Raw genomic sequence first — 120,346 nt, forward strand, 5'->3', positions numbered from 1 at the left:
ACAGGTCTTCTAGTCCAAACCCTGCTCAAGCAAAATAATGTCTGTTGTCTTTCAATGCTGGATCCCTAAACCCACATAGGTTTTGTGTCCCCTTGCAGAATGCAAAAGTCGGAAGCCATTTGGGCTGACTTGATTTTTCAACCAACTCTCTGGTTTAATGGCCTTCCCTGCACTATTCTAGCTACAACCTCACTTTCTGTTTGAGCCTCATTGAACCCCGTAGCCTCCTCACAGTCCCCCCAAAGAGCCGTCACTCTGAGATGGGTATGACTGTGAAGGCCCCGGGGTGCTCTGGGTTTGGACGTTAGCCTTTCTGGTGCTCTCCGCCATTGCTGCACTGGCCAGGACCCTGGGCTGCATCTCCCTTCGGACTCATTGACAGCCCCTGTTTGGGAAGGGGAGGGGGCTCCAAGCACACACACTGATTAATCAGAGAAAGAGGGAAGAAGAGCTGGGAACCTGGGAACGGGCACCATCCATCCTTGTCAGGTTGAGCCTGATTGGATTTAAGATCCATTTTAAGTCACTAGAAGACCTCCGAGGCCCCTCTCAACTCTGTTATTCTGCCCCGTGGTTGCACTTCAAAAGAAACGACAGGGAAGAGAGGGCAACTGACCTCCAGCTGCAGCACTGGCTGTCCCTCCTTCCACACGCAGGAGAGATAGTGCTTCCTGTTCTGGATGCTCAACACCACAGGGACCCTTTGAGTTCCAGCCTCAATTTTTGGACGATACACAGACATTTTTAACTTCACTGAAAAATATGGGGAAATAAAATCAGTGGTGAAAATATCATTTTCTGTTTGGCTTAACACAGAGAAGATGGAACACGTAGGCTGGGTTGCCCCATAATTTGGCAAGGGAGGGGTAGCAACTGGGATTTACCTGCTTGCTCAAGGTTGGGACCCTGAAGATGCATGGCTACCAACTGTGCAGGTTCCTGGAAGACGAGGGACTTGTGGTCAGCATCTTGGATGTTGCAGACAACATTCCTCCAGAAGTGATAGATGGAATTAGAGGCTTCTGTATATCCATAGATGTCAAATGTGACAGGTTCTGAACAGAAAAAACATTCTCATTTGACTTATTCAGCCCCACTTAAGACAACTGTTGATGTTGCCACCATTGAATTACCCACAATGCATTTTGGAGATTCTGCCTCCCTCCAACAGCAGCTGAGACTTCCAGCCTAAAACTGGTAGTAGGGCAATGGAGAGGACAGTTTGGAAAAAGCTGCTAATTCGCTCTCATAAAATTATTTCTACACAAGATAGATAATTTTGTTAAGCCTCTAGAAGATTGTTAAAACAAATCCCTAAACATTTAGCTGTCAGAGACTTTTTCCTAACACTCACTTGTTTTATACTGTAAGGTGAAGCTATGTGGTCCAGGGTAACGTCCATTACATCACTGGAACAATCCTGGATAACTATCTACCAGACTGTATTTTCTATGGCTTGCTGCTCTTTGGTGTACGAGCACAGGATGAAGGCAGTGTGAGCTTCTGGGCTTCAAATTCAGTTCTCATAGTTTGTACTACTGCTTGTTTGGTCTGAGAAATAACACTCTGCTGGAAGGGATTTCTTATAGTCACAAAACATAAAGTGGGCATTTGGTGCTGCAAACTCTACCTAAGACTGTGCTTAGAATGTCCATTAGATCCTCATCGGAGAAGAGCCTGGGAGAATTCCTCATGCTCTCGGTCGCAATGACAATCAGCACAGCCTTCCTGAAGCTCTTCAAAGTCTCTTTCTTGGTCACTGCTACCTGCACATCGATCTCACTGGCTTGGAAGGCATTCTGTGGCAAAAGAGAAAAGAGGTGAAGATTTTTATAAGCGTTTGCTCCCTTAAAGGGTGCACACCATGAAGGAGCAGGAGCAAAGTTCTTTCCCACCCAAGTTCCTTCAAACCTGTATCCCGGGAAGATAAAATACAGTTATCATTTTTATAAACTTGGTGATCTATATCTTACACACACACACACACACACTTCAGAAACATTAAGGTATCTGTTCACAGACAGTAAATACGGTAGTAGATTAAAAAAAAGAAAGATCATTACTGCAAGTCCTTCAGCTGAAGCCTGGCAACCCAAATTCAGCGTGCTGCAGATTCACGCTTTCAGAGGTCCTGATTGTGATAGATCGTGGCTTTCAGCAATAAGACAGGATGGCTGAAGCGGCCACAAGAAATAGGATGCCATTAGTGGGTTCCATATTGTAGGACATAGAATCCTAGGGCTGGAAGGAATCCCAGAGATCCTCTAGTCCAGACCCCTGCAAAAGACCTTATTCCATCCCAGACAAAGGGCTGTCCAGCTTCTTCTTGAAAGCCTCCAGTGACGGAACGCCCACAACTTCTGGAAGCAAGCCGTTCTACTATTGCTCCCACTATCAGAAAATTCCTCCTTATTTCTAGATTGGATCTCTTATCACAATTTTTTGTGGCATCATGATTTCAGTGATGGGGGATTTTGATAATGTTTGGAATGTGAAAAGTAACCCATCAAGTTCCTGAGCTGCTGAGTTCAGTCCTGCCCTGGGCACTTTCCCCCATTCTTCAGGAACAGGGAGAGGCTGAAAAGGTCTGGCAGGTCCAACAGGTTAAAAAGCTTCAGTTGCGCTCCAGATACTCGCTGGCGCACCAGAGGGCTTGGAAATGCCCACGTTTGCAGTGCCAGCCAAATGCTGATGGGGGAACTGCCAAACGTCCTTGCCTGGTCAGAGGAGTCACGTTCCAGAAGAAGGTGGTTGAGCGTCTTACCTTTGTCGGGTAGGGCTGGTTCGCTGCACAGAACTGCATCCTGCTCAAACTGTAAAGCACAGGAAAGAAAAGTGAGTCAGATCTTTTTCCTTATTTGTGACAATAAACTTGTCACTATTGTTTAGAGCAGAAGGACTCCTGGACTTACACACACATTTATTAAAGTGTGTCTTTCATTTGATTTTTCGGAAAATGCCTACGAGGAGACTTTTGCTTTATGTTCTAGAGCAAACATGAAAGTGCAAACACCGAGGCAGACCATTCAGGATAAACTTTGTACCTGCACGAAAAGACGGGCAGACTCCTCCTTCCTGATCCTCCTCTCCGCTGCAGACTGGCCTCTGCTCTCCCTGGGCAGCCCTTATATACTGCAGGTTGGGGCAGCTGATGAAGCAGAAACTGCGCTCACGCCAGAACTTCCCTTTCAGCAGCTGTGGATTTCCTTCTAAGAACAGAACGGATGTGGTTGCGGATTGTGAAAATGGAGAATTCTTTAAAAACAATACGTTTGCACAAAAATTAGACATCTGGGAAATTATTGAAAGTGATGATGCGTGTCTGGACATAGGTGTGAAACTGCTCGTGAATGATGGCTTAATTGCCAGGGGAGGGACTCCTTGCCCAGGTCTGGCCAATTCAGCATGGTCAAGAGCTCAGGGCTCCCAAGATGAAAGGGACTAGTGGCTCTGGATCCACTGCTCCTCCAGGAATTTAGTTATCCCCTACAAAAACATTCAAGGTATTGGTTATCACTTTGTTTGTTTGTTTACTAAATTGACATGTCATCCATCTTCCTGTTAGGTGACTCTGGGCAGCTTACAAAGAGTAAAAAAAAAGAAATATATATATACAAAATAAATTAAAAAAAATATGTAAAAACTAGGACCAAGGATGGCATGGGGACAAAAGCATCTCACCCCGTCAAGCACCTCTAGCAGTCCGTGTCCCCTTGGAGTTCCATCTGGCCAGACCAGGCTTTGATAGCTTTCCAGAAGGCTTAGAGGGTGGGAACAGTTCTCCCCTCCGGTGGTGGAGTCTTCCACGGGTCTGGGGCCACAGTGGGAAAGGCTCTGCTCCTGGACGCTGCTGGAATGCCTTGGATGGTGGCATCCTTAGCAGGCCCCTTCTGCTGGAGTGAATGGGTGGGCTAGTCCCATTGGGGTGAGATGCCTCTTCAGATCCCCTGGACCCCTGCCACATTTTGGGATAATGGAGGCAGGATGGTCAATCTGCGGCCCTTTGACTTTCCCTCCTTTCCCTCTGGGAACCGGCATGGGGCATTTTCACAGGCGCTCCAGCCCAGCCTCTTCCCTAGGATGGCAGATATGATTCCTGGGTTAGTTAAAGACGGCATAGGCCTCATTATTGCAGCATTGTATAAATTAGCTTTCCCCCCCTAATTTTACTTATTTACTTATTAGGTTTATTTGATGCCCATCTCACTTTGATATATATTGTTTCACACAAAACTAAACTCTGTTTACTATTTCTTTACCATTCACCAGTTCCAAGCAATCTTTTCAACACTCTTCACAATCCCTTTTTTTAAAAACTATCCTAAAAAGTTTAGTATCATCCCCAAATGTAGGCAGCTTATTGCTTACCCTAAGCCAAGACCCTTCGGGAACAGCCCCCAAAGCCCCAGGCCAGGCTAAAGGCTGGAGGGAAGATTCCTCTGGCTTCTGTCCAGTGGGAAACTAATGTCTGTTCTTTACTTCCTAACTGTAGCCTGTAACCCATAAGGAGAAGCCTTATTCCTCTGTAACTGCTCAGTTCACCCATGAACCCTGGATGCCCCCATCTCTTGGGACCTGGAAGGCGCCTCCTCTGACGTGAGGCTTCCCCAGGTCAGGGCTGTTTCCCCAGCCCTCCAGCGAGGGAAGTGAAGCCCCCTTGGATTCTCTTTCATTCCAGCCTGGTTTCTGTCCTCTTATTTTTTACTCCTTATTTTTGTTTCCAACTGTATATTTTACGGTTTTTTTCCTTGTCAGCTACCAAGACTCAATGGGAGTCAGGCAGCATATAAATGTCATAATAGGTAAGTAATGAAATCATCTGAATTTGAATTCTTTTGAGTATTAACTCTGTTTACTGCGTAGTGGCTCCAGATGCCCTAACATGTTATTACACCTGCTTTAGTTGCTCTGGTTTCTTCTCTGAGAAAGCCAGTGCAGCCTCCAGGGGGCGTCCAGCAGCTTCTGCCCATGTACAGACTCAATGTGTCATTCAACAGCTGGCTGGTGCTGCAGGGTTTTCTGCTTTGACAATTTAGAAATGTTTTTATTATTTCCATTCACGTTTTTTGCCAGAAGCTCCTGATTTATTTATTTTTTATTATTTTCACCTGGCTCTTTTTTGACCAGAGTTGGCGTTCCTGTAAGGACCTGCCCCATTTAGACCTTCCAAGAAAGCTTGCATTGTTTCAACAGGAACTTTTGAACAGAGCCAATTGTTGTGAGAAAGAGCCGATAAGGCCCCACTCTCAACGCTGTCAGGTCTCTCCGCTGCAGCTTCATCCCTCTGCCCGGAGATAAGACAGATGGCCGGAGGCAGGTTCCATTCTCAGCCCAAGTAAGAGATACTTCAAAGAGGACGGAATAAAGCCAAGGAAATACCCGCAGAAGGCCCATCAGTCCCCCCCCCCATTAGAATGGCAGAACCTGAAAGGGAAGAGAATGAAGAATAGGGAAGGGAAGAAATGGGGGTTCTGACAGCTCTTTTGGCCCTCCTCTCATTTCTTTTCATCTTCATAGCATCCTGGAGTGCTTGCAGAATGAATTTCAATCTCAGTTGCCCACTGAAATTTGACAAAGCCACATCACGCCTGCAATTCAGTTTAAAATGTATGTGAAGCTGCTGGAGGAACTATGAGAAAACCCTCAGTAGATGGATGGATTGCACACTTCACACTTCTGAATCACGAGTAACGTTTTAAGTCTTAAGATAATATCTGGATTGGGAGTTGGATGGGAGTGAATCCTGGTGAAGTGGATTCCCCATTCACGGCAATTATTACTTAACCTTTATGAGTTGCACCATAAAGGACAGGTGTGTCACCTAGAGCTGTCACATGGTCCAGCAAGAAGGACCACTGCGGTTGGTCTGCTCACGGTGGCTCTTCTGAGCTGAGCTCAGGGCTCTTGGCTTTGCTGCCTTCCCTCTTCCATTGCTGGAGATGGCCTGTTGCAGGTGCTCAGTTGCAGGTCTGGAGGCTGCAGCCAGTGAACCATTCCCTGGCCCTGGGTCATGTGACATTAGCCACATCACTGCTGAAAGAACCGCTCTGACTGCTAAAGTGCTGCTGGCATCAATGAAGGCCACCGTATCATTCCATAGCACTTCACCATGTTGGGATTAAGCTGACTAAGATGGCCTTAAATCTGCTAGACTTGCAATCCTAGGCAGAGGCTGCCTTGGGTGAACCTCATACAGCAGAATTTAGCTTTGCATGAATCAGGAGGAAGTTTTTTTCTGTCCTGACCCCATTCCTGGAATTCCTCACAGGAATTGATTACAATACTCCTAGATTACTTTTCAGATAGCAGCATCCACTGTGGTGTTGAAAAAAAGTCTTCATCAGGGTCCAGTCCAAGCCGGGAATAAACAAAATGGAGACTGCTTTAGAAAGAAGGTTGTAGTTTATTGAAGAGCAGAGCCAGACAGAAATGTGGCTCTGGGAAAGCTGACCACATGTAGCTGGGAGTGGTGGGTTTTTATACCTTCTTGGACTTGTTTGGACTTGTTTCCTGTTCCTGTGGCATGAACTTTGACCTGAGCTTTTGAGCGTGTCCTTTTTTGTATTCTAATGGTGGTGGATTAATCCTATTATGTCCCAAAGTTCATGTCCTGCTTCCCTGGGGCTGTGACTGATGGCTATGATGGATGGGTGAGGGGTTGTTGGTTTTAGGGATCTTTGTCTTTCTAATCCCATCAGCTCTAAGTTTCCTGGCTCCAGTCTTTCTGAAAGGATTATCAGATCTGCATTTCTACAGACCTGGTTTCTCTGGGGCAGAGAGATTTGTTGGGGGGGTTCTGCCTAAGATTTTCTATTATTCCTTTGGGGAAATATATTCTGCTTTTTTAATATTCCCCAAAATATTTCCTTCTCTAGGTGGGTGCTGACTTCCAACAGTGGACTGCTATTAGAAATACTGGTGAGACAGTAGTTGGATTCATTGGCCAAGACAGAATGATACAACACAAAGTCAAATCATTGTTCCAGATTATAATTTTTTGCAGTTAACCCATCTATCCTATAAAAAGAGTAATTCGATTATGGTGAAATTGCACTACCAAGGCTCCGCAGACTGAGGCTTTGTCTACAAAGTAAAATTTCTGTGTGGGAGTCAACAGTAAAACATGGCCCAGAGTCCCTTTTTGAGGGAAATGGGATGTTTGGTAATGTGAAAAATAAACAAGCAAACAAACAATGAAAATATTTTTAAAGGCTAATATATGCACCATCATTCTTTTTTACTTCGTGTTTATTTTCATTTGAGAAAAAAATCTGAAATATAAATGTAAAAGTATATTTATGCAAGTAGCAAATGGAGGGGACAGCCCACGATGCCCTTTGGAGCCCCTCCTTGCTGGTGCTCCGGCCTTTCACTGCTGATTCACCAGCTGCCCTCCTGTCCTGGGATTCTCTGGGTCAAAGGTCTCAGTCTCAGGAGCTGAGCTTGGGGGCTGAAGCTGCCGCAGAGTCAACGGGTTGGCATTCGTCCTTGGGCATTCCCAGTCTGAGTCTTGTAGTGGCGTCACTCACTTGTGGTTCTCATAGGAAGAGGATCTCTGCACTGAGTCATTGTTGTTGCCAGTCACTTCCTAGACGGTTTTACTCCTAGCAGTGGCTCCGCATCATTGGCTCCAAGTCCTGTTCCACTTCTAATCCAGAAAAGGCCTCAGGTGTCAGCTCCAGCCTTTTTCAACGCTCTTCTAAGTCCACCTAGCTCGTCAGTCTAAGGGAACGACCCCTTCTCTCTCCCTCCCTCTCTCCCTCCCTCTCTCCTTCTCTCTCTCCCCCTCTTCCTTCTCGTGTGTCTACATGACGTGAGTGAAAGAGGAAGAGAAAGTGTTCATGTGAGAGAGTACACACTTTTTGCTATGAACTACTGCCCTATGAATAATAGCTATTGCCTCTTAACGTTGCCTTTCATCATTACATTTCCCAACATAATAACCAGAGTTTAGAAATGTTCTAGTAGAACGGACCAAGCATTTCATCCTCTCTCAAAACCAAGGGCAGGCAGAAAGATCAGCCAAACTTCTCTCATTCAGGCCAGAGGGCTCCTACTCTTCAGAGTCATTTGGCTTCAAAATTGACTGAAAGACTGAGATGAGGGAATAGAAGAGGAAGTCATTAAATTTGCAGATGAGACCAAACAGGCAGGAATAGCCAATACCCAGAAAATAGGCTTAAGATACAGATGGATCTCAACAGACACTGGGCCCTATCTAGCAAAATGAAACTCAAGGGAGAGAAAAGTAAGGTTTGCACCTCATGTCATAACTAATCCTTCCATTCCCTCCCCCCTATCCAGTCAGAACTGATGAAGCTTCTTGAATGAGAAGTAACATGTCTTCTTCCTCAAGGAAAAAGCATAGTCCAAACTCAAACATGCCTCTAGTATCTTTGCTCCCATTTTAGTTAGAGGCCTGGATTTCCTTCAGAGCACTCCTAGAAGAAGGGCCCTCCAATCAAGGAATGCCGCCCAGGCCTAAAGAATAGGTCCCTTCTGCACTCGCCTGGCCCCATTCAAGGAGTGAAGAGAGTAGACACTCACATCCCCAACTGAGGGGCCAGCCCACATGCCCTCTTGAAAGGCTATTGGCTGGTGGAGCTCTGTAGAGATAAGTGGTTGGACTGTGTGACAGTCTGGGAAAGTACTAGACAGGACTGAAGTCTGCTTCATCGAAGGCCGGTGGGGGCACTGACCACAAGGGAGTGGGGGCAATGCCTGAAAGGATCATTTCATTAGAAATCTGACTGGTGACATTCTAGGTCAAAGCAAAGGGAGTGAGCAAAATGTAGCCCAGGATTGGGAATGGGGGGCGGAAATGGAAGGTCAGGCCCCAGAATTGCTTTGAAGAAACTATGGACTCATTTATTCTTATGCTTAATTCCTTCATTCGGTCTCTTCACACAAAAGGGGAAAAAATAGTTCCCCCTGTAAAAGCAACATTGAGGGAGACAGAACATGAATACAGGCCAAAATAGGCAAGGAACTGGTTAGAGAACATCTCTCTCCTTTGGACAAGTTCTAATCTCTGGTATCCCCAGGGTACTCAAGAAGCTGGCAGAGATTACATGGTTCTGTAATCTCAGAACCATGGAATGAAATCTTTCAATGCTCCTGGGCGTTGGATAACTGCCAGAGGTCTGGAAAAGAATTTTGATAAACTGACTAAATTAGTGGACCAAGAAAATGCTGTGGATATAGTATGCTTCAATTTCAGTAAGGAATTTGATAGAGTAGACCACAACCTACTCTTGGGTAAGATACAACAATGAGGGATAGACTGTATGAACACCAGACAGTTGGCTGACCAACCACACTCAATGGAACTACATCTACATGGGGGGAAGCATGCAGTGGGGTACCTCAAAGTTCTGTCTTAGGCCTTTCAATATCTCTTCATCTTCATAAATGACCTAGATGAGGGGATAGAAGGAGAACTCATCAAATTTGCCAATGACACCAAACATTCAGATTCAGAAGGCTCTCAACAGACCTGATCCCTTGGCCCTATCCAACAAGTCGCAGTTCTGTGGTGAGAAAAGTAAGATCCTGCACTTAGGTAGAAAAAAAATCAGATGCACAGATGCCGGATAGGCAGTAATGCTTGTGAGAGGGATCTGGGTGTCCTGATGGGCCACTGCTTAAATATGAGCCAGCAGTGTGATGCAGCTGCCAAAAAAGCCAATGCTCTCCTAGGCTGCACCAACAGCGGGATAGCATGAAAATCACAGGAAGTTATTATACCATTCCATGCTCCATTCCATACTGATAAGGCCACATATGGAATGCAAAAAGGATACTGGGGCCCTAGAAAGATTGCAGAGAAAAGCAACAAAGATAAGGAGTCTGGAGGATAAATCCTGTGAAGAAGAACTAAGGGAGACCTGATAGCCGTCTTCCAATACTTGAAGGGCTGTTATGGGAAGAGGTTATTGATTTATTATACAAAACACCTGAGATCAGGACAAGAAGCAACGGGTGGAAGCTGTGGGTGTTCAATTGCTGGAAATTTTCAAGAAAAGATTGGACAACCGTTAGTTCAAGATGGTATGAGGACTCCATCCTTGTGCGGGGGATTGCAGTAGAAAACCTCCAAGATCCCTTCCAGCCTTAGGATTCTATGACCTCCAGGGAAGGAGAATTGATCAGCTTCACCTGAGGAAATCCGTTCTATTGGCAAATAGCCCTTACTATTGGAAATTCTTTCTAACATCCAGCCAAACGGCTTCCTTGTAATCTAAGAACATTATTTTTCCTACCCAAATGAAGAAGTTTGTGTTTGTGGCTGTTGAACAACATTTTGCTGGCCCTTAATCAGAACTGAAGGTCCTTCTGAAACTTGCCCTCAAAGGTTTTCCATCCCCAATAACTTTGTGTCATTTGCAGACTTAATTATTTGTAACTTTTCAACCAAGAAATAAGAAAAGGATACACATTTAGACCCTTGCATTTGGCAGGGAAACAAAACAATCCTTGTTTGACTTTTTTTTTAAAAAAGTAGTGCTACCCGTTGCCTCCCCACCCTACTTGCCAGAAATTACTAAGGCTATTCTTCCTAAACATGAATCTTCCTAAACAAAATCTTTCAGAGGTCCTGGAGCACAGGGGAAGTGCCAAAGGACTGGAAAAGAATTCATGTTTTCTATTTTATTTTATATTCTAGTCATTTAATGTTTGCTATTTTCCAAAGCACCAAAAGGCAAGACAAGCAACAATGGATGGAAACTAACCAAGCAGAGAAGCAACCTAGAACTAAGAAGAAATTTCATGACAGTGAAAACAAGTAATGAGTGGAACAGAAGTTGCCTCCAGAAGTTGGGAGTGCTTCATCACTAGAGGCTTTTTAAAGAAGAGACTGGACAGCCCCTTGTCTGGAATGATACTGTCAGACCTGCCCCATTCTGATCCCTTAGGAAAGAAAGACCCTCGACTCAGTTTTGTTGAAGGCACTTTATTAAATGATGCTGGAAAACTTCAGGTCCTGCCTTACTCTCCTGCTGTCATTAACTCCCCATAAAAGTTCCTTTTGAAACAATGCTGGTTTCAAGAGTTCTGCTTTCTTGGGAGGACTAATTGAGGCAAGTCCTTATACAGCCCCAGAGCTGTGAGGTTCTGAAATTGCTTGCTGCCCGCCCCCCAAGGCAGGTGCAAAAGGGCAGAGCTCGGGCCAAGGGAGGCTGGAGAGCTGTAGGCCTTCCCAGGCCTTACTGTGGCCTGGGGCTGAGAAGGATCAAGCTCAGAATGGCTTGGATTGGGTGGATACTTGCCCAACACCCCACAATTCCTGGTTCACCACAGCAACTGGGAGTGCCAGGATTGCAGTCACTAAGCAATGCAGTCACATGACCTCTTGCTTTATGACCCACATCACTTAGCAATGGAAATGCAGGGCCAATTGTTGTAAACTGAGGACTGCCCATAGCGATAACAAACATTAGAGTGATGGCCTATTGGAGGAAAGGCAGTAAAGGGGCAGAAAGGCGCCCTGCTGAGCTCTCCTTTCAGTTGTTTTCTTGCACATTGTCTCTGGGTCCCTCCTCTGCAAAGAAGTGTTGTTGCTGTGCTGAAAGAGGAAACAAGTGAGATCACCAGGGGCCCCTTGAGCACAAAAAGATTGGATGTCACCATAAGAGGAATTAATTGCTGGATAATCGCTAATGAAGCACAGCTATTTTGGGCTAAGAGTTGCATCTCCAGAGGCCGTTTGAAATTCCATCAATGAGTTTTAAGATGTTTTCAGATAAAGAGGAGAAGAAATGTTTTGAAGTCAGTTTCCTATGGAAACCAAGAGTTTGTCAAGGGTGGAAAATTATACTGTACTAAACAGAGTGCCTTGGCTGCTTTATGGCTTACACTGTTGGGTTTATGGAATCTAGTATAGTATGAAATAAAGATGATAGATAGATAGATAGATAGATAGATAGATAGATAGATAGATAGATAGATAGATAGATAGATAGATAGATGGATAACATTTGTCATTTTTTATTGTGGGCACACTGACACATATTAAAAATGAAATCCTGTTGCCTGCTCTCAAAGGTATACACAGACATCACACAAACACACGCACACTCCAATTCAGTGAATCTTCGATGTTGCTTTGTTGTCTCCTCAGGCTGCTTAACGCTAAGAACAAAGATGCAATTGCCTTCAGTCTTCCTTCCCACCAGCTTTCACCACAAATAGGCATTAACTAAGCCAATGCCTGCTATTGGTTTTCCTTCAACATGCAGCAATATGCATCTTCCCTAGTTTAGCCATGCAGGAGAGAGCTTTGGGTGGGATTTGCTTCCTGTGCCTGGACTCTTGTGCCAGTGCACTCGTCTACCAGTGCACTGGTCCTGCCAACAGAACTGGACCCTCAATTCCAGGTTCAACAAGATGGAAACAGGCTCCAGGCTAGCTTCACACTCCAATTCTGCAGGACGGGCATATTGAAGCTTCTGGCACTGAGCCAAGGATTATCAAGTCCTGGGATTTAGCTGACAGTTTTTCTGTCCTCCAAAGAGTCTCCCACCCCATTATTTTGCCGAACTGACCCAAATGCTAGTGTTTTAAAGTTTGCACTACGCGGGTAATAAACAACTCTTTTTTCTAAGGAACTGTGGAAAGGCTAAAGTTCAATCCAATTGTCCTCAAATACTAAATCACAGACTTGCCCTCTTTGAACAATGAGTCTCAGTTTGAAACAAGTCAGGGCTGATCACACAGACCTCATTTCTCCAAACTTTCAACAGCAAATGTCCTGTTGCTGAAAAATCTATGGACAGACTTTCCCAAGCAACAAAACAAAGCAAAAGATAGCAGTGATGGTTACCAACCTCCAATAGGAAATGAAAAAGAAGCAGGTGCCACAAGTTCAGAAATTCCTCGTCTGCGTTTCGGCTTGCAGATGTAGCCCCCACATTCAGGCAGCTTCCTTCCAAAGAGCCCTTTTCCAGTCCCTTTCTAAGGGACAAACCCCCCCCCCCATGGCCAAACCCTGCTCTGCTGCAATCTCACTTTCATTGACATGAAACAGGCTTCAGATATGGTCACAGGCAGAGCCTCTTCAATACTCCTTTTCATGGTTCCCCATCTGCAGTGGAGCTTTGTTGCTTTTTGCCTCCAGCCATTTCTCATCTTTCATCGGCTAGATTAAAAGTTTTACAGCCCAGCTCAGGAAATCACTTTTTTAAATTAGGTTTTTGATCAGAGGGGACCCTTCCTAAGGCTTCACAGATTTACCACTAAAAATCTTCTCTGGGTCAATAAGATAAAATTTCTCTGTCAAAATCTTTTTGGATCCTGAGCTTGTCTTCTGCAGTGTTGGCTATTCCTGCCACTTTAGTGTCATCTGAAAATTTGATGACTTTCCCTTCTATTCCCCCATCTAAGTCATTTAGGAAGATATTGAAGAGTGCTGGGCCTAAGACGGAGCCTTGTGGTACCCCACTGCTTACTTCCCTCCACCTAGATGTAGTACCATTAAAAACTACTCATTGAGTATGGTTTGTCAGCTAGTCACAAATCCATCTGATGGTGATCTGTCTATTCCACATTTTTCTAGTTTTCCAAGAAGAAGGTTGAGGTCTCCTTTGCCAAATGCCTTGCTGAAGTCTAAGTATACTGTGTCCACAGCATTTTGCTGGTCTACTAATTTAGTCTCTTTGTCAAAGAATGAAATGAGATTGGTTTGGCATGATCTGTTTTTGACAAACTCGTGCTGGCTACTAGTTATTACTTTATTTCTAGATGTTTGCAGATTTGTTTTTTGATTATCTTTTCCAGTATCTTCCCAGGTATTGATGTTAGGTTGATTGTAGTTTTCTGGGTCTTTTTTTTTCTTTTTTGAAGATGGGAACTATATCAACTCTTTTCCAATCCCTAGATACTTTCCCAGTGTTCCAGGATTTTTGAAAGATATGGTACAGTGGTTTTGAGATGACATCAGCCTGCTCCTTGAGAACTCTGGGATGTAATCCATCAAGTCCTGGTGTTTTATATTTATCAAGATCAGACAGGTGTTCTCTTGCCATTTTCTTGCTTATTTTATTTTTTATTTCTAGTCTGTCTTTTACAGTTAGGTTTTGGTAGGTTGGGCTATAGTTTGAAGACTAATGCAAAGAATGAGTTAAGCAGCTCTGCTTTCTCTCTACTTCCTTGCCATTTTTTCTCTTCAGTGTTTCCTTCACTTTTTTTGTTATTTAAATGTTGAAATAAACTATTATCTTTGACTTTTGTTGCAAGTCTTTATTCATTCTGGGCCTTTGCTTTCCTGACCATCTTTGCAGATTTGGGCTATCTGCCGCCTTAGTTATGTATCCCTGTTTCCATTTCTTGTAATTGTCCTTTTTGTCTTTCAGTTTATCAGAGAGATCTTTGCGCAGCCATGCTGGTTTCTTCTTGAATTTCTTGTTTTTCTTTTTCAATGGTATTGTGCTGGACTGGGCTTTATGATCATATTTTTCACAGTTTCCCATGCTTCGTGAGTTGTTTTCCCCTTTAGGATTTTCATCTATGAAATTTTCCTTAAGCTCTCTCTGAGTTAGTTAAAATCAGCTCTTTTAAAGTTTAAGTCACTGGTTGGATTATATTCTATTCCTTATATTTGCATTATATTGAATTCCAATCTGACTTGGTCATTCTCACCCAAAGATCTGGCAGTTTCAACTCCCTTTATCACTTCTTCTCTATTAGTAAGAATTAGGTCCAGTATAGCTTTTCCTTTAGTTCCGTCTTCTATCTTTTAGATGACAAAGTTGATAGCTAAGTTGGTTAGGAATCTGTTTGATCTCCCACTTGCTGCAGAGTTTGTCTCCCAGTTGATATCAAGATAGTTAAAGTCTCCATTAGTTCTGTGGTATGTTTCCTACATATATTTGTTACTTGATTAGCAAAGAGTTCATCTATTTCTTCTGCTTGGTTGGGTGGCCTGTAGTATATGCCTATAGCAATGTCATTCTCTTTTCCTTTTATATTGACCCACATGGATTCTAGGAGGTTTTCATCCTTGGTTTTATGCATTTCTGTAGAGATGTAGTGATCTTTTATATATAATGCAACTCTACCTCCTCTTTTGTTAGGTCTGTTTCTTTTGAATAATTTGTATCCTTCCATCAATACATTCCATTCATGAGTTTCATCCCTCCAAGTTTTAGTAATGGCAACTATATTATATCTGCCTTCATGTACTAATAAACTTTGAGCATCCATGTATAGGCACTTGAGTCCTTTATGGGTCTTGGTTATCTTATATCTCCTACTTTGTAACTGTGTTTTCCATCCTTTCCATCACTCTCTATTTCATTGTATTTTCCTTTTTTTTCTTCTTCTTCCTCTTTACTCCCTACTTCCTTATATGATTGGTTATCTACTGGTTTTTGCTTGGAGTTAGTTTCTAAAGATCTTGAAGATTGCCCCCCCCCTCCTCAATTTAGTTTAAAGCCCTTCTGATAAGATGAGCCAGTCTTTTCCCAAATATATTCTTTTTAGTTCTTATGAAGTTCACTCCATCTCTTGCCAGTAGCCCTTCATATAGGTAATGCAAACAGTGGTCTAGGAAACTGAAGTTATCTTGATGAAAGCCAGTGTTTCATTTCTAAAATCCTTTGCTCCCTCATTGGATTTTGGTCTTTTGTTGGAAGTATACCATTGTGCTCCCATTTCTTTAACTTTCTTCCCTAGCTGTTCATAATCTCTTGTTATTTTTAGATTCATTGCTGTGTCATTGGTCTGCATGTGTAGGAGAAGAAAGGGTTAAATCACCTTCAGCTTTGGCCATCAGAATCACCTTTTCTGCCATACATGCAGTTAGGTTGCCCCTCAGGAACTCTTCTTAGGAGATCAAACATAGAAAGACTCACTTCTCTAGGGGTCTTTTGCAAAAGTGGGCCTTAATATTATTAGGCTACACCAGGGGTAGGCCAAGGTTGCCTACCTCTGGGCTACGCCATCAATTCAGAAAAGGGGGAAAGCGAAGGGGAGGCCAGCACTTCCAAGGCTCTGCTTTTGGCTCATGGCTTTTTGCTGATGGCACAGCCATTGGGGATCTTGCTGGCAGCCCTGGAGAGGTTGTTAAGGTTCAGCTGGCTTTATCTCTCTTTGGGGTCTGGTTGGTTTTTCAGGGGCAAAAGAGCACAATGCAGCTCTTTGAAATGCAGAACCTGTTGCTTCTCCTCCCACCTTGGCTAAGAGTGACCCCCACACACACACCCATTATATGGCAACCCATGCCCAGGGACAGATTGCTCCAGAAAGGTGGGAGTGCACTGCAAGTGGGGGCAGGCAATTGTGTACCATTTTTGTGCTTGTCACAGTCTTACACCCGGAATTCATTTCAAGAGGAATTTTTTGCATCAAAGCTGACATTAATAACAGCTTACAGGAGAGTCTTGCTAAGGAGTGGGATGCTAATGAGTCTTTGCTGTGTTGGAAGAAGGTCGTTCTGGAATAGCATCCAACATAAATTGAAAAGAAAGCAAAAAGCAAAAAAACTCAAAGGGCAGATTCGACAGACCATTAGGTCTTTTTCTGCCATCAGTTCTCTGTTTCTACGTGTGCACCAGTTTAAATTTCCAGGATAAGATTTATCCTGGAGTTTTGAAGGGCTTTGCAGAGCCCTTTTCTCTGACCTCTCAGAAATCATGGCTGTTAGCATTAATGCCAGAGAACTGGAGAAGACAAAGAAGAAGAAGTGGAGTGGGAAAACAGAGAAGGTAATTATGAGTTGGACAGCTTCTTGTTGACTTCAGGCAACATTTTGGAACAGATTTAGGCAGGCTTTTTGCCAGCCTGTAGAAAAGAATCCTTTGCTTGGCAGGGATTGGAAGTTGGGGGGCACAGGCACTGGCGGAAGACCCCCAAGAACATGGCAAGAGAGAGAAGAGGAAACAGTCAAGGATCTAACCAAACTACACCAGCAAATATGGAGAACAACACAGAGGAGGACACAACAAAATGGATGGACTGAATTGCAATGACAATAGGTGTTCTGTTGGGAGACATGAAGGATCAGGTTGAAGACAACAAATCTATTCATATGAAGCAGACTTAATAAAAGAGACGGTGCAGTTGCAATATACGTAAGAGATAGCTACACCTCTTTAGAAATGCAAAAAAGCAATGATGAAAAACCTTCTTAAATACTTTTGGGTTAACATAAAAGGAAAAAAGAATGACATCGCCATAGGTGTATACTACAGACCATCAAACCAATCAGAGGAAACAGATGAACATTTCACTAATCAGTTAACTAAGGTGTATAGGAATCATACCGCATAGTATGGGGGACTTTAATTACAGTGCATCAACTGGGACACAAACTCTACACCTAATGGGAGATCAAACAGGTTCCTGATGAATCCAGCAGACAACTTTGTCTCCCAAAAGGTAGAGGAGGGAACTAAAGGATCAGCTACACTGGACTTAATTCTTACTACCAAAGATTAAATGATAGAGAGGGATGAAGTTACAGGAACTTAGGGGGAGAGTGACCATGTCATATTGGAATTCAATATAATGCACAAGCAATAAAAGAAAATCAAACTAGTGTCTTAGATTAAGAAAGTTGATTTCAACACACTTAAAGAGAGCTTGGAAAGGATTCCATGCATGAAAATCTTAAAGGGGAAAAAAAACTCAAGAATCTTGGGGTACTCTGAAAAATGAGATTATGAAAGTCCGGCTAGCACAATACCATTGAAAAAGAAAAATAAGAGATTCCAGAAAAAACTAACATGGTTGCATAAAGAACTCTCCTATAAACTGAAAGACAAAAAGGATAAGTACAAAAAATGGAAAGAGGGACACATAACTAAGGCAAAATACCATCATATAGCCTGAATCTGCAAAGATGAAGTTAGGAAAGCTAAAGTTCAGAATGAACTATGACTTGCAACAAATGTCAATGGCCTCTTTTCTTCTAGCCCCACATCTATCCTTTCTGTTTCAGCTAACTGATTCACAAAAGCTATGAGACTTTCCTCCCTTTACTGTTATTTGTAAGATAATTTTTAAGTAATATATAGGGGAAGGAACTACAGTATGCTACAAATTCCTTGTGTGTCCAATCACACTTGGCCAATAAAAAATGTTCTAATAAAATATGCCATGTTTAAATGAGTTATTCCATGCACTTTGCCCTTTTTTTTAACATTCTAAGCAAGAAACTTGATTTACTGAGTCTATAAAATTAGAAAGAGGCCTTTTCCCATTTATTCCAATAAACTTAATTCCCTTTGCATAAATTTGTGCAAGGAATGCAGAAGATGCTATTAGATAAGTGTTGATTTCAGCTGCTTACAACTGCCAACTGATGGGAATTTGGTCATTTTTTCAGCCCTCAGAAGATAAATGTTTTGTTTTATCTGGATCCATATTCTCACAATATTTCATCCCTTGAATCTGAAGTGGAGAGAGAATACCGAGAGACGCAAAACACAGCTACCCAAGACAGCTATACAAAGCCTTGGCCAGAGTGGCTGCCGCAAACCACAGCTCTTCCCAGCCCAGGGCTGCGGAGGAAGGCTTTGCCAAGACTTCCCAACCCAGAAGTCCTCTAGGGAAGTTGAGGCCATGAATGAATCAGCTGCAAAGCCCAAAAGTAAACAAACTGCTTTGAAAGAAAAATGGTATCCTAGCAACTGGATTTCTCATTTAATCCTTCCTTCAAGATGCAATTCCTTCAGGATCAACTGATTGTGCCTTTTCTTCTTGGAGCAAAAACTAGCCAGAAGGGCCTCTCTCTTGTTTTTTTTTTTTTTTTTTTTGCCCTCCTTTGTCCTTATTGGTAAGATTGATCCTCCTAGAGCACAGCTAGACAGCAACACGAAGTCCAGCCACCAGCCTCATTCCTTAGCCTGCTTAGAAGAAAAACTTCCTTCCTTCCTTCCTTCCTTCCTTCCTTCCTTCCTTCCTTCCTTCCTTCCTTCCTTCCTTCCTTCCTTCCTTCCTTCCCTTTTTCCTTATCCCCAAGGACAGAATGCTCAGAAATGTAGGCTTTTCCATCAGCATTCTTTGCATTTTAATTTTTTAAATAAACTTGTTCTTTGGGATCGCAGATATTTATCTCTACTCCTAATAGCTTTATTCTACCCAAGAGGTAGAATCAAGGGTGTCTTCTACTAATCCTGCATATTTTGACCTCTTCTCTTGAAGCCATCAATCAATCATTCAATCAACAAAAAGGAATAGAAGAAATGTACATAAATTGCAGAATTGTAAGATAATTCCAAAAATATTCAACATAGGGATAGGATTGGAATTCAGACAACTGAGAAACTGAATGGTGCTGAATTTAAAGTGTGGCTCCTCAAAAGGAAATATTTTTGAGCATCTGGTGAATACATCCATTTAAAGAATGAGAGAAATGCTCTGTGAAGAGAGGCTGGAAGAAAACTGTCTCTAGAAGATGCATCAGTTTGACATTTAAGAGGGGATTCTGTCTAAAGCAATTTTAATGCTAAACAACTTCCCAGAATATTCTGAAACTTTTGAGAACGCTAAAAATGAGGTGTGATGCAAATCTGCAATTTCTGAGAAATCCGTTAGATGATTTTAATATCTGCCAATATGCTCAGAAACTGACAGGAAGGGGGGAGAAACAGCCTTGGAGTCCAAATGGAGAAAGGAAGATGACCCCTGCAGCAGATGCACTTAAGTGCACAGACAGAAAGAGATGAGAAGCAGATCAGCCACATTCCAGATGAAATAACTCACCAAGAGACAACAAAGCTGAGGCGGAAGATATTTTTGGAACTATATTGACTCTGAAAAGCATTATGAAGGGATCCATTCGGAGTTTGGTAGAACCATTAGCTTAATCAAAGAAAGAGACAGATTTGCTAAATTGGACATGGATTGTAACCCCCACTGCCTTTATTAGCAGATGGAATGGAGGACAAAGACTTTCCTGAAGGCAAAGGAAGTCAAGACTCCATTGGGGATGGAGAAAAAGAACAATTAAAGCAATGTTTTGTTTGGATGCCTGTTTTATGTCAGTGAAAGAAAAGTTAAAGGAGAGCATTGTTCTGCCACAGATGGAGATAGCTAGCATAGGAAAAAAAACTCAAAAGTGGCCTATTTTATATAATCTTGGAAGTCTTCTAGTCCAACTCCCACCCGAGGCAGGATTTCCAAGGCATCCCAAATGATTGTCCAGTCTTTGCTTGAAGCCCCCCCCCATGCTGTCATAGAGTGCAAGGTCAGAAAATTGCTCCTTATGATGAATTTCAATCCCTAAAGCTTTTGTTCTTGACCTGCCCTCTCAGGCACCATGGAGGATAAATCCCCACCTTCTTCTTTGTGATAGTGCTGGCCAAAACACAATCATGCCTGCCCTGAGCTTCTGTCATGTTCCTAAAGAAACGTTATGTCTGTATAACGTAAAAGAAATATAGGTAAATGTGGGGAGCTGTCAGTAGAAATGAATGCAGCTCTTGACTAGACTGTCTCTTGTCCAGTAACTCTCACCAGATTCTCCCTTTGACTTCTCTCTGTCCCTGTTGAGTTGCCTTGAAAAGATGGCGTGCAAATGCATTTTCCCCCTTCCTATCTCCCTTGTCAGCTTCTACTGGAAACAAGTGAAAGAATTATTGTAAAAGGATTCCTGCAATAGGTGTGAAGTTGTGCTGTTTGCATATGCAGTAAGACTCTTTTGGTTTCTTTGGACCTCCTCCTTCCCCACTGAGATTGGCAGCTGTTGGACTTCTGTGCTGTGCTTGGTCTTTCCAGTCAGCCCTCAGCCACAAGGACAAGGACATCACGTCCTCAGGTGGCTTGGGCACATAACCCTCTTTTCGCCACAGTCTGGCCACAGTCTATTAGCCTTCTGTCAGCAATTATTCTGGGGACCCATAGCAGAATTTATAGGGGCTCAATGCGAAAGTCTACTGCTGTGCGGCAGATTAAAAGTGTACCTATGGTAACTGGTTACCTTGGGAAGACCTCAGTGAATGATGAGAGGCTTGCAACTGTTGCACAGGGAAAGATGAAAGTGAGCACCTCCAGAACAGAGTCTGAAATTCAAGATGGAATTCAAGCCTGCCTAGCAGGAGGCAGCAGAGCCAGGATTAAGGCCAAGGACAGGTGACTCCAATGGAGAACCTTGCTCAGCTGCACAGCCATTGGTCGCAGCTCCCATTTGCCTTGGCTTGGACCTAAGTACTGTGCAGTCTCCTGATGGACTTCAGGCTCCCCCTCGGTGTGTCATGCCTGGATCTCTTCCTCAGCCTGCTCAGGCATCTGGTTTCCTGTTTATGATGTCTTTCAGACTTGTGGCTTGGATCAACACACTGAATTCTGATAGCGATCTAGGAGATTTTCCCTTTGCCATTTTCCACACTGGCTGTTTTCTGTGCTTGCATGAAAAGAAATGTGTCTGTTTTAATTCCCCAATTCTTGGGAATCAGAGGCTGTCACCTTCTTTTCTGGTCCACAGGGCTCCGAGTGTGACAGACTCTCTAAACTCAGTCATAGCATCGGCTGCTGCTTACCTGAAACGTGGGCCCTGCTGCACATTCTGGAGACAGCCGAGTCTGTCCACTGCTAACACAAAATAGATCCGAGGGCGAGACTGCAGAAACTGATAATGGTCACCTTCTAGCAAAGCACTCCAGTGGCAAAGTAGCTTGGACTGGCCCTAAGTGGTCGACGACCCACGATGGAAAAAACATGAGCTAAGAAAAAGATGGTCGTTTCCTTTCTCCCAACGAGGGTCTTGCCATTTGGATGGCTGGGAATTTCTTTTCCTGTTTTGACCAGGGAGGTTTCCCTGGTCTTTGGTGAGAGGAGAGGTTCCTAGGACTGGCTGCTTAAGTGCACTGAACAGACTGGTGGGGCCGATGGGGCAAACCAGGCTCCTCCCCACAAGCCAGACCGTCCCCTCGCCCACTATGTGCCAGCACCGCTTCACTGCAATCAAAGAGAGCAGATCAGAGCCTGCTCTTCGGGCTCCTCTCCACTCTCCTCTCCTTGGTCGGAGGTTAGATTTTAAAAGGCGAACATGAACGGAGGCTGGGGCTTTCCAAAGAGCTCCTCTTTGGGATAGGAGGGCTGCCCGCGGCAGATTAATTGTGCGGGACAAAAAAAGGCTGAAAACAATTTGGTCACCAGGGAAGACTCTCCCAGCTCAGCCCCCCCCCCACTGTCTCTGCTGTTGCCCACCAAGGATGCTGCCTGTGGCTGGGGCATCCGCTCTGCCCAGAGGGCCAGTGAACATCACGGGACACCGGTTGGTTTCTCAATAAGCGTTTATTGAGTTATCTGCAAACTGCTCCCCTGCTCTCCGGTCGACCAATCCTGCACTGGCCACAGGGCTGCTCAGGGCTCCCTGCTGTAGTTATGCTTTAGAAAACTAAACTTTATAATATTCGTATTTCATCTTTTGTTCTTATTTTTAGACTTGAAAAAATAACATGAAAGGAAGCAGGAGAAAACTTCAATATATATGTCTGGTGGGATCAATGCTGGCCTATCTGGATGCTTCCACCCGAGATGGCAGGACAAAGGATGAAGAGATGGACAGGAGAATCAGAAGAATCAGCAGAACAAGAAACTCCACCGGACCTGTAGTCGTATTCCTTGTTCCATGAGGCACAGCTCTGTACGCACTCCAGCCAGCCAGTCCAACCTCTTCAAGGCTTCTGCCTAAGGAGGCTACCAGCCTTGTAAGCATTTCACTCACTTTCCACTCTCCTAAGATGAAGTTTAGACACTTCTGAGAATCCTCTGAGTTTAATGGAAATTAAACCTGTTTTAGAACATTTTCAAGCAGCAAAAATGATTTGGGTGGTGACTTGGGGATGGGGAATGGCTGCCTTCATCCTGCAGAGCAAAAGCTGGGCAGTGTGAGGCAAGCTCTCCAGCTCCTCTGAATTGTCTAGCTAATTCCTTGGATCTCTTTTAAACACTGGTGGTAAACTGGTGGGACTTCAGCCCACGTTTGGGATCCTTGGAAAGAAATGAACCTGGATTCCCAAGCCAGATGTCTCTACCAAGGGCCTCCACACTCATCATGGCAATTCTTACACAATGAAGACTTGTCTCACAGAGGCCTCTACAAGAGCTGTGGTGTCTCCTTGGGAGCAGCTCTCCAGAAGGCAACGGCTGAGGGAGAATTCTGGACGGCCTACAGGTGGAGGGGAGTGTGCACGGCCCTCTCCATCCCCTCTCCCAGCAAGTCTTATTCCAGGTTCCTCCTATATGGTCATTTTCACAAGGAAGAAGAGGAGAGCAGAGACAGTTCCTGTGAAGGAAAGTTGGCTGCCTGATCCTCTGGTGTCCACAAAAGTCTTCTGCTCTGGCACGAGAGCTGTGGTCAGTGATTTCTGCAAGATAAAAAACTAGCTTCAGCCCCAGGACCAGCTTTCTTTCAGCAATGGAGATTATGCCCTTCAGAGATTGGATTGGCATTCATGCCTTTGTGCAATCCTGGCATGGGAGGGAGGGGGAGTATCCCTGCTTCAAAACTAATCTGAACCATGAATTCACAGAGCATCCTCTGCTCTGCCATTCTCCCACCTTTTAGGAAAGACCATTTGTTTGTTTGTTTATTATTGTCATTATTATTTGTATAAATAATTCAAGATTTGCAAATATTGTAGAAGGAATGGCAGAACCTGGGGACAGAGTAAAAGGGGGGGATCAGCCTAGAATCCCTACATAGCCACAAGCAAACTAGGTTCAACCCCCTTTGAATGCCCTTGACCTTATCTGACTCTAACCATGTGCTGACTATTAATTGAGACGATTCCTATGCACAGTTAAATTGAACTTTCAGAAATGGACCTAGTCTTTTGCATCTTTTGCTAATGCCCCTTCCTTCTCTTATTTTCCCCACAACAACAACTCTATTAGATGGGTTGGGCTTGTAGGTGCAAGATACCTAGATACATGCAGATGTTTTCCTGTATCTGGAGCCAGGTTTAATTTCTGGCAGGGTCACCTGCTAAAAGAGCCCCAGGAAACAAAGGAGCAGAAGCAGTTTCTACTAGTCAGAATCTACCAATTGGAATCTACTAGATGAAAGTGTCTAATGCTGCCACCGTGCAACCAACAGAAGAACATAATTTGGCCTTTTACAAAGATGGAGGTGATATTGTGTGGAGGTCATGCTCAGGATGTGATTTGCTGAAGCCATTATACTTTAGAGTTCTATTAAGTAATGACCTGGATATGGCCAAGATCTGAGGGCATCTGGCATGCTCTTACAGTGGACAATCTGGCAAGGTCCACTCTCTTTTTCATTGCATTTGGGAGTCCTCACCTAAACAATGCTAGTCAAAGATGTTATAGAGATCTGGCATCGGTTTTCATAGACATCTGCCACTTACCTCTGAGAAGCAAAGACTTTGCTCTTTGGACTGGTTAATCTTTGCTCCACTTTCCTGTGGAGACAGAAGAAGACCTACATTTAGGAGGAGCCCAAGTGAGAGAGTTCCTTCTCTCCGGAAATAGTCCTCAGTTATAGTTGGTGGAAAGAGAAGATCACAAAGCTTATTCTGACATCCTAATGTTCCAAAGGATACTAACACAGGTAGTCTTCAACTTACATCCAGAAATGGGAGCAGAATTTCTGTCATAAATCTTTGTGCTTGCAAGCCAGTTGCCACGCCTCAGAATTGCAATCATGTGACCACAGGGCTGGTGCAGCAGTTGTAAGTGCAAGCACAGTTCATAATTTTTCTGAAGCTATCATAACTTTGAATAGTTTTAAAATGAAAATTTATAAGTTGAGGACTATCTGTATTGCTGCTACTTATAACAGCAACAATCCCCAGATCTCAAGACAGTCCACAATTGCACAGCTAGTTCTACAAATATTCTCCTTCATTTGTATTGTATATGTTTTAATGTGTACGGGGATACTTTGTTTTGTTTGTTGTACATCACCCACAGTCACATAGTGTGAGCTGGGTGGCCTTATGAATCTGATTAATAAATAAATCAATAAACTTCCTATCAATTTATTTCTTTACTTATTTAGAGAGCCTCTCTGGGTACCCATCTCATACAGTGATTATGGATGGTGCACAAGAAGCAATAAAAACAGGATAAAACTAAATCACTTTTCTCCCCAGGCACCAGATTCAGACCCAGCTTAATCCCCCTCCTAAACCAACATTTAAACAGCAGTACAGTAGGCAAAGGAGACCCCACTAAGTCCATTGCCTATCTTCTACTCCTATCACGTCAGGTGTAGACTTGCGTTGTTCTCCTTCCAGCTCACAAAAAAGGAACAGTCTCCCATCCTTCATCTGCTTTTGAATAAGATCTTCACATAAATTCATCATGAACACCCGGAATAAGATTTATGTCTAGGCCATGGAAGTTGGCATTACAAACCCACATTGTTCTGAGTAAAATTTCTTGCGCCTTCCATGAACTATTGCATAAACCTCAGGGCAAACTTGTAACGTCTTACCTCGGCGGAGGCGCATGTGGTGCTCACGCCCGTGTTATCGCCAAGGCTGCTGTCATTTACGTTGTAGGGCAAAGACGAAGCCTTTCCTGCTGAGGGAGGCAGGGTGGGAAGTGGTGGCGGGACGGCCTTGGGGAAGAAGGTCAGGTCACTGCCATTGCCAAAGGCCTGAATCGCATTTCCTGAGGAGGAGGGGAGGGGGACGAAAAAGACAGTTATGAAAGAACTCTTCTTAGAGGGGCCTCCCCCACCCTTTGGCAAACCGGACCGGCCTTGTTTCTTCTGCCGCTAGCTCCACTTGCTGCCAATGTGCTCAGCCCACCCCTGGCCCAGGCCCAGGATCCCCTGAAGGCCATTCTCCCCTGCAGTGGGCACTGGGGAACGGAGTTGTGCGTCTTCCTCAGGCATCAAGAGCAGTTTTGCCCGTTCAATGAATCTGCCAAGCCCCCCCCCCCCAAAGAACAGAAGCCCAGGGGCGGCTGGGAATAAGCAGGGAACTGACAACCCCAGGAACCGGTTCCATCCTTAGAACTAATGTCCCAGGCTCCTCTGGCTTGTCAGCCTATTTTTAAACAAGCAGAAGCAGCTCTCCTGCCTTCTCTTGCAAAGCACCAGCAACACTGGGCATCTGTGGGGCGGGGGGGGGGGAAAAATCAGGCTACCCCCACTCCAGCAGGGTCACGCTGAGCTTCCCAGGGCGCTTAATGCAGGCAAGCATCTGCCTGTTTTGAAAGGCCAGGAATGCTTGCTAAAGATCACGGCCGTTGGCAAAAGCTGCGGTAATGGCTCTGAGACCCCCCACTCTCCCCTCCTCTCATGACAAGACGACCCCAGCTCTGCCACCCTCTTCTCTGCTTCTTGCAACAGTGGCAGAGCAGGCAGGAGGGCTCCTTCCTCCCGTAGATTTCATTGTTGCACAGAGAGGAGATGTGTTAATCAGCTGTGCAAACCCAGCCGATTAACTCCAAGAGGGAGAATTTTAGCCCTCCCCAACCTGGCTTTGCATAGGGAAAACTCTGTTTATCTTCATGTCTGATTCTCAGAGACTGCCTGGATAAGTCTAGTGGACGAGTAGAGATCCAGCCTGGAGGAATTTCCTGAGATGAAGAACTAAGAGTGGGACAGCCTCCCAGAGTTGTGGGTGCTCCATCACTGGAGGTCTGCCAGAAATGATAGGACAGCCACTTGTCCAGAATGGTCAAGTATATGGTCCCCTGCTTGATCAGGGGGCTGGTCTAGAAGACCTCCAAGGTCCCTTCCAACTGTGTAATTGTATGAATATATGAGTACAGGTCCCTACAGTTTCCTTGGCAAGGTTTTCCAGAAGTGCATTACCATTGCCTCCTTCCAGGACTGGGAGAAAGTGACTGGCCCAGGGTCACCCAGCTGGCTTTCTGCCTAAAGTGGGATTGGAACTCACCATCTCTTACCCTCTAGCCTGCTGCCTTCACCAGAACACCAAACTGACTCTCTGAATTCTAGATTAGCAGAGAGATTTTTTTATAGTAAAACATAAAAAAACTTAAGGCTCTGATTAAGACCCAAGCCTGGAATGGGCAGCAGGTCGAGATTAGACCGCCTCTCCTCATGAACGCCTTGGGAGAGGGCTTAAAACTGGGATTAAGGCAGAAGAACAGCTAAACCCCTCCTCTCTCTGACCCCCAAACATGCAATCCAGGCATGCAACCCCCTCCCCCCCACACACACACCCTGGCCAGATGGAACGGTGGGGGAGGGATATTCCTCCTGAAGCTAAGGAAACTTGGCTGACCCACAGACAGGCCAGGAATGGCTCTCCAGCAGGGCACAAAGGATGGACACCCACACACCCCTCCCACCAGGAAAGGGCCTGGAGGAAGCCCTGCTTCAGATGGGCCCCAGAATCCACGGGAGGCTTACGGAGACAAGCGTTTTCGGTGAAGTCCTTCAGGAATTTCTCACATTCCTCCTCCATGTTGCCGCTCCCTCGGCAGGAGCACCACAGGGAGACCATCGGGCTGCTGAAGCTGGCATCCACATAGTTGGGGGTCAGGTCCAAACCTGTTGCAAAGGAGGAATGAGGGTCTCCAGGGCATCCAGTCTCCCAAGCCTCCGAAGGGAGCTTTCAATTTGAGCTATGGAGTCAGGGTCTTCCGGGACAATCCCCTGCACAGGGACACGATCTGCACCCAGCTCAGCCCCCCCCCCCGAGTCTTCAAGGCCCTCCTTTTGCCATACCACCCTCTCTTCCTTGCCACTCAGCCACTTGGGTGAGCCACAAGCTCAGTCTCTCCACTGAAAATCCCAAAAGAACACGTGGTTGCTAAATTCACTTTGAGATAAAAGGTGGGTAAGTTAAGGAAAGATAAGCAATACATCAGTGTTATAATTCCTATTCTCTTCCTGCTCCTTTTCACTTTAAATAATGTGGCTGAAGGCTATATCCACACATTTATCTTACTAACATCTCTAGAACAAGAATTTTATTTTAGAAGCAGACGGCATTATAGCATACATTATATATGATTCCAATGTTCACATAATTGTGAACGCAAGAGAAGCAGAGAGAGGAAGGCTGTTGTGGCTTTTGCGAATGAGGTTCCAGACAAGACCAACTGCAACCCCCCATCAACCTATAAAATATAGAATGGCAACCAATATTATAATTAAACTACCCAAAGAGAGCTCCAGTCAAGTGGCTCCTCCCTGCCAAGTCTTAGCAGCCTTCTTAAAGGCAGAAAAATTGGGAACTGTTGTCTGATGGGAGGATCATTCCAGAGCACAACTTTCTAGGGCAAAGTTTAAAAGAGGGGCCCGGGAGCACATTCTCCCCATGGGAGCGTATGGGGCAGGCAGACGTTCTTGGGTCAAGGCACTCGCGCAAGCAGTCCAGTCCCCCCCATGCAGGGTTGACTTTCAGTGATCAGCAGTGCTTTGAACTGCATCCAGGACCCTGTTGGGAGCCAGTGCAGTTTTTGCAAAGTCACCTGGGCGCAGCGAGCGGAGCCTAACTGTGCTGCTGCTGCTGTTGCTGCGGTCTGCTGACTGAAGCGTCTTTTAGATGGTATTCAAGGGCAGCCCTATGCAGAATGTGTAGCAACAGCCCAATCAGGAGGTGACCAAGGCGCGAGTTACCAAGAGCAAAAATTCTGGGTCTAGGAATGGGCACTTCTGGGGCACGAGGGGCAGCTGGGCAAAGACCCTGGCCAGAGTTACTGTCTGCCACCTCATCCAGAGCCAAAGATGGACACTCCCCCAACTCTTGGATAACGGGAGCCAAGACCCGTGCCTCTCAATCTTGGCAAGGATGAACTGCAAGCTGACCTTCCCTATCCAGACCTTCACAGGCTCCAGACACCAGGGTGGCCCTCCCAGTGTTGTACCCCAGTCTGAAGCTGGAGGCTGGCTGAAGATTGCTGATGGGATGAAAATTGTCCAGATTGGCTGGACCCAAGAATGGGTACAGTAGTAACCTTCTTACTTGACCCTCTCCTGGTCTGTAAGACTTACCTATCAGGCCAGCGTAGGCATCCAGGCACGCCTGGTAGTTGCCCCTGGAGCAGCTGGTGAAGGCTTGGCAGTTGGCATGGAAATCTGCCAGTCTTGACCTGCCAGTTAGAAGAGCCAGTTAGAATTACTGAAAAGAGAGCACCGACAGCACCTGCTCTTGGCCTCGCATTCTGCGTGAAAGGAGGAAGGTAGGGAGTTGGAAAATTCCCACCCGCTTTGTTACACCTTTGAAATCCTATTTCCTTCTTTCCACTTCTCGGATGGAAAGTTGGCAGCCAAGGTTCGAGACCTGAGCTCCATGCGACAGGGTGAGTTCCTGTCCTCATGCCAGCTCCTGCCAACCTAGCAATCTGAAAGCATGCAAACGGGAATAGATAAATAGGTACCACTTTGGTAGGAAGATAACAGCTCTCCATGATGTCATGCTGGCCACTTCCTAACAATCACGACAATTACCACCATTAGCCCCCTGCACAGACCAGCTCACCAAGAGAACCCACAAATGCACAATACATGAAAACAGACAACCGAGGTTGCCTACGTTCTGCCAGGCAACGTTTGTACCTCCCTCAGAGGCATCTAAATAAATTGATCTTCCACCAAAATTCTGGGGCTGGGAATGAAATCTGCTTCTGGAATGCCATGAAGGCCACCTCTGGCTGGCATTGGGACACCCCAGGAGGCATTTTCTGGGTTAAAACAGAGCCCAGTTTGCATGAGGTAGCAGCACAGGAACTGTAACAACACGTATCCAAAGAGGTATGAGCCTGAATTTTTATAAAAAACATGTGTCAATTCCTGACTTTGGAGAACTCTAGGTAAATGCTACGTTGAATTGTTTTTTTGCCCTCGTGCCTGAGTTCCAAAACAGAGTATTTTGCCAAGTTTCCTACAGAAATATGGATTAAATTATAAATAATTATTTGCTTAAAACCACAGACCATCACAAACTAAAGGATATATGGAATAAATCAACAAGATTCCAGATGGAATGAGGAATCCTCTGTTATGAATTATATAATCCGATGCAGGACACCTATCCATTTAATTTATCTGACAGGCAGATAGTTAAATACAAGCAGTGCTGTGGGGGAGTTCCGAGTCGCAAGGACCACCAAAATGACCCGCCCGATGGCCCTGCCCTCCAAGGCCTTTTCATCCTGTCCAAGCCATGTGTTGCTTTTTCACTGGGCCCTACAAATGCAAACCTTTGGCTGCCAGGCGCCTCACTCTCTGCGACTCTCTCAGAGTGGTGAAGGGGGCAGAGGGGGCAGAGCAAAAGGGGAGCCTTAAAGGCAGCTGGCAAGCACTCCAGAACACGGGACAGAGACCAGCAAGGACAAAGGGGAGTGGAAAAGAGGAGCCGAGGTTAGCTGCATTCATTTTATGAGCTAATCTGAAAAAGACACGAATAAAAACAGATCAAGGGAACTCCTTCGTGAAGGATACCAAAAGTAAATAGGCACGTTTTCCTCTTTGATGAAAGATTCTTGGCCTTTGAGGATTTAAACCACCTACTTTGCCTCAGACTCTAAGATGCTCTGTTCATTGTGCAAGGAGCACAAGTTTGCAAAGCTTCATCTGCAGGAAGACACATACACAAACACAAACACAAACACTAAAATCACCCCACATTGGGCTAAGATGGGGATGCAATGTTGCCTGGATTGCAGAATCTAAGCAGAAAATGGAGGGAGACTCCATTAGCTCTTGCAATCAAGGGAGGAAAAGCCATCCTTGCTCAGAAGGGCAACTGTGGAAGTCTGAGAAACTAAGTCACAGGATGTATGGGAGGATTCAAGGCAGATTAAGTATTATTCTATGCGTGCTCTAGGATTAAAAATGGGCAAACTGTTCAAAAAAATAAAGGATCTGGAAGGAAAACTTTACCAGGGCTAGTTGGAGGCCTTAGGCAGGTTTAGCCTGAGATTTCATTGCAACCTTGGACTCTTTCTGCTTGACGGTCGTTTGGGGCATAGGTCCCCAACCTTTTGGGCACCAGGGACCGGTTCCATGGAAAGGTTTTTCCACAGACCAGAGAGGGGGTGGTTTTGTGTGTTCCTGCATCCCACGGATGGGGCTTTGCTTGTTTGTGCAGACCGGTTGTTGGCATGGCCCGGTACTGGTCCATGGACTGGGGGTTGAGGACCTCTGCTTTGGGGGTCTCATCCAAGCTAGAGCAGAGGATCATCTGGATTCTCCAACCAAGAAGATTTGATCATCTCAAGAAGCAGCCAGTTTCACTAGCTGACAGCTGGTAGGAAAGAGTTTCTTTCAATCCTCAGTGACAGTAATTGAGACTGGAATTTACACTGCTAAGAGATGCAGTCAAAAAGGCTGACTTCATGTGACCAGGCCACTTAGCCACAATTGTTCCAGCAGTCTCTGTTCCTATCATTAAGGGGATCACTGTGGGTTGCTCAGTGAGGATCTCACCTGACCGCAATGTCTGTCTTCCTGCTTACTTCCCCAATGACTTTGTTTGTGGGAAGCTGGCAGGGAAAGTCACAAATTGCAATTGGCGACTGCAAAATGCTGCGATGGTCAGAAATCCAGGCTGTTTTCAATCACAACTCACGACTGTTTGACTGTGAGGCCTTAGGATGGCCAAAACATTGAGACCAGTTGTAAGTACATGTTTAGTAGTGCCGTCGTAAGTTCAAACGGTCGCTGAATAAGTGGTCATTAACCAAGAACCTCCTCTGCTGTCTTTGCCAGATCCAACACTGTGCCTTACATTTTTCCTGCCCAGGCGGGGTACCTTACATTTCTCCCTCCTACGTCTTAGTTTTTCTCACTTTGAGAATTTCTGTCTTATTGGCACTGCTGTGATTTGTTGCTTTTTTATCTTTGTTGAAATATTGTGCTTTAAAAAAAAGATACACTGCTTGGCATCCTGACAATTATTTTGATATATCTCATTTGGAAGGGATAATATGATAATTACTGCTAAAACTAGTGGTTGATTTAATTAGGTAGCCTCCCTGGACTGTATGGAATTAGCAACCAGCAAATTACCAAAACTGGACTCCATTCTCTGCCCCCACCCCTGCCCTGGCTCTCTGCAGAGCAAGTTCATTTCTTTATTGATTTAGAGGGTTCCCAACCCAGACAATCAGAAAGCAACAGACAGCAACGGCAAGATGCTGATCCAATGGGTGAGTCATGCCTAATGAAGGAAGCCTCCTTGGGGGCCCCGTACATTGTTTCTCCTCCAAGAGGCAGACCTTCAGAGGCTTTCCAGATATCCTCAGCTCTTAGGAAAAGCCAGTTGCAGAGACTGGCCCGCTTCTTCCCAAGTTCCAAGAGGGGCTCCCACTTAACTGAAGACCAGGACCATTTCCCTCAAGAGTGGCAGCTGAAGGAGGACTTTGCCATCTCTTTGGAAGATGGGTTTAAACCCCTGCCTATCCCTCAACCATGTGACAAAGGCCAAACAATGCACCCAAACTCCCTGGTGCCACATAGCAACATTACGAAGTGAGAAACCCCCAAATCCTCCGGCTCGGTGAGCAGATTTCAGATTTAAACATGATCTGCACCCCCAGTCTCATCAAGCCTTGTTGAGGAGTCCAGTCCAAAATCTCCCCCACCCTGTCCTACGTGGGAACTGATCACTTTTGGGTCCACCCAGATGGAGAGCCACAGAATGTGGGAATTCCTAAAACGTGAAATCAGAGAGGCGCCCCGCCTTCATCCCCCCCCCCGAGAACCTAGCAGGCCTTACCGGCAGAATGGCTCCGCTCGGCACCGGCTCCGCAGAGCCAGGCAGTTGGGCTTCTCCCTCTCCTGGTAGGAGCAGTCGGGGACAATGGTCTGCCGGCGGCGTTCTGCACAGGCCTGGTCCTTGCAGGAGCAGAAAAGCAACCGGTAGCTGTATGCGCTGGGCACCCGGTCAAAAAAATGGCGCAGGGCTTTGTGGCACTTATGCCGGCTACAGTGCTCGGTGGCCGAGACATGTTTGTTGCAGGTGGAGATGTAGGCGGAGCGGAACTTCTTGCAGTTGTCGTTCAGGTTGCAGGCCTTGGCTGCGTCCAGGCAGGGGTTGCTCCTGGAGGCGACTGCGGAGTCGGTCCCTGCTGGGGAAGGAGGAGAGTCAGGGAAGGGACAAGCTGGGACGAGTGCCCGGACAGACGGATGAATCCTCTCTAGCTAGTAGAGGTCTTGGGGGCGAGGAGGGCTTTGTGTCCCCCTCATGAAGGTGATCCTACCTGGATCAGGCCACCCAAATCCCGGACTTCATTACTTCCTATCAGACACATTTCACAACTATGACAATGAATTATGGAAAAAATTAAAAAGGTCTTGATATGTGAAAAAAACTAAAGTTTTATTGGTCTGGCTGAGCAGTTGAAGCTGGTAGCCAGGGCTTGAGACTCAAATGCAGCGAGACAGGGTGAGCTCCCGTTCCTCCTCAAGGAAGGGGACCCCCAACAGCCCCTGCCCACCCACCCCTGCTCTGATGGGTCAGGGAGACTGGGAGGACACAGGTAGTCCTCAACTTACAGCCATTTGTTCAATGACCGAAGTTACAACAGCCCTGAAAAAGGAGAAATTCTGAGAATAATGATAGAATTTGCAAGACTTATACAGAACCTAACAGACAGACAGACAAGCAGGTAATTAGATCTCACATTGTTATTAAAATATGACACAGCAGTAGAATTTACTACAAGTTGCAGTTGTAGTATAACATTGGTATTAAATGTTTAACAGATGGGATATAATTCTGTCAATAATTACCAAATCATATAGCAATAAATTTTGGAAATGCCATAACAAAAAAGGAGCACTGTATTATGCATGGTGGTTATTTAAAAAACCCTTAAATGATTTGGAAAGAAATACATTAAAATATTCAAAAACGCCCAAAATAAAATTTGAACAGTAAGAAATTCTTGTTGGTTATAATTATTAATTGTGTAATTATATTACTTATTAGTTATTATTCCAGAAAACATAAATGAAAAATATCACAATTTATTAAGATATATGCCGTGAGCTGTCAGAACTGCTCAACTCATTATTTGCATCTGCCTTCACACAAAAGGAAAAATAATCCAACCTATCAAAAATAGTATCGTAGGTAGGAGACAGAATGGGAATCCACGTCAAAATAAGCAACAATATGGTAAGAAAACGCCTATCCACTGTAGACCATATGGGTTATGTATCATAACCCAGAGTTCTGAAGGAGTTGTAGACGTGGAATCTTTCAAAGCTCCTGAAGCATCAGAGAAATACCAGAGAACTGGAAAAGAGCTGATGTGGGTTCCTATCTTCAAAAAATGGGGGGGGGGAGAAATGGATCTAGGAAACTACAGATCTTTAAGCCTGACATCAAAACCTGTGAAAATCCTGGAAAAAATGGAAAGATGATCAAACAGCAAATCTGCGAGTGCCTAGAAATGAACAAAGCTATTACCAGAAGCCAACATGGGTTTGTTAAAAACAGATCCTGCCAGACAAACTTTATTGCCTTTTCTGAAAAAGTGGCTAAATGCTGTGGACATAGTTAGCTTAGTCTTCAGTGAGGCATTTGACAAAATAGACCACAACCGACTTCTAGGTAAGACAGAAAAATGTGAGACAGAACGCATCACCAACAGATGGATTCCCAACTGCCGGACCTAGTAATAAAAGTACATTTAAAAAAGAAAGATCTTGATGAGGTATTGAATAAGAGTTAATAAATGTAGCTGGAAAAGACATTTGATGTGGTGGAATGGATTCCCAGGAGTGAGGGGCTGCTTACCAGAGGGCAAAAAGAGAGCAGAGCTTGGAATGTCTGGCAGGCAGGAAGAGTGTTAAAATGGGGCTCCTCCCTAGCATCTCTGAGAGAATATCCATAGTTAGGCAAATAATTTCTTCAGTCCAGCTAGATTCTGTCTATAGGTGAAGAACAATGAAGGAAATTATTCGTAAGGATCTCCATGTTCTTGGGACCTGACATTTCACATGATTTTAAATTGGTTTAGTTTCCAAATATTGACTATAATTAACCCCAATCTGTTCAATACTAATTTAGTCCAGTCTCAAATGGCAAAGTGACTTCTGGGCACCTCCAGGATTCAGAAAACCTGCAAAGGGCCACCGAAGGGCCACGAGAAGCATCCGAAGACTAGAGCCAAAGTGGTCCAGCCACAGAAAGAGCACTCCAACCCCAACTCAAGAAGCAGAGGCTGTGCTAGACTATAAGGAATAGAATATAAGAATAGAATATGACGAGTGAAGACAAATAGGCGCACAAATAGCATATGATCTTCAGTTAGATGAAGGTCATTTCCCAGTGAATGTTTCTTTATTTTTAAGTATTTCCCCCTCATTAAACTGCAGGCTTAGCCTGAGACCTGACAGTCTTCAAAACTTTGATGGAGTGGTTGCAGAAGAGCTTGTAAGACCTGAAGTTAGGATTTCAAAAGACAAAAGACAAAAACAGGTTCAAAATTATTTGGACGTTAAGAAGAGGACTGAATAAACAAAATGAAGTATAATAATATAATATAATAATAAAGTTGGAAAGGACCTTGGAGGTCATCGAGTCCAACCCCCTGCTCAAGCAGGAAACCCTACACCATTTCAGAATCATAAGTACTTTCAGAATCATGCGATAAGAAACGTACTACTTTCAGAGTGGGAGAAAATTAAACATAAAATATACATGAAAATACCTGAGTGGCTTTCAACAATGGAAGCACTTGCTTATCCAAATTTGATTAATTATGACAAACTTGTTAATTATAAAGATATTTTAGATAAAGAGGGAAAACTTAAGGACAGGCAAACTTTACAATTACAAGGTATTGATTTGACATGGTGGTCCTACTTGCAAATTCAAACAAGATACGAAAAAGATATAAAATCGATAGGTTTTTATAAAGAACAGACCCCATTGGATAAAATTTTGTTAAAAACAGATGAGAATTTGATTAGAAAACTCTATAAATTTCTTCAAAACTGGAAGATGGAAGAAGAACAAACGAAAGAAACAAGGATAGTATGGGCAAAGAATTTTGGATATTCTATAGATTTGGAAGACTGGCAAAAACTTCGGGATAAAAACATTCAGCTTACAAAAGCGGTAGCATATAAAGAAAACTTATATAAGATAAACTTATATAAGAAACCCTACACCATTTCGGACAAATGGAACAAATTAGGGACACTATGGATTTGGTCATAATATTTGTGAGCTAAGTTATAGATCAAAAGCAATTGTGGGTCAGCAGTGAGATTGTGTTACTAAAAATACTATCACCAACAGAAGTATCCCCAAATCATAGGAATTACAAAATCATTCCACTTTTTTCTGCATTGCGAGTTTCTGAGATGTAAATAACTGGCTTTCCACATCTCTGGATCCAACCTGGCTAATCTATTACATCCCAAAGCAGCTGGAAAAGTGACACTCCCCATTAGCATTTAGCATTGTTTCCTCCCACATTCTCAGTCCTCCCTTCCTGAAAACATGTTCTGGTTAAGCCCAGAATCCAACAGCTAAATGCTTCTCAGTGTGGCATCGGTCCTATTTTCCACCAGCTAAATAGCTTAAGGATGGTGATTCAATTCAAAATGGAAAAAGAAATCTATTGTCAACTGGAACCTAAGCTAGCATTCCTTGGAGCAGACTTCTGCAGATCTGTCTTCTAACGCCAAGCCAGATATCCTGTCCATAGAATTGCCACCCAGAGACTCCCACAGATGCTCCCAGGGTCATCAGTCCCACAGAGGCGGTTGTCCACTGGCAGCAGTTCCAGCCTGAAGCACCATCAAGTGTTTCAAAATTAGAGAATAATTGTACTAAAATTATGCCAAGGGCTACATAAATAAATAAAAAGTGTCATGCCAATGACAACCCAAAGATGGAAAAGTGCCTATTAAACTTCCAACTACCAGCTTCTAAAGCCTTTCCAAAATACAGGTTTACATCCAAGTAACAGCAGTTTGCCAGCCAAAAGGTCTCCCTGCAACGGGGCCCCGGTCAGAGCAGGGTAGAGCTGACCTACAACCAGCCCCCCCATCTATTCTGCTTTGGGAGCCCTTTGGATCAAATGGAGCCACTGTGAACTGCCTTCACCTTGGGGTGCAGTGGACCAAGGGCCACGGGGAGGGGGCTTCAGAAATGCCAACCCCAGAACCACAAACTGAGCCCTGTGCTTTGGCAGCCACGCCACCAGGTGCACCAAGGCTGCCATGGTGGAAGGGAGGCGGTAGAGGGGGTGGGGCAAAACAGCAACTGGCAGACATGGCTGCTGTTGTCCTCTGAAGATGAATTTCCGCCCTCCCACTGCAAGGCTGCAAAGAGAGTTGTCAGGCCCAGTCCAAGAATGACTAAGGACAGCCCAGTCGGAGTTCAGTTCTTTATCTACTTACACCAAATAGACAGAATCTTGCCAGATTAAACCTTTATTAGTCTCACCCCAATAGAGACACCCTGGGAGATTCTAGGGAGCGGCTGTCCAAAATCTCTTCCTCTGTCTCCGATCCGGCTCTGGGCTGTGACGCCTCCTGTCTCACCCACCCCTGTCTCACCCACCCCGTCTTGACATGTGCTCCCTGCTTCCTGGGAAACTGCGCTTCACTGCAGCCCTTCACACCATCTTCTCCTCCGCAGGCAGCATTCCTCACAAGAGGAGAGCAAAGGCGGTCTGCAAGACTGGTTGTGTGGAAGGAGTCTCGCCCCACCAAGGAGCTACACTGGGGCTGTTTCTATTAAATGGAGCAGGAGGAAAAAGCTCTTCCTTGATGACAACTGCCCGCTAACTGCCACTCCATATGCCTGGACTTGTGAACATCACAACCATGAAGCTGGGCCAGCTGGGAAATCTGTTACAAACTCTGACGCTCTCTGCCTGCCTGCTTTCCCGTGTGCCACTTTGATTTGCAACTCTTATAAGCCAAAGCTGCTGAGATTTGTGGGGGAAACCTGTCTCTGTATTGCAAGTGTGTGAGACAACCATGCCTGGATGACTTGAGAATCTCCGTAGACATTTAGCTATGCATTTTGGGATGAAACACCCTTCGAATGGTGAGAGAATATGAACGGATTTCCAGAAAACATTGCAGACGACAGGAACCGTTTGTGCTTCAGTCTGAGATTCAAACAGCACAGACTCATCCCCAACAGCCTGCACCTGTCTTCAGCCGTGACGGGGGGGGGGGGGGCAGAAAACAGCCCCACCATCCAGTCAGAGCTGAAGAAGCTTCTTGGACGAGAAGTGAAACGTCTTCAAAGAAAAACAAGAAAGTCCAACTGCCTCCTGAAAAAGCACCCTTGGGACACACTTTTACCTCTTCCAAGCTGGGGGCCTCACCCCCTCCATCAAAGAGACCAGCTGCTTTCACCACCCAGAAGGGCTCCAGATCCAGTAAACAAGTGGCCACGTTGACAGCACAGAGAGTTTCCTCAAACTCATCCCAGATCACTCCACTAGGTTGTAACCCGGGAACCTCAGTCTGTTCTGCCCAATCGGTGTCCATAGCAGAGTAAATCTGAGCAACTTTATCCACCAGATCACCTGAATCATATTCCCTGGTGAATGTTTGGGGGGGCTCCCTATCTAATAGAGACCAGGTCTTCTAAACAGGGCTTCTGCACAGCTATCAGCAGATGCAATAAAAGCAGAGGGGCGCCTTCAGACAGCCACTTATGGCCAGAAGCTTCCTCTTGAATGAGGCCTACTGTTGCAGAATGAGGATAGAGGACAAAGAGGCAGCTAACATTTTAGGGGGAAACAGGTGGATGAAGAAGTAGCTGTTTCCATTCTTTTTTCAAAGTACCTGAGACAATTGAAGCAAGTCTGAAGGCATCAGAGAGAGGAGAGCTGATGGGTTCGTAGGGCGAAGCTTCATAAAACTCTTCTCCTGGAAACAGAGAAGGAAAAAATTAACACCTGCACCAAGTCGGGTCTAGAATAACTGCAAGAGGTAAAAGGTTAGTGGGCAGGGTAGAGATGGGCTCCTCTTAAGTGGGGAGCTGGAGAAGACTAGGGTGCCCTACTCCTTGACCTGCACTGTCCACTGACGCCAGGCTGGGTTGGGGACTGTTTCTGTGGCTCTAGGAGCTTTGGGAGCCCTGGGGCCTTGCCCGGATAGCCACCCGGGCCTCTGCATTCTCAAAACCTGCATTTCCCTACCAGAAAGAAGCCCCTACCTAGGACAGCCCCCCTTCAGACCTTTGGGCGTACAACCCACATCATCCCCAGCAACTGTAGTCAGTGGAAAGCGTATAGCTGTCCTTGGGGAGTGCTCCCACTGAAATGGGGCAGCAGATCAAGCCGGGGGAGGCTGACACACTTTCTGCCCAGGGCTGCTGGCTGCTCCTGCCAGGTATTTTTTTTCTACCCAAAAGGGGGGGGGTGCATTTTCCATCCTGCAGCCCCTCTAGCTGAGCTTGTCATTGCTACAGCAGCAGAGGAAGAGAGGGACTGTCTCAGCCTCCCTGGGCAAGCGCTGGGCACCGGGACCAAAGAGATACAGGATGCCTTCCCATGGGCTGCAGGGGGGGGGAGCTTCAACTTTCCTGACCATCAGAGGGAGGTCTGGCTCCATGAGGAGGGGGGGGAGCTTGAAGAGGAAACCTCTCTGGGGGCATGTGAGAAAGGAGAAGTAGCCTGGGCACCAACCTCTTGGCATCCCAAGGGGGTAGGTGGGTCAGACCTTCCCCTTCACCATGCCCAGATCAGCCTTGCAAGGCACACCGTCCACTCCGGGGTCTTCTAGGAGCAGCTGCTGTCCCAACTGTGGCAGTGAGGCTTTTGGGAGGAGGGGGCTTTCTCATGCAACATTGGTGAACTAAGACTAGGAGCAGCTTCCACCAGCCAGGGTCAGGGGCCTGCCCCAGTGCCAAAGAGCATCCAGGACAAGCCATTCCATCTTCTTGGCAATGGCTTTGCCAAGCCAACTGATACTAGGGTGGGTGGGGGGCAGGAATCTTGACTTGGGATGAAACCTTCCATCAAGCAGCAGGCAGGAAGGTGTCCTGGGCAGCACCTAGGCAGGGGGGCCCAGGGAGCATGGCTGGCAGCAGAAGCAGCGGAATCAGCATCAGTTCTGGACTTGTCTTTGGTCACAGCAATTCTACAACTGCAGAGCCGTCGCAGGGTGCATCCTGCATCTCACAACTGGGGCAAGGCCCCCGGTTCCCATGTGGGGGTGTGCATAGCTCACGTCATGTTTCCCCCTGCCGCCCAGATCCCAGGACCCTCCAGCTCCAGGCTTACCCCCGGCTGAGCCCCGGTGGAGGCTCCAGTAGGTCTGCAGACAGGACAGCTCCTTCTTCATTCTGCGCCTGCAGCGGCAGCCGTGCAGAGCGCTTCCCTGCAGCACCTCCAGTGCTGCCTGACAGTCCTTGTTGCCCAGCAGGGTGTTGTGGTCTCGGCCAGCCAGACACTGTCGCAAAGTGCGGTAACTTGAGCTGCAGACGGCCTCAGCAGCACAAAGCTCGCTGGCGTGGGCACAGTCCACAGGGCTCTGCCAACCATGCCCACTCAGGGTGGCTGGCGAGGAAAGCTCAGTCCAGGCCTGGAGCACTCTGCCTGGAGAGAGAGAAGAACCACCATGTCAGGATCAGAGCAGATCCTCAGGGCAGCTGGTGCCATCTCCCCCCCCACACACACACATGTGGTCTCCTCCAGCATCCAACACCCTCCAGGACTTCTTCTCTGGCCACCCCCGTCCACAATCTGGCAAGAAGGAGCCAGATCAGGACTCCTGCAGGCACCTCACCAGCCTTCCACCAAGTTCACCTCAACCACCCTCACTTTGGCCCTCCTGGAGAAGCTAAGGGACCCTCACATGCTTTCCAGGCCATCCTCAGCCCTGAAAAACAGCTTTCCTCCAGCCCTCTTTGGCAGCCTTCCCAGGCTGGGGCTACCGCACAGTGGGCACCCTCTCAAGGTGGGCCCAAAAGGACATGGGGAATTCAAATAGCCAAAGAGAGGGAGGCTGACGTAGAAAGGAAAGCAGACTACCTGCAGTGAAGCGGTGGGGAGGGGGGACAACGGGGCTGCTTTGGGCTATGGGCGCCCTCAACTGCCTTGGCAGACACAGCAGCAACAGTACCCCCACCCCTCCAGCTGGCCCAAGACTCTTCTTCTGGGTCACTGAAGGATTCCCCCAGGCTGATACATGTTAACCCTCCCCCCAAATAGAACCCTGTTAATCTGCAGAACGGGCAGAAACCAGAAGGGTCAGGAGATCAAACCTGGAATCACACCCTTCCCTGTCTTAGAGACAGAGAGAGTAGGGAAAGTAGGCTGGCTGACCCGACACCACCCCCAGCACCCCGGAAGTGGCTTGCAAGATAGCAAGAGGGGATCCAGGGAGGGAAGGCGGAAGGGAGACGGATGGGGTTCCTTCTCTTGGACTCCTCTGCCCTCGGTCCCAACTATCCCCCCTGCGCAGCTGAGTTCCTCTGAGGAGGGAAGGGGGGCCCTCCCAGCAGGCCTCCAAACACTCTGCAGCCACCAAAATCAAGACTTTCCACTCCCTTCCTCACGAGTAACACGAGCAACTGCCTCTAGAGCAGGGATGGCGAACCTTTTAGAGACCGAGTGCCCAAACTGCAACCCAAAGCCCACTTATGCATCGTCAAGGGCCAGCTGGGTGTGGCCCAGGGGGTGGGCGTGGCTGCAGTGGTAATGGCAGACTGGGTGGGACTAAAAAGTTCAATCAATCAATTCCAACTTTGCAAGATCTTTTCTTTTCCTGCGAGAAGCTGAAATTGACTGATTGAACCTTTTTTTTTTTTTTGCACACGGTGGCGGAAGCTAAAGCGAAAAGGTTTTATAAAACCCAGCTGAAGGCCTAGGACTGGGGCGACGGCGTGCGTGCCCAGAGAGAGGGCTCTGAGTGCCCCCTCTGGCACCCGTGCCATAGGTTCGCCACCCCTGCTCTAGAGCAAGAGCAGCTGGGGAGCTCTGAGCAAAGTCTGCAAAAGAAAGAATGTGAGGCCCCGTCCCATCTATGCCTGGTGCCACACACACTTTGTCGCAGGCATTAGAAATGGCCCCACTGAGCTGCGACAGGCAGAGGCTTAAGAAGGTGGCCCTCCCCTTCTCCAGCCCCTGCCCCCTCTGCCCAAGCAACCCTTTTGCAGGCTGTAAGGAGCAAGAGCCCCCCCCCATTTCTGGGTCGCTCTGCTGGGGCTCTGAGAAAACCGGCCCTACCTCACTTTGATCTTTCTGGGCCAGGCTAGCCCAAAGGGCCCTCCTGGGAGGGAACGGCTGCTTTGTGTCAGAACAGCCCTGGCTGGGAATGAGGGAGTTTCTACCCAGCCGAGGCTGCAGGAGGCCATGCCCTTCCCAAACCTCAGAATGGGGCAGAGGTTCATCGGGATCAATTGCCGGCACAAGGAAGATCAGGGGCCACTCAAGCATTTCCCCCCTTCCTTCTGCCTGCTGAAAAGCAAGCCTTGCACAGCCACACATCTGGATCTCCCGCTGCACAAGGTCCGGCTGCCTGGCAGCTGAAGAGGGGCCAGTGTCAACATGAAAGGCCTTTCCAAGGGACGCTTCTGCATCAATAACCATAGTGGCAATTGATAGCACTGCTGCCGGGAAGGCTTCCTGGCTTCTGGGGGGTTTGCAGCCCCCTCCCCAAGTGGCACTAGACAGAAAGGCATTTAGTTGCCTCCAGCAGGAGCAGCAGCAGCCGAAAAATGTGGTCAGGAAACAGCTCCTTCTTGGCAGCCTTGAAATCGGCCTGCCCACCAGGCAGCCCCCGCAGGTGATGGGAGAGTGAGTTCCAGCCCAGCCGTCCCAGCAGGCTGGCAAAGAAGGGGACACTGGGGTGGCCTAGAGGTGCAGCTTCCTCTGCCAGTGTCATCCGGGGCAGGTTGAATTCTCTGGCCAAGCCCTCAATAATAATTTTGAAATTATTCATTTCTAAAACCAACCTGACTGCCTATCCTAAGAAGCAGGACTGTGGACAGCTCACAACAGCAATGAGAACCCTGGAACCCCAAACCCAGCATCTCCGCTGCCTCTTCTGATGTTGAAGCCCCCGATCTGGTCTTCTGCAAATGGCGTTTCCCAAAGCTGCACACAAAGCAACTCTGACTGGAGGGTAAAGCCTGGAGGCAGCCAGGTCGGCCCGAAAGCCCACATCCATGGGCAAAACTGAGAGTGGGGCCACAAGGGAGCCAAGGCAGCAACCCAGGCAGGGGAACTCTTGATGCCGGCCAGTGGAGCGAGAGGCAGCCAGGCAGCCACGCCAGGGGTGTTAAAGGACGCTTCCTGGGGAAAGGGTCTTCCCAGTGCCAGGAGTGCGAGAGCTAACCCAGCGCAGGACTTCAAGTAGTTGATGGACCTCCGGCTGTGGCAGGTGCCGCTAAGAGAGCTCTGTGCTGATGCCTCCCTAAAAGCATAGATCCCTCTGAAAAGGTTCCCCAACTGCATCATCATTACCCACAAGCACATCCCCATCCTCGCCCAGAGCAGGAACCCAGAGCCAAGAGCTATCAGCTTCTCTTTACCCCAACGGAAAGCCCACCACTATCACCACCTCCTCTTGACGTTTTCCTGATGTCCAGCAGAGACCTCTTGCCCATGCGTTAAATCCCACGTTTTTCTCTCCTGGAACGTATTTGGAAAATTCTCTCATCTTCTACAGGACAAGTTTTCAGATGCTTGAAGAGAGCTACCACATCTTCTTCTTTCCAGACTAAACACTTCCAGGGCTGCCAATTGATCCTCCTCAGTTTTTCCTGCTAAGCCTTTTGCTTCTTCAGACACTCTCCAGCCTCTCCATGTCTCTTTTAAAATAAGGGGCCCAGAACTGGACGCAGCAGCCCAGGATACATCAACCAGGGAAAAATAAGAGAGGAACAGCCAACTGCGGAAGGAGCACTGCCTACAGCAATCTCAAATCCCTTCTTGAACTAGAGCAGTGCAAAAAGTATGGAGACCAGAACAAGGGTGCCAAATCCTACCAGGAATGCCGTTTCTGCCCTCCTGCTGCAGCTCGATGGCCTGAGGTCCAAGGGCAAGCACTAAGCCGTTTAATGTCCTTATAGCACTTGTGGGATCCCTCATTTCCAGACATAACCCTCCTGCTTCATGGTGGCTAAAAGGCACTTTTGTCATTCTGCTGTCAATTGTACACCTAAGAGGCAAAGTCCTGGTCCCACTGCAGGTCCTGTTAATGCTGCAGCATTCCCAGCCCGGAGGCTGCTCCAAAGAGTCTGCCTCTCTCTCCTCCTCCTCCAGTGGTGACATCCACATCTCCAGAGGAATCTCTCCTACCCCAAAGCTAAGGGCTGCTCTGACTTGGCTCCCAGCAAAAGCTCCTTGCCCGGCAGAGAACCTGCCCAGCCCCGCGACTGCAGGGGAGCCGATCCGCTGCTGCAGACGGGGCAGCTGGGCGCAGGGCCGCTCCCTTCTGGGATGCCCGTCTGGTCCCCAAGCAGAGAAGCCTCCCGGGATTAGACGGGACTACAAACTTCCATTCCTGAAGTTCCACAGTCGGGTTCTGCACCGGGCCCTCCACCGCCGCCGCCTCCCGGTCAGGGCAAGGGGCGGAGCAACCGGGAACGCCAGGCCTCGACCGCCTGGGGGGCCCGGCCCAGGCTAAGCATCTCCCCCTTTCCCTGCGGAGCCCAAGTCGGGACCCCGGATTCCCATCCCGCCCCGGCCATCGGCAGGCAGGCCGAGTGGCGGCCTCGCGACACCCGCCCAGCCCTCTGAGGGGCTGCGAAGGGGGCGAGCAGGGAGCAGCTGCCTTGGGCCGCCTCCCGTCCCCAGGGAGCTTCGGCCGAGCCGCGGTCAGCGAAGTCGCCTCGTCTCCCTCCGGCACTTAGCCTCTGGTGGCCCGCGGTCCAGCTCGCGGCCCGTTCCAAGACTCACCAGCCGGGTCCCGCTGGCGCTGAAGGCCAGAACCGGAGCTCGCCATTCGCCCTCCCAGTTGGGGGGACTAAACGTCGCGCTCTTGCGGGCTGCCGACGACCGATCCCCCCCCCATCTCTCCCGTCCTCCTTTCTTGCCTTCCCTGGGGGGGCGGGGGGGAGCGAGAAGAGGGAGGCTCGGCCCGCCCCCCGCCTCGTCCTCCACACCCCTCCGCCGCAGGACGAGCCTCCCTCGGGGCTCCTCGGCCCCGGCGCAAAGCCCTCCCCCCTCCGCAGCTCCCGCGAAAGTTTCGGGTGGGCGCTCCAAGCCGCCCGCGCCCGGCCTGCCCCCCCGCAGGGCTCCCCCCCGGCCTCTCGGTGCCGCGGCCGCTCACCCAGGGCCAGGAGGAGGCGGAGGAGGAGGCGGAGGGCGCGGGCCATGGCGGGCGGCTCCCTCGGCAGGGCGCGGGGCGTCGGAAAAGCCTCGGTCTCCCTCAGCCGCGGCGAGGCGGAGGCGGCGCCCTCTCGGGCTGCCCGGGCAGCATCGCGGCGGCCGCGAGGGCGGATCGACGGCGAGGCGGGATACGCGGAGAGGCACCGACGGCCGGGACGCGCCGCCCGGCAGGCCCTCGGCGGCAGCTGCGGGACACGGCGCTCGGCCCCTCCGCACGGGCGGGCGGCGAGCGGGGCGGCCCTTTTGTGGCGGGGGGCGGCCCTCCTCGAGGGAGGAGCGAGGCCGGAGGGTGGTCCGCGCCGTCAAAGGGCGCCCGGTCCCCGCGCCCTCTACCGCCGCGGCCGTCGCTCCGGGGGCGGCGGGCGAGGCAAGCGAGATCCTCCGCTACAGTCCCGCTCAGGCGCCGCGAGGCTGCACGCCCGGTCGGCTGTGCCGTCTCCCGGCTCGCCAGACGTGGCGGGCGGGCGGGGGCTGTCTTGGGCCTGGCCGCCCCCCCCCGAACCGAGTGGGCTGCGTGGACGCCACTCGCCAGTTGGGCCGCTTTGAATGGGCGTCTGGGCGCCCTGAGGGTCGCGCGAGTCCCCCGCGAAGCGCCTTACGGAACTACCCCGGCCGCCTCCGGGCAAGGTCTGGAGTGGCCGTGGCGAGGCGGAAGACGAGCAGGGGCGCGGAGCGTCTTCTTTCCTCGCCGGCCTTCTCCTCCTCCCCGCTCTCTCGATGGCTGGTCAGGGGCAGCTCTCCCCCCGCCGCCGCCCCGCCTCGCCCTTCTGCCCTTCCAAAGGGCGGGCAAGCTACCGGGGGCTCTGCGGACCGCCTCGCCGGCTGGGCCTCGCCAGCCTCCTCGCTGCCGGGTCTGGGCTGGCGTCTGCGGCGGCTGAGTCCGGGGTGGTTTTGAATCCTAGAATCCTAGGGCTGGGAGGGAGGTTGGAGGTCCTCTAGTCTAGCCCCCTGCTCAAGCAGGAGATCCTAGCCTAGATCATTCCCGACAAATGGCTGCTTTATCTCTTTTTAAAAACCCCTAGTGATGGAACACTCACAACCTCTCTCCCTCCTTTTATATGCTCTCTTCTCTCCATTCTTTTATATCATCTCCTCTCCCCCCCCCCTTTTCAGTGCACCTCCAGCTGACTGCTCTCCTCAAGGCTGTACTTCTCTGTCTCTCTTTCACCATCCCCTTCTTTCCCCCATTGTCTTTTTTTTCTCTCCCTCCCTGGCCAAAAGCTGTTCCTTTTATACCCTCTCCTCTCTCTCCCCCCTCCTTTTCCAGGTGTGCTGGAAGCGTCAATCAGCTGGAGCTGCACGCACTGATCCTGGGCTCTCAGCAGAACCCAGGCAACACCTTGCACAGCTTCAGCTGACTTTCCCACAAGCCTCTGCGGCGCTGCCACCACTTCGCCTCATCGACTTTTACACTTTTTTTACACTTTTTTTTAACATTGCTTTTCAACCTGTTCTATGCGTACCACCTGACAGATGCCGAAGTACCACCAATGGTCCATGTACCACTGATTGAAAAGCCCTGTGCTAGTGGATCACTGCTTAAGTATAAGCCAGCAGTGCACTACATCTGCCAAAAAAGCCATGGCAGTCTTGGGCTGCATCAACAGAGGGATACAGTAGCCTCAGGATCATGGGAAGTGGTGGTACCACTCTGTACTGCACTAGTGAGGCCACATTTGGAATACTGCATCCAGTTCTGGTCACCACGATAAAAAAAGATGCTGAGACCCTAGAAAGAGTGCAGAGAAGAGCAATAAAAGTGATAAAGGGCCTGGAGACGACAGCATGCGATGAATGGCTGAGGATACTATGTTTAGCCTAATGAAGAAAAGGTTCAGAGGAGACAAGATAGCAGTCTTCCAATACATGAAGGGCTGTCATAGGAAAGAGGGCATCAATTTATTCTCCATAGCATCTCAGGGCAGGACATGAAGCAATGGGTGGAAGCTCATCAGAGGGAAATTCAACCCGGGAAATAAGGAGGAATTTCTGGTCAGTGAGAACAATTAATTAGTGGAGCAGCTTGCTTCCTGGAGTTGTGGGTGCTCCATCGCTGGAGGTTTTCAAGAAGTGATTGGACAGCATTTGTCCAGCATTGAATAAGGGCTCCTGCCTTAGGCAGGGGACTGGACTAGGCCAGTGGTGGCAAACCTATGGCACGGGTGCCAGAGGTGGCACTCAGAGCCCTTTCAGTGGCCATGCGCACCGTCGCCCCAGCCCTAAGCCTTCAGCTGGGTTTTATAAAACCTTTTTGCTTTAGGCTGCCGCCGCAAAAAAACAAAACAAAAGGTTCAATCAGTCAATTTCAACTTCTCGTGGGAAAAAAAAAGATCTTGCAAAGTTGAAATTGATTGATTGAACTTTTTAGTCCCACTCAGTCTGCTGTTACCACCGCAGCCATGCCCACCCAATGGGCCACACCTACCCAATGGGACACACCCAACTGGCACTCGACAATGCATAAGTGTGTTTTGGGTTGCAGTTTGGGCACTCGGTCTCTAAAAGGTTCGCCATCACTGGACGAGGACCTCCAAGGTCCCTTCCAGCCCTATGGATTCAGGCTCAGTTTCCCATTTGACTGAGGAAGACAAATCCCATCCCTTGCCAGGTTGAGAGTTTCTTCAGACAATCCTCCAGATGTGATCAAGCAGATCCTCCTCGCCCCCATCAGCAGCTGAGGGCAAGGGAGAGTGTGGCTGGTAAGATGACATCCAGAGTTTTCAACACCCACACACATGTACACAAGGGAATCCACAGCTTTGCCACTGTCATTTTGTTAGTCGGGTGTTAATTTCTCTCTTAAGCATACTCAGCTGTTCTCACTAAAGAAGATTAATATTTATGGCTGGGTTTTGTATTTGTATTCATACATGTGCTATATAAATACTAAAACATGCTATTAAAGTAATTCATATGAAAAAACATAAAACATGCAAAACACTAAAACATGAATAAAAATGAAACATAAAAAGGTTGCAGGAGAATAAAATGACCTAATATCATGCAATCATCTTACAGTTGCTCCATGGGATCCCCAACATTGGTGGAAAAACCACATTTCAAAGGCTTTTCAGAAACACAACTGATCTCATACTCCTTCTATGCTGAGAAGCCCATCTTATGGATCCCTTTAGAAAACGAGGAAGGGGATCTCCCCTCCCATGGCTGGCTAAGCCATTCTTCGTATTAACCCATGAGTGGGCCGAGTGAGTCTGCAGAAGCATAGTCTGTGAACAAGTTCCGTCTTAGGCCCAGTACTCTTCAGTATCTTCATAAACAACTCAGATGAGGGAATAGGAACTCATCAAATTTGGAGATGACACCAAGTTGGCAGGAATAGCCAACACCTCAGAAGACAGGTTCAAGATCGAGACTTCCGGTTTGCCATCACGGCCGCCGTGGACGCTGGAAGGTGAGCTCTGTCTTCTGCATTCAGTTTCACTCTGCTGGGGGACGCTGGAAAGGGTCGAGTCCTAGTGGACAATCACAAATATGATCCAATAGTGTGCAGCAGCTGCCAAAAAAGCCAATGCAATCCTAGGCTACATTAACAAAGGGATGGAATCAAGATCATGTGCAATATTAGTATTGCTTTGTAATGACTTGGTAAAACCACACTTGGAATACTGCAGCCAGTTTTGGTCATCACAATATAAAAAAGTTGTTGAGACTCTAGAACAGTGGTTCTCAATCTGTGGGTCGGGACCCCATTTGGGGTTGAACGACCATTTCACGGGGGTCGCCAAACAACGCAGTCCGCCATTTTTTCCCCCTTTTCCTTAGCTGTGCTACTCCCTTTTATTCTATTGGCTTTTGAAAGCCAATAGAATAGACTCTCTTGAATAGAGTCTAATTCTATTGGCTTTCAAAAGCCAATAGGAATTGTCCAGGCTGTCTCTGCCCTGCTGAGCCCGCCAAAAGTCCCATTCTGCAAACGGTGCTGCACCAGTTGAGTAGTCCTCGACTTACGACCGGTTGAGTAGTCCTCAACTTACGACCGGTTGGGGGTCGCGGCATTAAAAAGGTTGAGAACCACTGCTCTAGAAAGAGTGGATATGATTAGGGGCCTGGGGGCTAAAACATATGAAGAACAGTTGCAGGAATTTGAGTAGTGAAAAGGAGGACTAGGGGCAACAGGATAGCAGTATTTCAAGGCTTGCCACAAAAAAAGAGGGGGTTCAATTTATTCTTCTAAGCACCAGAAGGCAGAATAAGAAGCAATGGATGAAAACTAATCAAAGAGAGGAGCAACCTAGAACTAAGGAGAAATTTCTTGACAGTGAGAACAATTAGCCAGTGGAACAGTTTGCCTTCAGAAGTTGTGGATGCTCCATCAATGAAGACTTTTAAAAAGAGACTGGACAGCCACTTGTCTGAAATAGTATCGCTTGAGCAGGGAGTTGTACTAGAAAACCTCTAACGTCCCATCCAACTTTTGACATTTGAAAAAGTTTTGCTGCCCAATTTTTTTAATGATCTGGTTTCTATTCATTTCCTGCATGTTGTTTTTCTGAATTTCACTGAATGTTTTGTGTAGCCAGACTTTGGCTGTCCTCTTTCTTTCTGCATCTCCTTCTTCAGGATATACATGCATTTTGACTTCTTTTTCCCCCCAGCAGTTTCTAGTGCCAAGGGTTCCTTGTTAGCACCATTCTTAGTTTATTGTGGGTGTTAAAGATCAGTATGTCAGGTTCCACTGGTTAATTGTTCAAACTTCCTGACAGTGAGGACAATTCAGTAGTGGAACGGCTTGCCTTCAGAGATCATGGGCACTCCATCACTGGAGGTCTTTAAGAGGAGACTGGACAGTTACTTGCCTGGAATAGTATAGGTTCTCCTGCTTGAGAAGGAGGCTGGACTAGAAGACCTCCAAGGTCCCTTCCAGCTCTATTCTATTCTATGTGTCGTGCTCAGTTTTGTTATTCGTTTTTTCATCTCTGACCTGATCCAGGCAAATCTGGGGATCAGGCCCAGATAGGCCCCAATCCTGTAGTAATGGAGATGAAAAATCACAGAAAAGGTGGCTCTCTAGACAAGGGAGTCTTAGGCTAGATGGGTCTGCAACACCCCACAGGGACTCTCTTTTCAGAGCAAAACAGCAACGTGGCAGTTTGCAGCAGTGGCTGCTTTGAAAGGGCCAGTAAGAAAAACATGTTTTCTGACATTTGAGGAAAAGCAGTTGAAGGAAATTTCATTTGTTGTTCTACTAAATGTCAGTTTTATATGGAATCCAAACGTTAATTGAAGACATGAGGCTCCCATTAGCTGGGATAAAGTAGTGTCTCCCTATTGCTTCTGATGCCATGACTGATAAAATTACTCTTTATGAGTCTAATTAATTAGAATATCACTCTGTCTGCTGGAATTTGTTCTTGGATTCATGTTGCTACAAATTTCCCTCAGCAGCACCACGAAGCAGTTCTGAGACCAGCACACAATGCAGATCAAGAACCCTAAAGGGATGATGGCATCTCAGAAAAGGCTTCTTATCAACACAGAGTTTCATTCCTCTTCTGTATCAAAGCATCCCTTTCCAGACTGATGGCACAGGATTGGCAGACACTCTTTGAGGAAATGGCTGTGGGAATAACCTGATCTGTGCAATACACAACCTGCCACCTGCTTCTCTCTTGGCCTTGGTGTTGAGACTACCAATGGACTCAAAACCTGGGTGGGCATATTTCTAGAGAGATTGGCATATCCTTGTCCACCGATGTCTCAGAAATATCCAGTGACTCTGTTTGCTTGTCCACCACCAAGTCATGCATGAACGAGGTCTTTTGTCCTCTGACAATGCCTCCTTCCTCCACTTAAAACTCTGACCATCTCTCTGCTTACCCCTTCTTCCGTCAGCTATTCTGGGTAGAGTGATGGGATGCAATTCTCCTTCAACTAAAACTCTAAAGCAGGAACTCTACAAGAGAATATCTATTTGCATCTCACAAATCCTGAACAGCAACAATGCTGTGGAGAAAGAGGCTAGCACCCGGGTGACCCACAAGGTGTGTGCTATGTTTGCACTCCTGCCCGTGGAGGACTCAAATTATACCTGCATCAAGTGCAAACTGATCGGTCTGTCTTTGTCTGCACTCCTTCCACCTGCACCCTGCTTCTCTTGGGCTGTAAACCTCCTGATCTCAGCTAGAGGACTTGAGTCCTGCAGATCAAGTAGAGTTTATCTCTCTCTCATAGAAAGCACCTCCTACCTAACCCTGCCATGGTCAGAATCCAAGGCTGTCACTTATTCTTCTTCTGTATCCCAGTGGGGACACAATATTTTGGTAATATTTTAGCATACATCACAGGTGACAGCAATTTAATAGCCAAAATACTTAATATGATTTTATTCTCATATAAATTCTCCCCTTTGTCATCCTGATCTCTAGTTAATTCAGAAGCAGCGGCTGCTGTTGGAAAGCATTTCCACAGAATCTGGGGCGACCAAGCCCAGGCAGTCACCCAGTCCTCCCCTCCCTTCCCCTCCCCTTCCCTTAGATAAAGGGTGAAATTAATGCCCAGGGAAATATGAGCCCTTCTTCCACAGCATCTGAAGAGTTGACACCAGGGAGTTGTGCAGTTGACCATGGAGAGTGGAATGAAAGCCAAACCCATCTCATTTCTGACAACTGAAAGAGGTTCTGCACCTGCTGTTGAGCCATTCTGCTTCTTCCCTCCTAGTCACCCTGTACAGACATGCTGTGATGTTCAAGGAGAGAGCAACTCTTCACAGCGGATAACCAGGAATAGAAATGGCCATAGCAAAAGCTTTCCTCATCAGAACAAGCTATTCCTGAGAATTCCAGCCTAATTGATTATGTGCCATGGAGTCATCGTCAACTCTTAGTAACCTCATCCATTTTCTCCATGACAGTCTATCCCTAACCTGGTCCTTCAGTTCTTCCAGTGATGTCCCCATCCTCTTTGTAAGTCCATCTGCCTTCCTGCTGGCCATCCACTTCTCTTGCTTTCCATCTTTCTCAGCATTAGAGCATTTTCACATGTCTCTGAAATGGGCTGATTCCCCGGGACTTATTTAGTCCTGTTTTTTTAATATGCTTGTTTTGCACAAATTTGGGGTCCTAGTAGTAATCAAGGAACAGCAAAACTGCAAGTATGGAACAAGATGAGGTAATCACTGGTTAAGATGAACTAAACTAAACCTTGCATTAGTTTCAGTCTTGTGCCGCCAATATAGTAAAGTCAAGCTTGGTTCCCTCCAGGTGTGGTTGTGAGCAGAGGATGGCAGAGCTGGACCAGAAATGGTACTGATTCCTGAGAGTCCAAAGATGGGAGCGTACATGCACAGAGGGTCTGCTTTCTATCAGGGTTGAAAGATGGTTTCTGTTTGCTGCTGCTGCATGCCAGAAGTGCAAAGGCTGTGGTCAGGCCTGGAATGAAGCTGTGACTGGGGAAGAAACAACCTGAGTGTGCTGGAGTGGCGCACATTACTCATTCCTCCTGCATCTGGATTGGATTGCTCTTGATGCCACACCACACTGTGGAGGATCATTAGCACAAAGCATTATGTTATGTGTGAAATTAATAATCATTTTCATTCTCACCAGCTGCTGGTAATTGGCTTCCTTTACACAAAGAAAACTGAGAGCAGCAGGGTGGAAATTCAATCACATGTAGGCGAGAGGGATGCTCAGATGCTCTTCCAGACGCTGAGGTGCAGATGCAGACCTACCATGATTAAACCCATTGTTGAGCTACAATCCAGGTTATGAAGAGAAAGTAAAACCTGTTGACCCAGACAGCATCAAGGCTATTGACTGCTGTCAGACCTGGTGATCCAGTGCAAGGCTGCTGCAGAAAGTAAGGAGCAGCGAGAAATCCCAGTCCTTCCAGGAAATCTGGCCATCGCACCTTTCCACTTCTTGACTGGGCAGAGAGATAAACCACATGTGGGCTTGAACTGGCAATTGTTGAAACGTCTGGATCAGGATTCTGCTGGCAGGCTCTTTCTGTCTCTTCTGTCCTTCCAGCCTGGAAGACGTGCTCCCTGATCTGCACCTTGTGAAATTTGGGAAGTTCTGATGGTCAGCCATCAGAGACTGGCTGAGGTTGCTACCAAACTCCTAACACAGTAAATACATCCTGGAAGTCAGGAACATTTTTCTGGCTAATTCTGATTTGCTATCTAGATACTATTAAATTCAATCAGCATAGAAACATGGGGGTGAGTGACAAACCCACTTTGCTGTATCAGTCAGGTTTTATCAGCTTTACTTAATGGCTTTTGGAAGTCTGAATGACCAAGCATCATTTTAAAAGCCTGCTAATGATCTCATCAAAGTATTAAAAAGCTAGATAAAAATGGAAATCCATAGGCAATAGACTGGTGGAACCATAATACGTATGGGTTGGAAGGGATCCTGACAAATGCCCATCCAGGCTTGGTTGAACGAACTCTGGTGTGGGAAAATCCACCACCTCTTAAGGAAATCTCTTACTATTACACATTAAATTCCTTATATTACTACTTGTTCTGTTTTCTAAATCAGCTCTGCTCTACCCCCTTCATGGTGACCCTTCAGATACCTGTAAATGTGGTATATTATCATCTCCCTCTGCTGCATTTTATTCCCCAGACTAAAAAAATATATATGTATGTCTCTGTCCATCCCTCCTAGGTTTTTCCTTCCAGGCTTTTTTTTATCTTGATTGCTTTCCTTTGGCCACACTCTATATGCAATTGACCCAATACAGAATAGAGAGGAATAGTAACATCTCTCGATCATGACACAAGATTCCTGCTGAAATAGCCCAATATAGCATCTTTTTCTTTATTGCAGCTGCATCACACTCTTGGCTCATGGGCACCTTGTGATCTATCAAGACATTCGGATTATTTCACATTGTTGATTAGTATCGTCTCTCTCATCTTGTACTCATTCCTTTGTTGTACAACTTTGCATTTGTTTGTATCAAATGTTGTCTTCTTGGATCTTGTGCATTTTTCCAACTTAACAAGATCCTCCTAAATTGTGATGCTTTTTGCTATTTCTCTTATCTTTGTGTGTTATCTTCAAATTTATCTAGCACATTTTGCCATCTTCCGCCCCTACTAGAATCTCACAGGAGATTGTTGAAAGCTTTGCTGAAGGTAAGCAATAACCAAAATGGTACAAAAAAAGTGCTAGATTTCAAGTTCATCACAAGACTTTTCAAAAAAGGAGATGCAAAGGTACCGAAAGTCCATAAGTTGAATGGCTCTTGCAACCTCTAGTCTGCTGCTCAGACTGTTTCAGGAGGATATTTGTCAGTATGATTTCCTGAACAGGACAGACTCTGGCAATACAGGATTTGGGTGGAGGCCTCATTTTAGGAGATGCTGCAGCCCCCTAAGTCTGCCAGAGGATTCAAAGGGCTGAAGGCCATTTCCAGAAACCCCAGACAGCAACGGCTGCAACAGATGTGTGGTTGCCGAAGAGTCTCAGCAAACGTACACACACACCCCACACCCTTCTACAGAGAAACCAAGGGAGGATTGGGCTCCTGTGCCTTCCCAAGGAGATCAGGCTCCGAGAAGAAAGTCGGAATGGCCCTGGAAGGGGGCAGCCTGCTGACTTCAGCCAGCTCCAATTCAGCTCTAGCTGTTGTTCCCTGAGGGTAGGTGATGACGTGGGCAGACAAGCATGCATCACATTTTAGGGATACCTGCATGAAGCAGCATGTCTTAACTGAGGAGAAGGCTGCATAGATTATGTAAGCCACCTTGAACCAACAGCCATAGCTGTTGATGGCTGTTTTGATGGCTACTGGTCATCCAGAAGGCTGGAGCCCTGTTCTGTCTCTTTTTGGTTAAGGACTTCAAAGCAGAGGCCAAAGATCCTCAGCATCTACCAGTCAACACCAGCCTCTCACCATCCCCACAACCAACCAGGACCAGAGAAAAAACGGCTTAGGTGGCAACTGACCCCCCAGCACCAGGACCAGCCAGGCAGGTGTGGACTAGGCTTAAATCCACATCCAACCCCAGAGGCTCACTGGTTGAATTTGGACTAATCCAATCGCACACCTGTCCTTTTGTCAAGGGAAGAGCCCAGCTGCCCACCTGCTGGGCAAAGAGAGAGGGCTGCATCACCCCCCACCTTCTTGAGCCGGCCTCCTGGAGTGGGCATTTTCAGCTGCTCTTGGATTTCTCTCTCTGCCCCATTAAGGTCAGACTGGTATCATTAATGGCATTCCCATAACTGAACAAGTAGCATGGCTGTGCAATATCTTGAGAGCTGAAATGCTCTCTAGGGCTCCATCAGTCCAGCTTTAATGCAGTTTATAGTTATTTTAGACTTCATCAAATATTCAGTAGCAGCTGGGAAAAAAAGCATCCAGGCTAACAGGCAGTGAAATTCAGGACCTCTTAGCTGAGCATTTGTGTTCAGCAAAAGCCAGTCCCAGCCCTGCCATACCCCAAGAGGAGCCCAGAGCCGGCCCCCAGGACCCCTCTGGCCTCCTTGCTAGCCCTTGGCCTGTGACGCCTCTGGCTTCGCAAGGCTTGGCTGCTGCCTACGAGACCGGAGTACCCCCAAAGGGCAGGCAAGATAGGGGTCGCTTCAGGCATCCAGTGCAAGAGAGCCCTCTCTACCGGAAAGGGAAGGGTAGCTGCCGTAATGCATAGAATGGCATCAAAGCAATAGGAAAGCCACTCAACAGCAGTGCCTTCAGGGCTCAGGTGAATTCTACAAGAGGGCACACCTGAACAAGTATCTCAGCCACCCGCAAACGTTCAGGCATGAGCTTTGAATAAGCCATTTTTCAAAGCTGCTGACTCAGCTTGGAAAAGATCCTGAACTTAGGGTCCTCTACCTGGGCTTCCTGGGGTTCATATCCCACCTTTCCAACCCAAATCCCAAGGTAACTTAAGTTTAAACTATATTATTTTGGAATCAAAGAATTACAATTTAGGGCCTCTGATGGGCCTCGTTGGCCTTTCCCTAAACTGTGTCTCCAGTTCCTTCTTAGAAGAGATGACCAGAACTGGACAGTGCACATACCGGCAGTGTCAAGTGGGCTGAGTCCTCCCTGGTCACGTTTCCCTGAGAGAAGCGAGATCTGGTGCAAAAACAGGCAGTGAGCAGGACAGGATGACGCCTTCTCTGTACAGTAATGAAAAGGGTTTCTGCAATGAAACTCTTGGTGGCCGTGTGTGAAGTGGATGCTCTGATTTCACACCACAGCTGTGCTGAGCCACCATCACTTGCCGGGAACAAAGGGAGGTAGGTGGTACTGGCGGGGACAGTATCTCCATCTCTCAAGTTATTCGTTTTAGGAAAAGCCGCACCTGTAGAAAGAAAGAAGGTCAATGATTTAATTAAGAACCATGGCTTTAAATCACAAAGTCAAGCCTGGGAAGTAAAGCCACCTAATAATGAACATTCCGGACCTTTTCTGGCCCAGGACAAGGCATCACTGAGTTATGGTGCCGGAGAAATGCAAAGGGTGAAATGGGTATTGCTTGCAGATAAGAATTTAGATGGACAAATTCCTAGTCCAGCAGTCCAAGGTCAAGCCAAAGATTGCATGCCAAATCAAGGGAGAAATCAAGTTTTAGCCAATTAACAAACCGGGGTGAATAAATAACTGGACTCCAGGCAAAAGCCACAGAGATGAAATCAGGCGCTCAAGTTGTGTCTAGGGAGGGAAACCATCACTGTGAGGTTTAAATTCCCTAACTGCTAAATATGCACAGCTGTTGCCAAACTTTCCTTAAGTGTGACTGATCAGTCTGGCATCTTGCTGCTTGCTGACTAGTCATACATTTCGGTGAGGTGCAGAGATCCTAGCAGGAATGGGGGGGGGGGCAGGTGAGCGTCTGAAGCATCAATCCGGGGTGCTCGGCTCACCCTTGCGGCTGTTTGCGGCATCCCACAGTCGTGTGAATGTGGGTTTTGATTATTTTTGCCAGTTTCCAGCATTTACTTCCAGTTTCCGGCAAAAATGCCCACTGCGTGACGACTGCTGCAAAACATATCATAAAATTGGGTCCAATTACATGGTGACCCACTTAATGATATCTTATGACCATAATTCCAGGCTCAGTTAGGATTGTAAGTCAAGGACTACCTGCGGACCTGGTTTGAACACTCCTTTAGGAAGCACAAATGGCCAATTTAATCTGGGACAGAGAGCCAGGTTCTGCCACTGCATATCACTCATTTTTTCATCATTGTGTGTAGGAGAGGTTTCCCCGCGGCCCCCGGAGATGGGCAGGCAGAAGGCGGCCAGCGGCGGCCGCGGCACCGCGTACGGGGAAGCCTCCTGGGCGAGTCGGGCGCCGGAGGGCGAGGCTGGCGGGCCCCCGCCCGTCTGGCAGAGGGGCCGCGGGAAGTCCCGCTAGCGCGCCGGGCTGCTCCCGGGTCCCCCGATTGGCAATTCATTTCCCTCCAGCCCCGGCCGAGCAGGGGGCGGGAAGAGGCTTCTTTCGGGCAGGCCGGGCAGCGGCCCCAAAGCAGCCGCGAGCGCAGCCGCCGTCCTCGGGGGAGGCAGGCAGAAACCTCCCGCCGCGGCTTCGGATGGAGGCGCCCGCGGGCCTCCGGTTGGATTCCCGCCTGAAGCATCGGGTTGAACAGAGCAGCCTCAATGTCCCCCCCCCGCCCGCCGTGTCCTCCCCCCGCGCCTGCCAGGACCGATGCACGCTGAGAACCGGGTCGCTGGCGGGAGGAGCCTTGAAAGGTCTTCGAAGGCAGCCTTAAAACTCGCCAAGGGGGGTTTGCAACAAGCGGCCCTTCCGTCGGAAACCGCCCCCTCGCGAGCAGTCGGGCCCGTCTTGGGGCGCCGGGCGAAGCCGAAGGAGGCCGCGACGCGCCAGCCCGAAGCCAAGGCGGCGGCTAAGAAGGGCGGCCGAAGAGCGCGCGGGGGGGGGCTTTTTCTTCCCCGCTTTTCTTGCCCTTTTTCTCTCGAGCTCAAGCGACGCAGCCTCTCGGCGCCGAGGGTCCCAAGGGGGGAGGAAGGTCCAGCTCCCCTCTCCCTTTCTTCCGTGGGGGGCAGCTGGGAATAAGGCTGCAGCACCTGTGGATCCAAAAGCGGCTCCCCTCCCCCCCCCAGGCCAGGGAAACGTGTCGGGGTCCAACCGGAGAGGCAGCCCCCTCCCGTGAGCCCCCCGAGCGAGCGCCGGCCCCGCCTGGGGGGCTGCATTCGGCACCCCCGAGGCTCCGGGGCGAATGGCGCGGCGCCGCTCCCTGAGGCTCGTGTGCGTCGCAGCTGCGAACGCGGCGCCTGGGCCGGCGTGGGAAAGGAAGGAAGCCTAATCTGACATGACAGCAAGGGGGCGGAGGGCACCGCTCGGGCGGGAAGGGGTCCCGAAGGGAGGGGAGGCCCTGGGCCCCCCAGGAGCAGCGCTTGCGAGAAGCCTCTCCGCCCCCTTTGGCCACAGGGGATTTTCACAACCCGCCCCCCTTCTGCCCAGGGCAGGGCCACCTTGGGCCAGCAGAGCGGTTGTGAGCACATTCGTGCAAAGAGCAAGTGTGCAAGAGCTGGCATCCAGCCCTGATGTGGACGCAGCTTCCTTCTCCGTGTCCTGGCTGAACAGATAAGGGCAAACAAGGAATGTAAATCAAAGAGGAAGCTCCGGAAGAGAAATGTCTGTGGAGATTCCCAATCATCCCGGTCATGGTTATCCCAAAGGTGCTTTTTCAAAAGGCAACTGGACTGTCTTACTTTTTTCCTTGAAAACGTTTAGCTTCTCATCCGAGCCGCTTCTTAAGTTCTAAAAGCTGGCTGACGTTCAGAGAGCCGGGTCAGGTTTGTCAGCCAGTCCAAATCAAAGTCTTGCAACCAAGATTCACGTGACCTGCCAATGCAGGTAATATATAAATATAAGAGCAATGCACATTGTTTTCCTTTCCCCCCATTCTGCAGGCTGCAAATTGTCCCCCGGAGCTGTGCTCCCCCTTGTTCACCTACCCTTTCCTGGGGTTGCTACCCTCCACAAGAAGCAGCCGGGCTGGATCTCTGTCTTGATTAGCCAAGCCCCAAATACATTACTCGGTATAACCCAATCAAGGCAGCTCAAATCTCTAATCCGATTACCTTCCTTTGCTGAGGGCAGCGGGTGTCTCTGTGGAGCTGTTTGACAGCCAGACGGCGCGTCTCCCCTCCACTCACCAGAAGTGGATGCAGAACAGGCAAAATTGGGAAGGGAAATTGCATCATGCCAAGTCTATGGAATTCTTCCTTCCCAGGAAGAACTTCCATTTCCTCCGCGAATGTAAGTGGAACATGGGCTCGTGGGAGAACGGATCCCTTCAGCCATGCTGCTGGTTCTATGGCGTGGGAGGCACTCGTGGAAAATGGTAAGGGCCACCAATTAATAACAACCCAGACTGATGGATGCAAAAATCCTGGCAACTACACTTGGTATGAATGCAACGTTCCAATGCCCGTTCTCTGCCCCAAGTCACGTGATTTACGGCCGTTTCCAGCTTCCCATGGTCACATGACTGCAATTTACAATGTTTTTTGCTGGAACACTTACTTCTGGTTGCTGGCAAAAAAATGCCCATTGTAGACCATGGGTTCTCTTAGCAACCGTGGTGATTCACTCAACAACCGTCTGTCAGACCTGCCCCAATCTGATCCCTTAGGAAAGAAAGACCCTTGGCTCTATTGGATTGAAGCAAAAGGTTCTTTTACTGAAAGAAGTTGGCTGCAGTAAAGTCAGGCTAGTTCTGGGTTTCCCACACTCAAAAGATACAGAAACGTTTCCCCTCATCCCAGCCCCCCCCCCACGACCAGTCTGTCTTCAGCCAATTGGAACCCCCTGAGGTGTTTTGGGGCAATTCACGTTCTTCCTCGGGGTGCCTGGCCTTGGATGCTGGTGCAAACTGGTTCCGAGCCTCTGGTCTTTATTGCCTGTCATTCCCCCCTCCCTACATCCCATCATGTACACACATCTATTCTCCCCTCCTCCCCTCCTAGTCTTTGATGGCAGGATGCCTACCAGGCATCTGACACCACCACAAAAAAAATTCATAAAACCAGACCTGCCCTGTGATGATCTACTTAACAACTGGCAAGATCTACAATCGTAACTCAGGTCTCCATTATGGTTATAATCAAGGATGACCTGTGTTTTGGAGAGGAATCCTCTGCCGCCTGTCTCAGGGTTATGTAGATTTCTGCACCCAAAATATTGTAACCGTGATGGGAGAAAACTCTAGATCAGGGTTTCTCAGCCAGGGTTCCACAGGCCTGTAGGGTTTCATGGGAAGTCTCTCGGGGCTCCCAAGAAGATGAGTCATTCTGAAAAAGCAGACTGAGTTGGCCCACCCGGAGCACATGTGGACTCCAGGCCGGGGGCTGCACACAGGGCTGTGAGTGGAGCAGCAGGTGAGAGCGTGAGAGGGAGAGAGAGCACATGTATGCGAGGAAGGCACTGCAGTCTCCAGCTTCTTACATGTGTGAGCAAGATTTTTCTTACTTCACAAGCATCAGAAGCAAAGACAGAAATCACAGCGATTCCGTTGAAGATGAAATCCATGTGTCTTCTCTCAAATTCATCTCAGGATTGAGTACTCGTGCAGTGAAAGATAAGCACTGGTTTCCCATTAAAGAGGTAATTTTCCTGTCTTATTTTTACTTTCAGAGCACTGCTAGATATATGCAGACCCTTACATGGAATAAATGTAATAATTTTGTAACTTCTGACCTATATTTGCAGGGTTTTTCTGAAGCCTGAAAAATATTTCAAGGGGTCCTCGAGGGTCAAATGGCTGAGAAAGGCTGCCCTGGATGGTTATCTTCAGTTGGGCCTGTGGCTATTTTTACATAGTATCTTTTGGTTGGTTGGGATTGTTTTTATTTTAATTGTTTAAATTGTGTCGAGTAATTTAAAAGCGTTAGGTGACTGCTGTCATTACTGATTTAGTGTCAGAGTGTGGATCACCCTCAACCAGGCTTTGATTTGCTTAATGAACTCAAAAGGCAGGAGAAACCACGCCCCTTTCTCCATGTAGCAGCCTAGTCACAAGGGATGCAGGCCTTCCTTTGGGTTGTTGGATCTGGGCTGAAAAAATCTGGGTGGTTCCTAATGGCAGCAAAGAGAGGTTGCCTTCTAGTCATCTTCTGGATTTTGGCCCCCCTGATCTGCCCATCTCTGCTCCTCATTTTTCCAGGCCTGACAAACCTCTTGAGCAGATCTTATTTACAGAGAGTGCCAAATGCCTCCAACCGTCCCCTCTTGCCCTCTCCTCAGCGGGCATTCCTGGGACCCAGAGGCAGGGCCAGCACCTCTCCACCCTAGCCCGTCAGAGAACCTGGGAGTTGGTTTGCACGGGTTATCCCTGTTGCTATAGAAACATAATGATGGACATGAAGCCTGGGACTTTCTTTGCAGGCACACAAAGGGGGAAGCTTGGCCTGCAGGACTCACACATTGCAAGGGCTCTAAGTTTGGCTGCCGCAGGGATTTCAGGAATCTTGAAAGTCTCTCCCATGCATCTGGCATCAATCAGCCAAAGTTAAGGCAGGGCTATTCCTTTCTCTTGGCTGAATAAGCTTTTGCTCTCCTCCCTCTTCTCAATGGCAGGTCCACAATCTGTCACACAGCTTTTGCTCTCGTCTTTGATCCGTCTGTCAAGGATCCAAGAGACAAGAGATAAATAAAGCAGAACTCAGAGGCTTGCAAATTCCTCAAAGAACATGTTTATTGATACAAAGTATCCACACTTCAAAAGTCTGAAGAGATGCATAACAATTCCCCAATACAAAGTTAAGAAATCCCAACCCTAAAAGCTATGCAAGCAACTACGGTTCCCCACGCAGCTTGTTGGTGGGCTTTTCACGAAGCGCCCAGCCTACAGTTTCGGGAGCAGCAAATGACCTTGATTCCCATGAGAGAAAAGTTGAAGAGAGAAAGCCTGTTTTGTCTAGCGCAACACTTGGCAACTCCCCTCCCTCCATGCTGTGTGTCAGTTGGAACTGAGAAGGAAAAAATGGCTGTAGCCACGCTCCTTCTAAAGTTGACACCGTCCTCCACTGTCCCCATCCTGGGCTCCTCAGGGAGATACACTGGGAGGATTGAGTCAAGGCACGTCCGAACACAAAGATGAATGGTGGAAAATTCAAGCCAGAAGAATGAGCAATTAAGGAAGAGACATTCGTGGTGTTTGCATATTACCTGCTTCTTTGTGCTGGTTGCTGGAGAACTCCACTTATTATGACAAGCAGGACGCCCTCCCAGGGATATCTGGTTGGAAAAGCTGTGAGAAACAAGCCCTGATTCGGCAGGAAAGGTCTCCAGGGACTCTGACGGAAATGATCCCGTTCAGGCCTATCTCACCGATTGGCAGAAACAGAATATAAGGACCTACCTCAGCTAAGCCACCCAAGAAAGCAGAACTCTTGAAACAAGCATTGTTTCAAAAGGAAACTTTTATTAGGGGCCAGTGACAGCAGGGAATCAAGGCGAGATCTGAGAGAAAAACCCACAAAGTGATATATTAAAAGTAGCATTCAATACTCCTCTCCCCCCATGTCCCAGTGTCCATTTGAATCCGAGCCAATCCACAGGTGGCATCAGTGTTGGCAGGCTCAAGGTCTCTCTCGCTTTCGATTTCTTCCGGCTCCAAGTGCAAACCGCCTCTCAGATAAGGGTGGGACCTTCCATGGGGGGGGGGGGAGGACAACAAGGCAACAAAGCAGACAGTGCAAAGCCTCCCCCCTCCCAACAGAATGGCAGGCCACAAAGAAAGCTATAAAGCTAAAATAACTGAGGATACATTACTTTGGAGCCCGACAAAGACACAGGTTTATTTATTTATTTATTAAATCTATTGGCCACCCATGTTACCACGGGAGAACTCTGGGCACTCATCAGTTGCTCTGGTTCTTGTAAATGACAGAAAGAGGCAGGGAGGGAGGTGAATTGCCCGTCCTTCCCAGGACTGGGGTTCTTGAGAAATATGAGCTCAATGCAAAACAGCCCTATTCAGCCACCCTCTGGGTAGAGCCAAGTGCCATTGCAGCAATGCAAGCAGCTTCGGTGCCACATAATTCCACACCATAAGCAAGCAGATTTAGTATATATTCGTGGACTGCAAAATGAGAAGCCTCAACCATTCAGCAAGGTTGAAATATTCTTCATGTTTTTTAGGATTTCTGAAATATTTTCTGACTTCTTTTGAATTGCACCAGGTTCATGAGCAGTGGGGCGGCTTCTTCTCCATCTTGGTCTCCTGGATTTTGGTTTCCTACCAAGATTGTGACGGCAAAGGCCTTTATGGACTGAGAAGCTTAAGATAACACATTAAATCAAACATTTGGTTTGTTGTGCAAATGTCCCATTGTGACAGTATCTCAGTCAACTCTGACTCAGAGTAATTTAGCATGTAAACTTGCATTTCTGTATGAAAAACAGCAACCCCATCACTGTATGTCAGAATCAAGGCCACCTGTTCCCTTTGCTTCAGCTAACCTTAATTTTCAATGCGAGAGCTCTTCTCCTTTTTGATTTTCCCACGCTGGACTCTAATCAGGGCTCCGGGGCCCAGTTCCCTTTTGCTCACTGCAGCCAAGGAGTGTGACTTGCAGGGAAGAGATCCCAGTGCTGCTCCTGAGGTGAGACTGAGGAAGGGCGAGGGAGGATGGGGTTCAGCCCCCAGTTGGGCGGGTTCCTTCGGTGCCCCACTTTGCCCCTGCAGAAGCCCTTCAGAGGCCATCCCTGCCAACTGGTCAATGAGCTACCAATGACCCCAGCATTGTCTCCCAAGGAAAACTCAAGTTCCTAATTTCCATTTTAAGAAAAGAACCTTTTTAGTTTAGGTTAAGTTAAACACTATTTCATCATGGCATCTATCTGTTCCATATTTTTTGAATATTTTTAATATGGTAAATCACATTTTCAGAAGAGAGTTAAGATTTAAAGATGCTTAATTACTTCAAAACTCTGATTTCTTCTTAAAAGCTTTCAAAGGGAGGCCGGATGTCACCTATCGGGATTAAATTAGATGGTCTGTAAGGGTCCTTCTGTAGACTCTCCAGAAGATCCTTTCACATCCTAGGATATAATCCATATGGCCTTGGAGACTTGTATTAAATTGAAGCAGTTCATTTAGTCTCTCCTCAGATGCGGTTCCCTCCTTCTTTCATTAACGGTTACAGCCCAATTTTCCTTCTGAAATAAGGCAGACACAGAATCAGAATTAAGAGGTCCTGTCCTCTGTCAAGCCTTATAGCAAACTCAGAAAGAACTACTGTATTGTTTTAATGTAACTAAATCTTGAAAGCTTGCTAAAGCAATTTTCCAGATCAATTTATACCTAGTATAACGAAGGTGGAATTGTTTAGCTTTAGCTTTTTACCAGAGTTCCTAGAGTTTCTGAAGACAGCTTGTATTCTGGTGAAGAATTTCCTATATATGTACATGTTTACAGTCAGCAATTTAAAGACTTTTCCCCAGAATATATCAATTTTAGCACATTACAGAAACATGGTTGTAATGATGGTTTACTTATTGCATCTCACAAAATAATTTTGTGATGTTGGAATTGCAAAATTATACTTTGCATTTTATAAAGCAAAACTTTATAGGTTGCATGGAATTTCAAAATGTGTATAGAGAAAGAAATTCAGCAATTAACTCCATCCCCAGCTCTGCCTGCTCTTCTCCTACAGCTTCTTTTCTTTCATCTGTTTTAGTTTGCTTGCATCTGTTCTCAGCTTGCAGATCTTATTTTCCAGCCTGATCTTCCATTTTGGTGGGGCAGTTTGGCTTTTTTTTTTTCCTTTGTTGATTTTGCATCCCAGCTGTGCTGTTCATTGGTTGGTTGGTTTCTTGCAGTGAGCTGATGCTTATATCTAATATTACAATATTGACATCTTTTAATAGTTGCTGTTTCTTTGGAACAAGCTTCAATGCCGCCTTCTTTATTCTGTTAGTTTTGTGCTATTCTAGATGCTCTGTAAATCTTTGTTTCAATTCTTCTACTTCTTTAGTTTTGATCTTTCTGAGGCAGAGAAGGAGGTTTCTGAATAAAGACTGGACTGTTCTGTCCTCACTACATGTTACTCTGTGTGCAGCTTGACATGCACCTATCCTCCAATAAAACAGACCGTGTGTGTAGATGTGGATGCTTGATTAAAAGAACAGGATGGGCGAAACTGGGAAAAATAGAAATACGTACAATAAGAACCCAAATACAAAATAAGCAGTGTTGAGTTGCTGGTGAGAATAACAATTAACAAATACATTTAACATCTGCCAGCTCCTTCAGAACTCTGAGATGAAATCTGTCAGGTCCTAGTGATTTATATGCATCAAGATCAAATAGATGTTGTCATCCTTTTCTTGCTTATTTTAATTTTTATTTCTAGTCTGTCTTTTAATTTGGTAGGTTGGGCTATAGTTTCTTTTTACATGAAGACCGATGCAAAACATGAGTTAAGCAGCTCGTAAGTTAAATAGAAGGAAAGTATCTCCATCTCTCAAGTTATTCATTTTAGGAAAAGCTGCACCTATAGAAAGGTCAATATAACAAACTATAACAGGTTAACACATCTTAATGGGAAACCATTGAGTTAATGCCAATTTGAAACTACCCCCCCCTTCTTGAAACAAGAAAAGGTGCTGTGAGGAATAAGTACAAGAGGGGCGAGAGTCAAAGTCAAAGGGCCAGGAGAAAAGGGGCTGTTAATACCTTCAATGTTGATTAAAGCAACGTGATAAACAAGATCATTTGTATGTATTTAATAATCACACAGCATTAAAATCACAAGGCTCTAAAATCTCTGGGGGCATCAGCAGCCCCAGGTCTGTGGCTGAATAGCCCAAGGCAGAGCATCCCTTGGCTCAGTGCCCATCAAGACTGGCCTCACTCTGGACTTTGGGCGCTAACTTCAGAGGGGGATGATCTGTCTTCCATTACTTGGAATGCATTTGTTTCCAATTAGCCAGTGTTGTATTCTAATGAGGGGCCTGGTTCCAAATGATTCATGAAACTCAAAAATGAAGACCCCACAGCAACACTAACAATGCTAGGCCCCCAGAGGCGCTCTTAAGCTTCTGTTGAGCTAAACAATGATTGAATGCCATCAAAAGACCCCCCCCAGACCCTCCTTTCAAGACTGGTACTGAACACAGCCCACCCTTGATCCCTCAGACAAAAACAAAGCTGGGCTAATCCAGTACTATTGGAGCCCAATGCCAAAGTTAGAATTTGCAGTTAAAACTCCTTCTAGCCCACCCTCTCCAGATGTGTCCAGGGTTAAAAATATCCCATGGCCACAGGAAAAACAGCAACTATCACTGGCTTGTGATGGAAGGGAACCTGTGCTCCATTATGAGAGTCTTCTCTTTTTCCTGTTGGAGGTCCAGAATCAAAAATAACAAAACAAAGGCTAGCAAATTAACATCAATTTATAATGCAAAACAAAGTATCCACAGAAGCAGAATTGGAAGACCTGCTAAGGTTTACCAAGGGCAACGAAATGAAAGCTCAGACTGTAGAGGCAAACCAGATGGAGTCACCAGTAGAGGAGGCAAGCAAAGCTATTGCATCATTTTAATTTGATTCAAAACCAGGGATCCCTCTCTGCCTTTTCCTCAGAAAGAACAAAGCCTTCTAACTGAAAAAGAAGAAAAATCGAAATAAAAAACAATAGAGCATCCAGAACAGCACAAAACAAGGTTGTCTGCATTGAAGCTTGTTCCAAAGAAAGTTAGCAGAAATATTAAAAGATGCCAATAGTATAATATCAAATATAAGCACTAGCTCACTGCAAAAAACGAACTAATTAATGTACAGCACAACTACATTACAACTGAATATTTGGGATGCAAAATTAACAAATATGAAAAAAAAGCAAAAACGTGCCAATAAAATGGAAGATCAGGCTGGAAAATAAGATAAAGAAAAGATAACAACTATCCACTCTAGGAGGGTTCAAATTGATCAGGCGGATTAGAATCATAGAATCACGGCTGGAAGGGACTAGAAGGGGTCTTCTAGTCCAACCCCCTGCTCATGCAGCAGACCTCATGGCGTAGGGCCTATGCCATTCCAGACAAAAGGCGGCCCAGTACCTTCTGGAAAACCTCCAATGGTGGGGACCCACAATTCCAGGAGGCAGGCTGCTCCGCTGATTGTTCTCCCTTTCAGGAAATTGCTCTAGTTCCAGACTGGATCTCCCTCTGACGAGCTTCCATCCACTGCTTCTTGTCCTGCCTCAGAGGCTTTGGAGAATAAGTCAACATCTTCTTCCCTCCAAGAACTGGAAGGCTGCTATCTCTTGAACCCTTCTCTTCATTAGGCTAAACAGTTTTCAACATTTAGCCCAATTTTTGACGAGTCTGTCTCAAGAGAAGCCCATAGCTCTTCTGAGCAGCACTGGCAGTGATTCTGGATGGTGGAGGATTCCTGCAACCATCAAGGAATGGAAATAACCACATAGCATCGAGTAGACTATCAAAGCAAAGGGAAATCAGAAGTTGACCCAAGAGCAAGCATCTGTTAGCAGGCATTGTGTCCGAGGGGCCAGAGAGAGACCAACTAGGCACTGTCATATAGAGCCCTAGCGTCAGAGTTGCTTTGTACCTAGGAAAAGGACTGGGTCACAACCTGATCCTAACCTTGCATTTCTTGTGATCCTGACCCCTGGCAGGATCATCCCATGTGCAGACAGGAAGGGGGAGGCCTCCTGTAAAGGCCACCCATTCCAGAATGCCAGTCCTCACAACAGCTCAGTCCTGCTGGCTCAGCAGTTTCTTCTGACCAAGTGGGCAAAGGGCGCCATCTGGTGGCAGAGAGCATCAAACTCTAAATCAAATTATTCCATAAAGGTCAAGATGTCCTGGTTTCTTTGTCATGGTCAAATCCTTCAAAGAGCAGCACATTTTTAAACAGTTTTTCAAAATTTCTTGCCTGAATTTTGCAGCAACATTCTGCCATGCTGCTGCAAGATTATTGATAAAATGAGGATCTTGCAGCCTTTCCAAAAGTCACACAACATTAGTGCTTCATTCTCCACTGCAACTGTGACTTCAGCAAATGTTGCAAGAGCTTCCTGGATCTTAAGCTGAAAGAGACAGGGGGCGGGGAGGGAGAGTGTTTGGGGGTAAATAAATTACCTTTATAGATATAGGTGGAGATTGCTTTAATAGGAATTCTGTTGTCAAAGCAATATTTCTTTACTTGGGATATGAACCAACCCCTAAACCAATTCTCAGAGAGAACTTGTGTCATCCAAGCTTTTTGAATGAATTGGTAATAAACAAAGTTTGCTTAAGTTTCTGAACACAGAGGGCTTCTCTGTTTTGTGGACCAGGAATGGCTTCAGAATAACAAGGTTGTTCTGTCCTTGAATGCTTTATACCCAGGCGCTACTTTGGCTCCCTGTGCAGGCAGATGTGCTCTGACATTTTGTTTTTCCAGAATGTCTATGGGGATTCTCAAGTCATCCAGGTATGGTTGTCCCAAAGGTGCTTTTTGCAGGAGGCAACTGGACTTTGTGTTTCTTTTGAAGACATTTTGCTTCTCAGCCAAGAACTTCCTTCAGCTCTGACTAGATGGTGGGAGATGAATGGATTTATATTGCTTGCAGACAGATGGTCATTTGCATTCCTTTAGAGAGGTTTACCTGTGTCCTCAGGGTCACCTGAGCGGTGCAAATGGGTGTGGATGGGTGTGGAGCCTTCCGTCACGGCTGAAGACAGGTGCAGGCTGTTGGGGATGAGTCTGTGCTGTCTGAATCTCAGACTGAAGCACAAACGGTTCCTGTCGTCTGCAATGTTTTCTGGAAATCCGTTCATATTCTCTCACCATTCAAAGGATGTTGTCCCAAAATGCATAGCTAAATGTCTATGGAGATTCTCAAGTCATCCAGGCATGGTCGTCCCAAAGGTGCTTTTTTTCAGGAGGCAACTGGACTTTCTTGTATTTTGTTTTTTCAGAATACTCCAAACAGGCAAACAGTTCTTTCCTGTCAAGGTTTTGTCAAGTTCATCCAGAAAAAGTTAAGCAGCTTTTTCTCAGAGCTTGTGGCTTCACCTAATGTGTGTGTGCTTTGGTAATCACTTAAACCAGCCATAGCTGGCAGTGAATATAAGTCCAAATATTGGACTTAGGATTGGTCATTCAGTTTGAAGTTCCAACAGACCCCCCACTCCCAAGACATTTGGAACCCTGCCCGTGGTCATGTGACCAAAGTGGGCGCTTAGTAACTGGCCTGCATTTACAACCATTTGCAGCATCTCAATCACATGACCACATTTATGAGTTCTGTCAGATCCAACATTTACTTCTGGTTTTTGGCAAAACTAGCCCATAGCAAACCATTGGTACCTTAACAGCAGCAGCATTAACTTAATGACTGCCACAAAAAAGTTTGTAAAATCAGGTTGGTCACGTGGGCGACCAACTTATGACTGTCACAACTTACAACCATGATGGGTAAGCTCCATTATGATTGTAAGTCGAGGATCCCTGCACCCCTCATCTGCTCTTTCCTTCAGTGTTGTAAAGATGGGGGAAGCCTTTAGCCTGAAGGAGAAGGACTGCAATCCTCTTTTGTATCTGATCTTCAATCCAAACTGCTTTTTTACTATTTTGTGGATGAGCCCTGTTCAGTATCTTGTTACAACAGGATCTATTCCTGGCGCTCTTGTAACCACCTCTCTGATCCTTCAGGATGGTGGAGATGGTGGAATGGGCCAGCCCTTCTTCTTGTGCTATAATGTTCTCCTTCTTCCATTCCTCGTGCATTTTGATGATCTTCTTCAAATCAAGATGGATGGTTTTCCTTTGATTCTTGCTTGCTTGCTTCCTTAGCTGAAGTTGGAGCTTTTGCTTTTCCCTTGAGGACATCCCCACTGAAAATAAGTAGTGGGGGGAGAGAGAAAGAGAGAGCGTGTCAGAACAATGTATCTTCAGTGTTGGGGGGGGGGAGAATACAATACGATAGTGCAAGTATGTTTTTCCTGCCAGCTAAAAAATTCTTTCCCTGGACAAAAGCTAGCACTGCTAGCAGCAACATATTTTAATTTATTTACTATATTAAATATTTGTTTATACTCTCCATCTTTACTGCTAACTGGGTCTCCACCCGCCTCATTTTTTTCCCTATGCAAGACTGAATTTTAACAAACTGCATCACTGGTTTGGTGGTAGCAAATTCTCAGGTAGAAGGTCCATACAGAGAGTGGTAAGGATAGCTGAGATTATAGGAAGCTTGCTTCCTATTATTCAGGATACTGCTTACAAGCGCTATGTGTTTAGAGCTAGAAGCATTGTTAGAGACCCCACACACCCACTTCACGGTCTGTTTCTGTTGCTTGCCTGTGGGAAGTTTTGAAGTATTTCTAGCAGGACTACTAGATTCTGCAACAGCTTTATTCCTTATGCCAACCGCCTTGTAAATTCGTAGGATTCTTTTTTCTCGCCATGTATATGTATACATCAGAAACAGACTGTGTTGTATCATATATGTGTGTATATGCATAATCTTTTGCCATGCTTATGTAGTGTATATTGGAGGTGGCTACCATTTGAGAGTTGAATGCCACGAAATTTCATTTTAATGTATGCTGATTAGTGTACATTTAAAGTGACAATAAAGTTATTCTATTCATCTGATTCTTGACAACTGGGGAGAGTGAACTGTGAAAGCCAGACTCCACATACACTCTAGTCATCAGCAAAGTCATGGTTCACAGGAAGGGATAAAAATTCACAAAAATAGTTTGCAAAGTTGAAAAACAGGAATTTACAGAATAGAGAACACATGCCATTTTCATGATCCAGTCACTTTTGCTTATACAGAGAAATCGAAGGAAGGGAGGGAGGGAGGGAGGGAGGGAGGGAAAGAGGGAGGGAGGAAGGAAGGAAGGAATCCCTATTCAAGCATTAGGAAGCAAATTAATTTTTTCTGGATTCAGCTATTTGAGGAAGATAGGATTTTTTACAGTATTCTACAGCGGAGCTTTTCAACCTTTTCACCCATTGTGTCAAAAACTTGATAACACCTCAAAAAAAGGGAAAAAATGATAAAGTACAGATAGTCCTTGACTTACAACAGTTTGCTTAGTGACTGTTACAACGGCACTGAAAAAAGTGGCTTATGAGCATTTTTCACACTTATGACTGTTACAGCATTCCCACGGTCATGTGATTTACATTCAGATGCTTGGCAACTGATTCATACTTATGATGGTCAGTGTCCCAGGGTCATGTGATCACCTTTCCCAACTCTTTAACAAGCTAAGTCAATGGCTGGGGGGGGGGCAGCTCATCACTCTGGTTGCGGGATGGCTGTGGGGGGGGACGGGCGGGTGTGTGTGGGGGGATCCGTGGGTCTCTGGTGGAGGGGGGTGGGACTGGCGTGGAAAACATAAAAAGCAGGCAAGAATGCATTATTTTGCACGTTATCACTTTTAAAGAGAATGCAAAACCACTTCTCTGTTGGAAAAGAAATAAAAAAAAATGCTTACCTTACAGCAACGTGCGCACACACACACATGCGCCCGCCCAGGCGCTTCGCTCTGCTAGTGCCGCACAAAAGCGAAAACCGGCAGCGGCCGAAACGCCCCAGGACGCCGCCTGCTTCCGGGCGACAGGAAAGCGAGGATCGGGAAACCTCCGGGGGGCCGACCTAGGTCACCCAACCGGCCGTAATTTCGGGGACGCGCCGCGGCTCCAAGCGGGCGGCTTAGCTGGCTCTCCTCCAACAGCCGCCGCGGCCTTCCTTGGCAGCCCGGGGGCCGGCGCGGGAAGGGAAGCCGAGTCGGCCCTCTGTTCAAGCGGCTTCCCTCGGCGGAAAGAGCCGCTCCGCTCCGGACGGGGCGCCGAAGGGCCGAGGCCCCGGCCACGCTCCCCAACCCCGCGGCCGCAGCGTTTGCGCTCCCTTCGCCCCGCCCGCTGATTTCCGCCGCCACCGACCTGCGCCGCCTTCGGCAACTCGCAGAGGGCGACTCCTGGGCGCGCCCGCTCCGGCGTTCCGCTCCCTCCGGGCGGCCCCGAGAGCCCCGCCGCTTCCGCCCACTCCGCGCGCCCCGGCCTTCCCCCCGCCTCGGGCAAAGGCTGCGCCGGCCACTAGCCAGCCCGCTCCGGCGCGCTTCTACCCGGGCCGCGCAGGCGCGTTCTGGGCCGCAACCGGCGCGCGGACCCTTTAAGAAGCAAGTAAACACAGCTCGGCTCCTCCCCTTCACCTCCCCCTGCCCGTCAGGCGACGTCGCTGCTGCGCGACCGGCCTTCTTACGCCGCTACACTGAACCGCGCTATTCTCCAAACGCACGCGCCGCAGCGCGGCCTCTGGCGCTCGGGGATCCCTTACGCCGAATGCGTGGGGAGGCCGCCGGACGCGCGCACGCGCAGGAACCCTGCCTAGGTCGCCTGCGGGAGGGGGAGGCGGCGGTGGCGGCGGCGGCGGCGGCGGCGGAGCAGAACATGAATGGAGCAAAATGGCGGATCATGTGCAGGTGAGGCGGAGGGGCCCGCGGCGCGCTCGCCGCCGCCGCTCCGCAGGCCGCCGCCCGGAGCCCGAGCGGGCGGATTTAAGGCCGGCGCGGCGCCCACTCGAGGGCCGGCGACGCGCCGTCCCTTCCGAGCCCGGGGGGCGCGCGCGGAGCAGGCCCGGGTCGTCCCTGGCGGGCGCGGGACCCAGTCTCGAGGGGCGCCAGGGGGCGTGAGGCGCCGGACGAGCCGCCCACGGCCGGGATCCGCAGGGGAGAAGCGGAGGGAGCGCTGCCCGCGTCGCTCTGCCGGGTGAGGGGCACCGCCGGGCCTCCCGCTTCCTCCGGAAAGGGGTCCCGCCTTTTAGCCCCCCAGCAGTCGGAGTGCGAACCGCTTGCCGCCGCGCGTTTCGTCCCTGACACGGCTGGTCGGGAAATTCCGCCTCGGGGTCGGTCTCGCCGAGAGCCCGAGCTCCCCTGTCCGATGGGGCTGCGAGGCGGCTCCGCGCCGGCTTTGGACCCGGGCAGGTGGGCCTGGCCGATGCCCGGCGTTCCTCTGCTCCCCACGTGCCCCGGGTGGTGAGGCGAAAGAACGGAAGGGGGAGCAGAAGGCGGCCGCTCTCTCCTGGGTGGAATCTGGCGACCCAGAAGAGGAGCGATCTGGTGCAGAGGCCCTTGTTGGTTGCTTGGGGCTACCCAGAGAACGCGTGTCGGTCCCTTTGCCTACTTCACCCCTCCTCCGGTCCATGCTGGAGAGGCTGTAAGTATCGGCTTTCCCCTGGGCTCCTGTCCCTGGGCCCCCAATATGAGGGCGAAGTCAGTTCCCCCTTGGATCAAGCTGAAAGTAAAATCAGTAGGGAAGGCAGGTTCGCTTAACAATCACATTACTAACTTAACAACTACAGTGATTCACTTAGCAACTGTGGCAAGAAAGGTCGTAAAATGGAGCAAAACTCACTGAACCAATGTCTCACTCAGCTACATAAAGGTTGGGCTCAATTGTGGTCGTAAGCCGAGGACCACCAGTCCTCGGCTTACGACCTATTGTCTGCCTGTCCTATTGTCTGCCTGTCCTTCGGTCGTTAAGAAGGAACTTCTCTCAGGCTTGTAAGCTTGGTTGGCGATCGTGCTTTGGTGCCAAAGGCCATGGATGAAACCTTCGCCACAATCCCCCTTCCGGATATCAGTGCCAGTGGCTCAGACTTCCTTGGCTCATCAGCAGTTCTGTTCTTCTCTGTAGGGAAGAGGCCTCATTGGAAGACCACAGCTTCAGAACTTTGAGGCTCTGAAAATTCTTATGTCAGATTTTTTCCTTAAAAATGTCTATGGAGAGTCTCAGTCAACCAGGTTAAGGTTGTCCCAAAGGTGCTTTTTCAAATGGCAGTTGGACTTGCTTGGTTTTTTCCTTGAAAACATTTTGCGAATGTTTTACGAAATCTTTTTAAGGAAAAAACCAAGAAAGTCCAGTTGTCTTCCTTAAAAATAGTGATGGGTTAGTGTAAGTTGCTTTAAATACTGTTGGACAAAACCTAGTTTTACAATTCCTAATAGTTAAACAAAGATTAATAAATACATTGTTCCATCACGTAGTTGGATGTGGGTTTGCAGGTTTTTTGGCCGATAAGTTTAGGCTGCTGGGTTAGAAAGCTGTAGAGGATTCTCATCCACTATCAGCCTTCCTTTTTTAGGGAAGGTGGTGGAGAAGATGGTCACACAGCACCCTCAGCGGATCCTGAATGAAACAGTTTCAGACCCAGGCATGGATCTGAAACAGTATTTGTCACACTTTTCGATGACTTCTGGCAGGAACATCGTTGTCCAGTCTCTTCTTGAAAACCTCCAGTGATGGAGCATCCACAATTTCTGAAGGCAAGCTGTTCCACTGATTAATTGTTCTCACTGTGAGGAAATTTCTTCTTAGTTGTAGGTTGGATCTCTGCATGATAAGTTTCCATCTGTTTCTTCTTGTCCTGCCCTCAGGTGCTTTGGAGAATAGGTTGACCCCTTCTTCTCTGTGGCAGCCCCTCAAATATTGGAAGACTGCTATCATGTCACCCCTAGTCCTTCTCTTCATTGGACTAGATATACTCAGTTCCTGCAACGGTTCATCATATGTTTTATCCTCCAGCATCCTAATCATCTTTGTCGCTCTTCTCTGCATTCTTTCAAGAGTCTCAACATCTTTTTTGTATTGTAGTGACCAAAACTGGATGCAATATTCCAAGTGTGGTCTTACTAAACAATAGAATAGAATGGAATCCTGGGGGCCATCACGCCCTTCTCCGGTGGTGCCCAGCGGCCTTTGCAGCCGTGGTGCCGGCCTTGAGGCGAGGCCCGAACCTCCCCTTCAGGCCCAGCCTCAGCACAGCCACTGAATCTCACTGTTTATGCCGGGAGGGGGGAAAATTATTTTCCTTTTGTTTGGGGCATGAAATAATAAAAATGGAAAACTTCAATACCCTTAAATTTGTGGGAGATAATTTTTTTGGAACAAAATTTTGCCAGACTAATTTTGTCTTAGCTTGGCAACTGGTTCATATTTATGATGATCGCAGTGTCCTGGGGATCATGTGATTCCCTTTTCTGGCCTTCTGACAAGCAAAGTCAACGGGGAAACTGGATTCACTTAACAACTGTGGCAAGAAAGTGTTACTAACATAACAACTGCAGTGATTCATTTAACAAGTGTGGCAAGAAGGGTCGTAAAATGGGGCAAAACTCACTGGACAAACATCTCGCTCAGCTGGTCGTGTGTCGAGGATCGCCCGCCCGCAGTTTGGCAGAGAGGAGGAAGAGCTGAGGAGGGGACCGACTGCCGAATGGTTTGTGCTGGTTGTCCAGTTTTGTGTGACTGGAGCACTTGCTCCCAGCTTTTGTGGCAACTCCCAGAGAATGAACGCAGTGAAGAAATGAACAGGAAACCCAAACAGGAGTTTTTTCTCTATTTAGGCTGAACTAAACTCTCCTTCCCAGCTTATCAGGGTGGATGAGGAATTCTTAAGTCAGACACAGGACGCTTTTGTGGAGAGACAACAGTATCGAAAAATCTCCTAGAAGATAAACCCTTTGTGCAACTTGGCATTGTGCACTACTTTAGCTCTAATGGACCAAGAGGTTGTAATGGTCATTCTTGCCTTGGTCACTGCCCAGTCGGACTACAGCGGTGTACTCTACATAAGGCTGTTCTTGAAGAGCACCAGAAGCTGCAGCTGGTGCAGTTGGGGCCACAGGGACAGTTACAGAAGCTCCTTCCTTGTCCAGCACACTAGGAAAAGCAGAGCTAAGATGGGGAGCAGCAGCACATGTCCCATGGATCTGGGTCTCTTGGTGGAGGCAACAGGCCCTACACTACGACGCTTCCATTGATCCATATATTATAACCAAAATTCTTAGCCCATTCTATCATGTAGTTTTTAACTTACTTTTCTGTTTCAAATTTAAACAAAAGTTTATACATTTTAGCATCTTAGAGGAGGGAGTTTAGAGTCATACTAGGCAGCCAACAGGGGAAGAGGCAGAGCCAAGAGGGGATGGAGTCAAGAGGGGACGCAGCCAATATGTCCACAAATTACATGTCCAGAAATACTCCAAGTCCACCCCCCAACTCAGTTGACTTTTATCTAGCAATTTAGTGCTGACCCTTAGCTGACTAGACTCTTGTGTTGAGGCTTAAGCAATAAATCATCCTAAGTGGAACTTAACCTGCAGTGGATTTCACCTCCCAGAGTCCACCCCCCCCCTTGAATGCCATTGACCTGTATCTAACTCTAACCAGGTGCCCACCGTGCACAGGCTTGTAGCAATAAATCAGTTACATTCAACCTTCACGTGTGGACCTGGTCTTTTGCGCCTCAGTCATTTACTGTGAGATACTTTTTCTTCTTGGAGAGCTCTTTAGTTCTTCCTCTGTCATTTTTATCTCCTTTAAGAACTGCATCGTCTTTGTCTTTTTTTGCTATTTTGCTATATAACCATCGTAAAGTCTTTACTAGCATCCCATTCTGTTCTTGTATCTTTTTACAGTCCTCAGTTATTGATTCTTTTTGTAACAAAGTTTCAGTCAGCTTCTATCTGTAGGTTCTAACTTTGCCCATAAATAGACCATCTTGCCCCCCACCCCCATGTGAGGTTGGTTATTTTTAGCAACCAATCTTTTTCCAATATGTTGTTATGAAGCTGATGTTAAATTTGGTTTTTATATTCTAGGGTATAGAATATTCCAGGATGACCCGTTTTGTATTACCTGAAGTTATAAGCTTTCTCTCCACCTCTTCATTCAAATTCTTAATTGAAATTTTGAAGAATTCAGAGCCTAGTAGTCTCAATTCAGTACTATACAATGCTCAACATTATAATTGTTTTTTATTTATGTTCTATTCAATTTCTGTAGCCACCCATCTCAACTGACTTTTTATGTCAATTTTATGATTTTTCACCAGTTTCAGCTCCACAAAGCAGAGTGACCATTGGGGGACTTGGTGGCCTCACTCAGTCTTGAAATTGTTTTTGTTTTAAGAACTGTCTGAGCCCGCAGTTGCTAAAGATAGGTGGTTCTGTTATTTTGAGGTGGGAGATGCTCAAAGCTGTTAATGAAAGATATAAAACAGACTTAAAAGTAGCTATTCTTAGAATCCTAAGAAGCCCATTTCAGAAAAATCCCAGCCCATAGCCATCATCAAAAAGTTGCCTGCCTGCAATTGTTTATATTTTTAAACATATAAATGTTTTTTAAAAATAATAAAATCCTGAACAAAGAGAGATGGTACATTTTGTTGAGAGATGCACCAAGTATATTCAGGCTGTTTCATGCTTGCATCCTTATCTCACATGTACAGGACTCCTTTTCTAGAAAGTCGGTATGCCCAATACTGTCATTATCATGACTCCAAGAGTTGCTGTTGTCCAACTATACTGAAGAATAATTCCAAGCCTTTGCTTAGTCCTAGCCCTTGTCTTCATTAGTTGGTAATTGGGAAATAAGCGTACAAACTAACTTGGTGTTTGTTCAAAATTATCTGCAGTACTCCTGTGGCTGAGAGGAAGATGTAGCATCAAGCACAAAAACTATTTTCATATTTGGATATCCCTGGCAATCTCTCAAGCCATCTTTAAAAAAATTGAATTGTTGAAGTAAAAAAATGTTTGAAGTAAGTCTCTGCGTAGCCATACATTGAATCTAGCTCACACATGATCTAATGGAACTTCATATGAACATATTCATAGTAACATATCAACATATTTTGCTGTTTACCTTTATTCATTTGATCAACTTACATTCCCCCTTTCCTTCAGGATTTAGGGATTAAATACTTGACACTCTCTCCTCCATGCAGATTTAAATAGTGTCCAGATTTGTTTGCTCCTTGGCTTTTGTGGTGTGGCTTCAGTAAACTGTTCCACTGTGGAATAGCTCTGTTACATTGTCAAAGAGCTTGTAAATTTCACATAAAAGTTACCGTTCGTTAAACTTCGTAGTATAGGCTGCCTTGGATTAAGAACGACCAACTTAAGGACAACCTTATGTAAGACACGAACGGGCTACCTAGTGCTAGAGAGGGCCAACCACACGGAAGCCAGGCATTTTTAATGTACCGCCCGTTTTCAGTGCTTCCTGAAAATATGCAGCTTCAGTGCTTCATCAGCTGAAGGAAGGACAATGCTCTCCACCCTTTCCAGTGATGGGCACCTGTTTGTAAGTCCATGTTTTGACTGAAATACAAATTTGGGTTAAAGACAGAGTTAGGGAATGGAATTAAATTTTAACTCGGGGTTAAAACCCGTATCAGATGTTACCAGAATTATATTCTTAGTAGGGTTTCAGTAGTGATAACGCAAAACCAGATACTGTATATTAGGCTATTTTTTAAGTGTCTGCTGGAGCTCTGCTTTTTCTATCATGATATGTATTCCAAAATGGCAAAACCAACCAAATCTTAACTCAATTCTCTTTGGTTTATTCCAGAGTCTAGCCCAGCTAGAGAATTTGTGCAAGCAACTCTATGAGACAACGGACACCACTACACGGCTCCAGGCAGAGAAAGCCCTGGTTGAATTTACCAATAGCCCAGATTGCTTGAACAAGTGCCAGCTTCTCCTTGAAAGAGGGAGTGTATGTAGACAAATAATGCACAACACTACTTTTGAAGTGGCTGGATATTTTCTGCAGGTTTAGGGATATATCTTGATGATCTGATATAGGAAGGCATATGCAACTGACAGATACAGTCATTCTTTAAAATGTGGCTATGCCAAATATGTTTGTGGAGACCCAATTATTGGGCCATCTACCTAGAATTTAAAGTATTCAATGAAAGATACTTTTATTATTTTATTTATTTATTAAATTTATATGCCACCCATCTCATGGTTCAAGGTGATTATTAAATATTGGTACGTTGCCATCTTGCCAATATGAGGATCACTAAGAGCTGTCAGCAGAATCACAGAATTTATCCATCTATATGAATGATTTATTTTCTTTGTGTTTGTTTTACAGTCATCATATTCCCAATTATTGGCAGCTACATGCCTTACAAAACTGGTGTCACGCACAAACAACCCTTTGCCCTTGGAACAACGCATAGACATACGTGAGTATAGCAAAGCTGGATGGCTCAGTCCCAAGGTCTGGCTTGCCTAGGATCAGATTGACTATTTGAAAAGTTTAAGAACATATGCTGGGATAGAAAGTGAATATTCATAGAATCTTCTCTTTTATGTTACCTATAGTGTGAGGAAAAAGAATGAACTTGCCTTGCTTATCTTCCTTATATGTGCATGCTTCCCTTTTCCTTGACATATGTTAAATAACTTTTGTAATATACTGTACCATAAAGTGACCTTTAAAAAGTCTGAGGAGAAGTATGAAACAGCTGTTTTGGCTGCTCTTTGAACAGTGTGAGGGAGTGTCAGACACGGAAGGAAAAGGCCAGTTCTCTCAAAACCTCCTCCTTCCTGGTCTGCCTGGGCTTTCAAGGCAGCTTCACTCTAGTTGGGAAGGAGCAATCAGCCTTTCAGAGGTCACCCCGAGGGCTTTGGCTGATCAGTAGCAGCAGCTCTGGGGTAGGAAGTACAGCTCTGTGGAACCTTGCTTTAGCTATGCTGTTGTCTGTAGGTCAGGCAAACTGGCTAGGGCACAGTGAAAGCACTTTGGCCAGATCTTGCCTGATGATGCTGAGCTGAATGGTGTGGGCTCATTGCAAAGCCGTTCCTCTGCCTCCTCTCATTGTTTTCTTTTTCCCCATGCAAGGCATGTGGTGGGTCTTCCATGAAATAAGTAGCAGCCTAGTCCCAGTTGCATGTATTTGCTTCAGTGGTGGTTAACTTTTCCCAGCTAAGTGTTTCCTAAACTCTTCTTTATTTGATGCATCTATTTCAGGGAATTATGTGCTCAATTATCTTGCTACCAGACCTAAGCTGGCCACATTTGTTACACAAGCACTAATTCAGCTCTATGCCAGGATCACAAAGCTGGGCTGGTTTGACTGCCAGAAGGATGAATATGTTTTCAGAAATGTCATCACTGATGTCACAAGATTTTTGCAGGTCAGTATTTTATCTCTTCTACTTTTCATTTGCATGTAATGGTTTTGGCTGGTAATTTCTATCCTTTTTCCTTAATAGTAAGCTTGTTTCACACAACCAGTGTTCATCAGTACTGTTATGGGTATCAGGCCAACAAAAAGAAAACTGCAAAGCCAAATGCTAAAATTCTTATCTGCCCCAATCACTAGATCAAAGGCTTCCACTATCTAGCTTCCTGTTTCTCAGAGTGCCCAACCAAAAGCTTCCAGGAAGAGGAACTAGAATGTGCTAAAGTTTTGGTGAGGACCGGTAGCTGTTGATTTACTCCAAAGCCATCTAATTCAATAACAACACCCCCCCCCCCCGTGCTTTCTAAAACAGCCCCCTTCTGTGACTGGAATATTTTTTCTGTTGCTTAGCTAAAATTTGTTCACTCGACTTGTCATTCCTTTTGCCTGACTATTGGAGTGACAGTATTGAAGAGCAGAAATTAAGATGAAAGGGCATGGAAGAATCCTGTTCTGCCTTGAACTATATAACACGCTTTTAGCATATTTCATATATATATAAGAATAATAAAAATAAAAAGACAATGCAGCACCTGCTGGGCACATAGCTGGATTTTGTTATAGATCTACTGACTATCAAACAACTACAGGAAAGCCAGTCCTACAAGGGACCCATAATTAGTGACAATTGCAAGTAAATCTCAGTTGCTTGCAAAATGTGGTTGGAAACTTCTACTGGTATCCTACTTCGAAGAAGGGATACACTTGTGATTTGTGGGGCAGACTGCCAGACAGCTTTATATAAGTAATAAATTTAAGCCGTAAACTACAACAATAGAGACCTTTTTTCCTTTTTCTTTCTTTAGGACAGTGTTGAGCACTGCATCATAGGAGTGACAATCTTGTCTCAGCTAACAAATGAAATTAATCAAGTAAGTGCTTCAGCCTTCCTCAGTGAAGTAAGTGTCAACTTTATTCATTCATTTTTCCTTGTGCTGCTTTGTGCCTGTGCACTGATTTGTTTGTAAAGACGTGTGTTGCTTTGGTAAGAAATACTGGCACTCCACTGGGGTTTAAAATTTACCATTTTTGGCACAATTCCTGAGCAATAGAAGCAGGGCTTTGGATGGAACAGTGATCTCGAAAGAGATAACCCTCTGTTCAATAATATTGTGTAGGTTCACGATGAGCGTTCCATTTTTATAGCTCCACCTTTGGAAAAGTCTTTCCTAATATCTACTTACTTCTGTCATGCATGGTAGCCATCAGAGTTCTGGGAAAACTTAAAAGCTAGCGTGTTCCCCATGCCAGGGTGTGGTCTTATCTTCTTCTGAAGTACAGATGGCAACCCCTGTCCTCCAAATTTTGATATGTCTGGAGAAGACCACTCCTTCAGCAGTCCTAGCCTTCCGCTGTGCTATCTCTATAGAGAAGCTTGAAGGCTGTATCTTTTTTTTCTAATCCCAAGGCAGGCTTGCTGGCTTCTACTAACAAGCACGCAGGTATTTGAAAACTCTGGCCTGAAAACTGTAAAATTTAATGGAGGTTTAGGTGAGATCTTTGGTGGTCTCTATTGTTGGTTGAAATCAACAGGAGGCTAATTGCTCAGCAGGTGGTAGCAAGCGCTTACAAAGCATCTCTGTTTTCCTGTGACAGCAGACGGTCCAATGTGATAGAATTGGGTCGAGGTCCCTAGTGCTCCCTCTGAGCTAGGTGGGGGTGGGGGGGGGTTCAGAAGTGAGGAAAAGGGGCGCCTCGCAAAGGGCCTGTCCATCTCCTCTTTCCAGGGAAAGTGCATGTTGCTCCTCCATTGCTGATTCTTAGCAGTCATTGTAGCTTCAGCAGACGTGGACAGCGGCTTCCAGGGCTGAAAAGGGTGATGGACAGGTGCAGTGCAGGAAGATGTTGGACCCCCAGCTGGTATAACGAGGAGATAGAGTTCAGGCACTAGCCCTGGTGTAACCTGTTGATTGGATGGCTTGATTTGACAGGTTTTGTGTGCCCCTCAATTCCCAGTTACTACTATGGTTGGCTCATAAGTAAAAGCACCGTCAAAAATACAGCTAGAAAAAAGATGGCCAACATGACAAGAATCAGACGGAAATGCAAAGAAAGAAAGAAATCCTCACAATCCAAGAGGGTTTTGCTCACTCTCACCAAGTGCCTGGGAGAAGAGCTAGAACCTGAGCGCCTCTCGGAAGCCCCTGGATCTTGGGAGGAGCCCCGTTCCAGTGGGCAGGCCCTGCTGCAGAGAAGGTGCAACTCCCGGATGCTGGCAGATGACATTGTTCAGTTGAAGGAAACTGGAGTGCACCAACCCAGCCAGACTGATTTGGCCCAGCAGACACCATCTGTGCTTAAAAAACAATAGATTTTGTACTTTTATTTAGCATATTTCAATCTTGAATGATCCTTGCTTTGTCTGTATAGACTGATATACCATGATTATATACACTACAGTACTGAGCAATTCTTTGATGTTATGGGGGATTTTAGATTCTGCCAGTGTACAGATAAAATAATTCATATCATTTATCCTTTTCTTCAAAAGAGAAATGGAAGCAAATGCTGATAGTTAAATGGGAAATGGTTTTTCTTTTCCCATCCCAAAGGCTTCTTCGAGGCTTTAGCATACATCTTTCGTAAAACCTGTAAAAAACCATTATCCAGATTATAATCTTGGTCTATCATTTGTATCTCCATTTTGATTTTCAAAGCTTTATCCAATACTTTTTGTATATCCAATTGAATGTCCTTATCTCAGTCATTCTTTTTGTCATTTGTGTTTCCATTTTATCTGTCTTCCCTGTCTTACAATCTACACTTTTTATTATCCAATATTTCTGGTTCCAATATTTCTACAGTAGGCAAAATTTGTTGCACATCTGTCATTCCTTCATTAACATCTTTTGGAAATAGTCTATTCATAGAAGCATCACTACCGACATTGACCTTATAGCTACTAATTTCTATCCTCATTTAAAAATCTCCACAAGTATTTCAAATTTCAAATGTTGTAACATGTTGTTTTGTAAATCTCCATACTAACAAAAAAAAACAAACAAAGGCAAAGACACTGCCTGGAGTTTTTAGTCCCCTCTAGTGTCCAGTTTCAGATATCATAAAGTCTCAAATTTCTATTATGATTAAAGTGAGACAAAACAATTTGGTTCTCTTGAAAAGCTGTTTATTTAAATAATTCTTTCCAAAATTCTTTCCCAAATCTTATAGTAAAAGTCTCAATATTCCAAATTTGTCTGGAATATTTGTCCCTTGATTTGTTTATAACTTTTTTAGACCAAACTTTTATTTACCTTTTTGCCATTTGTTTACAATTCTTTACATTCTTAAGTTTATTTAAAAATAAGTTTATTTTTTTTAGTTCACAAATGAAGGTAAACTCACCGGATGGCTTTTCAGATTTGTTCCAAAAGTCTCTAATAACTTTAAGATAGTTAAATAGGCTATTTCCAAAAGTGAAGTTAGTCAAATGTTCCACCACAGTTGTGAGCATGAAGGCTGTTGAAGGGTACATCTTCCTAGGAGGAGCAGCCATCTGGGGCACATCTGGAAAGAGTCAGGGCCATCATGACTCCCCCACAAATCCTTGTTCTTATTTTCATCATGAGCATTTAAGATCTAACGATAACTTGCTTTCTTTTTCTCCCTTTCTCAATCTCCAGGCAGACACTACACATCCTTTGACCAAGCACAGGAAAATTGCTTCCTCATTCCGCGACTCATCTTTGTTTGATATTTTCACGCTGTCCTGCAATTTACTGAAACAGGTAAGAAAACTTGAGACCTTAGTGCTTTAGTGTTGACAACTGAGTGAAATGATTAAGGTAAAAATGATTAAATCCAATGTTACTGTAGATTTAGAGCTCTGAAAACCTCTAACTTCAGCCTGGTATGGCAACTTCTGTATATGATAAAGTAGGATTGTTAGGCTCTGCTGGCAAGAAGCCCAGCTAATGTCCCAAAACCATAGTGGTAATGTGAAGATGGAGCTCGGGCTTCTGTGGGAGCGAGTTTTTCAGAACTTCCCAATCTGGAGGCAAATGTTAAGTGTTAAGAGGCCTGAATTTCATATTGGTAAGAAGGCTACTAGCGCTTTTTGAGACAAACAACAGGTACAAACTGCCCCACCTTCACAAACGAGGCACACCTCATTGCTTCTGCTTGGAAAATGAACCAGAATCTTGCCTTCTTTACTTGCCTATATACAGGTTTCTTACTTGAAGACTTGCTGGAATTTTATGTTGTAGTCTGAATTCTTTTTCCAGTTGAAACTCTGAGAAACCTGATCTCAATTGTTTCTAGTCCAGATTGCTACAAGAGATCTCTGTCAAAAGCTCTGCAGTGTCTATAGTGAAATGCAGCTCTTTTTGAAGTCTGCATTTATATTCTGATGGTTTGGCCTATGGCAGGGGTCCTCAACCAATGGGACTGGTCCACGGCCTGTTAGGAACCATGCCGGACAGCTGGGGGTTAGTGGTGGGCAATTGAGAGAGTGAAGCTTCATATTGTATTTGCAGCCTACTGTAAACTGCACGTGCGAGGGATCTAGGTTACGTATTCCTCCCCCAGCCTCAGTCTGTGGAAAAAGTGTCTTCCATGAAACCAGTCCCTGCTGCCAAAAAGTTTGGGGACCACTGGTGTAGGGTACATGTTCAAGGTGTACAAGGCAACTTTAAAAATAGCCTGTAGTTATTTGGCTTGTTATTTGATATGCCATTTGTGACCAAGTCACAAAATGTAAAATACAGCTCACCGTTAATACACACACACATAACAATACATGTGTGTGTGTGTGTGTGTGTGTGTGTGTGTGTGTGTGTGTGTGTATATATATATATATATATATATATATATATATATATATATATATATATATATATATATAAAAGAAATCCTTTAATGCTAACAATTCATTGAAGGCACCAAACCATACAAGCCAAGGTTATGAATAAAAATGTTGCTACTGTCTTCCAAATGAGGCATGCTTACTAACTAAATACCTAGGTGTTTCTGTATTTGGCTTCTAGATTTAAAGGGGAATAATACAAGATAGACAGACTCCTGGTTCCTTAGGAAATCAGGTTCTACCAGAAACCTGAAATAAAATATTTTTTCATACCCAGCTGATGTCTTAAAAATTGCATCCATTTCGGTTTTCTTTTTTTTAGGCTTCAGGAAAAAACCTGAATTTGAATGACGAAAGTCAGCATGGTCTTCTTATGCAGCTTCTCAAGCTCACATACAATTGTTTGAACTTTGACTTCATTGGTACATCAACAGACGAGTCATCTGACGATCTCTGCACAGTGCAGATCCCTACCAGCTGGAGATCAGGTAAAGGGCTGAGTTGCTCCGTTTCTTTAAACTGCATTAAAGGGTTGTAGTTGCATGCTTCTCTTGATCTTTGTAGACATAGCTCGAGTCATGTTGTACAGGCCTTGGGAAACCTTTGCCTTTGGGTTGGCACAGCGTATGGAGGGTGTTCTTAAAAACCTACTCCAATTTGGCCAATTTTGCAAGCTGCCTAAGTGGGTCCACAGAAATAATCATGAGAATACTCAGAAGATGGGGAAAACATGTACCCTCCTTAGAGAATTGCTGTGATCATTACAGAGAGAAAATAATGTCATTCAACTCCTAAGAAGCATTTCCTAGTAACCAGATTAGAATCTTTAGATAACTGCTCATCCCAGTGAGGCAAGAGGCTCTTTCCATAACGGCCAATGCAGTAGAATTCCCTTGACCTGGAATAGTCTGGTCTGGTCATCATTTTGGAGAAAAAGAAAATCTGCTCTTGCATATTACTTCCATTGGGCCATTGGTCACTAAATATTAAAAGTTTTCCATCTTGTTTTTATTATAAAGTTTTGTTTACTGTGCCAGTAGACAATTTTTAAAAAACGGCAGTATTATGCATGATTAATTTTTGTTCTACTTTCTTATAACCTGGAATATCAGCTAAGTGCATTGTGGCCTTTGGAGAGGTTGGCATACATGGGGGAGGGAGCAAGAGAGGCAGAATTCTCTTCTTCTGATGAGCCAGTTATAAAAAGTGTGTTTTGGAGCAAGTAAATGGTGAAGATGGGGCTTTATTCTAACCAAAGAGAGAGCAAGACTAAGCCAAGGGATAATCTTCAACACAGAGCAGTAATTTTTGCCATTGTCCGAAATCCTATTGGACCTAGAACATAATAAATGGCCATGTTCCTGAATAATTGGACACTATGTGTTTGTTTGACTGTCAGTAAGTCTTCCATATCTCAGCTTTCTAGTGCATAGGGAAAATAATAAGAGTCCATTTTTTGCAGTAGAAGGTGGTATAATTCAATCAGCAGAGAAAATAATTGGCTGCATATATATTTAGTCATACTTAATGGCTGTGCAGAATTTCCAGATAAAATATACCATTTTTCATTGATTTGTCATGGAATGACCCAGATGTAATTGCGCTCACCTACGGTTCAGACCATAAATGCATTTAAAAAGGTTTCTGCTGATTGAAAATACAACAATATTTGCAAGCATACTCCTTAGTACCTGTATGCAGTTAATGGATGTAGGGACCTCTGGGCTTCTTCTCAAATGCCTCCTGAAAGTGACTTCTCTCCCGGATCTCATTTCCCCTCCTCTTTTCAGCATAATTGCCTTGTGGTTTAAACCAAGCACTTCAGAAAGCTTTCTTCCCCTGGTTTAGAGCCAAACTCACGGGCATTCAAAAGGTGGCAGTTGGGATTTATAGCATAGAAGCATAGAGGTTCCAAGAAATACATAGAATCCGTGGTTTTAAAAGCAATCTGGGGAGGACTGGGGGCAATGAGGTGATCCAGAAGAGCACTGACAGCGCAGGCAGAAAGGATAAGGATAAGCACGGAACGCAAGACAGGGAAGAAGGGGATAAATCAGAATCACAAGGAGGCAGGGAGGAAAGGGATAATTGCAGAGCACTTCAAGACCACATAGGCATGATCTTCCAAGGCAAGAGATAGAGGGCTAAGACCAAAGCCTATTCTAAAAAAAAAAAAAAAAATAGCCTGAGATTTCCTGCAAAAGGAGGTGTAATTCCTCTTGCTGCAGATCTTTGCAGAATCTTCTCTCTGTAAAATCTCCTTCCTGCAAATGGTGCAATCCTCCTTTTCGGCATTCCTCCCTGGGGAGAAAGAGGCCCTTGTTTTTGTTAAGCAGCCCTCTCCTTTGCACTGCTGAAAAGAGAGGAGATGAACCACAGCACAGCTGAACTCTAGCTTTTCAATAACCCCCCCCCCAAATTTCTTTTTCTTTTCCTTACATTTCCATTAAAATCAAAGTGCATACTTTACATACTCTTACAGTAGCTGCAAGGAATCATTTTTATACAACTGTGGATTACTATCTATAGTAAAAGAGCCCTGGTGGCGCAGTGGTTAGAATTCAATATTGTAGGCTAATTCTGCCAATTGCCAGCAGTTTGGCAGTTCAAATCTCACCAGTCTCAAGGTTGACTCAGCCTTAGTAAGGCCACACCTGGAATGCTGCATCCAGGTTTGGTCGCCACGTTATAAAAAAAGCTGATGAGACTTTGGAAAAAGTGCAGAGAAGAGCAACAAAGATGATTAGGGACCTGGAAGATAAAACATGATGAATGGTTACAGGAATTGAGTATAGCTAATTATTGAAAAGAAGGACTAGGGGTGACATGATCGCAGTTTTCCAATATTTGAAGGGCTGCCACGAAGAAGAGGAGCTCAATCTATTTTCCAAAGAATTGAAGTCAAGACAAGAAACAATGGATGGAAACTAATCAGGGAGGGAAGCAACCTGGAATTAAGGAAAAACTTCCTAACAGTGAGAACAATTAACCAGTTGAATGGCTTGCCTTCAGAGGTTGTGGGTGCTTCATCACTGGAAGTTTCTAAGAAGAGACTGGACAGCCACTTGTCTGAAATGGTGTAGGATCCCCTGTTTGAGCAGGGGGTTGGACTAGAAGACCTCCAAGGTCCCTTCGAACTCTGATATTCTATGAGGAAGAATGGGCCATGCTGTTTAAGTGGAGAGAGCAAAGAGGAGTAGCTGCTTTTACACCTTAATTCTCTTACTTGGCCAGAGAATCCTCAGTAGGGCAGCTAATTGTTGCCCTAAGTCCTGCTGTGCATTAGTGTTGGCCTGAAGGATGTTTGCAATACGCTGTTTTAAGTCTGACCTGAAATTATGCTTGTCTCTCTTTCAGCCTTTCTAGATTCCTCAACCCTGCAGTTATTTTTTGATCTGTACCATTCCATACCTCCCACTTTTTCACCCCTGGTAAGTATCTCTCTGTCTCATAGATTTCCCCTGGAAAATGATCAGAGGGTGGGTGGGACCCCAGTAGTACTATACATCTGGGCCCAGCTACATTCAAAGTCAAGAAAAAATACTTTGCTCTTTCTGTCTGCCCCACCTCCCACCAGAAGAGAACATGCTTGTGTTGTTACAGTCTTCAGGTGCCTTTGCACATCATTTTTGCTTAGGGGCTCACTCCTTCAAACAATTCATGGTTTTATTTTGCTCCCCTGGCTTAGGTCTTGTCCTGTCTAGTGCAAATTGCCTCAGTCCGGCGGTCCCTATTTAATAATGCAGAAAGAGCCAAGTTCCTGTCACACCTTGTTGATGGTGTCAAGCGCATACTGGAAAATCCCCAAGTAAGTCAGAATGTGAACAGAACAAATGTATATGAACATTGTCACAAATTGTCCTTCGAAGCTTCAAATAGATGTCCGGAAACTCATCCTGGGTGTCTGCTTCCAGCTGAGGCTGGTGCGTGTGCAGTTGCCATTTGCAGTCATGTGCAAAATGGAGACAGTGAAGGTTCCCTTTGAGGAAGGCTCAGAAAAAAAAAGATTATTTTTGAAGAACTATAGAATATCCTCCAGCTTGTCCTTCGTTCACTTCATTTATTTACCGTATTTTAAATCTTTATAAGATCTATCCAGGAGCGTGGTGGCCTAGTGGTTAAGATGCTGGGCTTGTTGACCGGAGAATTGTCAGTTCAAGACCCAAGCATTGCGTGATTGCCTGAGCTCCCGTTCCTGCCTCGGCTCCCGCCCACCTAGCAGTTTGAAAGTATGCAAATGCCATTAGATAAATAGGTACCACTTCAGTGGGAGGGTGACAGCATTCTATGTCCCTTGGTGTATAGTTATGCTGGCCGTATGACCATGGAAGCATCTTCAGACAACACTAGCTCCCTCGGGTCGGAAATGGAGATGAGCACCGCCCCCTGGAGTTGGACACGACTGGACAGGGGAAATTTTACCTTATCTTTTTAAAGATCTCTCTAGCAGACCTTATAGCAAGTTATAATCCATTTCTGCTTAAAGCACAAAAAGTCCACATAAAAAATAACTGAAGGGTGGTCTAGGTAACAATCTTGCTAACGTGTCCTGTATTACAAAGATGTTTCTGTCCTCTAGTGCTTTGCAAGCAACTGGCCATGTAATTTTCAATGACTTCACCCACTCAGTTAGTGATGTGGTTTGGGGTGAATATTGGGGGAGTTCAGGCATAGAGACAAAGTCCCAGCCAGTGGCTACAGGAGTGGTGCAAACCTGGTGCTGCTGTGTATTGAATTATTATATGCTACTTTTGCGAAGGGAAGAAGGTCTGACCAATTGTCCTGTTGATAATTAATGTAACATTGCAGATACTGCACTAAGACACTATTCATGCATTCTCAGGCTCTGTTAGTCTGAGGGTGATGAGAGGAACTGAGTCCCGGGGAAGTCCTTAAGAGCTTTATAAATTCTTCCCAAAATTAAGACGTAAATTGTCTGTCAGAGACAATCCTCTCAGAGGCCCATGGAATTATAAACATGTTGCACAAAGAGTTTGCAAGAGTTCATGCAGAAGGGATTTTGGGACAAGCCACAAAGTGCACCTGTTTAGAAAATAGTTAGGTGATAACCCATATTGCAGTATTTCCAGAGCTTTCTGGCAGTTCAGCAATAAAGTCCATGGATATCTCCTTCCAAGGAGTTGTAGGGTTGGCCACCGGTTGCAGTAGCCCTGGTGGTTTTCCAGGATGTCTTTTCGCTGATGAGCCTACAGGGCAACTGGTAACATAGCTTTCAATGTCCTTTTTCGTTCTCAGCCACCAGAATTGGCGCCTCAAAAGGTGCAAGGTCTTGACAAAACCAAAGTGTCCAGCTGTCTTAGAATTGTGGCTCCACTGCAAGACCAGAGTCCTCAGGCTTGCGGGTACATAGAGTTGGGTCCTGATTCAAGCACGGCCATCATGTACAGTAACATCATTTTTGTGGTGTGTGAACAGTCATCTCCTGCTAGGGCCATTTTCAGAGCATGAGTGAGATCGTCAATTACTTTGGGTTCCAATTTTCCCTGCGCTCTGGTGATCGCTGGGGCGGCTACTTCATTGGAAGGGATGATGGAATTCACGACGTCCTCCCTGATGCTGTTACATTGAGGCAGTCTGGAGAGTTTTTTCCCCCTGGCAAGTAAGGTAGGGAGAAAGTTGCAGGGCCTCTCCCTACTAGTGAGCCACCTACTTGGGTGAACACTTTCGGGGTTTTGAGTTCCCAAGGTGTAAACTTCTCTACTACATTGGGGCTAACTAGACATCTGGTGCACCCTCTCTTTGATAGGCCACTTCCCTCCACCCTTCATCTACGCTTTAGCCCCCAGACCGATAATCATCGTTGTTGCTCTTCTCTGCATTCTTTCTAGGGCTCCAGCATCTTTTTTGTGTTGTGGACCCAGCAGTCCCAGGCTAGCCTAATGCTGGAGGCTTTGTATTTGGTGTAACGGGATGATCTCGGTCAATCCCAAGGTGTCCAAGTGCTTCATGTAACAGCTCCAGTGTTCTCATTGAGGGGTTGATGCAGAACTGATGATTCTCCTTCTTCTCTTTTTCTGTCTCAGAGTTTGTCAGACCCAAACAACTATCATGAATTCTGTCGGCTTTTAGCTCGTCTGAAAAGCAATTATCAGCTCGGGGAGCTAGTAAAAGTGGAAAACTATCCTGAGGTCATCCGACTCATTGCCAATTTCACTGTCACCAGCTTGCAGGTGGGACACTGTGGTTTCTTTTTGCTGGAGCGAATCTGTGGGTGGTAGGTGGAGCACAAATGCAGCAGCTGTCACTTCTCTCCTCCCAGCTCCTGCTTCTTCACCATGGGGGGCCTTTTGAACTCGGATGGGCAGGGAAAGGCACGGCTTCCCTTAGGACCCCAGTCTTCAGAATTTACATTCTTTGGGGCTGGAACCGGTCGCTTTACTTGCAGATGGCTTGAACAGGCCTCTTCCCCTGAGTAGGAAGAGTTTATAGGCAGGCTGATTGCGTTCACCACCTTCCTTCCTTCCTTTCGGCAGCACTGGGAGTTTGCTCCGAACAGCGTGCACTATCTCCTCAGCCTGTGGCAGCGTCTGGCAGCATCTGTTCCCTACGTTAAAGCTACCGAGCCACACATGCTGGAGACGTACACCCCAGAGGTTACCAAAGCATACATCACCTCCAGGCTGGAGTCCGTCCACATCATACTGAGGTAAGATGTTCTGGCAGCGGCTGGTCCTCACAATCGTTGCCTGGGAATGTCTGAAGAACCCTGCCATAACACTGGCTGCAACTAGGAGGGCCTTGCTGCGTTCACGTTTTCACTGTAAATCTGCAGGCCTCCTCAGCGGAGCTCCCAGGGCCCTTCTGCCTTTGCAAAGGGAGCGTCTGGCAGAGGCTTCTTCTCTCTCCCATTGGCTGCTTTGTCTACCCACAGAGATGGCCTAGAAGATCCACTGGATGACACAGGTTTGGTGCAGCAGCAGCTCGACCAGCTATCCACTATTGGGCGCTGCGAATATGAGAAGACCTGTGCCCTCCTAGTGCAGCTGTTTGACCAGTCCGCTCAATCCTACCAGGAACTGCTGCAAAGCGCGACAGCCATCCCCGTGGATGTGGCCGTACAAGAAGGTGAGCGAGCAGAAGTCTCCTGCCTTGGCTTGGCTGGTTTCATAAGGGAAGCCTCGGGGTGCCGGAGCTTAATCAGGTAGACCAGCCTCCCTTGCGAGTGGGATTTCTTGTGCAGTGTTTCTCTAGCAGAGCTGCGCATGATTGGGGATTGTGATTCTTGGAAACAATACAGGACAGATTGGAAGTGTTTTAATGCAGGATGAAGTTAATTAACAGTTGAGAGTCAGAATTAGTTCCTATCTAATGAAAAGGAGAGCCACATAAACCACAGAAGTGTTATACCTTTGAAACTCTGCTTCTAAGCATCAGAGTGCCTTTGCCCTACCACACACACACTGGGCAGGAAAGCCACGGAATCTTCTTCCCTTCAGGTTGACAAAGAGCCGGAGTTTTGACTACATCACCAGTCGGCTTTTCAAGTCTTACCAGTATATTATCGGAAAAGCTTAAAATTTTCCTGGCTAATTCTTTGGGCGAGAATAAAAAATAAATGTATTGTTCAAAATAAAACTTATTTCAAGTGGCACCAATCAAGTGGCCCCAGATAAACAACTGCAGGATTAGCAAAGAACAATTAATAGATTTATGTGAAATGGGGGGGGGGGAAACAAGCCTAACATTCAAAATTTTGCAATATTTCTGAGTGGTGGATTAGTTTTTTCCAATCTTAGACCATAGGCAGTCCTCAATTTAAGACCGTCAATTCAGCGACCATTTGAAATTACGATAGTGCTGAAGGAAGGCCTTATGACCTGCACCCAAAGTTATGGCTGCTGCAGCGCCCCCTGCAGTCGCAGGATCACAGTTCAGGCGCTTGATCCTCTGGCTGCCCGTATGACCAACTGCAGGGATGCTGCAACTGCCTCCACCCGCCTCCCATCCCACTCTGCGGGATGAGCTCATGAGTTGTGTGTATTTCTGTTGCTGGGTTTTCCCTTGCTTGCCTTTTTTGTGCTTTGGATGTGTTTATGTGAGGGCTGATGTGAGAAGTGTGTGTATGACATGGATGGTTTTGCCTGCTGGCTGGCTGCCCAGAGTAAGAGGGGCAACCTTCTCAGTCTAAATAAAGGAAAGGTGTGTGGGGAGAAGACAGGTTTATAGATTAGCTCTGTTACTTTTTCTGACTTCAGGACGCCTCACCTGGCTGGTCTATATCATTGGGGCCGTGATTGGCGGGCGGGTGTCATTTGCCAGCACAGACGAGCAAGATGCCATGGATGGAGAACTGGTTTGTCGGTAAGAGCCTAGCACCAACAATAAGAATCCTGCCACAATCCCTTTAATACCATCCAAGGGAGTAATCCAACATTTTCCCATTATTCTGTTATCGACCTCTGCCTGTCCCGGGTCTTTGGGAAGCACTCGACACGTGGATTAAAATGCCAGATCCAGTCTGAACATCTGGCTGACTGCAATAAGTGATTAATAAAAATAGTAATAATTGAGCATTATGCTGCACTGGCTGTTCACCTTGTCAGCACTCACAACCCGAATATATGTTTTTATGAATCAGCTGGGTGTGCATGTGCACTTCATTGCGACCTCTACAGAACAAACTCTGCGGTTTTGGATGCAGAACACAGAACTAAATACTGAAAATCGGTGGGTTGCTGGGCTTTGAAATGGGAAAGTTCAAAGTTTGTGGTCAAAGCACAGCAGCTATTTTCAAGAGAAAGTGACACCTCAACCATTGCTAAAAGAAAAGAAAAGGTAGGGTAGCCATTAATTGAGTTAAGCTTTCCTTCTGCTGATTTTTTTAACCTTCTCCAAAATGTAATCTTGTCAAGTAAAATTTATAAATTCTAAAATTAAAACATGTTGAAAGGATCCTTTTTCTGATCGTTCTTTAATGTTATGAAAACAAAAAGTTTTCCATCAGTCAGATATTTCTGAGTCTTTAAGGTCTCCTTGACAGCCCTGCATGAAATTCTGGATGTGGCAAAATTAGCAGAGTGGTTTTCAATGTACCAGAAGCGCCCACTTTTGGCACTTAGCTATGTGACAATGCTTGTCTCTAGACTTCCCGAGCCAAAAGGTGATTTCAGAGGAACCCGTGTGATTTGTCCTCCTCATACGGTTTTCTGTGGACCAGCTTTACAAGGGCTACAAATTCAACCAGACACAGAAAGTCAGCAGCCTGCCATTTTTAAATTAAAAAAAAAATACCCTTTTGAATAAATGGATGGAGGAGCAATTTGGACTTGTGGCCTCAGCACTGCCGCGTTCTTCATTCCTTCCCTTCCTGCTTTTCCAGGGTTCTTCAGCTCATGAACTTGACCGATTCACGTCTTGCTCAGGCAGGCAATGAGAAGCTAGAGCTGGCCATGCTGAGCTTCTTTGAGCAGTTCCGAAAAATTTACATAGGAGACCAGGTGCAGAAATCCTCTAAGGTAAAAAATACTTGTAGTGGATCTCTTCTCATTACAGAATTTTTCATGTTTTCACGATAAGCTTTATAAAAACTCTTCATCTGCAGATTATTCTTGGTCAGTGTGGGGCTTCAGGGTTTAGTGACCGTGGTCTGCAGAACAGGTTTCCTAACATTTTGCCAGCAGCTGTGGCTGCCACCTTCAGAAGCAAAGTGGGGTCCCATACAGGCCACAAGTGATGGAGTAAGGACAGGCTGGGCTCCTGTCTTGATAGCCAGGGGTCTCCATTGGCCTTGAGGTTTTCAGCTGGGGCAGGTTGGTGAGGTCTTCTCTTTGGTTACTTCTTGGTTTGTGCCCAATGCTGATTAGTTATTTTGGTGATGTCAGTTCCTGATTGGTCCTTTGTTCATTCTGATTGGTCATTTTTGGAGTTCTGGTTCCTGATTGGTTCTTAGTTTATGTGTTTTTCTAATAATTTTCTTATTCGGTCAATGACCTTCTCAGCGTAGGACATAAATGCCCTCCCTATTGGAGTGGTTTGTCTTTATTATTATTTGCCTGTTTTGTAATGCTCATCTAATCTCACTCATGAAGTACCCATCAGCTTATGGAGCTTGGTTAAGATGTCTGAATGCATAGAAATAGAACCATAAGTCAGGAAGGGATGTCGGAAGTCTTCTGGTGCAATCCTGCTCAGTGCAGGAGACCTTATGCTATCCTAGACAAATGGTTGTCCAATCTGTTTTTGAAAATCTCCAGTGATGGAGCACCACAACTTCAACTGTCCCATTGATTAATTGTTCTCACTGTCAGAAAATTTCTCCTTTTGGTTTGGATTTCTCTTTAATAAGCTTCCATCCATTGCTTCTTGTCCTGCCCTCAGATACTAGGAGAATGAACTGACCTGCCTCTTCCCTAGCCCCTCAAATACTGGAAGACTGTTATCATGTGCCCCCTAATCTAGGATAGGCTAGATAAAGCTCGTTCCCTCAAGTGTTCATCATATGCTTTAGTCTGCAAACCCCTAATAATTTTTGTTGCTCTTCTCTGCACTCTATCATCTCAACATCTTTGTATTGGGGTGATCAGAACTGTAGTATTCCATGTGTGGCCTCACTAATGCAGTATAAAGGAATATTATTCCTTTTTATGATCTTGATGCTATCACTGTGTTGATGCAGCCCACTATGGCATTTGGCAACTGCAGCACATTGTTCGTTCATATTTAAGTCATCTGCAAATTTGTACTTCTGGGCACTCCAGGTAGTTGCAGTTCTGGAATAAGTGGGTTGACTCACTTTAGAACCACAGCGTTCGTTTAGCCACTGCCAAATATCATAAAATCAGTCAGTCATGTGGAAGATTTGACTTACAACCTTCATAGGACAGAAATTCTAGGCAGCATCACAATTGAGGACTCCTTGTACAGTATATGATTGTGCGAGGGTTGCAAGGCATTTGGCAATGTGGCACGTGGGGATGGGACCGATGAAGGCTTGATAAAGCAGTTAGGTTTCTGCAGCATTCAGGATCGCACTTGAGTGTTTTGTAGATTGTGACTCTAACACCTCCTGAATCAACTTCTTTGGAAACCAGTTCAGCTAAGGCCAGCCAGGAGTCAGGACACTCAGCTATAAAGACAGGAACCCAGTCGATCCCTGCTCAGTTTCCTGTGAAGGTGTCGGCCAGAGTTGCTGGCAAAGTGTCGGGTCATCTGTTCTCTAGACCATGGTCACTAAATCCTGAAGCCCAACAGATACCAGGCATGAAAGCCTCCACCAGCATAGGATTCTCGAGATGGTGGCTTTTGGAATTTGCTGGCACAAAGTTTGCACAAAGCAGTTTTGTATCTTACTTGACGCCTGTCCCCTGGGCAACTACCGTATCCGAGGTGACCTCCTTTCAGACCAGCTCTTGGCATATCCTGCCCGAAGGGGAGAAGCTGCCAGGTGGCCAATTGCAGGCCATCCGAACTGGAGGCAGCGGAAGGGTTCAGTCAAGTCCCCAGTGAGGGGCTTGATTCTGAGGCATCCAGACAGGCTTTTGCTGGGGAGGAGGGCAGCTGATCTGCTCTAGGAACCTAGCTCGAGATTGAAAGTGAATTCTTAAGAGCCGCCTGAGCTGAAATCGGTTTTCCACTCCTAGCTGTATCGCCGGCTCTCAGAAGTCCTGGGGCTGAATGATGAGACCATGGTCCTGAGTGTCTTCATAGGAAAAATGTAAGTCCTTCGGCTGTCACCTGAGCATTGGCTGCACCCTGCAGTCTGGGTCTGTGTGAAAGGGTTCTGCCTGTGATGGCTTGTTGGGCTGGCAGTCTGCCCCGACTGCAGGTATTGGTCCTAGAGGCAGCCCCCCCCCCTCCAAACATTGGACCATGCAGCTTTGGGACAGCAGAGATGAGTGATTCCACCCCAGCATCTCTGAGCTTTCTTGTTGACTGGGGCTTTGGGAGGATGAAAGGCCTGAGGCGAAAGGAGCAACCACTGGACGGTGTGCATTTCCTCTCCCTACAGAATCACTAACCTGAAGTACTGGGGACGGTGCGAACCAATCACCTCCAAGACGTTGCAGCTTCTCAATGACCTCTCCATTGGATATCCTTTCCTGCCGGCTGGTCGGCCTACCTGGGCTGGGACAGGGGAGCTCTAGGCATCCTGGGGAGGCTTCCCTCGAAAGCTCCTCGGTGCCTGGTGCCCTGTTTCTCATAGGATTCCTTTCAAGACTAGAGTAGGATAAGCAGCAGATATATTGCAACAGTAAATATAAATAATCATATGATAGCGTATAATAAATACATTAACTATATATTTGTAAGATGAAGATTAAATTGGGGTGGAATGGGGGAATATGGTCCCGATTGCCATTGCTAAGGGGAGACACCTGTCCAGGCAGAGAGCTGCAGATGAGCCCTGTGCAAGTTTAGCTCTCTCTAGTCAAACTGTTTCAGTGAATTCCTTAGTAAACAGAAAGTTAAAAGTGTCCTCCATCTGCCAATTTGCACGCATATGTATTGTGTATGTGCCAAGTGTTTACAGATTCAGAATTAAGAAAAAAGTGGATGCAATTCTACCAGGGATGCCTAAACTTTTTAACACACCTATACTTAGAGGAAGGGAGAGATCAGGTGGTGCCCTTCTGATGTTTTGGACTTTGGCTCCCCGCAACACCATTCAACAGATCCAGTGGCAGTCTGTTAACCTAACATCTGTACCCACCATTGCATGCTAGATAACCTTCACGTTATGCCTATGAAATTTTCTGATCAGGCTGATGTCTTGCTGTTTCCTTAACCTCACTTTTACCTACAGCAGCGTTAGGAAACTGGTGAAACTGAGCGCTGTGCAATTCATGCTGAACAATCACACGGTTAGTTATCAAGTTCTTTGGCAAAGCTTATTGGAGGCGTTGCCTTCCAAATACTATCAGCTGGGGCATCTTTGAAGGCTTCCTCTTTCGTTATAGAGGGAAGAAGGGCTGAAGCTGTAGATCCACGGGGAAGCAGGTTAAAATTCAGACATTGCCATACAAATTATCCTAGTCCTGTCAATCCTGCCCTTCTTGGGCAAAACAAAGCGTTGTGTCTCCTAGCAGGTTTTCCCCCAGTAATTTGACTTTTACCGCCATCGATTGAAAGCTCTCCTGATGGACCTTGGCAAGAAGGACACACGCTGCTAGCCTGTTGACATTTTAGCCACTTTGTCTGCCCATTCCTGTTGTAGTTGACCGTGCACTATTCTAGCGGATAAAAACTTTCCAGTATGGTTGCCCACAGAACATCTCTCCACGCTTTGACTGTTCAGGGGCATCTGAACTCTGAACTCTTCAGAAAGCCTCCCTCTTCCTGTGCTCTGCTGCCCATTAGCGTTCATTCACACACACACACACACACACACACACACACACACACACACACACCAATCATGGACTTCTGAGGTCAAAATTGTCTATATTTGGCCTAGGTGTATATAACACACAGGTCAGTGTGTTATATAGACACAAGCTTGATTCTAGAACGGCACTAGAACAACACAAACCAGTTGCAAATCACAGTCATGCAATCTCAGGACACTGCAGCCGGATTTAAATACAAACCATTTGTCAAATGCCCAAAATGGGATCATGTGAGCACGGGGGGGCGGGGGGTTGGAAATGCGGCTATTATAACTTTGGGGAAGGTTGTAAGTAGCATTTTTGAAGTCTATTGTAACTTTCACTGGTCATTAAGTGACCAGTCATTAAGCAAGGACTACCTGCATTAGATTCAGTTTAAGACCCACTGCTCTAGGAGTTGGCTGCCTAAAATAGCATGTCAAACAAAGGAACGCTGCTTGTCAAATACCATAAATAATGCAAGTTGATTTAAGCATATTTGAAATATAGTTGGAAGGGACCTTGGAGGTCCTCTAGTCCAACTCCCTGCTCGAGCAGGAGACTATATCATTTCAGGCAAATGGCTATCCAGTCTCTTTTTGAAAGCCTCCAGTGATGGAGTACTCAGAACTTCTGTTTTAGTCCAGAGTCAGTGACCTGCATTGGATTGGACTCTACCAGAAGGAGGAAAAAAGCCCCAGGTTTGCAATTATGCTAGTTCCTTGGCAAATACAAGGGCAAAGAAGGCAGGCACTTGAAGCCTGACTTTCCATGGTGTCCATATGCCAAGGACTCATCTTGTGTCTGTTCCTGAATGGAATGGCACAGAATAGAATTAGAATTAGAATTAGAATTAGAATAGAATAGAATAGAATAGAATAGAATAGAATAGAATAGAATAGAATAGAATAGAATAACAGAGTTAGAAGGGACCTTGGAGGTCTTCTAGTCCTACCCCTGCTTAGGCAGGAACCCCTATACCAGTGGTTCTCAACCTTTTTAATGCCGCGACCCCCAACCGATCGTAAGTCAAGGACTACTCAACTGGTGCAGCACCATTTGCAGAATGGGACTTTTGGCGGGCTCAGCAGGGCAGAGACAGCCTGGACAATTCCTATTGGCTTTTGAAAGCCAATAGAATTAGACTCTATTCAAGAGAGTCTATTCTATTGGCTTTCAAAGGCCAATAAAATACAAGGGAGTAGCACAGCTAAGGAAAAGGGGGAAGAAAATGGCGGACTGCGTTGTTTGGCGACCCCCGTGAAATGGTCGTTCGATCCCAAATGGGGTCCCGACCCACAGGTTGAGAACCACTGCCCTATACCATTTCAGACAAATGGTTGTCCAGTCTCTTCTTAAACTTCCAGGGTTGGAACATTCACAACTGGAGGCAAATTGTTCCATTGATTAATTGTTCTGTTAGGAAATTTCTTCTTAGTTCTAGGTTGCTTCTCTCCTTGATTAGTTTCCATCCATTGCTTCTTGTCCTGCTTTCAGGTGCTTTGGAGAATAGCTCGACTCCCTCTTCTTTGTGGAAACCCCTGAGATATTGGAACACTGCTAACATGTCACCCTTGGTCCTTCTTGTCATTAAACTGGACATACCCAATTCCAGCAACCATTCTTTATATATTTTAGCCTCCAGTCCCCTGATCATCTTTGTTGCTCTTCTCTGCACTTTTTCTAGAGTCTCAACATCTTTTTTACATCGTGGTGACCAAAACTGGATGCAGTATTCCAAGTGTGGTCTTACCAAGGGATTGTAAAGGGGTATTAACACTTCACATGATCTTAGAATCATAATCAGAATAGAGCTGGAAGAGACCTTAGAGGTCTTCTAGTCCAGCCCCCTGCTCAAGCAGGAGTCCCTGTATCATTTCAGACAAGTGGCTGTCCTGTCTCTTCTTAAAAACCTTGAGTGATGAAGCACCCACAACATCTGAAGGCAAGCTGTTCCACTGATTAATTGTCCTCTTGGTTCCATCCCTCTGTTAATGCAGCTTAGCACCGTGTTGGCTTTTTGGTAGCTGCAGCACACTGCTGGCTCATATTTAAGTGATTGTCCACTAGGACTCTGAGATCCCTCTCATAGTTACTACTATTGAGCAAGGTACCACCACCACCGTACCTGTGCATTTGTTTTTTCTTGCCTAAATGTAGAGCCTTACTTTTTTCACCATTGAATTTCACCTCATTAATAATACGATTTTTATTCTTCAACAGAGTGAGCACTTTTCCTTCTTGGGTATTAACAATCAATCCAACCTGAGTGATATGAGATGTCGGACTACTTTCTATACGGCACTTGGGCGCCTCCTCATGGTGGACCTCGGTACTGCAACCCATTTCCATGCTACCAAATGCATGCAGCTAAGTTCTTGTCATTCTAATCATAACTAATTAGACAGGAACAGTTTAATCTGTCAACTTCTTATAAAGCTTGATTATTCAGTGTGAAAAGAGTTCATCTGGTTACCTCACCCCAGATATTGCCCATTGCAAGTATAGATCTGAATGATCTCCTGGAGGATGAAAGTCCCCAAGATTTACCAGATGGATCTAAGAATTACTTAGATTTTTAGCCCAGGTTACAAAGCAGAGGACTGTTAAAGATCATTGTTTTTCATATCTCTTCCAGGGGAGGATGAAGATCAGTATGAGCAATTCATGTTACCCCTCACTGCTGCTTTTGAAACTGTGGCACAAATGTTCAGCACCAACACCTTCAATGAGCAGGAGGCAAAGGTAGGGAAGGAGCAGAAAGCTTCACCTTTGGAGTGTGTTAAATTCTCTGTGGGTCAGATGAAGACCACCTCCTGGTCTTCCTCCTCCTGGAGGGCTGACGCATTGGGTCAGAAGGGCCCTCAAGAGTCCATCTCTTCTGACACAAGGAGTTTTCCCTGGGTGCCACCCAGGAAGGGCGACGGGCTGGATTTGGAAAGCCATCCAGAAAGATTCCCATTTGAAACATAGCATCATAGACTTGGAAGGGACCCTACCCTGGAGGTCTTCTAGTCCATCTCGCTGCTCAAGACAAGCTATTCTATTGATTAATTGCCCTCACTGACAGACAATTCCTCCTTATGTCTATATTGGATCTCATTTTAACAAGCTTCCACCCATTACTCCTTTTCCTAAACTTCCACCCATTCTTGTCCTGCCCTCAGGTGCCCAAGAGAATAAGCCAATCCCCTCTACTTGGTGACAGCCCCTCGAGTACTGGAAGACAGCTGCCATGTCCCTTTGATACCCTAGATACACCGTCTATTTCCGGCATTTCCCATTTCTGACACTGCTCCTTGGCTGAGGAGTGGGCTGCAGACTCTGGACCCGCTGAGCTCCTGGCCCCTCTGGACAAGCCTTTGTGTCCTACCTCCTCTGAATTTCATTTTTTTTTTCTATCTCAAAGTATTGCTCTTTTTAGAGTGGGAGCCCTGATTTTATGTCCTTTTGAGGCTTTACTTACTGGCACTAGTCAGGGTCCATTGATGAGAAAGAAATGTTGAGGATGTTTACAATATTTTTTAATGAGACATTTTAGAGAAAAAACATAAAACTACTAAAAGACAAGTAAAGGAACTAAGAGTGAAATATAAATGGGTAAACAAAGTATCAAAAATTCATGGAGGATATATTTCTCCAATTTAAATTACTTATGAATAATTAAATATATTATTTTACTTTAGAAATTACTAATAAGCTTTATGATGAGAATATCAGGGAGCCTGATCAACACAGCATGCAGGATTTAAGAGATAATGTTAATGTGCTTGGATATTGCATTTTAATTGTTGGGTAAATATAATATTTTTCTCATAGTTCTTATGCTGAGTAGCTCCTTTCACTTGCAGTAGAGAAGATGCTAGTACAAGATCTTAACGATTTGCAATTTTTTGCCTCCATTTGTAATTCCTCAGGGTGGGACAGAGCTAAAGGCATCCTGAGACAAAGGGCAGCCCTTCAGACTGTTACATTAGACGCCTTTGGTTTCATCACAGCTAGGCAGACACCCAGGCCTCAGTCCAACATTGGAAAGTCTGTCGCAGAGAAAAGTGGGTTGGCTATTTTCCAAAGGACAAGAAGTACCTAATGGAAGATTATTAAAGAGATTATTATTCCAATCTAGAATTAAGGAGAAATTTTCTGATAGTAAAGACAATTAATCAGTGGGAATGGCTGGCCTCCAGAAGTTGTGGGTGCTTCATCACTGGAGGTTTTCAAAAAAGATTGGATGGCCATGTATCCGGAATGGTATAAGGACTTCCACCTTGAGCTGGGTTGGACTAGAAGACCTTAAAGTTCCCTTGTTATCTGTTCATTTATTCTGACAGCAAAGGGCATTCATTACTGACCCCAGCAGAACTTTTCAATCTGCATTATTAAAAGGCAATTCTATATTGACCCGTTTAGGAGCCATTTTTATCTGTCTTGCATGGAGTCTGTTGGGCGTGGAGTGCAAAGATGGGCCGGAGTTCAGCCGTGGAAGTTTTGAGAAGAAGTTACCCATATTTAATGGGCTCTAGTTGCTGATGACTGAAAACTTGCATATCTGATCTCTAAATCAAGTTTAAAAACAACAACAAATGTGTGTGTTTACATACACTTAACAGTATATCTATTACAATGTCTATATGGATATCTGTGCATGAAATATAAACACTAGGTGCATTAATTATATTAGAAAACCATCCCAAAGCCAGTAAAAACAGTTTTAAAATGTCCCAAATTGCAAGACCTGCTAAAGGGCTCAGTTTCAATGGTCTTCCTAAAACCCCGTAGGGCAGGAGCAGCCTGGACATCTGGAAGGAGGCTCCTCCACCCAGCACAGACAGCAGTTCGGAAGGCCCCCTCCACGATCCCTGAGGAAGGCATTCTCTGAAATGGGGGTGGGGGGTGTTCCTTATTGGACCAGCCAATACAGCTGGCTTGGAGGGTGATTGTGATGTAAAGGACATGAAGCGATGCATCTTTCCTCTTAACCTGCGTCTTTCCCCTCATCCAGAGGACGTTGGTTGGCCTTGTGAGAGACCTGAGGGGGATTGCCTTTGCCTTCAACGCCAAGACTAGTTTTATGATGCTCTTCGAGTGGATGTATCCTTGACTGTTGTGCCTGTCCGCCTCCTGGAATGGGGACAAGGCTGACGACTGAATGCTGGACTCTCCAGTTCTCTCTGATGGCTCAAGGGAAGATTGTGCTTCACCTGCCGTGCTATGCTTGACTTTCCCAGGGCTAGTCAAAAGGCCAGCCTGCACAGCATAGCACACGATCTGTAGTATTCTGCTTCTGACATTTATGAGCAGGTGGATGAAATAATGTAGATTTGGGCAGACAGCCGGAGGAGGAGGAGGCTTAACACTTACTAACTCTTACCTGAAGTGATCCAATAGATCATTTGTCTTTTCTTCAAGTCCTTTATTTGCCAACTGAGTCTGTGGTGGTCATCTTTGCAGTAATCTGGCCATCTTGGCTATTCTGACCTGAAGGATGAATGTCTGAGTTGGTTCTCGAAATAGTCAGGTGGTCCTTAACTTCAGCCTTACAGCTACCCAGCCTACATGCCAATCTTGCAGCGGGCAGTTGAGCTCTGGTACCATGACCCAGCCTGCACCACCCCTGTGCTCAAGCTGATGGCTGAGCTGGTGCACAATAGGTAAGTGGACTCCAAGCGGCCTCCTTGGGTACCTGAAGTAAGGCCGTCCTACAGGGACGGCCAGGCAGAGGATAGAGGCGGTATAAGGAGAGAACACTGTAATTATTAGCTCTAAGAAACATAAATATTGATGAGATCTTAGCTAAAAGTGCTGGGATGAATTTCCAGTACTTTCAGACAGCTCCTAAAGAACTACTCAGTAATAAAAAAAAACATCTTTGGAGCCCATAAAAGATAGGAGTGCAGACAGGAACAGCCCAGGGGGCAGGGCTGGTATTTGCAAGTCCTTGGCCTCAGGCAGGTTCCATGGCCAGAGTCCATAGCAGTGACCTTTCCTGGATCCACCCACCCATTCTCTGTGAGGGGAAGGCAGCCCTAGACATTCCTTTCAGATGTTTATGGCATTCAGTAAGTGAAGTGGAAACAGCCACTAAATACTGTATAACGCTTTTCAAAAGAATGCTAAAACTCCGTAGAGGGCAGCTTTATGCCTGAAGCTTACCTGCACGGCATCCTTGTTTAGAACCCAGGGCCACCTCTCTGGCTGCTCAGGGCTTGGGCTGCCCACTCAGATGGCGCGTCTCAGCCAAGGTACAAGTAGGGCTTTATAGGTTCTCCTGCTTGAGCAGGGGGTTGGACTAGAAGACCTCCAAGGTCCCTTCCAGCTCTATTCTATTCTCACTTGCTTTCAGGTCCCAGAGGCTGCAGTTCGATGTCTCCTCCCCAAATGGCATCCTGCTCTTCCGGGAGACAAGTAAAATGATAACGACCTATGGTGGGTACCTTTTCCTTCACAGCTGTTGAACTGGGTCAGATTGGAAGAGAGCTTTGCCCAGGACTGCCTGGCCCACTTGCTGCTGTGGCTCTGAATTGGCAGGGGGATGGTCTGCACAGTTCTCTTCCCAAAGAGCATCTACTTTTGAAAGGTCTTCAACAGCAAAGAAAGCTAGGCCGAGAGCTGCTCTCCCTTGAAGCCTTTTCCAGTTTAACAGAACTTGGCATTTGCTTTGCTTTGCTTTGCTGAGGAACCCTGGTGGTGCAGGGGTTGGAATGCAGCATTGCAGGCTGACTCTGTCCACCGCCAGGAGTTTGATCCTGATGGGCTCAAGGTTGACTCAGCCTTCCATCCTTCTGAGGTTGGTAAAATGAGGGCCCAGATTGTTGGGGTCCGTAGACTGACATTTGTAAACCACTTAGGGAGGGCTGTAAAGTCTAAGCGCTGTTGCTACCATTTGCCCCTGTGCCAAGGCTGGACCAAATGCAACTCTTTTGTGGTTCCAGTAACATTCTCTGAAGACTGTCTCTTGGCTTTTCGTCTTCCATTTTTCCAGGAGCCACACAAGTAAACTATCCTTTGAAGGAATGTTTTTGAGATATCTGCCTTGTTTTATGCAGGAAACCGTATCCTCACTTTGGGGGAAGTTCCAAAAGATCAGGTTTATGCCTTGAAGCTCAAAGGGGTTTCCATCTGCTTCTCCATGCTAAAAGCCGCCCTGAGCGGCAGCTACGTCAACTTTGGTGTCTTCCGCCTCTATGGGGACGATGCCCTCGACAACGCCTTGCAAACTTTCATCAAGCTCCTGCTCTCCATCCCACACAGCGACCTGCTGGTAAGAATGCACAGCGGCTCCGGCCCCCACCTCCCTCCCCTTCCGCTTGACTTTTCTGGAATTGTTCCCCTCTGCTGCTGACCGTACATAAAGGAGGCATCATAATTTGGCCTCCCTCATAATGTAATGATAGCTGGGCTACAAACTGATCTTTGCCCGTTCTGGCACTAGGTTGCTTCTCGAGAAAGTGGCAGCAGCTGCTGTTACCCTGGCAGAGGGACCGGGGCATGACTGCCCCCCACAGCAGTTTGTCCTGGGGAGGGAGCGCTTGAGGTGCAAGGTGAAAGGCTCTTTGGGGGGGGGGTTGCTTCCTTACTCTCACTTCTTGCCTAATGCAGCACTGCAAGGCTCAGACGCAGTGCTGAAGAGGGCCAAAAGTCCGTCTCTCCCCTGCTGTCTCCCGCAGTGGATGAGCCGATGCCAGATTGGCCTGTGGTCCTGGGAAGAGGCAGGCTGGTGGTCCTCGAATTACCATCATTCGTTTAGTGACCATTTGAAATTATGACGACCCTAAACAAAGTGACTTATGACCTTTTATCACACAACTGTTGCAGCATTCCCATGGTCACGTAATCAGAAGTCGCCTGCTCAGCGACTGGCCTGTATTCCTGACGGTTGTGTGATCCCGGGGTCGTATGATCCCCTTTTGTGACCTTCTGACAAGCAAAGTCAGTGGGGAAGCCAGATTTGTTACTAACTCAACTGCATTGATTCACTTCACAGTGACAAAAAAGGTCATCAGATGGGGCAAAACCTAACACCTGTCTTGCTTAGCAAAGGAAATTGGGGGCTCAGTTGTGGTCGTAAGTTGAGGACTGCCTGTATTTGATTTAAGGTATTCCTAGTGATTGCTATGTGAGACAAGTTGTGTTGTGCTTTTCACGTCTGACTTACTGCATAACTTTAATTCATTTATTATGCCGCCCATCTTATCAGGTGACTCTAGGCAGCTTACAGCAAGATAAAAAAAACATTATAAAATATTAAAGAAATAAATATTAACATTAAAATCGAGACTTTGCTAAGGAAGGTACCAAAGTACAAGGGGGCAGAGGGGGAGTCTTTTAATCCAGCATGGAATGCCCCATCAGGGCTCCGGGCCAATCAGCAGTCAGGCCCTTTTCAGGCCCTTCTCCTGGGACCAGCTAGTTGGAGTCCCTGGGCTGACGGTCCAGCGCATCCTCCTCCTGCAGGGGCGAGTGAGGCCTAGGGTGAGGCGGTCCCCCAGGTGGCCTGGCCCTGTGCCATAAAGGCGATGACCTGCAGCTTTATTGGGCCTAGGAGCAAACCAGCAATTAGTGTGTAGTGCTCAGGAGTGGTCCCATGCAGAGCACGTTTCAGTAGTCCAGAAGCGAGATGATCGGGCCTGAGTGACCGAGCACAGGAACTCGTGATCCAGGAAAGGGCACAACTGGCACACAACACAAAATTGCACAAAGGCTCACCTAGCCACAACTGCGACTGTCTCTCCAAGCAATTGTCAGTTGTCAAAATCTTTAATAATGAGATTGAAAGAATTCTGAGTTAAAACAGTCACATGATATAAAACCACAGGAATATATATAAAATAGCACTGGATGGTTAGGTCGTGAAACCTGTGAGATGAGGTAATTTGTCACACATTCTGGGCCCACACAGTTCTCCTAATCCCTTTCTTTAATTTATCTTTTTTTAGGATTACCCTAAACTCAGCCAGTCCTACTATTCTTTACTGGAAGTTCTTACTCAAGATCACATGAATTTTATAGCTAGCCTGGAGCCACATGTAATCATGTATATTCTATCTTCCATTTCAGAAGGTCTCACAGCACTAGGTGAGTTTGAAGTTTGAGGGCTCTTGTTGAGAGCTGAGGAAGGGCTGAGAAAGTCTTAATGGTTGGGGCCAGCAGGCACCCTGGGGTTTTGTTCTGCAGCAGCAGCAGCAGCAGCAAAGGAATGTAGACTCCAACTCTACCTGGCTTAGACACAATGCACAGTAGAACATCTTAATCTTTCCTTAATTCCCTCGTAGTTCCTGGTTTGGTGTCTTCATTTTGATATAAGGATTAGCCTTACATTTCATGGCAAAGTGGGTGACAGAGCAATCCCAAGCAATTAGATCTTTATTCCCCTCATTAGCTTTCTCAGGAAGATTTGGCAGCCTCAACTGACTAGCCATCAGCCCTTGAGGAGGACAAAGGTTTGTGAAGGAGGGGTTCGCACTGATCATTCTGGTGGGTTTTCAGCTGTTATAGCCACTGCTGATACTGCATGAGAACCTTGCAAGGTTTGATCATAGAACCCTTGAATTCCATGACACCCGAGACCTGTTCACTTCTGGGCTGCTCTCAAAGAATCATATGGCTTAGCAAAATTATCTGTACCTACAATGAAACTTAAGACACATAATGCTTTGTCTTAAGATATGAACAAGGAATGCAACCTATCCAAGGACCTGAAGGGTTTAAGAAATCATGCCAGGAGAATAAGAGTGCATGATGGTCACAGCGGGCTTGGTCGGCCTGAGGCTGCTACTGCTCACCAAGGTTTTTTGGCCAAGGAAATGATCCATCTAATTAAATAGGCATTTTTGACCTGGCGTAACTCTGGCCTCATTCCTCTTTGCCCCTTCTCTTTTCCTGGCAGATACCATGGTTTGCACTGGATGCTGCTCCTGCTTAGACCACATTGTCACTTATCTCTTCAAGCAGCTGTCCCGCAGTACCAAAAAGAGGTCTGCCCCATTGACCCAGGAAAGCGATCGGTTCCTCCACATCATGCAGCAGCACCCAGAGATGATTCAACAGGTCAGGACAAGGAGGGCAGGACTGGGGGGGGGGGGCATTTCTAAAATCAGCTCCAGGTCATAGCCCTTGAGTTAGAATTAAAATTAGAATAACAGGTTGCAAGGGACCTTGTAGTTCATCTAGTCTAAACCCTCCCCCCGCCCAAGCCACTTCTGACAAATGTCAGTCCAGTCTCTTCTTGAAAGCTTCCAGTGATGAAGTGTCTCCAACATCTGAAGGCAATCTGTTCTATTGGTTGATTGTTCTCACTGTCAGAAAATTTCTCCTTATTTCTAGGTTGAATCCTTGTCTGGCCTTCAGGTGCTTTGGAAAATAGGTTGATCCCCTTCTCTCTGTGATAGCCCCTCAAATATTGGAAGACTGCTATCACGTCTCCCTGGTCCTTCTCTTCACTAGACTAGCCATGCCGAGTTCCTTTAACCGTTCCTCTTTGTTTTAGCCTCCAGTCCCCTGATCATCTTTGTTGCTCTTCTCTGCAGTTTTTCTAGAGTCTCAATGTCTTTTTTATAGTGTGGAGACTAAAACTGGTTGCAGTATTCTAAGTGTGGTCTTATTAAGGCTTTATAGAGTGGTATTAGTACCTCACATGATCTTGATTGAATCCCTCTGTTAATGCAATTTAGGATTGCATTGGCTTTTTTGGCTGCCGCTGCACACCATTGGCTCCCATTTGATTGTCTACTAAGGCTCCAGGATCCCTCTCACAGTTTCTGCTATTAAGCCTGGTTTCACCCAATCTATATATGTATTTTTGGTTTTTCTTGCCTAAGTGTAAGACTTTACTTTTCTCTACATTGAATTTCATTTTGTTGAATTTTGACAGATGTGAACACTGGGCCCTATGTATCTGGATCTTGAGCCTATCATCTAGGGTGTTGGCTATTTCTGCCAGCTTAGTGTCATATGCAGATTTGATGAGCTCTCCTTCTATTCCCTCATCTAAATCGTTTATGAAGATATTGAAGAGTTCTGGGCCTAAGACGGAACCTTGGGGTACCCCACTGTTACTTCCCTCCATTAGACATAGTACCATTAAGGACTACTTGTTGAGTATGGTTTGTCAGCCAGTTACAAATCTATCTGATGGTGGTGTTGTCTATCTGACTTTTTTCTAGCTTTCCAAGAAGTAGGTTGTGATCTCCTTTGTTGAAGTATACTATGTCCACAGCATTTTGCTGGTCTACTAATTTAGTCACTTGGTCGAAGAATGAAATGAGATTGATTTGGCATGATCTGTTTTTAACAAATCCGTGCTGACTTCTAGTTATTACTTTATTTGTTTCTGGATGTTCGCAGATCTGTTTTTTTAAATTATCTTTTCCAGGATCTTCCCAGGTATTAATGTTAGGCTGATTGATCTGTAGTTTCCTGAGTCTGTTATTTTTCCCTTTTTTGAAGATGGGAACCATGTCAGCTCTTTTCCAATCCTCTGGTAGTTTCCCAGTGCTCCAGGATTTTTGAAAGATATGGTTCAGATGTCTCTGAGATGACAGCTGCCAGCTCTTTCAGAACTCTGGGATGTAATCCATCAGTTCCTGGGGATTTATATTCATCAAGATCACACAGGTGTTCTCTTGCTATTTTCTTGCTTATTTTTCTAGTCTGTCTTTTTCAGTTATGTTTTTGGTAGGTTGGGCTACAATTTCTTTTTGCGTTAAGACCGATGCAAAGAATGAGTTAAGCAGCTCTGCTTTTTGTCTACTGCCTATTATTTCCTTGCCGTTGCCTGATATATATATATAAGCCTAAAACACTTGACTGGAATATTTACACACAGGTCACAAGAAGCGATTCTTCTGTCCCCAGGAAATTATTGTAGAACTTTTCTTCTCCTCACTCTCAATTGTTTGAGGATGAAGTGACTATTCTGCTGGAAATGCTTAGCTGCCTTTTACTCTTCCTGGCAGAAGCCAGCAGTTTGCCAGGATTGTCTTGCACGTAACTGCTTGCAAGCATACATCCCTGTCCTGATGACAGTGCCTCGCAATCAGCATCTCGCTTGGTCTTCATCCAAGGCGCTTGCTTCCACATTCCAAGATGTTTAAGCTTTAGCTTGGTTTTTAATGCTTCCAGTGAATTGAGTGGCTTTGCTCCAACTATTTGTTCTTCTGGCAATTCAAGACAGTCCCAATCCCTTTCTTCAATTCAAAGGGCTCAGTTTTTCTTTGTTCATCCTATCAATAGCCCAACTTCCACAGCCATATGCTGTGACCGGGAGATTCCTTGCATCTCGCAACATTCCTCAGAATATTTCTTCCAACAAACTTAATTTCAATTTCTTTTTTTCTTTCAATCTAGCTTTTCTCAAAATATGTTCCACATATCCGTGTAATAGGTAGCAGTATGCAATCTTGATATACTTCATTTGAAGCAGTTACTCTATATTTTGTTTTAGCTATTGCTTCCTGGTGAGCATACAAATTCTTTAGCTTGCAAATGAGGTGGTTCAGTACACCCATGTTTTTAAGAACTGTAATCCGTGTGGACTACAGCCAAAAGTCATAGAATGATCAATAATTGATACTCTTACTATTTACTAAGTACTTCTGAGTTCAGTAAAATGAGGACCCACATTGTTGGAGGCCAGAGGCTGACTCCATAAACTGCTCACGGAGGGCTGTAAAGCACTGTGAAGCAGTATATAAGTCTAAGTGCTATTGCTATTTTCTTATCTGTTGGACTTGTGGAGAGCGTGATCTTGGTGCTTCTTGCTCTTTGGGAACCAGCTCCGGGTATTCTGGAAACCTGGATTATGAAAATCGGGACCACTGTCTTGTGGGAACATGATGAATGCAGCTGCTTGGTAGACTGAGCATCCCTTCACTTTCCCCACTGGACTGTCAACTGTGGGCATCGACTTTTGGTGTTGTGGAACAGTTCCCGCATCTTCCTTAGCCCTATTTTCCACGGTTTGTTAACTTCATTTCCCAAACCTCTGGCTTTCGCTCAGCAATGGTGCTTGAGTACCAAGCAGAGATAGGAAGTTTTTCTAGTTGTTCTATACGTTCATCACCTTTTCTTCTTTATATGCTTCTCCGGCCAACCTTTGTGTTTGCCTTATCATTCCTGTCTAACAGATTCCCTTCATTTTTCTACTTTTCTAAAATCCTGTTTGATTTTTGTCCTTGTTCAGATATACAGTATCTCATACCTTCTGTGGCCTTTGGTAGTTAGGTAATTTTTTCTCTGAGGCTTTGATATTTTGCATTTCATTTTGTTTGTTTCGGTGGAATCTGGTACTCCCTGGGCATGATGCATCCCCCACTTCAGGGTGCTTGAACCCCCATCTCTTCCCTTGTCTGTCAGCCTTTCGGGGGCTGCACTCCCAGTGGCAGAACTGACAGCATTACTGGGATGCAGAAGCTCCTTCACCATAAAAGAAAGGGGATATACACAATCAGCATGATCGATTTACAGGATGTCCATTTTGCTTTACCCCACAATGCAACAGATCTTGATTTTGCCATAAAGTGTTTCAGGATGGACAGAAAGTAGGGAAATGTCAATCTCTTTAAATTGACCCATCCTTCTGCTCACACAAGATGTGCCGAAGAGGTAAAAGCAACATTTCCATTGTGCATCCCAAGAACCTGCTGATAGGAGACGGCATGGGGTTCAGTAGGGATTTCTACTGGTTAGGAAAAGCTTAGTTTTGAAGAACAAGGTTTTAAACAGATATAAAGCATTCCTGTCAGGACCCAGGCAGCTGGGTGAGACCAAGGAAACAAATGCTTAAATAGATTCCAGAAAAACCTCTGTAAATGCTGGTCTGTGGTAAATACAGAATTCTGAAAAGTGTAGTAGGAATTTACAGAACACAGAGTTGGAAGCGTGTTTGAAGGTCTTCTATCCCAACCTCCTGCTCAGACAGGAGACCCAATACCGTTTCAGACAAATGGCTGTCCAATCCCTTCTTGAAAACCCCCCGTGATGGAGCACCCACAACTTCTGGAGGGAAGCCGTTCCATGGATGGTTTTGTCTGTCAGGAATCTTCTCCTTAATTCGAGGTTGGACCTTTCCTCAGTTAACTTCCACCTGTTATTTCTCATCCTACCCTCAGGTGCTTTAGAAAATATGTTGACCCTGTCGTCTTGGTGATAGCCATTTAGATATTGCAAGATTGCTATCATGCGCCCCCCCCCAGTTCTTTGTTATACTAGACGTTCTCAGTTCCCACTCCCAATTTCTCACTCTTTTGCAGTGACTAAATGCTTCTTGGAATACTTCAAATTGCTTTCCCCCCCCCCAAACATCTGACCAAATTGCTGTTTATTAGATAAGCTGTCCTGTGAGTTGCCCACTATGTCTACCTTTCCTTCCCAGTTTCCCCATAATCCCCAGCAGTACCCCAGTGTGAGCTCGGTAGACCTGTACAGTTGACTGGATTGTGCTTGATCCTTCCAGATGCTCTCCACAGTGTTGAATATCATCATATTTGAAGACTGCAGGAACCAGTGGTCTATGTCACGGCCTTTGCTTGGCTTGATCCTACTCAATGAAAAGGTAAGGCCACTGATTTAGGGTAGTGTGCTATTGTGTGCTGGCAAATTATCCTGGATAGCTCACAGTGTGAACTTTTCCTTTGCAGTATTTTTCAGATTTAAGGAACAGCATAGTAAACAGCCAGCCCCCTGAGAAACAACAAGCTATGCATCTCTGCTTTGAAAATCTCATGGAAGGCATTGAGCGCAACCTGCTGACAAAAAATCGCGATAGGTCAGTAACTTCACAAAAAAGACAAAACACCACCATCCAAAGTTCTCTGGCTCCCGGGGCTCAAAGGATCGCCCATCCCTATGCGTAGTTAACCCAGCCCGGTGCAGCCATCCCGTGTTACTTTTCCTTCTCAGAGGAACACAAAAATGTTGTTGTCCCCAGTTGAATTCTGTAGGACAGTTATCCTTTCAGAAGCATTTGATCCCTGTGGTGAAGGAACCTGCTTGGCTCCTTTCCAAAGTTATAAAGTAGCTTCACTTTGCTTGTGTTCAAATCCAAATCTCCAGTGTCCAATGAAGAAAACGAAGGAAAAATTGGGAGGAGCTGAAGGAATATCAGGTTTGCCCCTCACTTGCGGCCATGTTTTCAAAGCTGACATTCAGGGCGTTAGAAAACTGAGCTTTGGCCAGAAGTTGGATTTGGCTGATTCTCATGATTCCCTGAGAATGAGCCCAACTCTTGTCTGATGCCATCCAGCCATTGGGCAAAAAGGCAGGTCCGTTTGCCCCCATCCTAACGTCTGTTTCTTTGACAGGTTTACACAGAATCTTTCTGCGTTTCGTCGAGAAGTAAACGATTCCATGAAAAATTCCATCTACGGGGTAAACAGCAACGACATGATGAGCTGACGTCTCGCCAGGAGCTGCTCTGTGGGCTGGGGAGGTTAACTTTTCCGATGGAAAGACACGAGGGTGTTTCCGATCCCTGCTGGTCCTCCTTGGGGCTAGGCTGCAGGAGGGGGGCGTAAAAGGTTCACTCGGAGAGAGGTTTTTTCCCTTGGGGAGGCGCCATTGGCACCTCCCTGCGTGAATGTCAGAGGAACCCTGTGTCCTGCCACGGCCTGCCTTGTATAAACATGTACATTTTTTCATAACATTTTGAACAAGGTTTATATTGACTCAAGTTTAAAAAAAAGTGTGACTGAAATTTTTACATAGTGCACCAATGCTAGAGCGAGGGTGATATGCAAGTGAAGTGTCTCCTGGCTACCTGCCACATCACTGGGCAAGGAGGTGTGAGAGTACAGAATTATATTTAGTAACTAGTGTAGAGGCACAAGTGTAAAATTCCAAATGTATATTTTTCTTATCTTTCCCTTCAACTTAGACCATCCCTCTCCACCTTCCCTCATTAGGAGCTCAAAGCCATGTCACATTCCTGCCATGTGCACACACAGAGCCCATAAACACACACACACACACACACAATTTTGGAAGATGGGAGGACTTGGCTATCTGGCAGCAGCTGCGAACTCCTCACATTGAGCTCTTGAAACTGCAGCTTCTTCCCCACAAGGCCATCCCCCCACCAAGAAAATGCACCGTAAATCCTTCAGACAAATCTCTTTTCCCACTAAAGCTGAGGGAACATTTGTTAAATGTTAAATTTTGTGAAAACAACAGGGACCGATTTCCCTTGGCCCTGCCCTGCCCTCTTGCTGCTAGTTTTCTGTCCCAGGAGCCCAGATCTAATTGTAACCCTGGTTTCTCCCCCCAAATAGCACCTCCTTGATGGGGGGAGAATTATTTCCTCTGGCGATTGTGTGCTGGGTCCTTTTTCTGTGACCAGGTTGCTGAATGATTTGTACGGATGTTTGCTGCATACAGTGTAAGCATTGTGGCTGCAAATAAAGTGGTTTCTACTGAACTGCGTGCAACGAGGCCGGAGCGTTACTCTTCGGGGGTACAAAGGGCAGGGACCCGACGGGGGCCTCCCTGCCTGGCAAGTGAGGGCCCATCTTTAGAAAAAAAACAAGCCACACAACGTTAATCTCGGAACTCACTGTTTACAAGGCAAGATGTAGACGGACCTTCTGCTGAAGTCCGGCATACAAAGCGGAAGGCAAAACGTCGGTGGCTGAGCCAGAAGACGGGCGGCCCTCCCGGCGCCCTCGGGGGAGGAAGGCGGCGCAGGGGCAGCTCCCCAAAACGGCCCATCTCTCGCCCTCCGAGGAGCCCCCAGCCTCTCCCCCCCGCCTCCTCGCTTGCACGACTCGCGTCCGGTCCGGCCAGTCTCTCAGCGGGCGCCGGACGGGTCGGGCCCGGCTTCTGGAGCGCCCGCGCGGCGGTAGACGGCGCCGTTGCAGCCCTCGCGGTTGCGCGCGATCTCGATGGCCAAGAACTGGATGCGCGGCGCTGCGGAGAGGAGAGGAAAGAGGAGGGGTCGTCACGGGGCCGCAGACCCCCCCACCAGCCCGCCGCCCCGCCCGGCGCTCACCCAGCACGGAGTTCTCCTCCGAGTAGCCGCGGCGGCAGTCGAGGCGCAGGAGAGTCCCGAGGTTGAAGTCCTCCACCGCCCCCTCGAACTGCAGGCAGAAGGGGCGCCACTTCTGCGGGGGAGGAAGAGAGAGCCGTGATCCCGGGCCCCCCCCGGAGCCCGCCCCGCCCCCGGACCCCGCCCCCACCTCTTTGGCTGGCTCCGACTTGAGCGACTCCACGTCCAGCAGGTCGACGCGCAGGTCGGGGAAGCTCCGCCGGAAGGCCGCGTAGATACGGTCGTCGGCCCGGGTGAGCCTCAGCCCCGCAGGGTCAGCGGCCGAAAGCAGCTGCAGGAGAGCCGGGCGAGTCAGCGGCGCCGAGACCCCCCGCCCGCCGGCCCGCCGGCCCCCCGCCCGGGACTCACGTGGAAGTAGACGTGGGCGTGCTGGAGGGCGCGCTCGGCCCAAGCCGCCTCCAGCCGCGGCTGCCGGAGAGAGGAAGGGAGGGAGAGCCGTGAGCGTGCCGAGTCCCCGCGCCCCGCCGCCCTCCGGCCCCGCGCCCAGCACTCACGTCGTTCCCGAAGGCCTCGGCAGGCAGCGAGAACACGTGGGCCGCCTCGGCCGCTTCCCGGGCGTCCTGCGGGGGGAGGAGAGGAGGAGGAAGAGGGGAGGCGGTGAGGGGACCGCCGGTCGGAGGCGCCCCCGCCCCAGACCAGCGGCCCTCGCTCACCAGTGCGCCCGGACCCGCCGCCGCCATGCCGGAGCCGCGCTCGAGGGAGGAGGAGGCGGCGCCGGGCGGGTGGGCAGGCCCGAAGGCGGAAGGGGAGCGCCGGGGCCGCCCCGCGGAGACCCTCCTCCGGGGCAAAGCTCGCCGCCTCGCCTCTCCCGGCGAGAGGCGCCCGTGCGGGGCTCGAAGGAAGCGACGCCTCGGATCCGGGCTGCGGGGCAGAAGCGGCGTCTCTTGCTCCGCTCGGCCTGCGCCGGTTCCCGGCTGTGCCCGCGAGCCCTGCTCCGCGGCGCCTGCTTGCCCGCAGGGCGCGTCCTTTGAATGCCCGCTTCGCCGTTAGCCTGGCGCCGGTTTTACCTAGGAAGAGGGGCCGTGGGGAGGGGGCCGAGGCGGGGTCTTTGCCGACCCAGGCCCGCGTGGACTTAGAGCCGCCTGGCTGCCATTCCTCAATTATCCGGACAATCGCACGCTTCACGTCAGCCTGAAATGGTTTCAGGCCCGGTCATGGGACACAACTCTCGTTGGTCTCACTTGTCACTGATCTCTGGTGACAGCGGGATGGAAGTAGCCATCCGTCCTCTCTCTCCTTGACCTCTCGGCAGCTTTTGATACCATCAGCCACAGCAATACCCCTTTGGACGGGCTGCAGGATTTGGAATCGGGTAGCGCAGTGTTGCACTGGTTCCTTTCTCTGAGGCCGGTTCCAGTTGGTACTAATAAGGGGAGAGGGGTCCAGCCCACCGTAGCTCCTCTGTGAGACTCGCAGGGTTAGGTAATCTCTTTTTTAACATCTACATGAAACCTCTGCGTGTGTCATGGCCCCCTCAGGCCAGTTTGGAGGAGGAGGAGCGGAAGGCGCCCCAGGGGCTGAAGATGATGCTGTCCAGGGCCCCTCAGGCCTTGGAAGAGGTGGTCGACCAGACAGAGAGCTGCCTGCCTGCACAGACAGAGGGAAGGATACTATGTCCCATTTATACAGAGTCGGCAGAGGCCCTGTGAGGTGCGAATGCTATTTAGCAGGGCTTTTCAACCTTTTCACCAACTGTACCACTTTTAGGATACGGCAATATTCGAGTACCCCCAGTCACCTAGCAAGGTGTCCAAAACTTGATGACCAAAAAAAGGAAAAAAGTGATAAAGTACAAGTAGTCCTTGACTTACAACAGTTTGCTTAGTGACTGTTTGAAGGTACAACGGCACTGAAAAAAGTGACTTATGACCATTTTTCACACTTATGACAGTTGCAGCATCCGTAGGGTCATGTGATTAACATTTGAATACATGGCAACTGATTCATACTTGTGACGGTCAGCGTCCCAAGGTCATGTGATCCCTTTTGCAACTTTTTGACAAGTGAACTCAATGGCCGGGGAGAGGCGTGGCCCGCGGGATCTGAGGGTTTTCTACCCAAATCAATAGGTTAAAGGAGCAAGAACCAATCATTAAGGAGCAAGAAGCAAACCCCACCCCAATAGTTCATCTGGTCAGTTCAAAGGGCCAATCCCCAAGTGTTAAGCCTGCTGTGGGAAGGGAGCTGATAAGGCATAGTTCCCAAGGCTGTGAAAACTAGGTCTTTGCACCTTTTCTTCCACAGTGAGAGATAAGCCAGATGGCTGGACGCACATTTCTTTCTCACCCCAGGCTGGTATCAAGGGGAGACAGTTCAAAGAGCAAGCAGATAGAGGAAGCGGACAGGATACATTGTAGAGGCTATGTGAAAGGAAGAAGATACACTGCAATTCCCCAAAGCTTCCCCCTTCTCCCCAGGAGCGTGGCAGAACCGACAGAAGGGAAAAAGAAAAGAGTTAACTACCAAAAGACCCCTCCAGCAAAGGAATGGGTTCTGACTGGGTGCAAGGGCATGGTCCACCAGAAGAGCCTCGCCGTCCCTCTTGGGCCACGCAGGGGACTCCCAGACAGTGGCGTGGGCTGCCCAGAAATTATTACAATCTTTCCTATTTATAATTTATTCTTTACTATTATTTTTGCTTATTATTGCTCATTATCTTGATTTTAATAATCTGAAGTTTCAAAGTGACCTATTTTATTATGTAAAACCCACCCAATGTAATTTTGAAATTTTCATTTAATTTTGTAATTCTTCTACATATCCTCCCTATCTACTTTTGCTTCTCTTGCTGTTCTGTTTTTAACTTTCCTCGATGATGCTGTTAAATACTTAATTAAAGGAAAGCAGGCTTACCTGATTGCAGCCTCTGGTGAACCTATTGCAGCACAGGGCCTATCTCTGGTTCAGAAAGCCTCTCCTTCGACCTCCTCCTTACGCAGCTCTTTCACACTCATACATGGTGTGTGGGGCCAAGCACAGCCAAATAAGGAAGACACAACGGGATGAGTGGGTCAGGGCTGCCCAAGTCAGCTGAAAGTAAAGGTCTCCACTGAATCATCTTTCATGGTTCCATCAATCCTGCTTCTTCAAATTGAAGTGAGGAGCTTCGGTCCATTTTTACAACTTTTAAATGATTGTTCTTTCAGTTTCACGAGCAGATGAATTAAAGCAGTGGTGAGATTCAAATATGTTAACAATCAGTTCTCTGTGTGGATGCCACTTCCGGAAGTCCATTCTGGGCCTGGGCAATAAAAAATTAGCTACCAATTCTGCCAAACTGGTGCAAACTGACTGAATCCCACCACTGAATTAAAGGGATCTTTGCAAGGTTTCCATAGCAGCCTCAATTTCTGACCTAATTTGCTTAAATATAATTACCCAGGACTTCTAGGTCTGCAAGAAAACAAGGTTTTCCCACCACCCCTTAGGGCAAGGGGTCTTCATCTTCTGGGGAGGAGCACACTTTAGGGTTTGGGTTAAGGTAAGATGAAGGACAAGACTCTTTGTAAATACAATTTGTTTGTTGTTTACTTACTACTCCTGACCATTAAATTCTATAACAAAGATGGCCAAAGCAATACAAAGCAACCTAACTTTAACCATTAAAAAGTCATTAAACAAATACATCTTCTGATACCCAATATTTCCTCTGGAATTCTCAACTAATAGGTAACTTCTGTTTTAATACAACAGTAACTCAATAATAACTCAAGAAGCTTGGGAAACTCTGAAAAATATGATCATAAAAGCCCAGTCCAGCAATTAAAAAGAAAAACAAGTCCTACAAGAAACCAGTATGATTGCACAAATATCTCTGATAAACTGAAAGATAAAAAGGGCAAATATAAAAAATGGAAAGAGGCAGAATACCAGCATATAGCCTGCAAAGATGATCAGGAAAGCTAAGGTTCAGAATGAGCTAAGTAACAGTGATGGCGAACCTATGGCACACGTGCCAGAGGCGGCACTCAGAGCCCTCTCTGTGGGCACGCATGTCATGCCCCGGAGATGGCGAGGGACTGGCCGCTGCCGCCCTGGCTCTGCCCACCCAGTCTGCCATGACCACTGCAGCCACGCCCACCCGGCATCCAGTGATAAATAAGTGGGTTTTGGTGTGCAGTTTGGGCACTGGGTCTCTAAAAGGTTTGCCATCACTGAGCTAAGACTTGCAACAAATTTCAAAAATATTTTTTAAAAAATTTCAACATTAAAAAATAAGAAAAAAGTCAAGGAAACGATCAATCTGCTAATGGAAGATGGCAAAAAGGTGACGGACAGGGAGAAATGTGTTGAAATTAGCTCTCTTAAAGTCTAAGATGCTATTTTGATTTTGTTCTATTGGTCATGTCTTCATTATATTGAATATGACACAGTCACTCTCCCACGAAGTTTCTCTGTAGTAAGAATTAGGTCCAGTATACCTGACCCTCTAGTTCCCTCCTTTAACTTTTGGATCACAAAGCTGTCAACTAAGTTCACCTTGATCTCCCGCTAGCTGCAAAGTTTGCCTACAATCGATATCAGGGTAGTTTGTTTTATTTTTTTTATAACAGAATAATGGAGTTGGATGGGACCTTGGGGGTTTTCCAGTCCAAGCCCCTGCACAAGTAGGAAACCCCCTGCCATTCTGGACAAGTAACGGTCCGGTCTCCTCTTAAAAGCCTCCAGTGTTGGAGCATCCACGGCTTCTGGAGAAAAGCTCTTCCACCGGTTAATTGCTCTCACTGTCAGGAAGTTTCTTCTTAGTTCCAGGCTGCTCCTCTCCTGGATTAGTTTCCGTCCTTTGCTTCTTGTCCGGCCTTCTGGGGCTTCGGCTGAATCCCTCTTCTTTGCGGCAGCCCCTCAAATATTGGGAGACGTCTAGCACGTTCCCCGGTCTGTCTCTTTGTTGGACTACACAGCCCGTAGAGCGTGCCGTTCGGAGGGCGCTTCGCGGGGCTAACCCGGGGGGTTGGTGCGCCCGCGCCTGGGAGGTTCGCCTCTGCGATGCCGCCGCTCTCCCGGCCATTCAGTCCCCGCGTGGACCGC

The 120,346-nt window shown here is 46.6% G+C and overlaps 4 protein-coding genes and 3 long non-coding RNA genes across 14 annotated transcripts in view; 1 reads left to right on the top strand and 6 right to left on the bottom strand.

Moving 5' to 3' along the window:
- The window catches only part of IL1B (interleukin 1 beta), a 3,723-nt gene extending 637 nt beyond the window's left edge, over positions 1 to 3,086 (bottom strand). Inside the window, exons 1-5 of the mRNA XM_039324258.1 lie at positions 3,045 to 3,086; positions 2,765 to 2,813; positions 1,631 to 1,799; positions 885 to 1,055; positions 617 to 753 (exon numbers count right to left, since the gene is read on the bottom strand). Coding sequence (XP_039180192.1) covers positions 617 to 753; positions 885 to 1,055; positions 1,631 to 1,799; positions 2,765 to 2,803 — 516 coding nt within the window. The 5' untranslated portion in view covers positions 2,804 to 2,813; positions 3,045 to 3,086. The remainder of the gene's footprint in view (positions 1 to 616; positions 754 to 884; positions 1,056 to 1,630; positions 1,800 to 2,764; positions 2,814 to 3,044) is intronic.
- A 19,131-nt stretch (positions 3,087 to 22,217) lies between these two features.
- On the bottom strand, positions 22,218 to 45,573 carry GFRA2 (GDNF family receptor alpha 2). 3 transcript variants are annotated; one of them, XM_039324202.1, is made up of 9 exons: positions 45,113 to 45,573; positions 40,117 to 40,431; positions 38,675 to 38,758; positions 32,622 to 32,973; positions 28,895 to 28,992; positions 27,305 to 27,445; positions 25,409 to 25,587; positions 24,318 to 24,371; positions 22,218 to 23,312 (listed from the first exon to the last, which is right to left on the bottom strand). In XM_039324202.1, the coding sequence occupies exons 1-9, from the start codon at positions 45,156 to 45,158 to the stop codon at positions 23,184 to 23,186; spliced, it is 1,398 nt and encodes a 465-aa protein (XP_039180136.1). In that variant the 5' UTR covers positions 45,159 to 45,573; the 3' UTR covers positions 22,218 to 23,183. The 3 variants fall into 3 exon arrangements, with proteins under 3 accessions (XP_039180136.1, XP_039180139.1, XP_039180137.1); XM_039324205.1 differs by having other exon boundaries at positions 32,622 to 32,970; positions 45,113 to 45,572; XM_039324203.1 differs by lacking the exon at positions 45,113 to 45,573 and adding an exon at positions 44,740 to 44,880.
- A 2,255-nt stretch (positions 45,574 to 47,828) lies between these two features.
- LOC120299398 lies at positions 47,829 to 58,933 on the bottom strand. The gene is made up of 3 exons (XR_005554411.1): positions 58,834 to 58,933; positions 56,172 to 56,458; positions 47,829 to 48,644 (listed from the first exon to the last, which is right to left on the bottom strand). It is a non-coding gene; the product is annotated as an uncharacterized LOC120299398 (long non-coding RNA).
- Positions 58,934 to 61,802: 2,869 nt separating this feature from the next.
- LOC120299396 lies at positions 61,803 to 68,669 on the bottom strand. Of its 2 annotated transcripts, none has more exons than XR_005554409.1 (2): positions 67,196 to 68,669; positions 61,803 to 64,288 (listed from the first exon to the last, which is right to left on the bottom strand). It is a non-coding gene; the product is annotated as an uncharacterized LOC120299396 (long non-coding RNA). The 2 variants fall into 2 exon arrangements; XR_005554408.1 differs by having other exon boundaries at positions 61,803 to 65,274.
- Positions 68,670 to 69,704: 1,035 nt separating this feature from the next.
- Positions 69,705 to 72,048, bottom strand: LOC120299397. The gene is made up of 2 exons (XR_005554410.1): positions 71,597 to 72,048; positions 69,705 to 69,979 (listed from the first exon to the last, which is right to left on the bottom strand). It is a non-coding gene; the product is annotated as an uncharacterized LOC120299397 (long non-coding RNA).
- A 298-nt stretch (positions 72,049 to 72,346) lies between these two features.
- XPO7 (exportin 7) lies at positions 72,347 to 114,691 on the top strand. Of its 5 annotated transcripts, none has more exons than XM_039324186.1 (29): positions 72,347 to 72,583; positions 74,245 to 74,425; positions 78,519 to 78,665; positions 79,053 to 79,146; positions 79,935 to 80,101; positions 80,955 to 81,047; positions 83,772 to 83,876; positions 85,278 to 85,443; positions 88,313 to 88,386; positions 88,644 to 88,763; positions 91,000 to 91,146; positions 91,450 to 91,622; positions 91,848 to 92,041; positions 93,172 to 93,277; positions 94,296 to 94,431; positions 96,556 to 96,629; positions 96,924 to 97,004; positions 97,713 to 97,776; positions 100,504 to 100,612; positions 100,919 to 101,025; positions 103,283 to 103,371; positions 103,824 to 103,931; positions 104,624 to 104,706; positions 105,327 to 105,541; positions 107,217 to 107,355; positions 108,167 to 108,327; positions 112,733 to 112,831; positions 112,917 to 113,044; positions 113,580 to 114,691. In XM_039324186.1, the coding sequence occupies exons 2-29, from the start codon at positions 74,402 to 74,404 to the stop codon at positions 113,671 to 113,673; spliced, it is 3,297 nt and encodes a 1,098-aa protein (XP_039180120.1). In that variant the 5' UTR covers positions 72,347 to 72,583; positions 74,245 to 74,401; the 3' UTR covers positions 113,674 to 114,691. The 5 variants fall into 5 exon arrangements, with proteins under 5 accessions (XP_039180120.1, XP_039180123.1, XP_039180121.1 ...); XM_039324189.1 differs by having other exon boundaries at positions 80,955 to 81,020; XM_039324188.1 differs by lacking the exon at positions 74,245 to 74,425 and adding an exon at positions 77,578 to 77,703 and having other exon boundaries at positions 72,568 to 72,583.
- Positions 114,692 to 114,814: 123 nt separating this feature from the next.
- PBDC1 (polysaccharide biosynthesis domain containing 1) lies at positions 114,815 to 116,066 on the bottom strand. The gene is made up of 6 exons (XM_039324217.1): positions 115,972 to 116,066; positions 115,813 to 115,878; positions 115,667 to 115,726; positions 115,449 to 115,589; positions 115,262 to 115,373; positions 114,815 to 115,179 (listed from the first exon to the last, which is right to left on the bottom strand). Exons 1-6 carry the CDS (start codon positions 115,996 to 115,998, stop codon positions 115,061 to 115,063), a joined length of 525 nt encoding a protein of 174 aa, XP_039180151.1. The 5' UTR covers positions 115,999 to 116,066; the 3' UTR covers positions 114,815 to 115,060.
- Positions 116,067 to 120,346: the final 4,280 nt, after the last annotated feature.

Source organism: Crotalus tigris, unplaced genomic scaffold (assembly GCF_016545835.1).
Source record: "Crotalus tigris isolate CLP2741 ecotype Arizona unplaced genomic scaffold, ASM1654583v1 scf7180000024293.1627790, whole genome shotgun sequence".
Taxonomy (NCBI): Eukaryota; Metazoa; Chordata; class Lepidosauria; order Squamata; family Viperidae; genus Crotalus; species Crotalus tigris.

What these genes read in the sequence shown, in the direction of transcription:
- XPO7 (XM_039324186.1), top strand. Translation starts at nt 74,402, where the DNA reads ATGGAGCATCCACAATTTCTGAAG. An exon ending in GCATACTGGAAAATCCCCAA is followed by an intron (nt 88,764 to 90,999) that starts GTAAGTCAGAAT and finishes TTTCTGTCTCAG; the next exon opens with AGTTTGTCAGACCCAAACAA. An exon ending in GGATGTGGCCGTACAAGAAG is followed by an intron (nt 92,042 to 93,171) that starts GTGAGCGAGCAG and finishes TTCTGACTTCAG; the next exon opens with GACGCCTCACCTGGCTGGTC.
- PBDC1 (XM_039324217.1), bottom strand. Translation starts at nt 115,998, where the DNA reads ATGGCGGCGGCGGGTCCGGGCGCACTG. An exon ending in CCGAGGCCTTCGGGAACGAC is followed by an intron (nt 115,727 to 115,812) that starts GTGAGTGCTGGG and finishes TCTCTCCGGCAG; the next exon opens with CCGCGGCTGGAGGCGGCTTG. An exon ending in ACGCCCACGTCTACTTCCAC is followed by an intron (nt 115,590 to 115,666) that starts GTGAGTCCCGGG and finishes GCTCTCCTGCAG; the next exon opens with CTGCTTTCGGCCGCTGACCC.
- GFRA2 (XM_039324202.1), bottom strand. Translation starts at nt 45,158, where the DNA reads ATGGCCCGCGCCCTCCGCCTCCTCCTCCGCCTCCTCCTGGCCCTGG. An exon ending in CCGCCTCCTCCTGGCCCTGG is followed by an intron (nt 40,432 to 45,112) that starts GTGAGCGGCCGC and finishes CTCTCTCTCCAG; the next exon opens with GCAGAGTGCTCCAGGCCTGG. An exon ending in TGCCTACGCTGGCCTGATAG is followed by an intron (nt 27,446 to 28,894) that starts GTAAGTCTTACA and finishes CCTTTGCAACAG; the next exon opens with GTTTGGACCTGACCCCCAAC.